Genomic DNA, 144179 nt, shown 5'->3' with positions numbered 1-144179 from the left:
TAAGTAAGCAACCGTGACAGCCGTCAACGGTCAACAACTAGTATCAGCAGGCAGCAGCACAGCAGTTAACTTTTTTTTTTTAAAAAAAAAAAATAATTTTTACCTTTTTTTGCAAAACTTCTAATTGCAATCTGCTAATTAATTAATCTGCTAAAATACTTTTTATTAATGGTAAGCTACCGTGACAGCCGTCAACGGTCAACAACTAGTATCAGCAAGCTGCAAGCAGCAGTTAACTGTTTTTTTTGTTTTTAAAAAAAATTCACCTTTTTTTGCAAAACTTCTAATTGCAATCTGCTAATTAATTAATCTGCTAAAATACTTAAATTTATTAATGGTAAGCTACCGTGACAGCCGTCAACGGTCAACAACTAGTATCAGCAAGCAACAGCACAGCAGTTAACTGTTTGTTTGTTTTTAAAAAAATTCACCTTTTTTTGCAAAACTTCTAATTGCAATCTGCTAATTAATTAATCTGCTAAAATACTTAAATTTATTAATGGTAAGCTACCGTGACAGCCGTCAACGGTCAACAACTAGTATCAGCAAGCAGCAGCACAGCAGTTAACTTTATTTTTTTATTTTTTGAAAAATCACCTTTTTTTGCAAAACTTCTAATTGCAATGAATCTGCATTAATTTATCTGCTAAAAAATTATTTTATTATTCCCAAATTACTCACTAAAGAACTCTCTAATCTGTCTGTCTGTATCTGTTTTTAGTAAATATAAAAATTAACTTTGTTTTTCACTGACACTAGACACTGTCTAAGTAGTCTACTCTCTCTAGACTGACTACTGTTCTTCTTGTAGTCTAAAAAAACTTAAACTGTTTGTTGACTGACTCACTCTCTCTCTTCAACTTCAAGAACCAACTGGTCTGCTCTGTAGTGTATTAACTACTAGTATTAGTAATAAAATTATAAATAACTGTCTAATAAGCTGCAGGCCTGCAGCAAAAAAAAAATAGGCTTTCTCCCTAGTCCCTACCACCCTCCTGCCTACTAACTCGGAGTGACTGTGTGTGACTCTAATCTATCTATTCTCACAGTTCACTCAGGACAGCCAGCAGCACTGCAGGCTGCAGCAGTTAAGTAACAGTACAAGTTACAACACAGACGTCTGTCTGTCTGTAGATATATAGATTGCTTGCAAGTTGCAGCCAAGAGGCAGGTTAGCAAATATAGAGATTGCTTGCTGCAAGTTGCAGCCAAGAGGCAGGTTAGCAAATATAGCACGGTGCACCAAGTTCAAATTCGTGTCAACAAGACTAGTTAAACTAAAGATGAGAATGGATTTTCAAAGAAATTTGAAGTCACAGTGTCTCAGCAACACCAACACAAGACTCCTCTCTCCTCAACGGCTATCTCATCAATGCGACTTTCGCGCCGTTGAGGGGGAGGAGCCTTGTGGGGGCCGTCACGTGGATGCAACAGCGTATCACAGTGAGGCTGGATAAGGCAGTGGGAGGAGGCATAGGCAGAGCACAGGCTGACGTGCAAGACCGCACACTTCAGCCTGTGCGATTATGGGTCTATGGGAGTGATCACTGTGCAGGATAGGGTCTCCCTCTATTCGCACGTGCGACGAATTCTAGTGTGCGCGCACAGCAGTCTGCTGGTCGGGTCGGGAGAGAGGAGGAGACAGAGTGAGAGTCTGGAAGCTAGTGACCGTGACGTCAGCTGTTGTCAGGCAGAGCAGAGCCAAATACTGTCTGCTATGCTGTTGTGTCTGCCCGGTCCTAGCTCCCTCCCTCCTGCCTCTGCCTCCTAGTCCCTATAACGTACAGATACAGAACACAGTGACAGAGCCTGAGGAGTAATAAATACTAACTTGCTGGGGATAATAATAAAATATTAATTTTTCAGATAGGATCATAGGAGACTATTTGAAAAATTATATTTTATTAAACAAATATTATTTTTTTTTAGGTAATTTTTTTTTTTTTTTCTCTTTTTTTTTTTTTTTTTTGGCTCAATTTTTTTTTCACCCTCTTGCCCTGGCTGGGGGTTCACGTGCGAATGTGCACAAATGGAGGAGCCTCCACTGAGATCTCAGAGTTTTTTCTCTCCAACTAAAAGGGGGCGAGCGTTTCTCAAAACACTCCTAAAACTTATAACCCTAACAGACAAAGACATGCATACGAAAATATAGCCAATTGTAAGTGCTATACGCAGAAAGCAGCACAATGTGAATGATATATTGGCTGCAGGACAGGATTTCATTTTCAAAATGCACTCCCTGCTCACTGCTATTTTCACTCCACTGTGCAGTTTCCCTTTTCAGCTACCTCAATTACTTTCAATAGGAGACATCTCGCCACTCGCAGGGACTTCCCTTTTTTTACAATAATTCCACCAGAGCAGTCCCTGCAAGGTTTGGAGAGAAAAACCACGTCTGAAATGGCAAGGTTTAGTGTATCCCTGGTGCTTTTTAGGAACGTACAAAACAGTCAAACAAAGGGAAATGTTTAACAATAATAGCACTTACATTAAATGTTTCCCTGAAGGCAAATAGTCGCATTAATAATATCCTAATGTTCCTTTATGAAACAATATTTCACAGTATATATAGTAGGGTTGCTAATTTTAAGAAAATAAGGGAGACCAAAGAATGAATAAATTATACAGTATTTGCTAAAACAATAAAAACTATTTATTTTACAATATGTTTGTTAAAGGGACACTCAAGTCAAAATAAACTTTTATGAGTCAGCTAGAGCATGCAGTTTTAAGACACTTTCCCATTTACTTCCACTATCACATTTTGCACAGTATTTTTATATACACACTTTCTAGGAAACAAGATCCTACTAAGCATGTGAACAAACTCACAGGGTATATGTATACTAGTCTGTGATTGGCTGATGTCTGTCACATGATACAGAGGGCTGGGAAATGGTAGTAAAAAGAAATTGGTCAGAAAAAAAAATCTACTGCTTATTTTGAGTAGTGAAATTTCATTGACTATTTATTATATATGATATATTTATTATATATGCATTGAATGGTCCATTAAACAAAATTCTTCATACAAATCATCTTCATTCACATAGTCTAACAATACATTCAACAACTTTCTGCAAATCCGTGAGTTCTATTTCTCATTTAAGGCAGTAAGAGAAGACATGTGCATTCAGATAATTCGTTATGACTGAATGCGGAAGTAGGCAGCTGCATCATTCGGCTCTTTTCGGAACCGCATTTCTTCTTGTGAAAGTAAAACACACTAAGATCTAGAATTGCACAGATCTTAATGTGTTGCATCTGTATAACAATAAATGCGGCTCCAAAAAACCCGAATGCCACAAGCGGCTGCCTTGTTCTGCATTTCAGATCAAAAAATTTTTCAGAATGCCCTTGCCTAGTTAAGACATTAAACTGTCAGATACATCAAAATGATTAACCAAGGGTTTGATTACAAGTGGTGTACTATTTAGTGCTTTTGCTTGCGCAAATTGGAAGTAAATTTTTGACACGCGAGCAGTAACTACAGGACTTCAGATATTGCTACCGCGCTAACTTCTTCTACCCATAGACTTTGATAGATTTGCAAAGTTAAAAAACAACACCTATCACTCATGCACTTACCCGACTGCGTTTAAACAAAGTGTGCTACAGCTGACATGAAATAATAATATTTTACATTCCAATGTTCTTCACATAGAAGAGAATGTTCTTTATTCTTTAATTGATATTTCTATATATATGATGTATTTGTTTGTAAAATATATTTCTACAGCTATATATGTATACAGGTACAGATATATACTGATATGTATAGGAATATCTATTTAAAAATACTTAGAACATTTTCCCATATGTGAAGAACATTGGAATGCATAATATGTACAGTAAATACACTGTACAACACATTATTAAACATTAATACAGAATAAAAATATTTAATTGGTATTTTAATACTAAAAGCTAAGTAAATAGATTGGTGTTCCCTATCTTTAGTGTGCTTCCTGTTCGGCGGAGGGGTCCCCGGTCAGGGCCACATAACTCTTTATAGTAGTCATTGTTATCCACCACCGACATGGCGTTTGTAGTATTGGACGAGCAGTGGGAAGCGGAGTTGGGGGAAACACTCCATGAAAATGTAAATGTGGATGGAGAGGTAAATATGAATATATATGGAAATTTGCTATCTAAGCAGGTTAAACTAGGTGCAGAAAAATACAGCCTAGAGAACTACATTGAATTAAAAATTATACCTAGAGGACTCCGCCTGCATTTAGACCCAGGGTCAAACCTTAGAGAGGATGAGGATGGAGATAGCTTTATGGAGGAGTGGCACCAAAGTCTAACTAATTGTTCTTTAGATTTAATGCAGAAGATGGTAAATAAAAACAAAAATAAGCTGGAAAAAATCAAAACTGAGCTTGATGAAACTTTGAAAGTATTAAATGAATTTGAATCAGATCAAAAGTTTGCTAAACTAAATGATGAGACAAAAGAAATAATTTCAAAGTTACAGCAAGAAATTAAAGTGAGAAAAAGACGTAAACTAGCTAGAGATAAGGACGATTACAAAAATAATCAGGTGTATACATATTTCATAAGTAGGGGTTCCTACGACTCAGGGACAGATGGGTCCGATATAGAAATTGATCACACAAAAAACGAGTCAAAAAATGGAGTAAGGAATACTGCAAAAAAAACAGGAGAAGAGGAGGTAGAAAGAGACAAAAGAATAGATTCACAAATGGATCAAGCCATGAATTTGAACAGAGGGGGTCATCGACAGATAAGGAACAGATATATGGGGAGAACAAGAGGGGGACGGGATCCATTAGAGCCCAGGATGAGAACGAGAAGGGATTATCGAGGGGGATATTAGATACCCCAATAGTTGAAGATGAACTACAAATAGTGAACTTGTTCAAATTTCCACTAAATCAAGCACATATTAGCTTATTGAAAAAAGGTCTTTCATTTTGTCCAGCAAGAAGTTTGGACAAGTTCACAGTAGTAAAAGATTTACATTTGTTCGCTAGAAAAATTGTTCTATCACAAGTTATGTCAAAAAATAAAAGGAAACATCTAGACAAGCCAGAACAGACTAAAATTACTGAGGAAGACAAAGATACTCTTATGATTTTGGAAAATCTTATTAGAGAAGGTGAAATAGAAGAGTTCCCTAGTGATAATATAGTAGAATCTACAGCTAATACTAATGGTGCACAAGGCACTATTTACACAACATCAAAATTTAAACCAAAGTCAAACTATATGCCACCTCTATCATTAGTACCAGCAGTCAATCTGCTTGTGAAAGAGGTTGAAAAAGAAATTGAGAAACTACCAATCAATAAAATAATTGATGACAACCTATTTAGGCAGGAAAGAATTGCCTTACAAGAACTTATGAATACCCCTGGTATTATTATAAAGCAGGCCGATAAGGGCGGTAATTTAGTTATTATGAATGAGATAAATTATGCTTTGGAGGTAAAACGACGACTAAACAATAAGGATCAATATGAACTAGTGCACGAGAATCCTATTAACAAAATACAAGGTGAACTATTACATATACTTAATAAAGCAAGAAAGGATGGTGTTATTAGTAAAAAAGAATGTGACTATCTATATGTAAAATTCCCTAAAATACCTGTTTTTTACAGCATCCCCAAATTACATAAAAATATGCAGGACCACCCTGGACGTCCTATAATTTCAGGGATCGGTAGTGTCACTGAACATATTGGTAACTATGTGGACAATTACCTTAAACCTTTTGTTTCTTCCTTGCCCACGTTTGTATTGGATACCACTGACCTGTTAAGACAACTTGATGGGATAGAAGTAGAGGAAGACACTCTATTAGTGTCCTTGGATGTGGAAGCTCTCTATTCCTCCATCCCTCATTCTCTAGGAATTGAAGCAGCCCAACATTTTCTTGAATCTAGAGCTATTCAGTTTGATAAACACAGCAAATTTGTAATTGATCTGTTAAAATTTATTTTGGAAAATAATGTTTTCAAATTCGGCAATAAGTTCTACAGACAAATTAGAGGTACAGCGATGGGGGCAACTTGTGCCCCCTCGTATGCATGCCTTTATCTAGGCTTATGGGAGCTTCTTGTCGTTTTTGAGGAATTTAATGAATTAATAAATTCCTCAGTACTAATGTGGCGTCGATATGTGGACGACATATTTATACTGTGGAAAGGCACTGTGGCAACTTTAAAAGATTTTGTCTCTAAACTAAATAACAACAAGTTAAATATATTCCTTACTTATGAATATAGTGCAACAAAATTACCTTTTTTAGATATCATAATCAGAAAAGAAGGAAATAAACTTACCACAGAAATCTACAGAAAAACCACTGCAACAAATACATTGTTGCAGGCATCTAGTCATCACCCACCGTCCCTTATTAGAGGAATACCTACTGGGCAGTTCCTCAGACTCCGGAGGAACTGCTCCAGTAAGGCTAAATATAAAACGCATGCAAAAGAAATGGCAAACCGGTTTAAAGTAAGAGGATATGCTAACCGTAATGTAAAATATGCAATAAATCATGTGCCTAAGATTGATAGAGACTCCCTGTTGTGGGAGAAAAAAGAGAAAAAAACAGACAATAGAATAAGGTTCATTACAGAATATAATGGACATTGGAACCAAGTCCGTAAGATCTTAAAAAGTAAATGGCAATTTCTACTCTCAGATGAAAATATTAAAAGCGTTGTAGGTGACTTTCCATCTTTAGTAGCACGTAGGGCTCCCAATTTAAAAGAAATGATTAGTAAAAAGTGATTTTTCACGCAATCCAAAAGCACAGAATTGGCTAAAAAAACGACAAAAATTACAAGGTTGTTTTCAATGTGCTAATTGCGTATTTTGCAAGTTTGTTGTTAAAACCAGACAATTTGGTACTGGTGATAAAATATATGAAATCAGACAATTTATAAATTGTAAATCTGATAATGGAATATATCTATTGTATTGCCCGTGCCCTTTATATTACACAGGGAAAACTAAGAGAATATTGAAAGACAGAATCACAGAACACCGTAATGTTATTGTTAACGCAAAGGAAGGAACTATTAACAGTAACATAGCTTTACATTTTAAATTATGCCATAATTGTTCTGTGGATGACCTTAAAGTAATAGGCATTGAGAAATGCTCTCTTCACGGTAGAGGTGGTGACATAGACAATCTACTTCTCAGAAAAGAAGTGGCTTGGATATACAGACTTAAAACTTTGTCACCAAAAGGACTGAACGAAAAATTAGATTTTGCCCCTTTTCTTTAATATTTATTATTTTCTTTAATATCTAAAATCATTTAAAATCCCAAAGATTGAATGAATAAAAAGTTGGATGTCGCTCTCTTCCTATAGTATTGTATATAATATTAAATTTCTACAACTCCCTTACACCCTAATACTAACATTAGTACTAAATAAGTGATAACAATTCTTAAATGTACATTTCCATTATGGATAACATAGCTCCAATAGCTGTTATATTGGGGGTCTGTGGTAATATGTGGTGTTTTCCTGATGTTCGTCTCTTACTGCATCCGCCATGCTGGAGATGGAATGAATTAGCTTAAATAAAGCTTAATATCTCAACTAAGTGCAAATACTGTTTGTATAAATTTGTGACAAGTGTTGTGAATATAATTTTGGAGTTGATCGAAACCATTGAGAAAGTGTGTTTTGAGACACTAGATTTTGGTCTATTTTGTTTTGGTTTTTCTTTTATTGCGTACAGCATATAAACTTATGTTGTGCTAATTATCGCTACAAATATTTTCACCAATCCAGGAGAAGGGCTGAGTTTAAATAGAACAATTATGGGACTTTGAATCATACGCCCTGAGGAAGCCCCATTGACGTCTAAGTCACGTGGGGGGTGAAACGGCCGTTGGCGTGGTACGTCACTTTCGCACAGCTGGGAATCAAGCCTCAATTTGTTTGCTCAATGCAAATGGCACGCACAGCTTTGGAACCATGCAAGTTGAAAATACAGCTTTAGAACTGCTATAAGAAGCAAGTTTTGTATCCGGATCAAGCTACGTTATAAGGACATAACGGAGAATATACCGACTACCCAGAAGTTACTTGATAAGTATTCTTGGACTAACGAGTCTAATTTTCTAAATGGAACACATCCCTTGGGAAACCAAGTAAGAGAGTGAACCCTGTTTGCAACAGCTTTTACACATGTTGCAATGAAACATAAGTAACTGTTTAATATGTCCATCTTTTGCCTGCTTGATACACTTTATGCTAATGGTACATATCTGCTGTGATTACGCTAGTAGTATTTTATAAACATAGATCCCTCATATGTTTTAATATGGTAGCTGAAACCTTTTATTATATTGGTGCTACCCTCTGGTAAGGGTGTTGTTTATTAATACGAATGTGTAAAATAAGCCTTACATGTTACAGACACCTTACATGTACTTTCTTTTTCATACTTAGAAGTATTAGGCATAGATCCTCAGGTATTTTTCTCATGATAACAAATTTCCAATCAGTTTGGGTTATCCTCTGAGAGAGGAGTTGCCAATACTAACTTGTTGCTTTCTAGTTATTTTGCATGGATCCCCTTTTATATCCATGGTAGCAGATTCCTGTGTAATCACAGGGCTACCCACTGGTTTGGGGTGTTGCTAAATAACCTTGTATTAACTTTATTAAAGGTTACCATTTTTGCATCGTAAATAACTTTTGTGAGCTGGCCAGCTTTTTCTATGTGTTTTTTTATATTTTGAAACACTTGATATTTATTTGCACTTGTAATAAATTTATTTATTAACTATCTATGTGTGGTTTGATTTAGGGGACCCGTCCGCCGACTGGCTTGCGCTGGAGTGGGGAGCACCGATCTTAACATATAAAATTATTTGAGACTTTGTCTATATTTCTTATTAAAGAGCCATTTTTCTGGAGTGCTGAAATCCCTGTCTTTCTTTGGAGAGGACACTACTGTGTTCTCTTCGTGTTTCTCTCTATTGGAATAGTACATTTATATATACGGTGACACAAACCTGCTCAACGGAGCGCTCCTGAGGTCTTTAGTTAGCGAATCAATATTACTATATAGGCACAGATGGAGAGAGGGTGTGGGGACCGTGTCCTTTACAAAGGTATATTCCCAGTTGATACTCTCAGGCGGCAACTGCTCTTCCCGGTGCGTCTGCATACGCATCCATAGCATAAATTGTATCCAAGGGTGAGAAAAGAAAATAGCGCTCCAAGCCCAAAAGTATAAAATTCAACTTTATTCCAAAAATAATTTAAAACCATACAAAAGTAAAAAGTGGTTAGCACAAAAAATGTGCAAAAAACAAGTGTAAGAACAGGTGCAAAACAGCAAACGTTTCGTGCTCTCACGCACTTGATCACTGCTAGTTTGTGCACCTGTTCAGCTCTCCATTTATAGCCAATGCTCTTAAAGTGACATAACAAATTTTAAAAACCTGAAATTTGCTAATATGTGGGGGAGCCTATGACAAGAAACCTTTACTTCATAATCAATATTATGTAAGCTAATCAATAACAGATTATAGGTGAACATATATTGTAGGATATCAGTATATAATATTGTCAATGCCCATAAGGGGGAGTATTCCATGGTGAAACAATCAGATGTTCATTTATAAATAAGCTGTGCTCATAAGGATACCTCCTAAATTAAAAAAAAAGACTCTATGTTTATATTTGTTAAAGGAATATAGATAACCTGGACAAAGACATATTCATGTTGCTTAAGTCTGACCTCGACTCATATTTAGACACAAGGAATAATGTTAAACACACGGGAGCCTATGACTAGAAACTTTTTTTGATGTAGGATATTAAAGGCTTAATTCATGAAAAAATTATACTTAAACATCTATATTAAGATATTGATACTTATTAGTAGACAAAATCTGTGCCCCTTCTCCTATTTAAGCATATCATAATCAAAATGATGATAGAATTGCTCTCTATTTGGCAAATAAATCTAAGTCTCTTCTCATGTTTAAACCCAAGGGATAGGTAGTTTGAAGGTTAAACATCCACATAACTTCCGTTTTGTCAAGAGTCATCTCCCTATCTCCTCCTCTTCTCCAGAGGGGAACACAATCTATCCCCTGAATAGTAAGAGCTGATGTATCTGCATTATGTAATGTTTTGAAGTGTCTAGATACTGGTGTATCTGAGTGTTCATCTTCTATTGAGCGTAAGTGATCCAGAAATCTCTCTTTCAAGGGTCTCTTAGTTTTCCCTGTATACTGTTTTTTACATGTAAGGAGATAGACCACATGTGTGGTTGAACAGTTAATATAATGATAGATTTTATAGTTTTTATTAGTAACTGTGGATGTAAATTCCTCTCCCTCCTTAACAAAATCACATGTGGTACATATTGGTCGCCTACACTTGTAAAAACCTTTCCTCTGTTGTAGCCAACATGTTGTTTTCTTAGCTTTTAAATCTGAGGGAGAAAAGAAATTAGCAAGTGTTTTACCACGTTTTGAAACAAAGTCACACCCATCTTTCAAAATTTCTTTTAAAATAGGGTCAGAGTAAAGAATAGGTATTGAATCTTTAATGATGTTGCACACTTTGTTATATTCTAGACTGTATGTGGTGATGAATTTGATCTTTTGATTGTCTGATGCTCCTTTCTGTTTGTTTTTATATTTAAGCAAATCTTGCCTAGGCATTTGATCTACACTTTGTTTTGCCTCATTCAAAATGTTCTCATTGTAGCCTCTATCCAGAAATCTTTTTGTTGCTTCTTGGGATTTAATTTGATACTCAGCCTCATTTGTACAATTTCTTTTTATTCTGGTATATTCACCTTTGGGAATACCTTTAACCACATGTCTTGGATGACATGAATTGTATTTGAGAATTGTGTTCCCAGCTGTTAACTTTCTGTATATGGTAGTCTCAATGGTATGATGGTCAGTACTTGTTAGTGTGATGTCAAGAAAATTAATTAATTTGTTTATTACTCTGTTCACTGGTACATTTTAGATCACAATTGTTGTCATTAAGATATTTACAAAAGTCTGCCGCCTCATCTTCATCTCCTTCAAAGACAAATAAAAGATCATCAATATATCTGTAAAACTGTATGATCTTATCTCTGAAAGGATTTCTATCTCCAAAGACGTGGGACAGCTCCCACCAACCCATAAACAGGTTGGCATAGGAGGGGGCAAATTTCGCCCCCATGGCTGTCCCACGTCTCTGGAGATAAAAGCTGTTTTGAAACAAAAAGAAATTGTGACTTAATAGATATTCTATAGCCCTCAGTATAAACATCTTAATAGGAGATGTAAAATTGGTATGTTGTTCCAAAAAATATTCAATTGCTGTAATCCCTTTCACATGTTGTATAGTAGTGTACAATGAGGAAACATCTGCTGAAATGAATCTATATGAAGATTTCCAGTTTAGATTCTGAATTTTATTCTAGCAAATGTCAGGTTGTTAAAATTTGTTATGTCACTTTAAGAGCATTGGCTATAAATGGAGAGCTGAACAGGTGCACAAACTAGCAGTGATCAAGTGCGTGAGAGCACGAAACGTTTGCTGTTTTGCACCTGTTCTTACACTTGTTTTTTTGCACATTTTTTGTGCTGACCGCTTTTTACTTTTGTATGATTTTAAATTATTTTTGGAATAAAGTTGAATTTTATACTTTTGGGCTTGGAGCGCAATTTTCTTTTCTCACCCTTGGATACTATATATATAGATTATAGCTCTTTGCAGGCAAATACCTTATAAACCTTATACTTTTGAACCCTTCTAACTTTTAAAAATAATATTTATGTGAATATTTTTATCAGCTATTGTATATATGAGTCTAACTGTATATTGTAATGTTTTTAAGATGTGTTTGGTGCAACTTTTTTAAACTCCTTATCCTCACTAAGTTCTTCGTTTGCGCTATCTAGACGAGTTTAAAATGCGATTGCGGTCACACATAAGCATTTACTTTCAACTTGTAATATGAGCCCTAGTTAACGCGGTCGCTACCACTTGTACTCTAGCCCTAAATAGGAATACAAGAACACAATATTAAAGGGTCATTTTCACTAGATTTTTCTTTGCATAAATGTTTTGATGATCCATTTATATAGCCCATGGGAGTGTTTTGTAACAATTTCAATTTTTATGCTTTTTTGCCGAGCCCCAAAGATTTAGATGTATACTGATTTTTACAGATTCGTGCGACTCCTGTTTGTATAATCTGTCTTTTCAAATGAAAGGTATACCAAAGCGCCAACTTCGCGAAGGCTGGGTCTGGACCAATAACAATAATGTCAAGTAATTACAATGAACATTAATTTATTGGACAACAAGTTAAAAAGTTAAAAACATGGATCCATGTATAAACATTCAAATTTATACAACAATAGTTACTAAATGTTATTAAAACAGATGATAATAAATGCAATGTGGCGATTAAAATTTTAAGGTGAACAAACAATAGCACCTAAAGATGTAATTTAATTCCAAAAATAACATAAAGGGTAATATAACTAAAATGACAATGGTTAGTATAGCTCTCAGTGGAACCTTTAACTATGTACTTAACACATAGGTGGAACCAGGTGGAACCAGGTGGAACAGGATGAGTTGATAGAATTTATAAACAATATACAGAAATTTATAAAACCGTGGATAGGTTATGAGAAAGAGTGTGTGAAAAATGTGTGAAAGATTGTGATCTTCAAAAATGGTGATAATGAGAACAACAATTATACCATCAATCAAAGGTTTAAAAAAAAAAAAAAAAAATTCATATAAACAAAAGCAAATGTCAAAAGTTGATGTGATGTGTTCAAATCGTGGGTTATCCAAAGCTATGAATATGTGTAGTCAATAAACCAATATAGGCTGTATGTCCCTTTAAGAAAAAAACCAAAGTCTGAAAAAATTGTGAATCCTAAAAAGCGATAGTAGTAGTAATAGTTATCCCAATGTTAATGCTGTATGTCAGTGTCAATGCCCATTAGACGTTCAAACCATATTCTATCTTCTTGGCAAATGTTTGTAACAATCCCTGGATAATCCTTCTGTAAAAGAAAGATAAAATAGTGTAGATTGTTTTAAAATCAATAAATATATGAAAATATGCTTACCATTCGACGCGTTTCGGTCATGAGAAGACCTTTATCAAGACTGGTTTTTTGATGTTTATGATGGTCCTTTTATACCAGACTGATTGCTGGCAATGCAGTTATAGAACCGGAAGTGATTATTAAACACTTCCGGTTTTATTAACAGTTAAAAATACATTTAAGACACATCTAGATAATATATCAAAAAATCTTGTGTTATATCAAACACTGTCCATATCTTACCAACATTATTTGGAAGATAAGAAATACAACAATACAAGTGTAAAATCAAAGCACAAGTACAGACCCAGCCTTTTTGGTCATAGTTACCTATTGCTAACATTAATTTTTGTTAACCTTAATTTTGGATTTATTTCTTCTTTAACCAAATTGATCTGTATCATCTGATCGGAAAAACAAAAAGAAAGTGTGTTCTCAACTGCAAGCCGATTTTCAGGCTACAACTATTGGGTATGACCTCATCGGAGGCTTGGTTTAGAGTGTGGTTCCTATTGGATAAGATCAGGAGTGTGTGTTAAAAACTCAGTTTTTAAGTAGGTTGAGGATTTTCATATCTGTCATAATAAAGCCGATTTAAGATATATGTTAGGGTGTCAATTTTCTGATAGGTAGCAACATGTGATTAATGCTCGAAAATGGGTTTAGGGATATAACTAACGGTCCCAGAAAACAAAGAAAAGATGTTTCACATAAAAGACGGATTTGTTAGTTTTGTCTGTTATTTGTTACACAGTCTCAGCATGTTCTTGTCAAACAATTCTGTGTTGATGATGCTAAAAGTGTATAGCAATGTTTTATATCCCTACTTTCAATGTTCATAATAGGGTTATGATCATTTCTCCTATGTAATGTAACTTGTACAAATTTAAATACATTTTCTCTCGTATCCACATTGGAATCTTACATTCATGTTTATCATAAGGTATTTCGATATCCATAAAAACGTCAGGATAAACGAATTAAAAAAATAAAAAAATAAAAATATTTTTTTAATTTTTTTTTAATTTTTTTTATTTAAAAGGATTGAAAAAGTTTAAAACCTCAATGGATCTTATGAAAAGAGCGGATACGTATACGAACCAAATGATGGTAGTAATATATTTACTAAAGGTAACGATACGATTATCGAGCAGCCTTTGCTTAATTAGTTTTGCAGGAAAAGCCCATCGGATAAAAAGATGTTATTCGAAACTCCATAGTATACTTTATGGACTGATAGTGTCCGTTTCAGGAAAGAAACTTATCCTGATTAGTGCGTTATGTGGAATATATCAGATTGGAAAGGACTTATAGTCAGAAGAATTTTTGATGCAATTACTCATTACAGTATGTAGCACGCAGCGTAACCTAGTGACAAGAGATAGAGGGGTCTGTAGGCAAACCTAGTTCACACCAGAAGGGTGTTTTGTTGGATTTAGCCACCTCATTATGGCTTAGATGGATTTAATTTCTAGCTTGTTCCAGTTTATATACATTATATCACAGGGTCTTATATCTTGGTTTCTGAACATGAAGGCTTGAATAAATTCAGTTTCTAAAATATGTCTAAATTTCAGAACATATGGACAAATGTAGGCGGATGAATAGAAGCATATTGCAATAAAGGAACCCCAAAATTGGGTAAATACTCATTAGAAATTCATAATTGGAAATATCCAACATAATATGTGCAGAGAGAGGTATTTTAGGAATTTATGCAGAGACAGGAGAAGTTAGAAGATCATTGGGTATGATATTTACTAAAATATTTCACAACACATATATTGCATTACAAAAGCCAACTCAGTATTGTGCTAGACAGGATTAATAAAAATTTCTTGATCTTCGCCTAAAAGTTCACTTCCCAGTGGGGATTAGTAAGGTTAAACATATCCCCATAGTTTCTCTGAGTTGCTTTTGAAATTTTAATTCATGTCTCATTGTAGTTAGTTTAGTTGAGGTTTATAAGGTGGAATAAACCCTCTTTGTTATTTAGCCCTCTGGGGTATAGACAATCTAAGTAGAAAATCCATTTGGATTCTGCCATTAATAGCTTCTTTTCATGAAATGCCTCCTGCCCAGTTTTTATTTACTTTTTGAATCCCCATATATTTAAGTGTATTGATATTCCTTTGGTGTTTCGTAGAGAAATGCCTATACAGTGGGGTGTCCATATTGAGTTTTTCAATTTGTAGGATATGCTCCCGTAACCTATCTCGCAATGGCCTGGATGTCTTTCCTATATATTGGAGACCATAGGTAACGGAGCTATGACAAAAAAGGCTGGGTCTGTACTTGTGCTTTGATTTTTACACTTGTATTCTCGTATTTCTTATCTTCCAAATAATGTTGATAAGATATGGACAGTGTCTGATATAACACAAGATTTTTTGATATATTATCTAGATGTTTTTTAAATGTATTTTTAACTGTTACTAAAACCGGAAGTGTTTAATAATCACTTCCGGTTCTATAACTGCATTGCCAGCAATCAGTCTGGTATAAAAGGACCATCATAAACATAAAAAAAACAGTCTTGATAAAGGTCTTCTCATGATCGAAACGCGTTGACTGGTAAGCATATTTTCATATATTTATTGATTTTAAAACAATCTACACTATTTTATCTTTCTTTTACAGAAGGATTATCCAGGGATTGTTACAAACATTTGCCAAGAAGATAGAATATGTTTTGAACACGGCTAATGGGCATTGACACTGACATACAGCATTAACATTGGGATAACTATTACTACTACTATCGCTTTTTAGGATTCACAATTCTTTCAGACTTTCGTTTTTTTCTTTTTTCTTAAAGGGACATACAGCCTATATTGGTTTATTGACTACACATATTCATAGCTTTGGATAACCCACGATTTGAACACATCACATCAACTTTTGACATTTGCTTTTGTTTATATGAATTTTTGTTTTTTTTTAAACCTTTGATTGATGGTATAATTTTTGTTCTCATTATCACCATTTTTGAAGATCACATTCTTTCACACATTTTTCACACAATATTTCTCATAACCTATCCACGGTTTTATAAATTTCTGTATATTGTTTATAAATTCTATCAACTCATCCTGTTCCACCTGGTTCCACCTATGTGTTAAGTACATAGTTAAAGGTTCCACTCAGAGCTATATTAACCATTGTCATTTTTGTTATATTACCCTTTATGTTATTTTTGGAATTAAATTACATTTTTATGTGCTATTGTTTGTTCACCTTAGAATTTTATTTGACACATTGGTTTTATTATCATCTGTTTTAATAACATTTAGTAACTATTGTTGTATAAATTTGAATGTTTATACATGGATCCATGTTTTTAACTTTTTAACTTTTTGTCTAATAAATTGTTCATTGTAATTACTTGACATTATTGTTATTGGTCCAGACCCAGCCTTCGCGAAGTTGGCGCTTTGGTATACCTTTCATTAGTTGTACCTTTCCATATTTGACAACTAGGTGTCAACATATCAAAGCTAACGGTCTCCTTTTTAGTAGGCGCTAGGTGTACACCACTGTTAATCTGTCTTTTCATATGCAGGGAAGGGGGGGAGTGTCTGCTGTTTCTGTTTTCCAGCCCCTTTCAATGGGTGTCCCAGCCTTATCTCATCAAAAGTGCTAAACTGGGAGTATGTTTTTAAAAGGTTTTATACTGGACTTTTAGATCATTATCTGTGCATATTCTTCTTTATAGTAGTTTATATTACATGCAGTTATATGAAAATTGGTGTATATACTGTCCCCTTAAGTGTCTGAAATGAAGATGTTGTCAAAAATAAAGGATAAAATGTTCTAAGAGCAGATAAATAAAGAAACCTGAGAGGCTGTAAATAGTTTGGGCAGATAAGGGAGATCCCTGGGAATAAGGGAGGGCTTGTAACTCTAATACATAGGGCAAGATTACATATGCGGCGTTGCCCGCAAAAGCCGACGATGCTGGTTTTTATGCGGGTAAATGTGGAGCATATATTTCACCCGTCACCCGCAATGTTTACTCCCATAAGCTAACATAGAGCGGTCGCAAATCGGTATCACAAATTTTGCGCAAGGACTTACGCAGCGAAAATGGAGAAATTTTACTCCATTTTCACCTCACCACACATAGGAAGGCACAGCAAGCCTTGCTCTGAAAATGTGAGCACCGTAACTCCTGTAACTGCCTGAAAATATTAACTAACATTTAACACATGCGCAATATCTACCCGTCAACCCACACTGCAATAACTAATAAAACTATTAACCCCTAATCTGCCATTCACCCACATCGAAATCTACCTAATAAAACTATTAACCCCTAATCCACCATTCACCCACATCGCAATTAACCTAATTAAACTATTAACCCCTAATCTGCCATTCACCCACATCACAATAAACCTAATTAATCTATTAACCCCTAAACCGCTAAAGCCCCACATCGCAATAAACCTAATTTAATTACTAGGTCCGCTAACCTAACACTCCCTACATTAACCCCAAATTACAAAAAATAAAAAAGTCTAACATTACAGAAAATAATAAACTAAATTATCAAAAATAAAAAAATTAAACCTAATTCCTATAAAAATAAAAAATCCCCCCCAAAATAAAAACAACCCCTAATACTTAAGAGGGCTTTTTGTAGGGCATTGCCCTAAGTTAAACAGCTCATTTCCATTTAAAAAAAATACTAAGTCCCGTCTCTAACAGTAAAACCCCCCACGCACCAAACCTCCAAAAATAAAAAAATCGAACACTACAAAATCCTAAATTACCCATTGCCCCTAAAAGGGCCTTTTTTATATGGGCATTGACCTTAAAGGGGCATTTAGCTCTTTTACTGCCCTTAAAAGGGTATTCAGCTCTTTTACAAGTGCCCATTAAATCCCTAATCTAAAAAAAAAAAATTCTTAACTTTAAGCCACAAATAGGTACTTACTGTTCCTGAAGTCCGGCGTAAAGGTCCACTTCCAGGCGGCAGTGAAGTCTACTTGGAACCGGCAACATCTTCCATCTTCATCCAGGACCAAGCTGGCGCACGGCGGAGATGACTGCGGAACTGAAGACTGGCAACCGTGGAGCCATGGAGCGTGGAGGATCCTCTTTGTACGATCGCCGCTGTACACTGAATATTGAATGCAAGTTACGCGTTTAAAGGGACACTGAACCCAATTTTTTTCTATTGTGATTCAGATAGAGCATGAAATTTTAAGCAACTTTCTAATTTACTCCTATAATCAAATTATTTTCATTCTCTTGGTATCTTTATTTGAAATGCAAGAATGTAAGTTTAGATGCCGGCCAATTTTTGGTGAACACACTGTGTTGTTCTTGCTAATGGTTGGGTAAATTCACCTACCAATAAACAAGTGCTTTCCATAGTGCTGACCCAAAAAATTAGCTTAGATGCCTTCTTTTTCAAATAAAGAAAGCAAGAGAACGAAGAAAAATTAATAATAGGAGTAAATTAGGAAGTTGTTTTCAAATTGCATGCTCTATCGGAATCACAAAAGAAAAAAATTGGGTTCAGTGTCCCTTTAAATATGGCGTCACTTGCATTCCTATTGGCTGATTTGAATCTTCAAATTAAAATAAGCTAATAGGATGAGAGCTATTGAAATCCTATTGGCTTATTTGAACAGGGGTTTATGTGATTCCCCGATGTGCGAGGGGAAATTACGGGCGAAGCAGGTTTCAGCAGTTACGCTGAAGCCTGCGCCGTATATGTAATCTAGCCCATAGTCTTATATTTCCAATTCTTTATATATACTGATTGACATAAGTACAGACTTTATGCTGAAGAGTTGCAATTTAACCTATTTTTAACACAGTTTTAAAAACTGCACATAGATTTTTCTAGTAATTCTAAAGGCTGTGACACACTGCAAGCAGAGCAACGCGCAGCGTGTAGATGCAGCTGTGCGCGCTCAGTGTGTCTTGCCTTTTCATCTCTCAGCACTCTGCTGCGTCAGGTCGCGTAGCTAAGCGCTCAGAGATGAAATATTTGAACTTCAGAAGCGATGCGACGCGGAGCAAAGCAGCTGCTTTGCCTCGCGCCGCATCGCTTGTAGTGTGTCCCAGCCTTTATACGTTTTAATGTATCACAGTTATGCTAAGGACTACCTAGTGTGCTATATTTTGGTGTTTTATACAGGTACCCCTCAGTTTACGCCGGGGTTAGGTTCCAGAAGGAATGGTTGTAAATCGAAACCATTGTAAATTGAAACCCAGTGTATAATGTAAGTCAATGGGAAGTGAGGGAGTTAGGTTCTAGGCCCCTCTCAAAATTGACATAAGTAACACCTAATACATTATTTTTAAAGCTTTGAAATGAAGACTTTAAATGCTAAACAGCAATATAAACCTAATAAAATAATAACACAACACAGAATATATAATTAAACTAAGTTAAATGAACAAAAACATTTGCTAAACAGCATTATAAACCTAATAAAATAATCACACAACACAGACTTCACTGGCATTTTTCTGCAAACAGTTCTTTCTATGCATTCCAATCTGGAATGATTTATAGACAGGAAGATCTTGTTCCTCTGAAATCTGCGCGATAGCTCAGGTCTGGTTAAACTGATTAATTTCAGCTTGCTTGGTTTTGCTGCAACACAAGCGGACAGATCCACCTACTGGCTATTTTAATAAATACACTGCTTCTCAATGCTTTTCAATAGCAGTCACATGACTGGAAAAAAAGGTTGTTATTCTGAAACGGTGTAAATTGAACCGTTGTAAACCGAGGGCCACCTGTATTTGTTTCTATGCATTTTACACAACATTTATGTTTTATTATAACCACAGCTTATTCATGACACTATGATACAGACTATAAATACTGCTGCAGGAGTTTATAGTGCAGGCACGATTAACAGTGATATTTAGTAAATAATTACTGAAAAAGATCATATTTATAAAAAAACATGACTCATTTAATTGCTAAGCTTTTTCCTAAGTGCTGTGTATATGTAAAACAAAACAAAATATTGAATGTAATTTGCCACTAATATTAAAGGTGTATATATAATGCATAGTAAATCAGACTCTAAGGCGCTGAATTATCATGCTCCGAATGGAGCTTGATGCCCCTGTTTCCGTGCGAGTCTTCAGGCTTGCCGGAAACATCAGTTATATAACTTGTCCGCCTGCTCTGAGGTAGCAGACATCAATCCACCCAATCCTATACAATCGGGCTGATTGACACCCCCTGCTAGACTGGCCGCGAATCTGCAGGGGGCGGCATTGAATAAGCAGTTCACAAGGACTGCTTGTGCAATGATGACTGCCGACAGCGTATGCTGTTGGCATTTATCGATATGCGGCGGACATGATACGCTACATCGTATCTTGTCCGTCCGTACTTTAATAAATCAGTCTAAAGAGTTAAGTATTATTATTATTATCACCTTTAACAAACAATTGTAATCAGGCACTGCGAATATAATAATTTTTTTTATTAAGCAAATTTTTTTATTTCTCTTGTTAAGTGTATCCAGTCCACGGATCATCCATTACTTGTGGGATATTCTCCTTCCCAACAAGAAGTTGCAAGAGGATCACTCACAGCAGAGCTGCTATATAGCTCCTCCCCTAACTGCCATATCCAGTCATTCTCTTGCAAGTCTCAACAAAGATGGACGTAGTAAGAGGAGAGTGGTGTATTATAGTTAGTTTCTAAACTTCAATCAAAAGTTTGTTATTTTTAAATGGTACCGGAGTGTACTGTTTTATCAAAGGCAGCATTAGAAGAAGAATCTGCCTGTGATTTCTATGATCTTAGCAGAAGTAACTAAGATCCATTGCCGTTCTCACATATTCTGAGGAGTGAGGTAACTTCAGAGAGGGAATGGCGTGCAGGTTTTCCTGCAATAAGGTATGTGCAGTAAACATATTTCTAGGGATGGAACTTGCTAGAAAAATGCTGCTGATACCGGATTAATGTAAGTTAAGCCTAAATGCAGTGATTTAATAGCGACTGGTATCAGGCTTATTAACAGAGATACATACTCTTATAAAAGTGTAATATAAAACGTTTGCTGGCATGTTTAATCGTTTTTATATATGCTTTGGTGATAAAACTTATTGGGGCCTAGTTTTTTCCACATGGCTGGCTTTATTTTTGCCTAGAAACAGAGGCTTTCCACTGTTATAGTATAAAAGTTACAGTTGGTGCAGTTAAAATTACAAACTGTGACATTCAGCTTCCCTCAGCAGTCCCCTGCATGCTATAGGACATCTCTGATGGGCTCAAAAGGCTTCAAAAGTAGGAGCTGTGGCAGTTGTTATGACTGTTTAAAAAACATATTTTTCATTTTGTTAATCTGTTTTTTGTATTAAGGGGTTAATCATCCATTTGCAAGTGGGTGCAATGCTCTGCTAACTTGTTACATACACTGTAAAAACTTTGTTAGTGTAACTGCCTTTTTTCACTGTTATTTCAAATTTTGCCAAAATTTGTTTCTCTTAAAGGCACAGTAACGTTTTTTATATTGCTTGTTAACTTTGTTTAAAGTGTTTTCCAAGCTTGCTAGTCTCATTGCTAGTCTGTACAAACATGTCTGACACAGAGGAAACTACTTGTTCATTATGTTTAAAAGCCATGGTGGAGCCCCATAGGAGAATGTGTACTAAATGTATTGATTTCACCTTAAACAGTAAAAATCAGTCTTTATCTATAAAAGAATTGTCACCAGAGGGGTCTGTCGAGGGGGAAGTTATGCCGACTAACTCTCCCCATGTGTCGGACCCTTCGCCTCCCGCTCGAGGGACGCACGCTAATATGGCGCCAAGTACATCAGGGATGCCCATAGCGATTACTTTGCAGGACATGGCTGCAATCATGAATAATACCCTGTCACAGGTATTAGCCAGATTGCCTGAATTGAGAGGCAAGCGCAATAGCTCTGGGGTTAGACGAGATACAGAGCGCGTAGATGCTGTAAGAGCCATGTCTGATACTGCGTCACAATATGCAGAACCTGAGGACGGAGAGCTTCAGTCTGTGGGTGACGTCTCTGAATCGGGGAGACCTGATTCAGAGATTTCTAATTTTAAATTTAAGCTTGAGAACCTCCGTGTGTTACTTGGGGAGGTATTAGCTGCTCTGAATGACTGTGACACAATTGCAGTGCCAGAGAAATTGTGTAGGCTGGATAAATACTATGCAGTGCCGGTGAGTACTGATGTTTTTCCAATACCTAAAAGGCTTACAGAAATTATTAGTAAGGAGTGGGATAGACCCGGTGTGCCCTTTTCCCCACCTCCTATATTTAGAAAAATGTTTCCAATAGATGCCACTACACTGGACTTATGGCAGACAGTCCCTAAGGTGGAGGGAGCAGTTTCTACTTTAGCAAAGCGTACCACTATCCCGGTTGAGGACAGTTGTGCTTTTTCAGATCCAATGGATAAAAAATTAGAGGGTTACCTTAAGAAAATGTTTATTCAACAAGGTTTTTATTTTACAGCCCCTTGCATGCATTGCGCCTGTCACTGCTGCGGCGGCATTCTGGTTTGAGGCCCTGGAAGAGGCCATCCATACAGCTCCATTGACTGAAATTATTGACAAGCTTAGTACACTTAAGCTAGCTAACTCATTTGTTTCTGATGCCATTGTTCATTTGACTAAACTAACGGCTAAGAATTCCGGATTCGCCATCCAGGTGCGTAGGGCGCTATGGCTTAATTCCTGGTCAGCTGATGTGACTTCAAAGTCTAAATTACTTAACATTCCTTTCAAGGGGCAGACCTTATTCGGGCCTGGTTTGAAAGAAATTATTGCTGACATTACTGGAGGTAAGGGTCATACCCTTCCTCAGGACAGGGCCAAATCAAGGGCCAAACAGTCTAATTTTCGTGCCTTTCAAAATTTCAAGGCAGGTGCAGGATCAGCTCCCTCTACTTCAAAACAAGAAGGAACTTTTCCTCAATCTAAGCAGGCCTGGAAACCTACCCAGTCCTGGAACAAGGGCAAGCAGGCCGAAAGCCTGCTGCTGCCTCCAAGACAGCATGAAGGAGCGGCCCCCTATCCAACAATGGATCTAGTAGGGGGCAGACTCTCTCTCTTCGCCCAGGCGTGGGCAAGAGATGTTCAGGATCCCTGGGCGTTGGAGATCATATCTCAGGGATATCTTCTGGACTTCAAAGCTTCTCCCCCACAAGGGAGATTTCACCTTTCAAGATTATCTGCAAACCAGATAAAGAAAGAGGCATTCCTAAGCTGCTGCGTGCAAGACCTCCTTGTAATGGGAGTGATCCATCCAGTTCCGCGGACGGAACAAGGACAGGGGTTTTATTCAAATCTGTTTGTGGTTCCCAAAAAAGAGGGAACCTTCAGACCAATTTTGGACCTAAAGATTCCAAACAAATTCCTCAGAGTTCCATCATTCAAGATGGAAACTATTCGAACCATTTTACCCATGATCCAAGAGGGTCAGTACATGACCACAGTGGACTTAAAGGAGGCCTACCTTCACATTCCGATCCACAAGAATCATCATTGGTTCCTGAGGTTTGCCTTTCTAGACAGGCATTACCAGTTTGTAGCTCTTCCATTCGGGTTGGCTACAGCCCCAAGAATTTTTACAAAGGTTCTGGGCTCACTTCTGGCGGTTCTAAGACCGCGAGGTATAGCGGTGGCTCCTTACCTAGACGACATCCTGATACAGGCGTCAAGCTTTCAAATTGCCAAGTCTCATACAGAGATAGTTCTGGCATTTCTGAGGTCGCATGGGTGGAAAGTGAACGAAGAAAAGAGTTCTCTATCTCCTCTCACAAGGGTTTCCTTCCTAGGGACTCTGATAGATTCTATAGAAATGAAAATTTACCTGACGGAGTCCAGGTTATCAAATCTTCTAAATGCTTGCCGTGTTCTTCACTCCATTCCGCGCCCCACGGTGGCTCAGTGCATGGAAGTAATCGGCTTAATGGTAGCGGCGATGGACATAGTGCCATTTGCGCGCCTGCATCTCAGACCGCTGCAATTATGCATGCTCAGTCAGTGGAATGGGGATTACACAGATTTGTCCCCTCTACTAAATCTGGATCAGGAAACCAGAGATACTCTTCTCTGGTGGTTATCTCGGGTCCATCTGTCCAAAGGTATGACCTTTCGCAGGCCAGATTGGACCATTGTAACAACAGATGCCAGCCTTCTAGGTTGGGGTGCAGTCTGGAACTCCCTGAACCCTGGCTCAGGGTTCATGGACTCAGGAGGAGAAACTCCTCCGAATAAATATTCTGGAGTTAAGAGCAATATTCAATGCTCTTCTAGCTTGGCCTCAGTTAGCAACACTGAGGTTCATCAGATTTCAGTCGGACAACATCACGACTGTGGCTTACATCATCCATCAAGGGGGGACCAGGAGTTCCCTAGCGATGTCAGAAGTCTCCAAGATAATTCGCTGGGCAGAGACTCACTCTTGCCACCTATCAGCGATTCATATCCCAGGGGTAGAGAACTGGGAGGCGGATTTTCTAAGTCGTCAGACTTTTCATCCGGGGGAGTGGGAACTCCATCCGGAGGTGTTTGCTCAATTGGTTCTCCGTTGGGGCAAACCAGAACTGGATCTCATGGCGTCTCGCCAGAACGCCAAGCTTCCTTGTTACGAATCCAGGTCCAGGGACCCAGAAGCGGCACTGATAGATGCTCTAGCAGCGCCTTGGTTCTTCAACCTGGCCTATGTGTTTCCACCTTTCCTCTGCTCCCTCGTCTGATTGCCAAAATCAAACAGGAGAGAGCATCAGTGATATTGATAGCGCCTGCGTGGCCACGCAGGACCTGGTATGCAGACCTAGTGGACATGTCATCCTTTCCACCATGGACTCTGCCTCTGAGACAAGACCTTCTAATACAAGGTCCTTTCAATCATCCAAATCTACTTTCTCTGAGACTGACTGCATGGATATTGAACGCTTGATCCTATCAAAGCGTGGCTTCTCCGAGTCAGTAATTGATACCTTAATACAGGCACGAAAGCCTGACACCAGCAAAATGTACCACAAGATTTGGCGTAAATATCTTCATTGGTGTGAATCCAAGAATTACTCATGGAGTAGGGTTAGGATTCCTAGGATATTGTCCTTCCTCCAAGAGGGTTTGGACAAAGGACTATCAGCTAGTTCTTTAAAGGGACAGATTTCTGCTCTGTCTATTCTTTTTCACAAGCGTCTGGCAGAAGTTCCAGACGTTCAGGCATTTTGTCAGGCTTTAGTTAGAATTAAGCCTGTGTTTAAACCTGTTGCTCCCCCATGGAGATTAAACTTGGTTCTTAAAGTTCTTCAAGGGGTTCCATTTGAACCCCTTCATTCTATTGATATCAAACTTCTATCATGGAAAGTTCTTTTTCTGATGGCTATTTCCTCGGCTCGAAGAGTCTCGGAGTTATCTGCCTTACATTGTGATTCTCCTTATCTGATCTTTCATTCAGATAAAGTAGTTCTGCGTACAAAACCTGGGTTTTTACCTAAGGTGGTTTCAATCAAGAGATTGGTGTTCCATCATTATGCCCTAATCCTTCTTCAAAGAAGGAACGTCTTTTGCATAATCTAGACGTAGTCCGTGCATTGAAGTTTTACTTGCAGGCTACTAAAGATTTTCGCCAAACATCTCACCTGTTTGTTATTTACTCTGGACAGAGGAGAGGTCAAAAGGCATATGAGACTGCTGGACAGCAGCCCCCTGAAAGAATTACAGCTCATTCTACTAGAGCTGTGGCTTCCACCTGGGCCTTTAAAAATGAGGCCTCTGTTGAACAGATTTTGCAAGGCTGCGACTTGGTCTTTGCTTCATAACTTTTCAAAATTTTACAAATTTGATACTTTTGCTTCTTCGGAGGCTGTTTTTGGGAGAAAGGTTCTACAGGCAGTGGTTCCTTCCGTTAAAGTTCCTGCCTTGTCCCTCTCATCATCCGTGTACTTTAGCTTTGGTATTGGTATCCCACAAGTAATGGATGATCCGTGGACTGGATACACTTAACAAGAGAAAACATAATTTATGCTTACCTGATAAATTTATTTATCTTGTAGTGTATCCAGTCCACGGCCCGCCCTGTCCTTTTAAGGCAGGTCTAAATTTTAATTAAACTTCAGTCACCACTGCACCCTATGGTTTCTCCTTTCTCGGCTTGTTTCGGTCGAATTACTGGATATGGCAGTTAGGGGAGGAGCTATATAGCAGCTCTGCTGTGGGTGATCCTCTTGCAACTTCCTGTTGGGAAGGAGAATATCCCACAAGTAATGGATGATCCGTGGACTGGATACACTACAAGAGAAATAAATTTATCAGGTAAGCATAAATTATGTTTTTTTATTTTTATATTTTTATAAATTTTAAAGGCAATAAAATATAAAAGCATCATATTTAAAGGTACACAACACAACTTGTAATTACAATACATTTCTGTTGTCTTGCTATAGAATACCATATCGGCAGTGTAAATATTTTGAAAACAAATTTAATTCTTGTCTGCTGCAATAGTTTTTAATAGCCTTATGTGGAGGAGGCATTCTGGGCTTGAGTCTGCAGAGGACACGATTAGCCAATATCCATGGTCATTATTTTAGCATAAGTTTTTTTGTTTTGCTACTGCAATCCTCTTAAGCCAATTATGTACATATATGCAGCAGGTTTGCCTTGTGAAGTCTGTAGTGTGCATGTATAGTTGTGAGCATGATAAAATCTCAAATAACAAAGAATTAGTAAAACATACAGAAGTGCATGGACACTTGACAAAGCTCTTTTCCACTATTATCTGGTATACAGTATTCATAGACCACTGGCACAACATATGCATCTAAGCCTCAGGCACACAAACAAAGATGAAAGACTAAGGGGCCGATTTAACAAAGTGCGAGCGGACATAGTCCGCTGTAGCGGATCATTTAAACCAATAGTGTGGGTGAAGCGCTGAATCTAATCTCCACTGCTTCACTGTGAAACTATCCCCTTCCTGGATAGTAACAGTTTAATTATCAAAAATTATTATAAAACAGTGGGCGCTTAAAGCGGGAGATTAAGTAGATATGTTAAAAGAAATATCTCTATAGAGAATAGATAAAACGTTAGAGAATAATATCAAATGCACTGTGGTCTTAAATATATTAAAATGTTTATTTAATGTACAGATCTAAAACAACAATTAATAATCAAACTCTAAAACAAGAATACAATATACATTCACTCCCAACTATAGTTGCTCATACAACCGTTCACACACTCCCTAAAACAAACAATAATGTCTAAATTAATGTATAAACAAGATAAATAAAGGAATGCTGGAAATCACACCAAACACATAAAGTGTGATATATTTCTAAAAAATGGCTTAAATGTTGATAAAAATGATGTCTGTTCCTGGTGAAAAGTTTATGATAAAAGTTTATAAACGATAAAATTTCTGACAGGTCCGCTACAGCAAGGTAAAAGGCCAAGTCTTAGTCTTTTTTCAAAACTGATTATCCCAAGTACCAACAGCCGTCAGTCTTTTTCACCGGCGCTGTATAAGATTTGCAAAAAGGTTAGTCTGTGGGACTTGAATACTTTACGGAAATCTCCGTTACGATCCTGTGTAACTTAAGGCTATCCGCCTTCTTACCGTGACTCCACTTTGTGTCTCAGCCGCTCTGCTACAAACAACCGACCGCACACTGGCGGTTTCCAAGATTCCTACGTCATCTGGTTTCCGGAACCTCCAGGTAGTTCAGACTTGCGCAAGTCTATTACGAGGTGTTGGAAGACCTCTAATCTTGATTCTGTTACCGCTCTTCAGTACTCACACAGTATGCGGTAGAAATTCTCCTCCAGTCTCCGTCTGTTAGATAGACTAATAGCAGAATAGCAGTTTTGTGTAGTGGCAGGGTGAATCCTCTACGCGTTTCAACCCGTATGGGTCTTTGTCAAGATCCGCTGTAGCGGATCATGTCCGACGCACATCGAAAAATGCCGACAGCATATGCTAGCAGGGGGTGTCAATCAACCCGATTGTATGCGATCGGGCAAATTGATGTTCGCCACCTCAGAGGAGGTGTACGCGGAAAGAGTTACATTCAGGGCCATTCGGCCCTTGTTAAATCGGCCCCTAAGTATAAGTAAACAAGAGACACCAGAGCAATGTACTCTCCTAACATGAGTATATTCCTAATACTACTTAAGCAGCCGAAGGGGCCAAAATCAGAGAGCGTAAGGGACTGTGGTATTACAAAAAAGAAAGTGAAAAAGCTCATTTAAACTTTAGAGCATTCTCTATGAGAAAAATTATAAAATAGCAAATAATATTTTATTTCCAGAACAGTTTTAAGGATGTTCATAGAAGGTTTCTGATGCACTGACCAGTGGTGCTTTAGCAAACTTAAAAGGTGTCTATTGCCCTTAATATGTAGGTGAGTTCCTCTGTTACATGCCTTATGCTCTATGCAGTGCAAATGAGAAAGGCAGAGGAGTGAGATGGTGTTATTTTGTAACTAATATAGTAATAGTTAGCGGAAGACATACCTGCTAACATTTGTGACTTATGGTGACCCATGGGTGTTTTGTGGGCAGAGTTGCAACCAGAAGGGCAGAGTGTGCATTGGTGGTGATGGGGGTGGGTCTTACATGTTGCGGGCAGTTTGGGGGGAGCTGGGACAGTGTCGTGGGCACAGCTGGGAGAGACCCTGGTATTGCTCTGGAAACGTAGACATTTGCCCTGAAGGGTGAGCATTGGGAAGGACAGTGGAGAAGAGCCCCCAACCTGCAATATGTAGGACATTTGCAAACTCTGCTTGAAGATGAGATCCCTACCAGCAATATTTGTACGCTAATGCTTTAGCTTTTTTATTAAGTGTTTGCATATCTTAAATGTTATGGTCTAGAACCAAGCCTGGGACTGACATTTGTTAATACTCCTTATGCTTGACTGAATATAGTACTAATATGAGACAATACCTTTACACGTGATACCCACTCAATTTCAGAAGAAGAATAAAATATTTTTTATAAATACTATTTAATTAGACTTTTTAGGTTTTCAGAGGGTGTTGCATGTTGGTTGAGGTTTTTTTGGTGTGGGGTGTTTGTTATATGATAGCAGGGTATTGTGTATTAAATGGACATGAAACCCAACATTTTGCAATGCAAAAACATAATTTATGTAAGAACTTACCTGATAATTTCTTTCCATGAGCTAGTGACATATGGGATATACAATCCTACCAGGAGGGGCAAAGTCTCCCAAACCTCAAAATGCCTATAAATACACCCCTCACCACACCCACAATTCAGTTTAACGAATAGCCAAGTAGTGGGGTGAAAAAGAAAGAGGTAAAAAGCATCAACAAAGGATTTTGGAAATAATTGTGCTTTATACAAAAAATCATAACCACCATAAAAAGGGTGGGTCTCATGGACTCTTGCCAATATGAAAGAAATTAATTTATCAGGTAAGTTCTTACATAAATTATGTTTTCTTTCATGTAATTGGCAAGAGTCCATGAGCTAGTGACGTATGGGATAGCAATACCCAAGATGTGGAACTCTACAGAAGAGTCACTAGAGAGGGAGGGATAAAATAATAACAGCCATTTTCCGCTGAAAAAAATAAATCCACAACCCAAAATATAAGTTTATTCTCATAACGAAAAGAAAAAACTCAAACATAAGCAGAGGAATCAAACTGAAACAGCTGTCTGAAAAACTTTTCTACCATAAAACTGCTTCCGAAGAAGCAAATACATCAAAACAGTAGAATTTAGTAAATGTATGCAAAAAAGACCAAGTTGCTGCTTTGCAAATCTGATCAATTGAAGCTTCATTCTTAAAAGCCCATGAAGTGGAGACTGATCTAGTAGAATGAGCTGTAATTCTCTGAGGCGGGGCCCAAATAAGCCTGATGAATCAAAAGTTTTAACCAAGATGCCAAGGAAATGGCAGAAGCCTTCTGACCTTCCCTAGAACCAGAAAAGATAACAAATAGACTAGAAGTCTCCCTGAAATCTTTAGTAGCTTCAACATAATATTTCAAAGCTCTTACCACATCCAAAGAATATAAGGATCTCTCCAAAGAATTCTTAGGATTAGAGCATAAAGAAGGGACAACAATTTCTCTATTAATGTTGTTAGAATTCACAACCATAGGTAGAAATTTAAAAGAAGTCAGCAAAACTGCCTTATCCTGATGGAAAATCAAAAAAGGAGATTCACAAGAAAGAGCAGATAATTCGGAAACTCTTCTAGCAGAAGAGATTGCCAAAAGGAACAGCACTTTCCAAGAAAGTAGTTTAATGTCCAAAGAATGCATAGGCTCAAATGGAAGAGCCTGTAAAGCCTTCAAAACCAAATTACGACTCCAAGAAAGAGAAATTGATTTAATGACAGGCTTGATACGGACCAAAGCCTGTACAAAAAAGTGAATATCAGGAAGCTTAGCAATCTTACTATGAAATAAAACAGAAAGAGCAGAGATCTGTCCCTTCAAGGAACTTGCAGACAAACCCTTATCCAAACCATCCTGAAGAAACTGTAAAATTCTAGGAATTCTAAAAGAATGCCAGGAGAATTTATAAAAGAACACCATGAAATATAAGTCTTCCAAAATTGATAATAAATCTTCCTAGAAACAGATTTACGAGCCTGAATCATAGTATTAATCACTGAGTCAGAGAAACCTCTATGACTAAGCACTAGGCGTTCAATTTCCATACCTTCAAATTTAAAGATTTGGGATCATGATGGAAAAATGGACCTTGAGACAGAAGGTCTGTCCTTAATGGAAGTGGCCAAGGTTGGCAACTGGACATCCGAACAAGATCCACATACCAAAACCTGTGAGGCCATGCTGGAGCTACCAGCAACACAAACGATTGTTCCATGATGATTTTGGAGATCACTCTTGGAAGAAGAACTAGAGGCGGGAAAATATAAGCAGGTTGGTAACACCAAGGAACTGTTAACGCATCCACTGCTTCCGCCTGAGGATCCCTGGACCTGTACAGGTACCTGGGTAGTTTCTTGTTTAGATGGGAAGCCATCAGATGTATTTCTCGAAGACCCCACATCTGAACAATTTAAGGAAAACACATCTGGATGGAGCAACCACTCCCCTGGATGTAAAGTCTGACGGCTGAGATAATCCGCTTCCCAATTGTCTATACCTGGGATATGAACCACAGAAATTAGACAGGAGCTGGATTCCGCCAAAGCAAGTATCCGAGATACTTCTTTCATAGCTTGGGGATTGTGAGTCCCACCCTAATGATTGACATATGCCACAGTTGTGATATTGTCTGTCTGAAAACAAATGAACGGTTCTCTCTTCAACAGAGGCCAAACCTGAAGAGCCCTGAAAATAGCACGGAGTTGTAAAATATTGATTGGTAACCTCGCCTCTTGAGATTTCCAAACCCCTTGTGCTCTGATTACAGAGAGTAGGGCACCGAGAACCTTTGAAAAGATTCTTGGAGCTGTCGCTAGGCCAAATGGAAGAGCGACAAATTGATAATGCTTGTCTAGAAAAGAAAATCTCAGAAACTGAAAGTAGTCTGGATGAATCGGAATATGAAGATATGCATCCTGTAAGTCTATTGTGGACATATAATTCCCTTACTGAACAAAAGGCAGAATAGTCCTTATAGTCACCATTTTGAAAGTTGGCACTCTTACATAACGATTCAAAATTTTCAGATCCAGAACTGGCCTGAACGAATTTTCTTCTTTGGGACAATGAATAGATTTGAATAAAACTCCAGACCCTGTTCCTGAAACGGAACTGGTATGATTACCCCTGAAAGCTCCAGGTCTGAAACACACTTCAGAAGGTCTGAGCCTTTACTGGATTTGCTAGGATGCGTGAGAGAAAAACCCTTCTCACAGGAGGTCTTACTCTGATTCCTATTTGGTACTCTTGAGAGACAATACTCTGAATCCATTGATTTTGGACAGAATCTGCCCATATGTTTTGGAAGAATCTTAATCTGCCCCCTACCAGCTGAGCTGGAATGAGGGCCACACCTTCATGCATACTTGGGGGTTGGCTTTGGTTTTTTAAACGGTTTGGATTTATTCCAACTTGAATAAGGTTTCCAATTGGAACCAGATTCTTTGGGGGAAGGGTTAGGTTTCTGTTCCTTATTTTGTTGAAAGGAATAAAAACAGTTAGAAGCTTTAGATTTACCCTTAGGTATTTTATCATCCCTTCCCCCAGTGACAGTTGAAATAATCGAATCCAACTTAGAACCAAATAGCTTATTACCGTGGAAAGAAAGAGATAGTAATCTAGACTTAGGTACCATGTCAGCATTCCAATATTTGAGCCACAAAGCTCTTTTAGCTAAAATAACTAAAGACATAGATTTAACATAAATTTTGATGATATCAAAAATGGCATCACAGATAAAATGATTAGCATGTTGAAGCAGGCGAACAATGCTTAGACAAATCAGGATCAATTTCCTGTTGCGCTAAACTTTCCAACCAAAAAGTTGATGCAGCTGCAACATCAGCCATAGAAATGGCAGGCCTGAAAAGATAGCCAGAATATAAATAAGCTTTCCCTAGATAAGATTCAAGTTTCCTATCTAAAGGGTCTTTAAAAAAAGGACTATCTTCCATAGGAATAGTAGTATGTTTAGCAAGAGTAGAAATAGCCCCATCAACTTTGGGGATCTTTTCCCAAAACTCCAATCTAACTGCTGGCAAAGGATACGATTTTTTAAACTTTGAAGAAGGAAAAAGTACCAGGCCTATTCCATTCCTTAGAAATCATATCAGAAATAGCATCAGGAACTGGAAAAACCTCTGGAGTAACCACAGGAGGTTTATAAACTGAATTTAAATGTTTACTAGTTTTAATATCAAGAGGACTTGTTTCCTCAATATCCAATGTAATCAACACCTCTTTTACCAAGGAACGAATATACTCCATTTTAAATAAATAAGTAGATTTGTCAGTGTCAATATATGAGGAAGGATCTTCTGAATCAGATAGATCATCATCAGAGGAGGATAATTCAGTATGTTGTCGGTCATTTGAAATTTCATCAACTTTATGAGAAGTTTTAAAAGACGTTTTATGTTTATTAGAAGGCAGGATGGCAGGCAAAGCCTTCTGAATCGCATCAGCAATGAAATCTTTTATATTCACAGGTATATCATGTACATTAGATGTTGAAGGAACAACAGGCATTGTACTATTACTGATGGACACATTCTCTGCATGTAAAAGCTTATCATGACAACTATTACATACCACAGCTGGAGATATAATCTCCACAAATTTACAACAAATACACTTAGCTTTGGTAGAACTGTTATCAGGCAGCAGGGTTCTAACAGTGGTTTCTGAGACAGGATCAGATTGAGACATCTTGCAAATGTAAGAGAAAAAAACAACATATAAAGCAAAATTATCAATTTCCTTATATGGCATTTTCAGGAATGGGAAAAAAATGCAAGCAGCATAGCCCTCTGAAATAGAAAAAGGCAAGAGGCATATAGGAATGGGGTTTTAAATAATGAAATTATTTGGCGCCAAGTATGACGCACAACGCAAACTGACTTTTTTTTTTGGCGCTAACAACATCCGGAAATGAGTGCAAGGAACTCGGCGTCAACTAAGAAGCCGGAAATTACGAATTTGCCTCATCAGACGTACCTTCGCGCCAAAAAAATTCTTGCGCCAAGAATGATGCAATAAACTTTAGCATTTTGCGCCCTCGCAAGCCTATTTTTGCCCGCAAAATTGAATGAAAAAGCAGTCAATTGAAAAAAGACTATACCCCAGGTAAGAAAAATATTTCCTAAATATGTTTTTACCCAAATATGAAACTGAAAGTCTGCAAAAGGAAATATACATAGACCTGACTCATGGCAAATATAAGTACAATACATATATTTAGAACTTCATATTAATGTATAAAGTGCCAAACCATAGCGGAGAGTGTCTTAAGTAATGAAAACATACTTACCGAAAAACACCCATCCACATATAGCAGATAGCCAAACCAGTACTGAAACAGTTATCAGTAGAGGTAATGGAATATGAGAGTATATCGTCGATCTGAATAAGGGAGGTAGGAGATGAATCTCTACGACCGATAACAGAGAACCTATGAAATAGATCTCCCGCGAGCAAAACCATTGCATTCAATAGGTGATACTCCCTTCACATCCCTCTGACATACACTGTACTCAGAGGAATCAGGCTTCAAAATGCTGAGAAGCGCATATCAACGTAGAAATCTTAGCACAAACTTACTTCACCACCTCCATAGGAGGCAAAGTTTGTACAACTGAATTGTGGGTGTGGTGAGGGGTGTATTTATAGGCATTTTGAGGTTTGGGAAACTTTGCCCCTCCTGGTAGGATTGTATATCCCATACGTCACTAGCTCATGGACTCTTGCCAATTGCATGAAAGAAATGTAATTTTAAACAGCTTTCTAATTTACTTCTATATTGTTTTCTATTTTCTAATGGTATTTAGATTTGAGCCATGAAAGAGAGGCAAAATAGAACTACTGAGATGGATTTATACCCTTTAAACTAGAGGCAATCCAAAACTAAACACAGTGCAGGTCACAGTTTGTTCTACTAACCACATGGTGCACAGGACACCATTATAGACTCTTTTAATACACCAATATGTGATATGTCTCATATAAGGGGTGCTCTTGGAATTTTAGACTATATACATGAGCACTAAAGTCCTAAATAGTATTCTACCTTTGCTAAACATTAACAGTTGGCAAGAGCACATTTATAGTATTAATAAACCTTCTGAACTGGAATTGTTTCATTAAAGGAACAGTAAACCTACAAACATAGTGCAGAATTCAATAATATTAGCTAAGCGCCAAGTTTATAAAATAAAAGATTGCAGAGATATATTTCAAAATGCAATTTTACTGACCGCCGCTCCTGACTCTACTGAGCAGGTCTTCATATGCATAAGCGCATCGCGGGCACACTGACTAGTCACAGCCGGCCCGATCATGCCATTGAACTGAATGTTGCTCGCTCCCTCTCTGGTCTGGTAGCGGGATCAAGTTATATTCAGTTTAATGGTGCGATTGGCCGGCTGTGAATAGACAGCGTGCCCACGATGCACTTATGCATATGAAGACCCGCTCAGTAGAGTCAGGAGCGGTGGTCAGTAAAATTGCATTTTCAAATATAACAGTTCTGCAATCTTTTGTTTTATAAACTTGGCCCTAAGCTAATGTTATATAATTCTGCACTATGTGCAGAATTATATAACATTAGTTTGAAGGTTTACTGTCCCTTTAAGATGGATAACAGTTTGTTTTGATGTGGTGACTGTACTGTACAATTTACTTATTTATGGGTTTGTTTGTTTTTCTAGCATTTAAAATAGGCTACTTTAAATGTGTTAATTATTTGTTTGTTTTTAAATGTGTATACTAAAACGTGTTTTTATTTCTGCTTGTGGAGACATGTTGCTATACTACAATACAGCCAAACTAGTACTAGAAACAATAAGTATTTGATTATAAATTGCGTGAAAATATGCATTTTCTTCTAGTTTAAGAGCTTTAAAGGGTCAGTAATTATTATCTTATTTTCTGTAATATATTGCAGCATTGTAGTATATACATTAGGGTTGTAGTATATACATTAGGGTTGTAGTATATACATTAGGGTTGTAGTATATACATTAGGGTTGACTAAGGATCACAGTTAAATGCACATAGGAAAAATATTTTGAGGAGGGTGGAACTGTGTATTAGCCATTGCAGAGAGGTGAATAAATATGCCCCTTCCGAGAGGTCCACAAAACACTTCTGCTCTGTGAATTTTATGGAAACCCTTAGACATACCTAATAAATGTTCTACAATTTACAAATACTTAAAAAAAAATAGAATTTTCTGTCCCTTTAACAAAAATAATGCTTGCATGAAAATCTAATTAAGTTTATTGCTCTTTAATTTGTGTTCTAGAAATGTGTTGAGTTTAATGCTCCTTTAATTGAATAACTTTTTGATATCATGTGCGTGTATGTCTGCCTGTGGGCCCAGTTATCTAACATTTACCAGAATAGATGTGAAAAACCTCACTAACATTTACAAGGGCTACCATCAGGAAATTCTCTAAAAAAAGGGCTGTCCCTTCAAATTAGTAGATGCCTCCCATAGAAAGTTCTTAAGTTGTTTGGAATAGGAAACTTTACTGGAAGGAACAACTTTAGCAGGGTGCAGGGGGGGGGCAATTAAAAATGAAATACTGCAGCTAATACAGCTTTTTTGGCTCCATGTACTAAGCACCACAAGCTGCTTTGGAGCCCTTGTGGGTCAGGCTGAGCATGCTTCCTGCTACTTTAGATGTCTGATGATAGCTGTTTCTTACAATTTCTGTGACCTCTAAGTTGATGGAGAGAAATTACCCCAAACATACAAGTTTGGGGTGATTGGCAGGCCCTTCTCAAGTTTAGAACCTAGTTGGCAGGCGTTTAATACATGGTGCCCATATTATCTTACTTTACCTCTGTGTTCCTATGAATTTGTTTTTCTATTAGGGTGTACAAGCTTCAGCATATTTTGACACAGTCTTGCTTCCTGTCAGTTTACGAGAGAGGACAGTGAGATCTGCAGGGGGAATGTATATAGAATATGTCAGACCTGGTAAAGGACATTCATCTACGCCCATGGAGCTCAACTGTTTAGCACTCTAGTAATGGCTGGGAAATTCATTTTATGTAGAACACGCTTGAATTGTATTTACAAGTGAAAATTTGCCAAATTTTTTTGAACTTGCTATGTAGTTTTATTATGATTTCTACTGAATGCATTAAAGGGACATTAAACCCAACATTTTTATTTCATTATTCAAACAGAGAATACAATTTTAAACAACATTCCAATTTACTTCTATTATCTAATTTGCTTCATTCTTTAGATATCCTTAGTAAAAGAAATAGCAATGCACATGGATGAGCCAATCACATGAGGCATCTATGTGCAGCCACCAATCAGAAGCTACTGAGCCTATCTAGATATGCTTTTCTGGAAAGAATATCAAGAGAACGAAGCAAATTAGATAATAGAAGTAAATTAGAAAGTTGTTTAAAATGTTATTCTCTATCTGAATCATGAAAGAAAAAATTTGGGTTTAACGTCCCTTTAAGTAGGTCCTTCACTGCCTAATTTCAATACAATACAACATTTTTCCACAAACTAAAATTTCTGAGAACAATTTTCAATGATTTTTAATGTGATTTAACAATACAATTTTTAACATGTTTCAATATTCCATTTATTCATTTCATATGATTTTTAAATTAGAATTTTTATGGGCCCTAACTGTAATGTATGCATCGCTCTCACATACTTAACCTTTTTTTTTTTATGTTTTTACATAAAACATTTTTTAACTTTTTTTTTTTATAGACCCCTAAGACTTATACCGTTGGAAAGGTTAAGCGGTTACCTTTCCAACGGTGAGTCTTGGGGGTCTGTAGCTGCTTAGATGCCTGAGATACAGGCTTCTACGCAGCATGCCCCCTTTCCCAATACTTTGCATTGTCCATTTAAAATAAAGTTGCGCGGTGACGTCATCACGTCATTGCGCGTGATGTCACCATGCAAAACGTGAAGCCCTGGCTATGCCTGTCAATATACAGGCCCGCTTGCCGGGGTAGAAGCGGGTGGAAGCCTCCAGATCTCCCTCAAGGTGGCAGAGTGCTAGCTACGGCTCTGAGCCGTCGTTAGCACCTGAGTGAGACAATTTGCAACGGCTTAGAGCCGTCGTTATCACTCAAGATGTTAAATGCAGGGAACACCCCTTTGCAAGACAAGTTAGAAAATGCCTTTAGAGAATTTCAACAGGGTCTTCAGGTAAGACGTCTTAGAAAATCTCACAAGCCCACAAACCAATATATAATAGGGCCCTGTGTGTCATTTTGGTATTGTATAATTAATACACTGTTTGTCCAGAAGGATTGTATTAGATTTAGGATTAATTTATTTTGTTCTGTGCATGCACTGTTTATAATATATTATACAGTAAACAATGTCTGTATATTTTACAATATTTTACCATTTTACTTTCTTTGTATTAGTTGTTAAATATATTGTTACATCAGCATGAGATCTGGCACTACAGTTGCCTTTGTTAAAATAAAGTCCTGAATAGAAAAAAAATAAAATCCACATGCCACCCTGCACAACTGGATGCTTAAAAAGATAATGGAGACAAGGTAGTTGGCAGATGGTACTGATGGGGAATCCCTTTGCTAAGATACAGCGCAATTCTTTTTGACAGATATAACTATCTGTTTCTTTAACCTGCCACAAGTTCAAGTCTTTGGGGCCCCTCTGCAATTGCTAAACAGTTTGAGTATGATTTCTGGAGGAAAGCTCAATAAATGATGTATTATTATCATCTGTATGTTTTCTCAATCCAGCTATCCTCTCAGTTATCGCTGTCACTATATTTTGCTATGAAATACTTTGCTTTAAATAGCAAAAAATAAATAAAAATTGTGAAACTGCCAAAAAGTTTACTTTTGGTATAAAAAATACAATATCCCCTTCCCAAAAACAAACTGGGTGAAATTACAGAAAGTGAGATATTGCGGTAATAAACTTTATTTGCACATTTATGCTGAGATAAGGCTCTCAAGCACAGTGGTGTAGTAGCTGTAGACTGCCCTCTATAAAGAACAATTGTGTTTACTACTGGAGCAGAACATAAATCTCTCCATTACCTCTCAGCCAGGAAATTGCTAAGAACATTTGTTCCCAAACAGTTTCTGTTTGTTGTCATAACATACTTTAGGACTAAGACTTTCTGGCTGTTATGATTACGCTGAGTTTTTGTTATCACAGGTATCATAGTGTGTTATTTTAATGTGTTCAAGGGAATTGCCTACACTCAAGAAGAAAAAACACAGAACTTGCCTATTTTTATACCTTCTGTCTTTCATTTATAAAAACACATTTGTAATCCATAGTGCAGTAATATCTGGTTCAAAATACATCTATTGTGACAGTGCAAATTTAAAGACAATGATACAAAAGGAAAGTTATCTTTCATATTGGATTTTGCCATCTCAGAGATAGATAACAAGTGTAGCACACACATATTATGCATTATATTGTGCATTTATATTGCTCAAGTTTAGTGAAAAGTGCTTATATCTTTAAAGGGACATAAAACCCAAAAGGTTTTGTTTATGATTCAGATAGAGAATACACTTTTAAACAACTTTCCAATTTACTTCTATTAGTTTTGCTTCATGATCTTCTTAACCTTTATAGAAAGAGCAGCAATGCACTACAGGGCGTTAGATGAACACATTGGTAAGCCAGTGATAACAGGTATATACTGTATGCAGCCACCAATCAGCTAGCTCTTAGCTCCCGGCCACCTATCAGCAACTAGCTCCCACTAGTGTAGGATATGTGCGTATTCTTTATCAACAAGGGATACCAAGAGAACAAACCACATTTGAAAATAGAAGTGAATTTAAAAATGTCTTAAAATGACATGCTCATTTTAAGAAATGCAAGGTTAATTTTGACTTCCATATCCCTTTAATTATTGTAAGCAGGAGGCAGTACAGTAAAATAACAGTAAGCAATTTACATTCATATATGATGGATAATAATACAGAAGATGATAAAAATAAATAAATTCAAATGTATTAACCTGTTTTTTTCCTCATTATTTCCCAGTTTGTTTGTTTTTTATTACTGACTTTTAAGCTTTAAAACTGCAGCTATTTTTACAATCTAAAGACCAGAACTACTTGTTCCTAATGCACTCTATAAAATAAATGAGAGCATTTTAATTAATTCTAGACATGTGCACGGGAAAATAATTTGCTGCATCTGAAAGATTCATTTTGAAATTTTCATCCGATTCAGGTCTTCAGAACTTTGTTCATGGTTGTGTTTGGTTTGTGTAAATATTCGGATACGAAATTAATTCAAAACAAAGTTCGTTTGATTGCATTGGCGCCAGTGGGAAGCGCACAATACCTTTTTTAACAAAAAAATTATACTGCTATAAAATGCCAACAATTAAAAGGTTCACTGCTAACTGTGACACGAGAATATACATTGAAATGAATAGCATTTGATAGTTACGGTTGGTTGGTAAAATGCTTATCCACTAGTTATTTTCAATTATATTACTATTACACGTGAGACAGGGACTATTTTCCCCTCACTTAGCTGGTATAATATGGTATACAATGGGGCAAACAAGTATTTAGTCAGCCACCAATTGTGCAAGTTCTCCCACTTAAGAAGATGAGAGAGGCCTGTAATTTTCATCATAGGTATACTTTAACTATGAGAGACAAAATGTGGAAACAAATCCAGACAATCACATTGTCTGATTTGGAAAGAATTTATTTGCAAATTATGGTGGAAAATAAGTATTTGGTCAATATCAAAAGTTCATCTTAATACTTTGTTATATATCCTTTGTTGACAATGACAGAGGTCAAACGTTTTCTGATGTTTTGGGGCTGTCCCTGGGCAATACGGACTTTCAACTCCCTCCAAAGGTTTTCTATGGGGTTGAGATCTGGAGACTGGCTAGGCCACTCCAGGACCTTGAAATGCTTCTTACGAAGCCACTCCTTCGTTGCCCGAGCGGTGTGTTTGGGATCATTGTCATGCTGAAAGACCCAGCCACATTTCATCTTCAATGCCCTTGCTGATGGAAGGAGGTTTGCACTCAAAATCTCACGATACATGGCCCCATTCATTCTTTCATGTACACGGATCAGTCGTCCTGTTCCCTTTGCAGAGAAACAGCCCCAAAGCATGATGTTGGCTTGCCACCCCCATGCTTCACAGTAGGTATGGTGTTCTTTGGTTGTGTTTCTACCAAACAGTTCTACTTTGGTTTCATCTGACCATATGACATTCTCCCAATCCACTTCTGGATCATCCAAATGCTCTCTAGCATACTTCAGACGGGCCCGGACATGTACTGGCTTAAGCAGGGGGACACGTCTGGCACTGCAAGATCTGAGTCCCTGGCGGCATAGTGTGTTACTGATGGTAGCCTTTGTTGCATTGGTCCCAGCTCTCTGCAGGTCATTCACTAGGTCCCCCTGTGTGGTTCTGGGATATTTGCTCACCGTTCTTGTGATCATTTTGACCCCATGGAGTGAGATCTTGCTGGAGCCCCAGATCGAGGGAGATTATCAGGGGTCTTGTATGTCTTCCATTTTCCAATTATTGCTCCCACAGTTGATTACTTCACACCAAGCTGCTTGCCTATTGCAGATTCAGTCTTCCCAGCCTGGTGCAGGTCTACAATTTTGTTTCTGGTGTCCTTCGACAGCTCTTTGGTCTTCACCATAGTGGAGTTTGGAGTGTGACTGTTTGAGGTTGTGGACAGGTGTCTTTTATACTGATAACAAGTTCAATCAGGTGCCATTAATACAGGTTATGAGTGGAGGACAGAGGAGCCTTTTAAAGAAGAAGATACAGGTCTGTGAGAGCCAGAAATCTTGCTTGTTTGTAGGTGACCAAATACTTATTTTCCACCATAATTTGCAAATAAATTCTTTCCAAATCAGACAATGTGATTGTCTGGATTTGTTTCCACATTTTGTCTCTCATAGTTGAGGTATACATATGATGAAAATTACAGGCCTCTCTTATCTTCTTTAGTGGGAGAACTTGCACAATTGGTGGCTGACTAAATACTTTTTTGGTTCACTATTTTCCTACCAGATACTTATACATAACTTATTTTACCTTATGCTTTATGTTAACCTCCACACCTTGGCCACAGAATATCCTCTTTGCTCCCTCCTATGGCACAGACAACCCCTAGAGCACAGGTGAAATAATCAGCTGATAGGTGAAATCAGGTTACTAAGTAACCATGGTTACTGATCAACTGATTATTTAACCTGTACTCTAGTTCAGCTATAATGAAAACCTGTCCTGTTGGGAGAACTTGAGGACCATGGTTGAGAAACACTGTTCTAAATGACTTGCTGCATAGTATTAAATGTATGAGATTTTGTTCCTTTGTGTTTAGTTTTGTATTTGAAATAGCTGTTTCATTATCAAAACCATTACCTATTGTTCTCAAGGATATGCACATTTGCATATGTAACTGTGAGGAACATTTCAAACCAAAATTCAATAACATGTTATTATAAGTACACTCAACACAGTGTTATTTAATTTTGATTTGAAAGGTTCCTCACAGTTACGGAACAACCGGAAGTGACATTGTTTATCACACTTCCGGTACCTAAATCATATTGGAGCGCAAATTTGCCTTCCAACACATAGGGGCATATTTATCAAGCTCCATAACTTGTCCGCCTGCTCTGAGGCAGCAGGCAGAAATCAACCCGACCGAATACGATCAGGTTGATTGACACCCCCCTGCTAGCGGCCGCAAATCTGCAGGGGGCGGCATTGCACCAATGATAAATGCCAACAGCATTTAGCGATGGGCAGCGATGTGCAGCGGACATGATACGCTACTACATGTCCGTTCGCACATTGTTAAATATGCCCCATTATGTTTGGCCTGAACAGGGAAGGAGGGGCATGTAATTTGTTTGCTGTATTTGGCACTTTATAGTGTGGAGTTGTGCTCTGAATAAATTGGAACATAGGATCCCTGAAACATCAATAAATATTTTCACATTATTTTTGTTTATATAAATATATATATATATATATACATACCTCAATATATTTAGATATGTATATGTATGTATCTCTATGTTAAAACCCTTGCAGTCCTTTTTTCCCTAACATCTGATACCTGTCTTTGAGCCCTTATAAATTTTAATGCAATTTTTTTTAAATATTTTTTATTAGATGTTATGAGTGTAACTGTAACGTTAAATGTATTTTTGACGTGTTCTGTGTTTTATTCGAGCGTAACAGTTAACCAGAGCTCTGAGGTCGCGGTATCCAGATGCACTTTAAATTCAATTGCGCTCAAGCAATAGTGTTTGGTTTCAACTTGTAATACTTGCGATACTTCCGATGCGCACAAACAGCCACGATAAACCTGATATTGCTTGCCTGCAACTGTTAGAGCACCACTCTATACCCAAATTATCTACAGCAAAGGGTAAATATATTATTATAAATGATTTTAATGAGCTGTTTTTGTATTAAGTACCTGCACTACATTATCTGCCTTCTCTAAACTTTCTTTTTTTGCTAAACTCTTTCTTCTGAGTATTGCTGTCAGGGACATCATTTCTGCTTTACATATTTCTACTTTGTTCATTTTTTTTGCCTAAGGATGTGGTGATTATGCAAAAGTCCTTGGCCTCATTAAAGTGTGGTGACTCATTGACTGTCTTTTTGTTCCGGAATAATGAATATAATTTAAGCACTGCTGTGATTTTAATAATTTATTTCTGCCTTGTTCTATAAAACTGTTTGCAAGATCTCAACCCTATAACCATAATCGTCACTCCTTCTGCAAACAGTACATCCCCAAGAGACCAAAATCCTAAATTGCAAAGAAAAAAAAAAAAATTGTAAAGAAAAATAAATAAATAATAATAATAATAATAATAATAATAATAAACCACCATTTCCCCAAACAGGTTGCAAGATATTGCATTTACAATCAATTTCTACAGAAAGCATTACAGGTGTTTGGTGCTATCTTCAAAATTCTGTAATGATGTTCATGCCAGCACTTTTATAATTGTGTCTGTCTTGATCTGTTAAAAAGTCAGAAAAGCAGCCTAAAAGCAGTAGTTAAAGGGACAGTATACACCAATTTTCATTTAACTGCATGTAATAGATACTATTATAAATAATAATATGCACAAATAGTGATCTAAAAGTCCAATAGGCTGGGACACCCAGTGAAATGGGCTGTGAAAGCAAGAACAGCAGACACTCCCCTCTCCTCTGCATATGAAAAGACAGACAGGAGCTGCAGGAATCTGTATTTAAAACTTTGGAGTTTGGTTAGGAGTCTGAAAATCAGTGCAATGTTATTAATAAAATAAGCAAAACTATACATTGTTACATAAATCTAAATGATTTGTTGCAGTCTATGGGGCATATGTATCAAGCTCCGTATAGAGCTTGATGCCCCGTGTTTCTGGCGAATCATCAGACTCGCCAGAAACAGCAGTTATGAAGTAGCGGTCACAAAGACCGCTGCTCCATAACCCTGTCCACCTGCTCTGAGCAGGCGGACAGACATCGCCGGGAAATCAACCCGATCGAGTACGATTGGGTTGATTGGCACCCCCTGCTGGCGGCTGATTGGCTGCGAGTATGCAGGGGGCGGCAACAGCAGCTCTTGTGAGATGCTGGTGCAATGCTGAATAAGGCGAGCGTATTGCTCGCCGTATTCAGCGAGGTCTGGCGGACCTGATCCTCACTGTCGGATCCAGTCCGCCAGACCTTCATAACTAGAGGCCATAGTCTCTTTATATATATTATACGGAGTACTAAGGTCTCCAAGACATCTGTTTCAGTAACACTTTTCATGACTACTCACCACATTAACCAGCATCAACCACTTCACCCATAATTAAAGGGACAGTTCACCCAAAAACGTTTTCCCCTTTAAATTATTCCCAATGATCCTTTTTACCTGCTAGACCTAGAGTGTATTAAATTGGTTGCAAGTAGCTCCTTTACTCATATTTCAGCATTTGAAATAGCTGATTTAGCTTGTGGTTTCCCAACCTATACTGAAAGTTTTGATACTGGCGTATACGCTATTGAATAGCCTAAGTAAACACAGCCAGCAGAAGAGATTACACCCTCAGTGGGGGGCATGATAGTTAAGTAATAAAATTATAATTTTCCATTGTTCTCTCTATGTACTGAGCTTTGGTGTTCTAGACAAATATAAGATAAGGAAGCAAGTCTGTGTATATAAAAGTGATAACATAATGAAATCTGATATTACCTGAAGCTCCACCCATTGTAATAGGCTGTGGTTTCAAAGCACAAAACCAGCTACTTCAGATACACAAATAAACACGAAAATGCAATTTCTCAAATATTTTATACTCTGCAGTTGGTATAACAAGTAATTTAAAATACATTTATGGAAAAACAATTTTACAGTTTACTGTCCCTTTAACCTCTTCCTTGATCTCTTTTTACCACAATAAACACAAAGTACAATTACCCACAGGAATCAATGATTACTTATTACTACTACAATTAATCCTTGAACTTTATATTATAAAAAAAACCTAACTGTGGAGTCAACCACTGAACAAAATGCTCCCTCCAGCCAAGAGACACACAACCACCAATCAGAAAAGAGGTTGGAAATATCTCAATTGCTATAGTAGAATCCTATCAGTACACTCCAGTGAAATGTTATATGATCTCTGTAGTTTATTCCAAGATAATACTATTGAGGTGTTCAGCAATTAATGACAACAACATTATTATTAAATATTAATATTCAATACCAAATTAAAATAATTCCTAAGTTCTAATATGTGAAGATTATAGACACAGTGCTTATATTTATGCAGTAAACTGAATATCACTTATGACTATGTATATTATATATATATTTATATATATATATATATATATATATATATATATATATCAATTGATTATTACAATACTAAAGTATAAAGCTATACTAAAGTATAAAGTAAAAATCTTTAGATCATGTAATATTCAATTAAATTGTCTGTAATTCTGTATTATAGACACAATATAATCTATACATTTACCTTAAAGGGACACTGAACCCAAATTTTTTCTTTCGTGATTCAGAAAGAGCATGCAATTTTAAGCAACTTTCTAATTAACTCCTATTATCACATTTTCTTCATTCTCTTGGTATCTTTATTTGAAATGCAAGAATGAAAGTTTAGATGCTGGCCTATTTCTGGTGAATAACCTGGCACTTTTTTTTATTCATCCACCAATAAAAAAGTGCTGTCCAGAGTACTGAACCAAAAAAGCTTAGATGCCTTCTTTTTCAAATAAAGATAGCAAGTGAACGAAAAAAAATTGATAATAGGATTAAATTAGAAAGTTGCTTAAAATTGCATGCTCTATCTGAATCAAGAAAAAAAATTTTGGGTTCAGTGTCCCTTTAACTATCAAATATCACAACTGAATTTCACTAGGACAATTTATAATTAGCCAGAAATTTTAACCAATTCAATATATAGCTTATCTAACAATGTTTGGGCAGCACATACTGTATATCCAAATCTCACAATACAATCTTAGCTTAAAGGGACACTGAACCCAAAAAATTTCTTTTGTTATTCAGATAGAGCATGCAATATTAAGCAACTTTCTAATTTACTCCTATTATCAATTTTTCTTTGTTCTCTTGCTATCTTTAAATGAAAAAGAAGGCATCTAAGCTTTTTTCTTGGTTCAGAACTCTGGATAGCAGTTTTTGATTGGTGAATGAATTTATTCACCAATCAGCAAGGACAACCTAGGTTGTTCACCAAAAATGGGCCGGCATCTAAATTTACATTCTTGCATTTCAAATAAAGATACCAAGAGAATGAAGAAAATTTGATAATAGAAGTAAATTAGAAAGTTGCTTAAAATGTCAAGCTCTATCTGAATCACAAAAGAAAATATTTGGGTTCAGTGTCCCTTTAACTCCTGCAAATCTAATGAAATTTCCAGGAAAATATAATTTAACTATTTAGGCCAATATAATCTTATGTAATTTCAATTAAACAACCAGAGATTTAACAATATATTATCAATTCAACATATATCAATTAATATAGTATTAAATAAGTTCAATTTAGCCACAATAATAGGTGCAATTTCTAAAATATATCACAGTAACTTCAGATCAATTTATAAGTATAAAATATAAAATCTCTCTTTTCCACAATGGTCAAATTACTTAATGTTAAATATTGTTATTATCTAAAATAACCTGGTCTATGCAATGTTAATTTATATATACCAAAATACACTTTTAAATCACAGCTTCAATTAAACTATGGCTATAAAAAATATTTTTGCTAAAGTCTATTAAAAATATTTTAAGGGACAATGTTTAAAAAGATAGATAATCCCTTTATTACCCATTCCCCAGTTTTGCATAACCAACACTGTTATATAAATAAATATACTTTTTACCTCTGTGATTACCTTGTATCTAAGCATCTTCTGACAGCCCCCTGATCGCATGACATTTTATTTATTATCTATTGACTTTCATTTTAACCAATTAGTGCAGTGTCTGCCACAAGCCACAGGCGTGATCACAATCTTATCTATATGGCTCCTGTTGGGAAAAGCAAATAAAAAAGCATGTAATAAGAGGCGACTTTCAAAAAATTATCATATGAGCCTTCCTAGGTTTAGCTTTCAACTAAGAATACCAAGCGAACAAAGCAAAATTAGTGATAAAAGTAAATAGGAAAGTTGTTTATAATTACATGCCCTGTTTGAAACATACTGTCCCTTTAACAATTGCTATACGTTACTAGTTAACCAATTTGGAAGTTTCAGCTCTTTCAATCAGAGTTCTTATTTACCGTCATATCAAGAGGTTATGCCCATTTCTGGAAGTGAAATGAGCCCAATATTTCTTTTCCAAAATAGGGTTCCAATAGGTTTGTCTTACAAAGACTGTATATATCTAGACAACAGGTCAGTCAGTGTAAAGATTAGTGGCACAGGCAGAAGGGTAACCAACAGGCAAGGCAAGGGTCAGTCAGCAAAGGCCTTCACTTCCTGTGCAAAGAGTTTTTATTACCCTGAGTCTGAGCTCCCCTCTCATTGGGTATTCACTTATCTGCATCTGGCACTTAATTAACCAATCAAGCACCTCTGGCTGCATTACTGCTTTCGCCCATTGGGTTTCAGCTCTTTCAATCAGAGTTCTTTTTTACTGTCATATCAAGAGGTTATGCCCATTTCTGGAAGTGAAATGAGCCCAATATCTCTTTTCCAAAACAGGGTTCCAATAGGTTTGTCTTACAAAGACTGTATATATCTAGACAACAGGTCAGTCAGTGTAAAGATTAGTGGCACAGGCAGAAGGGTAACCAACAGGCAAGGCAAGGGTCAGTCAGCAAGGGCCTTCACTTCCTGTGCAAAGAGTTTTTATTACCCTGAGTCTGAGCTCCCCTCTCATTGGGTATTCACTTATCTGCATCTGGCATTTAATTAACCAATCAAGCACCTCTGGCTGCATTACTGCTTTCGCCCATCGGGTGGCAACAGGAGTATTGAATTGAGTTTTGTTTGTAAAATCTTAACTGCTTTTCAATTACAGAAACATATATATTTGTCTTATATATTTCTTCATAAAGTGTCTATTTAAACACACTATGATTTCCTAGTTTTAATAAAGCAAATGGGTCATTTCATTATTATTTAATTTAACTGAGTATAGACATATATTTAATATTAAAACACATGTGTAATTTGATATCTTATGATATATAATGCACATATATATTCAAGGTAGGCTCCATACAATTCTACTTATAATATCTTAAGAGATGTGTATGAGTCATATTTCTAATAGGAGATTTAGTAATATAATTTAATATTTTCAGTAAATTATATTAATAAGTAATTAATATATTTAATCAGTATTTATATAGTATATTTTGATTTTAATAGTATCATATCATTCCATATTCTGATATTATATTGCATTTTTGAGCACATTTCTTGATAAATTTTGAGTGCATTAAATCATATCTATGATATACTTCATAGTACAAATTATTTAGTAGGCATGCATCAATTCAGAACCTCTTTACATATTGGTACATCAGATTTCTGAAAAATAAAGAAATGTTGTTGGTCAAACATTTTATATATCAATATAGCTAGCTATATATATATATATATATATATATATATATATATATATATATATATATATATATATCTCAGACATTTATTTTCATATAGTATATTAGGCATATCTCCCAGACTTATATATATATATATATATATATATATATATATATATATATATATATATATTCAATCCAACCCTAAGTATATATTACATATATCTGCAAATTACAGATATAACAAACCAGTAAGTTTAGGGAAACTGTGTAAATATATTGGTTAATTAGTTCAGAGGTGCAGAGCAGACCCTAAAAAACTTTATTTAATATAAAATGAAGAAAGAAACTACAAGGATCAGTAATCCTTATACGTAAAAAGATAGGGATTTCAGCACACTCAATCAAACCAATAAAGTCCAAAAAGGAAAATCTATTTGATAATTTGTAAAACTCAAAGAGGCAGTGAATTATACTTCCAGACCACCATGTGTTTGAACAAAAACATTTTTTTTATTAAATACAGAAATTAAAGAAAAGGAGAAACAAAAAGAAAGAAATATATAATTATTCAAAAATCAATTTCTGAGAGATGTCTCTTTAAGGGGATTAGAAACAGAGGAGCTAGCTAGTATATTAGTTTCAAGAAGATGAAACTTACAACACCTCCATCAGATGGCAACCCCATGAACTTAAATAAGGGATATGTTGCCATGAAATACAAATGAGGATCTATGTAGTAACCTCAAAAACTAAACACATATGGTTAATTAATATCAATTAAGAACACGTGAATATTCAAAGCTTAGTTTCTAAAGAGGGAACTTACAACACCTCCATCAGAGGGCAACCCAATAAATTCTTATCAGGGATATATTGCCATAATACTCAAATGAGAATCTATGTAATAACCTCAGAAAGTAAACCGCACAATATATAGAAAAAGTTCATACACATCTAAAACACATGTGCAAATACATGACACATTTACGGATTTGATTATGAAATAACTAAACACAACACCTTACTCAGAGGACAACCCCAACATAAAGGGTATAGTTGTCATTATATAAATACATAAGGATCTATGTGATAGTTATAAGTATAAGTATAACGATGCAAAAGAAAGACCAGAGCTGTAGGTACAAATACAATGATTCAAAATTGAGATACTGTGTTAAATCACTTTGTTGCAATCATCCAAATTGAAGTCCTTACTCTAATGGAGCCCAATATGGCATGAAAGGCCCACAGCAATCCGGCCTTAGAGTTATAGGAAGTTTTTTTACTTCAAAAAAGTATTTGCATCAAACACTCACAGTCTCTTGCAATAATAATACCATCCATGACTCCAAAAAGCATAACGGCACATCAGAATGTAATGAGGCCCAGTGATAGCTAACAGAAAAAAAGGCAAATGAACTCCCTAGAGTCAGTAGACGAATCCCCAAAGTCGGCGTCTCATCATTAAAAACAGCTGCCGCCTATGCGCGTTTCATCCCCTTGATTGACAGGGACTTCCTCAGGGCTGACGTCATAGAGAAGTCTCCTGCCTTTTATAGGCTGGACAAGAAAAACGCCTCCAAGAAAGGTGATGAAAATATTCGCCACAACATTAAAACAATTCAAAGCATGACAAAAATAATTATTAACACAAATACTAAATTGATAAATAAATGTATACGCAGTGTGTAAATTTTATAATGAACTAATTAACATCAAAACACATGGATAAGTATTTCCAAATTTATAGGGATAGCCTCCCCGAGTCTCACACCAAAAATTTACATTAGGGAAAATACAGATTCGAAAGAGGAGGTGAGTGGTGACCAGGATAAATGTCTAATTCTAAAAGAAACAGGTTAGATCTAACGCTTACGGACATGTGCTCCGGTTAGCCTGAATGAAAAACTTGAATTTGCTCCTTTTTGTAGAGCCTTTTTTTGTTCCTTCCTGTCTCTTTTTGCTTTGAACACAATTAATTGTCTTAGGTCTATTATGTATTTATCCTTTCATTCTTTTTTGATTTGTTTTGGTCACTATAATAAACAGAACGTAGACTTATAGTAGGATTTTATTTAGATGTTTGCTCGTAGATTTGCACTCCCTTCTTAATTAGGGATATATCCTTTGTGAAATATCCACCATATGCTGTGTTTCTGGAGTGGTCTAGGGGGCTTAGACATAGCTATATAAGATAATTTTAGTAAGGTCTAATTTTTTTATATACCCTGGTTCAAATCTGTATTTTCCCTAACGTTACATTTTTGAATAGGTAAGGCTCAATATTTTTATCTAATTGATTATAATTTCTAAATATATCCAGCATTTAGCTCTAGGTATGAATTGTAGGTTTTGTCTGCATTTTCTGTTTTTTGGTGTGAGACTCTCACTCGGGGAGGCTATGCCTATAAATTTGGAAATTTTGTGTTTTGACGTTAATTAGTTTATTATAAAATTTACACAATGTGTATATATTTATCAATTTAGTATGTGTGTTAATTATTATTTTTGTCATACTTTGAATTGTTTTAATGTTGTGGCGAATATTTTCATCACCTTTCTTGGAGGCGTTTTTCTTGTCCAGCCTATAAAAGTCAAGGGGATGAAACGCGCATAGGCGGAAGCTGTTTTCAATGATGAGACGCCGACTTTGGGGATTCGCCTACTGACTCTACGGAGTTCATTTGCCTTTTTTTCTGTGGAGCTATCGCTGGGCCTCATTACATTCTGATGTGCCGTTATGCTTTTTGGAGTCACGGATGGTATTATTATTGCAAGAGACTGTGAGTGTTTGGTGCAAATACTTTTTTGAAGCCAAAAAAACTTCCTATAACTCTAAGGCCGGATTGCTGTGGGCCTTTCATACCATATTGGGCTCCATTGGAGTAAGGACTTCAATTTTGATGATTGCAACAAGTGATTTAACACAGTATCTCAATTTTGAATCATTGTATTTGTACCTACAGCTCTGGTCTTTATTTTGCATTGTTATACTTATACTTATAACTATCACATAGATCCTTATGTATTTATATCATGACAACTATACCCTTTCTGTTGGGGTTGTCCTCTGATTAAGGTGTTGTGTTTAGTTGTTCCGTAATCAAATCCGTGAATGTGTCATGTATTTGCACATGTGTTTTAGATGTGTATGAACGTTCTCTATATACTGTGCTGTTTAGTTTCTGAGGTTATTACATAGATCCTCATTTGAGTATCATGGCAATATATCCCTGATAAGAATTTGTGGGGTTGCCCTCTGATGGAGGTGTTGTAAATTCCCTCTTTAGAAACTAAGCTTTGAATATTCACATGTGTTCTTAATTGTTATGAATTAACCATATGTGTTCAATTTTTGAGGTTACTACATAGATCCTCATTTGTATTTTATGGCAACATATCCCTTATTTAAGTTCATGGGGTTGCCCTCTGATGGATGTGTTGTAAGTTTCCTCTTTTTGAAACTAATATACTAGCTAGCTCCTCTGTTTGTAATCCCCTTAAAGAGACATCTCTCATAGAAATTGATTTTTGAATAATTATATATTTCTTTCTTTTTTTTTCTTTTTTCTTTAATTTCTGTATTTAATAATAAAAAAATGTTTTTGTTCAAACACATGGTGGTCTGTAAGTATTATTCACTGTCTCTGCCTCATTATTTGTTTGATTGAGTGTGCTGAAATCCCTATCTTTGTATGTATAAGGGTTACTGATCCTTGTATTTTCTTTCTTCATTCTATATTAAAATTACAGATATGTTAAAAACGTAAAATTTAAATTCTTTCACATGCCTGTAAGTGTCTCCTCTAGACAGAATATTGTGTATTGAGAACCTCAAAGGGACTTTAGGGATCTATCATTTGATTATCATATGTCAGAGTTAATTAACTACTTTCCTGAAGTTCTCTAGATCTCAGACTTGTGCCTGCTGTCACCACAGGGGGTAGCCATTTAGCTGCTCTTATCTCATGTAAGCTAGCCCATTCATTTAATAACTTCCTTTAGTGGTCAGGCTTTGTAGCTCATCAAAATATCCTGGGTTAAATATTTTGATGTATCAAGTTTGGCCACACTATATTGAGTGATTTAGATATACATCAAAGTGCAATCTGTATAGTGACATCAGACCATTTGCCTGTCTTTGGGAGCAATGCATTAGATCCTGATTCCTTTGAAGTCCTGGCCAGTGTCAGGGCCGTCTTTAAAACTGACTGGACCCTGGGCAAACATTTTCTAGGGCCCCCCCCCATGCAATTTCGCTCTCTACCCCAACATCCCAAAAAACAGCTAAATCAATTTATTTATATTTTTTTAAATTATAAGCCCAGCAGTGGATCATCCACTGCTGGGCTAATCATTAAAAAAAATTGCAATATGTGAAACTGGACCTAAGCAGTACTAATAAGTAAATAAATATATAAATTTCTCCACTCTGGATTAATTTAATATGCTTTTGAATGTGATTCTGGAGTGAGGTTAGCTGGTTAAAGAGATTTAGGGCAGCCAACAGGAGCAAAGCAAGGTAAAGACTGAGGCGGAAACATAGAGGTTGCAGACAGATATAAGTTTACTGACTGGAACAGTAGAACTACTATGGGAAGCTGTAAATTCTTAAACAGAGAGAAATAAAAACTATAAAAATAAACCTTACCTTAATGTGTGAAGTATCAGCATGACACTATACATCAGCCACAGCAGCACATGTCACTACTTTGCTAGGAACAAGTTCCCTCTCATCCTGCACTAGACAATGCTGCATGGGGGAGGGGCATGTGTACACACTTATTCTTCCCACTGACACCTTTCTACAAAGCACTGTTTTCCTAACAAACTTCAGTTAGTTGATCTTAGAGCCACAGCAGAAAGAGCAGGGCTAAGGGGACCAGCAGACTGGATGCTGTCTGCCCAAGGCTGCATGGATACAGTGTGAGATGAGTCACACAGCCTCAAGACTGAAGAGAGCGGTGTGTGCAGCTGCACAAATGCTCAAATCCTCACGTGCCTGCCACTCCAGCTTTCTGCTGCATGTGCCTATAGTGAGCGCTACCCAGAAACAATCCCCACCACCAGAGCAGTTACCTGGTAACAGTGGTAACCCCAGCAGAACCTTTTCTGATGCAGTTGGATTGACTGGATGCCTAGTTAGGGCTTAGCATCCAGTGCTGCACAGTGCACATCTAAAACAGCACATGGCACTAGCTTGGAATGTCACATGACATTGGCACGGTCTGGCACAGTTTCTCACAAATAAATATAAGCAGAGAACTTTTGACTGTGACAATATTAGGACTGACTGAGTGTGTGTGTCCCATGTCACATGACATCAGCAGTCTGGCGTGAAAAAAAAAAAAAAAAAATTTTTTTTTTTTTTTTAGGATTCTTGGGCCCCTCAACAAAGACTGGGCCCAGGGCAACTGCCCCTTTTGCCCTGTGTTAAAGACGGTCCTGGCCAGTGTGTTTCCTAACAGCAGGGGTCTGAGTCAGAGCCTGTTTTTAGAACTTTAACTTACACTAGCCAGATTTTCACATCTAAAAGAACATTTCAGATTAATTAAATATTAATCTATGTGATATATATATACCTTATAGCTTACAGCTCAATGTCATTTCACCTTTTACATGACATTGCCTTTATAAGGTCCTGGAAGGAAGTATAAGGCTTCATTGTAAACAACAGGGGGTCAGTAATTCTTCTGATAGGTGGGAACAGTAGCATGTGACTATGAAGCCCTGAAACATTCTCAACTGATTGGTTGCACAATTGCTGTAAATTTTAAACAGTTTTAGAATAGAATAATTTATTCACACTACTATGCTCTCAATGAATTTCTTGAAAATGATTCTATTAGAAATCAATATATATATATATTGTAATATCAAATAATTATATTTCAATTGACATTCTGGGATAAAATTTCCAAAATTTCCAAAATTAAGGACAGTAAAGGATGAATACAAATTCATCATATCATTGATGACTCTAGCCTACAGTTACCAGTTTATTCCAAATACAAGGTCAGAAGACAACGTTTGGTGCAAGATCATTAAGCAACTGAAAACAGTCAGAGTGGATACCGCAGGATAAACAACCTTTATCACCATGAAAAATATTAAAATTTTCAGAACAGATGTGACCATAAGCAATCAGATATAAATGCATGCTTTTCCCTTCTCTGTGTATATACGGTATATATAAATATATATATATTAGTTACCAATACACGTTCTTCTCACTTACATTCTTCACCTCTCCCTATCCCATACCTTCTCTCCCTTCTCTTCCACGCTTTCTTTTCCCCCCTTTCATCCCTTCAGTTTACATAATGCATTAATTTCTTTTCAAATACTTATTTTAATTAAAAATAAACAAATAATTATTTTCAATAACCAGCATCCTATTCTGATTGATTACACCCAAAAGAGTGTACATTTTTTGTTACCATGGGATAGATAGACAGACATACAGATAGAGAGACAAACACATAGACATACTGTATATTATGATATTATGTAAACACTGAAACATTGCCAAAAAAGCAAAACAAAACAAAAAACTGTGGATACGCCTTTACAAACCCTCTTGATTATCTTTCAATTGTGTCCTTTATTGTTGCCATTCAGAAGCCAAAGGTGAATGCACGTCTAAGCACTCACTGCGTAGCATATTGCAGGGTCAAATAGGATCTCTGGGGGGGAATGGATAAAGTATACTGAAACAGCAGGCACAGTAAACAATGACTGCACATTACACTTCTTTTATTAATATGCTTATGTTAAATGTCCTTTTAATCTTTTTTACATAAGTGATAATAATATGTTTATCTATAGAATTGAACACTTTTTTGTCCATATTATTGCATTGTTTTCCTAACTACAAATAACTCTACCTGTAAAGTAAATTATCCCATACTTTTTACATGTTTGCATGAAACATAATCAGCCATGTGCTGGCATTTTCATCTGTACAATACAGGCAAACCCCACAAAGTCAATAAATTTTTTTCTTATAGTTGACCACTAAAATGTGTGTTCTAGATCAGAGCTTGTTCAAAATCTCTGAGCTAGCAGCATTTGGCCACCCTTATGAGATTAACATTAAAAACAATAGACAGCGCTCAAACAATATTCTTCAAAAGAAATTAAATATATTTATTAAAATATGTACTATGTGTACAACAATGTTATAATGTAGTAAACATTATTCATAAAAACAAGGCTACGTGCATAAAACTGGAGATCCACAAATGTAATTAGTCCACTCTCCTAAATCTGTCTAGACTATAAGACAAATATCCTTATGAAATTGTCTGCTGCATTACATATAATGTGACCCCCTATCTGTCTGCCATGTTACTGAAAGTACTGGACAGCATTTCAAGTGAAATCAAGGGATATTATCCTTCCATGTTAACAGCTTGGCTAAACTTTGATTTGTAGTTCACAGCTGCGAGGCCTAGAAAGGATCAAAACTGTAGTTGTCAACCAGTAAGATGAGATAAGGGGCACCATGGGTGTCTTGAGGGCTCTAAACCAGGGTGTAAGGGGCTAATTGTAACCCTTTCGCTACCGGGAAATTCATAGAAAAATTTGCCCAAAATATTAGAGAATTGTCAGCATTTTTGCTATCACTCTGTTTAAACAGAAATAGAGCTTTTTTATTTACATATGAAAACTATATATATTTTAAAGTGGTATATTTCATGCCACCATTTTCATCAAATGCTATCATATTTTCTGTTTTTACTGAAATTATTATTTTTTTTATTTTTTTTTATTGAGGAAGTATACCACATTGTAACATACACGGTAAATGAAGGTACAAACAGTATCTCAAAATTTGACAACAAGATAACACATCACCATGACAATACATTACACAGTTGTCTTGACAACTAATCCTTCCTTATCCCCATTTAATTTTTAAAGGTTTGTTGTGTCATCAGAGACAGTTAGTTCCACTGGTGGGAACAGACTCGTTAAGATCACGGATGACACCAAGTTCCATCTTTAGTAGTGTCAGTTAACAGTGCGTAAGACAATCTGATTCAAGTGCTAAGTCCAGAGAGTCCCCAGAAAACAGAACACATAGAGTAGGGAAATAACTCCAAACATTCTGTAGTGAGAACTACTCAAATAGAACTCTGTTCTGGACAGACACCCAGAATCAAGATAAACTTAGTAAAATTAGGTAGTCATCTTGACTATGAATAATAAGGTATATAAGTATAGATACCACATTTTTTCTGTTGTATTTAGGGACCGAAGAGTCGTTTGTGATATATATGGAAAAAGGCTTTAAATAGGTTCTTCGAACAGGGCAGAGACTACGAAATTCTGCCAAAATATTAATGCGGAGGAAAAATTACTCATCCCTTACCGCATAGAAGGGGGAATGAGGGGGGGGGGGGGGCGGAGAGGCGAGCAACAGACTAGTGAAGTTAGTATTAGTACTGCTGGCCTGTACCCTAGACAAAAATTATTTTAGTTATGAGGGGCATTAGACAATACCAAATATAGATACATTTTACTCAGTGGAGTCCATATTTACTTAAGTACTCACGTTAGTGGTTGCTTCAAAAGTACTCTGAGGAATGTATACAAACTTCAGCATATACTGTATATGCGAGCAGCAACCAACACATACAAAATAGATAGCTCAAATAATAAAACTCCCAAGAGGCGTAGGATTAATGGCAGGCTGCGGGAAACATATAGGTATTATTACCCATATTGTAATAGGCGTCATTGCTGGAAACCAGGCCAAGTCTAGCATTATGTTTCAGAAATTGAGGAAAGCAAGATTCACAAGCAGTACATTATTACAGCAGCCCAGTGGCATCATTCAACAAACACAATAAAACAGGAGGAGCCTAAGTGTTAAACATCATTTTAGATTTTAACTCACTACTTTTCCCACTAGCAAGGCATGTTCTAAGTGTTAAATATAATTTCTTTCATGTAATTAGCAAGAGTCCATGAGCTAGTGACGTATGGGATATACATTCCTACCAGGAGGGGCAAAGTTTCCCAAACCTTAAAATGCCTATAAATACACCCCTCACCACACCCACAATTCAGTTTTACAAACTTTGCCTCCGATGGAGGTGGTGAAGTAAGTTTGTGTTAGATTCTACGTTGATATGCGCTCCGCAGCAAGTTGGAGCCCGGTTTTCCTCTCAGCGTGCAGTGAATGTCAGAGGGATGTGAGGAGAGTATTGCCTATTTGAATGCAGTGATCTCCTTCTACGGGGTCTATTTCATAGGTTCTCTGTTATCGGTCGTAGAGATTCATCTCTTACCTCCCTTTTCAGATCGACGATATACTCTTATATATACCATTACCTCTGCTGATTCTCGTTTCAGTACTGGTTTGGCTTTCTACAAACATGTAGATGAGTGTCCTGGGGTAAGTAAATCTTATTTTCTGTGACACTCTAAGCTATGGTTGGGCACTTTGTTTATAAAGTTCTAAATATATGTATTCAAACATTTATTTGCCTTGACTCAGAATGTTCAACTTTCCTTATTTTTCAGACAGTCAGTTTCATATTTGGGATAATGCATTTGAATTAATCATTTTTTCTTACCTTCAAAAATTTGACTCTTTTTTTCCTGTGGGCTGTTAGGCTCGCGGGGGCTGAAAAGGCTTCATTTTATTGCGTCATTCTTGGCACGGACTTTTTTGGCGCAAAAATTATTTTCCGTTTCCGGCGTCATACGTGTCGCCGGAAGTTGCGTCATTTTTTGACGTTATTTTGCGCCAAAAATGTCGGCGTTCTGGATGTGGCGTCATTTTTGGTGCCAAAAGCATTTAGGCGCCAAATAATGTGGGCGTCTTATTTGGCGCTAAAAAATAAGGGCGTCGCTTTTGTCTCCACATTATTTAAGTCTTATTTTTTCATTGCTTCTGGTTGCTAGAAGCTTGTTTTTTGGCATTTTTTCCCATTCCTGAAACTGTCATTTAAGGAATTTGATCAATTTTGCTTTATATGTTGTTTTTTCTCTTACATATTGCAAGATGTCTCACGTTGCATCTGAGTCAGAAGATACTACAGGAAAATCGCTGTCTAGTGCTGGAGCTACCAAGCTAAGTGTATCTGCTATAATTTTTGGTATCTGTTTCTCCAGCTGTTGTTTGTATTGCATGTCATGACAAACTTATTAATGCAGATAAATTTCCTTTAGTACTGTTACATTACCTGTTGCTGTTCCGTCAACATCTAATTTTCAGAGTGTTCCTGATAAACATAAGAGATTTTATTTTTTAAATCCATTAAGAAGGCTATGTCTGTTATTTCTCCTTCTAGTTTACATAAAAGTCTTTTAAAACTTCTCTTTTTTCAGATGAATTTTTAGATGAACATCATCATTCTGATACTGATAATGGTTCTTCTGGTTCAGAGGTTTCTGTCTCAGAGGTTGATGCTGATAAATCTTTGTATTTGTTCAAGATGGAATTTATTCGTTCTTTATTTAAAGAAGTATTAATTGCATTAGAAATAGAGGTTTCTGGTCCTCTTGATACTAAATCTAAACGTTTAAATAAGGTTTTTTAAATCTCCTGTAGTTATTCCAGAAGTGTTTAATCTCCCTGATGCTATTTCTGTAGTAATTTCCAGGGAATGGAATAATTTGGGTAATTCTTTTACTCCTTCTAAACGTTTAAGCAATTATATCCTGTGCCATCTGACAGATTAGAGTTTTTTTGGGACAAAATCCCTAAGGTTATGGGGCTGTCTCTACTCCTGCTAAATGTGCTACTATTCCTACGGTATATAGTAATTCATTTTAAGGATCCTTTAGTTAGGAAAATTGAATCCTTTCTAAGAAAAGCTTACTTATGTTCAGGTAATCTTCTTAGACCTGCTATATTTTTAGCGGATGTTGCTGCAGCTTCAACTTTTTGGTTAGAAGCTTTAGCGCAACAAGTAACAGATCATAATTTTATAGCATTATTATTATTCTATAACATGCTAATAATTTTATTGGTGATACCATCTTTTTGATATCATTAGAGTTGATGTCAGGTATATGTCTCTAGCTATTTTAGCTAGAAAAGCTTTATGGATTAAACTTGGAATGCTGATATGTCTTCTAAGTCAACTTTGCTTTCCTTTTCTTTCCAGGGTAATAAATTATTATTTCAACTGTTTCTGGAAGGAAGGGAACTTTTTTACCAAAGGATAAAAAATCTAAGGTAAATTTAGGTCTAATAATCATTTTTCGTTCCTTTCCTCACAATAAGGAACAAAAGCCTGATCCTTCATCCTCAGGAGCGGTATCAGTTTGGAAACTATTTCCAGTTTGGAATATATCCAAGCCTTATAGAAAACCTATAGCCAGCTCCTAAGTACCCATGAAGGTGCGGACCTTATTCCAGCTCAGCTGGTATGGGGCAGATTACGTTTTCTTCAAAGAAATTTTGATCAATTCCGTTCTCAATTTCTGGTTTTAGAACATTGTTTCAGAAAGGTACAGCATTGGCTTCAGTTAAGGCCTCCTGCTAAGAGATTTTTTCTTTCCCGTGTCCCAGTTAACACAGCAAAGGCTCAGCATTTCTGAAATGTGTTTCAGATCTAGAGTTGGCTGGAGTAATTATGCCAGTTCCAGTTCTGGAACAGGGGCTGGGGTTTTATTTTATCTCTTCATTGTACCAAAGAAGGTCAATTCCTTCAGACCAGTTCCGGATCTATAAATATTGAATCGTTATGTAAGGATTCCAACATTCAGTTTCTGTAGGACTGTCCTGCCTTTTGTTTAGCAAGGGCATTATATGTCTACAATAGATTTACAGGATGTGTATCTGCATATTCCGATTCATCCAGTTCACTTTTAGTGTCTGAGATTCTCTTTTTAGACAAGCATTACCAGTTTTGTGGCTCTAGCCTCAGTTCCAAGAATTTTTTTCAAAGGTTCTCGGTGCCCTTCTTTCTGTAATCAGAGAACAGGGTTTTGGTATTTCCTTATTGGACGATATCTGGGTACTTGCTCAGTCTTCTCATTTTCGAAGAATCTCATACGAATCGACTTGTGTTGTTTCTTCAAGTTCATGGTTGGAGGATCAATTTACCAATCAGTTAATTGATTCCTCAGACAAGGGTAACCTTTTTAGGTTTCTAGAATAGATTCAGTGTCTATGACTCTGTCCTTGTCAGACAAGAGAAGTTTAACATTGATTTCAGCTTGTCAAAACCTTCAGTCACAATCATTCCCTTTGGTAGCCTTATGCATGGAAATTTTAGGTCTTAGGACTGACGCATCAGATCTCCTTTGCTCTTTGTTCTTCCGACCTGGACTATAATCTCAACAGATGCAAGTCTTACAGGTTGGGGAGCTGTGTGGGGGTATCTGACGGCACAAGGGGTTTGGGAATCTCAGGAGGTGAGATTTCCGATCAATATTTTGGAACTCCGTGCAATTTCAGAGCTCTTCAGTCTTGGCCTCTTCTGAAGAGAGAGTTGTCCATTTATTTTCAGATAGACAATGTCACAACTGTGGCATACATCAATCATCAAGGAGGGACTCACAGTCCTCTGGCTATGAAAGAAGTATCTCGAATTTTGGTTTGGGCGGAATCCAGCTCCTGTCTAATCTCTGCGGTTCATATCCCAGATATGGACAATTGGAAAGCGGATTATCTCAGTCGCCAAACGTTGCACCTGGGCGAATGGTCTTCACCCAGAGGTATTTCCTCAGATTGTTCAAATGTGGGAACTCCCAGAAATAGATCTGATGGCTTCTCATCTAAACAAGAAACTTCCCTGGTATCTGTCCGGATCCAGGGATCCTCGGGCGGAGGCAGTGGATGCATTATCTCTTCCTTACAAGTGTCATCCTGCCTATATCTTTCCGCCTCTAGTTCTTCTTCCAAGGGTATTCTCCAATATTCTAAGGAATGCTCGTTTGTCCTGCTGGTAGCTCCAGCATGGCCTCACAGGTTTTGGTATGCGGATCTTGTCCGGATGGCCTCTTGCCAGCTGTGGACTCTTCCGTTAAGACCAGTCTTTCTGTCTCAAGGTTCTTTTTTCCATCAGGATCTCAAAACCTTAATTTTAAGGTGTGGAGTTTGAACGCTTGATTCTTGGTCAAAGAGGTTTCTCTGACTCTGTGATTGATACTATGTGACAGGCTCGTAAATCTGTATCTAGAGAGATATATTATAGAGTCTGGAAGACTTATATTTCTTCAGGATGGTTTAGATAAAGGTTTGTCCGCAAGTTTCTTGAAAGACAAATCTCTGCTCTTTCTGTTCTTTTTCACAGAAGGATTACTAGTCTTCCTGATATTCATTGTTTTGTACAGGCTTTGGTTCGTATAAAACCTGTTATTAAGTCAATTTCTCCTCCTTGGAGTTTGAATTTGGTTCTGGGGGCTCTTCAAGCTCCTCCTTTTGAACCCATGCATTCTTTGGTCATTATATTACTTTCTTGGAAAGTTTTGTTTCTTTTGGCCATCTCTTCTGCCAGAAGAGTCTCTGAATTATCTACTCTTTTTTGTGAGTCTCCTTTTCTGATTTTGCATCAGGATAAGGCGGTGCTGCGAACTTCTTTTGAATTTTTTACCTAAGGTTGTGAATTCTAACAACATTAGTAGAGAAATTGTGGTTCCTTCATTATGTCCTAATCCTATGAATTCTAAGGAGAAATCATTGCATTATTTGGATGCTGTTAGAGCTTTGTAATATTATGTTGAAGCTATTAAGTCTTTCCGAAAGACTTCTAGTCTATTTGTCATCTTTTCCGGTTCTAGAAAAGACCAGAAAGCTTCTGCCATTTCTTTGGCATCTTGGTTGAAATCTTTATTTCATCATGCCTATGTTGAGTCGGGTAACACTCCGCCTCAAAGGATTACAGCTCATTCTACTAGGTTAGTTTCTACTTCCTGGGCGTTTAAGAATGAAGCTTCGGTTGATCAGATTTGCAAAACAGCAACTTGGTCCTCTTTGCATACTTTTACTAAATTCTACCATTTTGATGTGTTTTCTTCTTCTGAAGCAGTTTTTGGTAGAAACGTACTTCAGGCAGTAGTTTCAGTTTGAATCTTCTGCTTATGTTTTTTCATTAAAAATGTTATTCTGGGTGTGGATTATTTTCAGCAGGAATTGGCTGTCTTTATTTTATCCCTCCCTCTCTAGTGACTCTTGTGTGGAAAGATCCACATCTTGGGTAATCATTATCCCATATGTCACTAGCTCATGGACTCTTGCTAATTACATGAAAGAAAACATAATTTATGTAAGAACTTACCTGATAAATTCATTTCTTTCATATTAGCAAGAGTCCATGAGGCCCGCCCTTTTTTGTGGTGGTTTTGATTTTTTTGTATAAAGCACAATTATTCCAATTCCTTATTTTATATGCTTTCGCACTTTTTTCTTATCACCCCACTTCTTGGCTCTTCGTTAAACTGAATTGTGGGTGTGGTGAGGGGTGTATTTATAGGCATTTTAAGGTTTGGGAAACTTTGCCCCTCCTGGTAGGAATGTATATCCCATACGTCACTAGCTCATGGACTCTTGCTAATATGAAAGAAATGAATTTATCAGGTAAGTTCTTACATAAATTATGTTTTTATGCAATAACTCTCACTACCTACCCCCATGCCTGCACATATGCTCGGATACAGTAATACAGCAATGGGGCTGCAGATCGATCCTGATAGAAGTAAGCTAGCATATAGTAAATGCAACTCTTAGCCCCTGACCAGCAAGGGACTGGCAGGTGGAGGGTTAATTTGCATGGATTTATATAGTCCTGTTCTATAATAAAGAATTTCAACCAAAAACTAATTTCTTAAGCCTATAAACAATGAAATGTTAGGATATGACCAGGAAACATATAGGGAGCCTGCCCTAAATCAGAACACGTGGGTTCATAAAAAATAGACTCCCCACCCATAAGCCAGAGCTGGTGCCCTACTAACTATAATACAATTTAAGTCTGCAAACAATAGAAAACACAGAAAGCTATAGATGCAGAAGCCCATACAGTTTTAGGGATGTTTTGTTCATGAACATATTGATGGGTACAAACTATCGTCAGACATGAATTACGTATTAATCAAAATATGAACTCTATGAATAACTGTAAAATGCAGTGGGAGGTATATCAGAGCATGCGACAGCCCTCAGCTGGGTATCTGACAATATGTCTTCATGTGTATAATGGTTTATTTACCCACAGCAAAGAGGGTGTCCCTGAGCAGAATAAACATATCATTGCTGCCTCTAACAGTCTCAGTAGAACTGCTCAGATGATCAGGAATCCTACTTGTGTAGTCTGCTTAACCAGTTTGCATTCGGGTAAGATTTTCGGACTGAAGGCGAGTCTCCCACACTTGAAGGTAAAGTCTGGTCTCAGATAGCTGTTCAGTTGTAGGCGATCTGTGGAGGAGTCGCCCTCCCCCGAGTCTCCAAGCCCTCACCCTTACTCGGAATGTACTAAAGAGTCTTTGGTGATAAGTGAGTCCTGCTTGTTCGAAGGGGACCCAGAGGCCACCTAGACACTTTGTGGACCTTGTTTGAGTTGGGGGAATTATCTTGTTGTCGCGATCCTCGGTAGGTTCTATGTCCTTATCAGTCCCTGCAATTTCTCCTCTAGTTGTCTTCCGGTTGTTGGCCGCATTTTCCATGAAGGGGACAGAGGCAGGGGGTGCATACACTACACAACTGTTCCCCAGTGTACAGACAGGGTCAACTCCACTCTTGTGCGCATACATTTGAACTCCTTTCTGCTGCTCATTGGGCCTATTAAACGTCACTAAGTCTAACATGACCATCTCCACGTGCGTGACCCTTAGTTTGAACATAACGCTATCAAACCTCTGGAATATTTGTTGCTCAAATTCCGACAACATTTTGTGCATATCGGCATAAGTCACCTCCATATTCCAAGCTGTACGTTCACTGGCTCTTTATACAATGTAGGCAAATTATTAGTGCTAGTTTGTTCCACTACCCCGAGGATTTTACTTGAGCTGGGAAATGGCAGCATCTCAGAAGTCCCAGTATAGACCGTTGCAGAATATTTTGAAATTATCAGTCTCTGGACTTCTTGGTTCAGTTCCACAGGCCATTATGTACACTATTTTTGTACATTAAGCTGGATTGAGCCTTTACTGAAATTATTTACATACTGTTTGTGCAGTCATAACACAAATAGTTGTAAAAGCTTCTCTGGGATCCTTTTTGTTCAGAAATAGCAGACATGCATGGGTTTTCCATTGGTTTTTGGTAATTAGAGGACACTAATTGCAGCTGAGCACCACACTGCTCAAATTCTCACCAGTGAATGGGTTAATTGGTTAGCTGCTAAGGGTAACAGTGTTGTAATGTAGGGATTTCCCTCCCACCTGAAATCTCCCACCTCCCTGATCCCTCCCAAACAGCTCTTTCCCTCCCCTACACTCCTCACCGCCTTATTAAATACAAGCAGACAGCCTGTCAGTATGCAGTTTCCCCCCCCCACCACTTTTTTATTATTATAATTATTGTTTTTATTTTTTTAGTGTAGGAATCCATCCTCAAAACCCTGCCTCCTACCTGATCCCTCTCAAACATCTCTCTAACCCTTTGCCCTCCCACTATTTGCAGTCATCTTAGGTACTCACAGCTGTCTGCAAGTACCCAGTAAAAAGTAAATGTGTGTCTATTTTCTGTAGTGTAGTGGTTCTCCCTCCCCATTCCCACCTCCCTTCTCCCTGCAATTGTTATGTAGGGCATTTACACACCTCCCACCAGCACCAACGGAGATTGTTACAGACAGTGTCACTGTAGCGATCTTACAATCTGGGTTCATATGGTAACAGAGCACTGATTATTCTGTTACAATATGAAGGCAGATGTTGGAAACTCACAAACAACAAGTCTCAGTTGTCACTTGATAACCGAGGCTGCTTGGGCCTCCAGCATTATGGATGTAGATCAACGTTATGCTGTAGGATGGCCTATGAACCGCATGATATAAATCTAGGTCCATATGGGCAAAGGGGTTAAAGGGACAGTACACTGTAAAATAGTTTTTCCATAAATGTATTTTAAATGACTTGTTATACCAACTGCAGAGTATAAAATATTTGAGAAATTGCATTTTCAGGTTTATTTGTATATCTGAAGTAGCTGGTTTTGTGCTTTGAAACCACAGCCTATTACAATGGGTTGAGCTTCAGGTAATATCAGATCTCATTATGTTATCACTTTCATGTACACAGACTTGCTTCCTTATCTTATATTTGTCTGGAACACCAAAGCTCAATACATAGAGAGAACAATGGAAAATTATCATTTTATTACTTAACTATCATGCCCCCCACTGAGAATGTAATCTCTTCTGTGGGCTGTGTTTACTTAGGCTTGTCAATAGCGTATACGCCAGTATCAAAACTTTCAGTATAGGTTGGGAAACCACAAGCTAAATCAGCTATTTCAAATGCTGAAATATGAGTAAAGGAGCTACTTGCAACCAATTTAATACACTCTAGCAGGTAAAAAGGATCATTGGGAATAATTTAAAGGGGAGAAAGTTTTTGGGTGAACTGTCCCTTTAAGGAGTCAGTGGCTCCCTAGTGTCCGGGTTTGTCAAACCCTGTTCTAGATGGTCTATGTTCTTATTTTCCAACTTTTCCTGTCATCTAAGTCTAAACATCATGGCTTGTAAGATTTACAAGCCACACTATTGTTGTCAGCAAAATACTTGTATATTGTACTTATAATATTTTGTGCAATAAATCTTGACTATCAATATAGATACCATTTACCCCTGTAAGTATGTCATCATTTTACATAGTTTAGTAAAATTAGCAAAAAGGGCATTTAGAATAGAATTTTTTATGGATAAATGACCAAGACTTTGACAAAGTTTCAACACAGAATAATTTTAAAGACTTTTTAAAATATGGCCTAATTTGAAGACTCTCAAAGAAAAGAAGAATGGAAATGTTTATATCTTGCTCTGTGAATCATCTAAGCTCTTATATAAACTTTTATTTATAAAACAAAAATATTATATTTAATGGGATTGTCAACAACCTGTATAGATTCCATGTAATCTTTTCTATTTTGTTAATGTATTTAAAAAATAAAAAAAAATAAAAAAAATAAAATGGCATTTACCCCTGATGATAATATAGCTGATAGTTTAGGGTAGCGATTAAACATGATTAAAGTATTTTTAGCATTAGCACATGTCTACGCACAACTAATGCTCAAGTATCATTTTATCACTAGTTTATACCATTTTATTGATGGAAGAAAAAAGTTTTATACAACAAAAGTAAAATCAATTTTAAAATGCAAAACATTTTAAATTACATTTTAAGGTATCTTTAAATTACATAACTATATGTAAAACACAATTATTTTTATTTTTTTAATGAAATCACTACTGCAGTGCTGAAGTCAAACTGTCAGGTTTACATTTACCACAATAATCCCTGCTGTCTTTATATTAAGTTGTATTCCATTAGCAAGTCTCTAATTGTATGGTACTAATCCTGTTAATGGTGACGTCTTGGCAGCTATTGGTTAGTACACTCTAGCAGTTCTTTACAATATGTTTTACATTTAGATTTTTTTTTAGTTCATGATGATTGAAAGGTGTCTTTTTGTTGTTCTCTGGGGACAGTTAAAGGTCAATCCCAGACTTCTTCTTGTTGAACGCAGTTAAGGATATCAGAGATTAAAGAAATACTAAATACCTAACAGTCAGTGTTCTCTCTAAGGTCCTTTTGTGAGTGGCACAGCAGTTCAGACTACAAGGTGTGGTTCCCTTATTAACTGTTTCACCGCTGACCCGCTTACAAAACTGACCTAAGAGGGAACACTGCTCACAATTACAAGACATTTCTGTTATTATTATCATCATTTATTTGTATAGCGCGGCCAAATTCCGTAGCGCTGGGTACAACGATAGGGGTATACAATGACAACATTTTTGCTAAAAATACAAAACATAAAATTAAACAAATCTAGTACAGGAGGAAGAGGGCCCTGCCCTGGAGAGCTCTCAGATTAAAGGTTTAGGGTGCAGAGACATAAGATTGGGGTAGCTTGTTACATCAGTTGTCGTAGTAAGTCAGGCAATTCATGTATTAGTTTGGTTCGGATAAGGGATGGAAGAGATATGGTACGCCTCTCTGAATAGGTGGGTTTTCAAGGAGCGTCTGAAGCTATGCAAGGTTAGCTTGCTATATAATGGCATATAAGCCATGTGTAAAAATAAATATATTGTTTGCTACAAATACTTTTCAATAGCCAATCTGTGCATACGATTTGTGTATTTTGGAGTATAATTTTTTAAAACCTAGTTTACATTTTTGTTTGTAGACTACTCCCATGAGCTTGCAGAACCTAGCATGCTTTAGAGAATTGAATCTGGTATACTGGCATTCTAAGAATTACCACTAATAGACTCATAAAGCCTTGTGATATATATATATATATATATATATATATATATATATATATATATATATATATATACATATATATATATATATATATATATATATATATATAGAGTATCCCACAAAAGTGAGTTCACCCCTCACATTTTTGTAAATATTTTATTATATCTTTTCATGTTACAACACTGAGGAAATGACACTTTGCTACAATGTAAAGTAGTGAGTGTACAGCCTGTATAATGGTGTAAATTTTTTGTCCCCTCAAAATAACTGAACAAACACCCATAAAGTCTAAACCGTTGGCAACAAAAGTCAGTACACCCCTAAGTGGAAATGTCCAAATTGGGCCCAAAGTGTCAATATTTTGTGTGGGCACCATTATTTTCCAGCACTGGCTTAACCCTCTTGGGCATGGAGTTCACCAGAGCTTCACAGGTTGCCACTGGAGTCCTCTTCCACTCCTCCATGATGACATCACAGTGCTGGTGGATGTTAAAGACCTTGCGCTCCCCCACATTCCATTTGAGGATTCCCCACAGATGCTCAATAGGGTTTAGGTCTGGAGACATGCTTGGCCAGTCCATCACCTTTACCCTTAGCTTCTTTAGCAAGGCAGTGGTCATCTTGGAGGTCTGTTTGGGGTCGTTATCATGTTGGAATACTTCCCTGCAGTCCATTCTCTGAAGGGAGGGGATCATGCTCTGCTTCAGTATGTCACAGTACATGTTGGCATTCATGGTTCCCTCAATGAACTGTAGCTCCCCAGTTCCGGCAGTACTAATGCAGGCCCAGACCATGACACTCCCACCATGATGCTTAACTGTAGGCAAGACACACTTGTCTTCGTACTCCTCACCTGGTTGCCGGCACACACGCTTGAAACCATCTGAACCAAATAAGTTTATCTTGGTCTCATCGGACCACAGGACATAGCTCCAGTAATCCATGTCCTTAGTCTGCTTGTCTTCAGCAAACTGTTTGTGGGCTTTCTTGTGCATCATCTTTAGAAGAGGCATCCTTTTGGGACGACAGCCATGCAGACCAATTTGATGCAGGGTGCGGCGTATGGTCTGAGCAATGACAGGCTGACCCCTCCCCCCTTCAACCTCTGCAGCAATATTGGCAGCACTCATTCGTATATTTTCCAAAGACAACCTCTGAATATGATGCTAGGCTAAAGTAACTCAACTCCTTTGGTCGACCATGACAAGGCCTGTTCTGAGTGGAACCTGTCCTGTGAAACCGCTGTATGGTCTTACCGTGCTGCAGCTCAGTTTAAGGGTCTTGGCAATCTTCTTATAGCCTAGGCCATCTTTATGTAGAGCAACAATTCTTTTTTTCAGATCCTCACAGAGTTCTTTGACATGTGGTGCCATGCTGAACTTCCAGTGACCAGTATGAGAGAGTGTGAGAGTGATAACACCAAATTTAACACACCTGCTCCCCATTCACACCTGAAATCCTTGTAACACTAATGAGTCACATGACACCAGGGAGGGAAAATGGCTAATTGAGCCCAATTTGGACATTTTCACTAAGGGGTGTACTCACTTTTGTTGCCAACGGTTTAGACATAAACCCTAAATTGATGAACCTACTGGCATACTTTTACAAAGTTATTTAAATGATAAGGTCATTTTATACTCAAACTCATATAATAATAAGCTAATAATTGCAGCTATTTGGTAATTTATCTTCAAAACAGTATAATATTTTATATGTTACTACTTGAATTGATTCAGATTACAATAGACCTTAGCTTTTACAGTCATCTTATACATTAGACTAGTAGAGAATTGCCTAGGGTGTACCTTTTTCATAGGTTCCCCCCTCCTTTGCAGTCTTTTGGTCCAGTGCACCCTTTTTTTTTTTTTTAATCATAAATTTTTTATTGAGACAAACTTCAAGGTAACATAATAATGCCTTTGGGGTAAAAGTACATAGATCAATAATAACCCCATGTAATAAACATGCAAAAAACATTTTAAGAATGGAGGTTGACAATAGGCAGAGTATATAGGACTAGGAGTCTCTTTTTTGTAGGGGATTAATAAGAGGAGAATGGCAAGTAGCTGTGGCTGCAAAAAGTAGTGAGGTGATGCTTGTATTTCCAGGTTAAGAAGGTAGAGCAATACGGAATCGATATGAAATAAACACTGGATCAGGGTCCGTTATCAATGACTTGGAAGTATTGGAGTGGAGATTAATGTATCAGAAATTTAGGCTACTTGCAAAAAATAGTTGAGCGTTGTTTTGTTGTGGGGAAGGGGGGAGACAGCGGTCCAGAGCCGCTTCGGTTAAAAACAGATAAGGTAGGGAGATTAATTTAGCAAATGGAATAATGGCTTGTAAGATAATATAGGAAGAAATTAGGGGTATGGGTGTAGGATGTAGGGGGGGGGCGGAGCCAAAAGTGTGCTACCCACGAGGTGGGTGTAGGAGTAAACTGAAAGGTAAAGAACAAGTGGGTGGGGGTTTCAGGAGAGAGTATGTAGTGGAAGTAGGTAAGTTAGAGTTAAAGGAATGATGAGATGGAGGGTGTGGAGGAGTAAGGAGGTATGCACTACACCCCCCAGTCATGATTAATAAGTTAGATGGATAGGAGCAGAAAGCTATGAGTCTGTGTGAGTCTACAAGAAATAATGGTAGAGGGGGGATCCCAGGTGAAATATCTAAAAAAAGATAATTAGGAATCTGTCATATTGAGAAAAAGATATCATAGAAGGCCTATGGTGAGAGAGGTGGTATGGAATAGATCTAAGCGTGAGACAAAGAGACTCATTTCAGCATATCACATACATTTTCTTACAAATAACAGAAAGAAGAGAAAGAAAAAAAAAATGGAAGGAACATTCCATTTTAGATTAATCGAGTATAAACCTACAAACAAAAACAGATTCTGAGATATTGACAACTGAGAATATTCACCAACCAATAAGTGTACATCCTGATATTAATCTTCTATATCGTATGTGGTAAGCTGCAAATCTCAAATATAACATACAGATAATGTAATGCAAAAAGAAACAACAATGATATATAGAACTATAGATGAAAGAAATTAACAAATCTGAAAACAGATAACCATGGTGCCGAGAGCTAGGAATGGGGTAAGATAAGTATGTGAGCTCCCAGCTTACCTGATTGTGGATCGTCTGGTGAAGGAGTCTTGCAAAACGAGAGGGAGAATTGAGGAGTGAAGAGAGAGTAAGATATGTACCCGTTAGTGCACTCCGGTCCTCCCTATGTCTCCGAAAAGGTGTCTCAGCAAACTGCAAGACAAAAGGATGTTCAAAAGGCAGGATCTAACATGCAGTGATGTGGGAAGAGGGTATCCAGCATTCCGTTAGGGCCGCTCTATCTCCTTACGTTGAGAAGTTGAGTTCTGTGGGAGCCACGCTGGGACTGAGGTGTCTAGGCCGCTGGTATTTTCTTGGTTCTTGTAGGGAGGGTCTGGGGCCCTCGAGAGTTCAAGGGTATTTAGCAGCCTCATGCCCTGATCTACAGATGAAATCGTGTATGAGCGGTCTTGGTGTTGGACGAAAAGCTTAACAGGGAACCCCCATCTGTACTTAATTTTATGTTGTCTCAGTGCTAATGTAAACTGGTGAAAAGTTCTCCTTTTGGTGAGTGTGTGAACAGATAGGTCCGGGAAGATTTGCAGTTTTTGATAGGGCTCCTTGAGAGGCTTGGTTGTATAATAATGCAGGCGCAGGATGACATCTCTAGGGGTGTCTGCAGTAGAGTTGCGAGGGCGAGTGGCCCTATGTGCTCTAGCGATTAGAAAGTCTTGGTCGGTCGATGTGTTTAAGAGAACTTTGAAGAATGTGGTCAGGTAGTTCTGGAGTTCAGACGAGGGGATATCTTCAGAGATGCCTCTAATCCTGAGATTATTATGGCGAGACCTATCCTCTATGTCTGCCAATTTGGTCTCCAGATCAGAAATTTGCTCCGCAAGGCTTTGTGAATAAGCAAGGAGGTTAGAGTGGTCCGATGCTAAGTCTTCGTGCTTTCTCTCAAGGATCTCTGTCCTCTCCCCCAATGATGAGATTTCTCGTTTCAATTCACTCACCGATTGGCGCAGTTCTTGTCTGAGAGATGAGTAGTGAGTGTCCATTTTGTCAGTCAGAATTTTGATGGTTTCTAGAAATGTAGATTGTGAGAGAGCTGTTTTATCTTAATGGGAGGTATCTAATTTGGTATGTTCAGAGGTCAGGGCAGTTGAGTCTCTGGAATCTTCCTCCGAGAGGTCTGGGTCTGACATATGTTTGCTATGAAAGTGGTCAGTAAGAGTCCTCTTAGGATTGTCCTGGTGCTTAGGTTTTCTTTTAACTGAGTGCGCCATAGTAATAGAGATCAGTCACCTGGACACAATATGAATGTGTACCTGCTACAGTTGATAGCTGGGGGGGTGACAGGCTAGTACCTCTAGAACATAATGCCCTAGCCCTCCATTATATCTCTAATCCCTTTAGGAAAAAAGAGCACCGGTGTCAGGTTTCAGCAGGGAGGGTAAGCGCCTGCTAGGCAAACTGGTAGAATATTAAAAGGAGGCCCCTCTCCAGGGACAGTACCACCTCTGGGTGAGATCGGAAAAGGGGAAGTGGGTATGACCCGCAGGGCGAGTTGCCTGCGGGAAAGGGAGGAGAGGGGGTATCTTTTGCCTAATAAAGGGAGAAAAATGACCTTGTCAGTTGTCACGAGTATACCATGCAGCAGTTGTCCCTTAAGCAAAATGTAGAGTAAGGTTGCAGTTAGAAGGCCTCTATGGAGCAGATGAGAGGTGATTTTAAAAGTCCCCAGCAAAAGTTCTGCAGAGTAACTCAGTGTGGTCCCAGAGCAGTGTCTGTAGTTATAAATTATGTAGATGATCTGCTCAGTGTGGACTTTACCCAGGAGGGTGTAAAGGCTCAGACTGTGTGAAGCAAAAAAAGAGGTTTTGTCAGCTTATTCCACAGCCGTGGTGTTAAGTGTCCATGAAATTGCTTCAGGTAGATGTGGAGACCTCTAGTAGTTAATTATGGCTTGCAATGCAGCAGGTATAGTGTCTGAATTAGTGCTGGAGTGTTTGTGTAGCTCAGTGAGCTGGGTCTGCTATAAAGTGTCCTGTATAAAATGTATGCTGTCAGGGAAAGTTCTTGTCTCCAGTGTGTAATTTGGCTGTATGTATTCTGAGACTGGGAGCTTAAGAGTAACGCTACAGCTGGGCAAGGGTACTGATTTGTGCCTGCTTTTTTTCTTTATTTTCCTCTCCCTGTTTCCTTTTTGGGGGAACCCACTAGCATCTGATGCAGACCCCAGTAGAGGCCGTGTGACAGGATCGGAGGTAGCTGTGGGGGTTTGCAGATGACCCGGTGCAAGATTACCTGGGAAGAAGGGGTCCTGAGGTGTTCCAGCGGTATCAAGGCCTTCTCTCCACTAGCCGAGTACCTGCAGAAGAAGCTCCGTGTGACTAGGCGCTGCCAGGGACCAACTCGGGTACTGAGTAAAGTGCGGCTGCAGAGTCAAAGATGGCCACCGTTTGCGGGCTTTTCTCCTGTATCCCTAGGAGCCTCTGAAGTTCCGAGAGATGGTGTGCCGGGGCCTCCCCGGTCTCCAACTAGTCACCGGAGCCACCGGAGAGGCAGAGAAAGCCAGGAGGGAGCAGGTAGGAGGTTACTTCAGCGCTCCATAGCGAGGTATCGCTAATCCAGAAGTGTGGAGCAGGGCTGGGTGTTAGAGGCGTGATCAGTCCTCAGGGGTATATAGATTAATATATAAAAAAAAAGGGTAAGAAAACAAAAAAAAATGCAGAGGTCTAAGAAGTATTATGCCTGAGGGTGTATTTAGGATAAATTTGGGAGAGCTTGTCGAATTAAAGGGAGATTTTTACTGGGGAAAAAGCTGTTTTGTAGAGGGAGCTCCGGTCTCATGCGACCAGTCAGCTCTGTAGTTGGCTCCGCCCCCCCAGTGCACCCTTTTTTATCTCTGCTTGTGGTGTCAGCACATCTAGAAAGCATTATACCTGGTTTCAAACTCCAGTGGGGAAGTTCCTGGGGCATCTGACAAGCTGCCTTGATAAATTTGCAAAAATCCTTTACTCCTTACAATTTATGCGCTATGAAGGTTACATTTTATTAAGGAAAACCAAAATTCAATTATATTTGAGGTTGCGGTCCCCAACGACAATTTAAAATATATATAATTAAACTATATAATTTCACAATGCATAACTTTTTTAAAGTAACTAAGGAATAAAGCATTTAGAATAATATTTGGGACAGTGAATAATAGTATTTGGCAACCGTACTATAATACTATTATTATTAATATCATTTTATACATAAATACAATTGATCTCTAAATGCTAGCTCAATTTAAATGTAGGAAGAGGTGCTTTGTATTAAATTGACTGTAGAAAAGGCAAACCAAGAATACACTAAATAGCACTTATTTTTAACATTTAATTAAAAATTGTCTGTTTATGGATTTTTGATTATTTTTTTCCAAGTGTATTTATTTAATTTTTGGTTGTATTGAAAAGTGCAGCCTAGGGTTGCCACTTCAGCCATGTTTTCCTGGACATTTATGAGTTACACATGCTGCAGGGTGTGCAGGGAGGAACATGCATTGTGTTTCTGGATAGCACTATTCATATTCCTCCCTGCACACCCTGCAGCATGTGTAATTTATAAGTGTTCTGTATTTTAAGGGACGAGTGGCAACCCTAGTGCAGCCACAAGTGAAAACAGGTGACCTGTCATATGCTTATGTGTCATATCTTGCTGTATTTCTCTATTGATGAAGATCAATTCATATCTTCTCATTTTTGCTCCTCTGTGCTTGCTTAAGCCTAAGCCCCCAATATTCAAAATAATCGTCACAAGGAATGGCCTTTTTTCCTTGCCAGTCTTGCAGTCCGGCGATATATTAAAAAAGTGGGCTGAACTTTTCTGTTCCGACGAGAGGAAATTTATCTCCCATAGGAAATAATAGGGATCTCACTTGCAGCAAAAGTGCAATGTCGGCGGATAGGTGCTGTCTTTGCTCCATTGCAATGTTGTATCTGCATAGGAAATATTCAAATGAAATCACATCTTTGTGACTGGATTTTTGTACAGGAATTGCCTTCATGCTAAGTCCAAACACAGTCATGACAGTGCATTTTAAAGTGCCTGCACATACATCATTGAATTCATATTCACATAGGCACAATCCCATTTAGAAATTCAATACAGTTGGATGCAAATTCGTTGGCGCGGGAAAGAACTGAAAATGTGTTATTGAAATATAATCAAAAAGTAGCCTTTTAGACTAGAAAAGAGATGAAAAGGCCTCAGCAAATACATTTTGATCAACCCCTAGGTATGGTAATGTGTATGAGGTAAATTGTCACTATCTTGGCTTAGTTAAGGAAGTTACCATAAACCTAAATTGATAACATCCTATATAATAAAAGGCCAGGTATGTTTGTCCGAAGCTGTCATGCGCAGTAGAGACTGCGCAAGGACAAACAAACCTGGCCTTAACGAAGGATTAGTCAGTGAGGATCAGACAGCAGGAGCGGGTGTGGCAGGGGGCGTAACTGGACGGGAGCGGGTGTGGTGGACGAGTGGCCGGTGGAAGCGGGCATGGCGAAGGCGTGGTCGAGTGGGAGCAGGCGTGGTGGGGCGTGGACAGACGGGATCGTGGGCGGGCGGGACCGCTGCACTGCAGAAAATGACCCGTGTACACAGGCTTTAGGACTAGTTAAATACTAAAAGCCTATGCTGGAAAATAGCAACAATGATTACCATGAGTGAAACAAAATATGGGTAGTCTTCATTTAATTAAATGTGTGTTTCAGATACAGCAGTAACACACATTTAATTAAATGTTTAGAATAAGTAACATGAAGTATCGAAAGTAAATATTCATAACATCTACAATTTGTACTTAGTACTTGTCTCATGAAAAATAATTCTGGCAGTTATTGCACAGCATATCTTGGCTTCTTGCAATGAATTTTTTTCAATGTTAAAGCTTTTGTGCATACTCAGTTCAGAAATTAAATAACTCAATTGGGGGTATTCATCATAGCATCTATAATAATATAATGTTCCTTTGGTATTTCAAATAATGATCGTACTTTACAAATAACTATCTCACTTCCAGTATTTTACAGCAACTATTATTTATTTATCATTCAGAAACACACATTTGTTCGTGACTAAACAAAATACGCACAATAAAGTTGAGTGATGTCAAACTTTAGTTCCTCTAATCTTTCAGTTTTTCTCATCTGCTCTTAAATATTCTACCTACCATTGAAAATGCAGAACAGAGGCTTGCTGAGTGCTTCTACATCTCTGAAAATATAACAACATAAATGGGCTGCTGCTGGAGATAATGGGCTATTCTTTTGTCTGTAGAATATATTTTTTCTGCTTAGAAAATGCATGACTTAAACTGAGCTCTAAACATTAGTTTAGGAACTTTAGCTCTTCTTCATATTAAAGGGACAGTCAAGTCCAAAACAAACTTTCATGATTCAAATAGGAAATTTAATTTTAAACAACTTTCCAATTTACTTTCATCACCAATTTTGCTTTGTTCTCTTGGTATTCTTAGTTGAAAGCTAAACCTAGGAGGTTCATATGCTAATTTCTTAGACCTTGAAGGGCGTCTCTAATTTAAATGCATTTTGATAGTTTTTAACCACTAGAGGGCATTAGTTCATATGTTTCATATAGATAACATTGAGCTCATGCACGTGAATTTACCATGGAGACAGCTCTGATTGGCTAAAATTCAAGTCTGTCAAAAGAACTGAAATAAGGGGACAATCTGCTGAGGCTTAGATACAAGATAATTACAGAGGTAAAACATGTATAATTATAACTGTGTTGGTTATGCAAAACTGGGGAATTGGTAATTAAGGGATTATCTATCTTTTAAAACAATAAACATTCTGGTGTTGGCTGTCACTTTAAGGTGAAAAAATATATATGTGAATTCATACTGGAAGATTAGTTATAAAATAGTTATATATAAAATTATAAATTGTGTGTGTGTGTGTATATATATATACGTCTGCAAAAGATGGCACCACAGTACGCAAACCTCTTCATGGCTGACTTAGAACAGAGATTCCTAGCCACTCACCCTCACAAACCATTCAAATACTTTCGCTACATCGATGATATTTTCATCATATGGACAGAAGGAGAAAAAAACCTTGAACATTTTCATAAATCATTTAATCTATTTCATGCATCAATCAAGCTTAAAATGAACTTTTCTAGAGACTGTGTCAACTTCCTGGATACAACAATATCCATCACAAATGGCAAACTGCACTCATCTGTATACAGGAAACCAACAGATAGATGCAGCTACCTCCACAGCTCCAGCTCCCACCCCAGTCACATTAAAAAATCCATAATCTTCAGTCAGGCTACAAGATACCACAGAATTTGTTCAGATACCAAGGATCGTGACAAACACCTCATCACATTGTCCCAATCATTCAGAGAAAAAGGTTACAAAACAAGGATTATAAATAAAAAAATTAACTCTGCCCTCAATACTCCACGTGAACACTTACTACAATACAGGGAGAAGAAAAACATATCACGTATCCCACTAGTAGTCAAATACAACCCTGCTGTGGAAGGGATACGAAAAATCATAAAAGACTTACAGCCACTACTCTTAGAGGATCCCACACTCAAAAAAATCTTTCCAAAACCCCCAATCCTGGCATACAGACAAGCACCTAACCTAAAGCAGAAACTGGTACATAGGAAGCTACCCCTTGAGAAAAAGAACACTCAGAATGGAACCAAGTGCTGCTATAAAGCTCTCTGCAAACTGTGTCAACACGTTTGTGAAAGCAGCAGAGCAAACCACAATAATAAATCTTATAACATTAAAGGGGCATATTCATGTATATCTGCAAATGTGGTATACATGATACATTGCACTGCATGTGAAATGGGATGCTATATTGGAGAAACAAGCCAAAAACTGCACCTTCGAATGAACTTACACAGACACTCAATCAAAAACCACTGTGAAACAAAATACTGCACCCCTGTTGGTCACCATTTCACCCAACCTGACCACTCCATCCAAAACCTCAAAATCAAAATTCTCAGAGGCAACTTCAATAACACCATGGAAAGAAAAACCTTTGAAATGAAAATGATAATGCACTTCAACCTGTTTAATTCTGGACTAAATGTGGACTCTGGATTCTTAACACATTATCAAAAATTTTTGTAATGTACTTTCATTTAGTCAATTACATTGTATATTCCACATTCTTTATACATAGGTACACAGGTAAGCCTATGTCCACACTTTTGTCTTTTCTTAACTTTTGTATTCCCCCTGTATATACAATTTCACATCTCTATAGATATTGATTCAATGTTGATATATAACTTTATGTCAGTATATGCTCTATGTAAAGCTATATATTTCCCCTGTCTGTTCTCCTACACTGGACACTGTCTGCCTGTTACCTAAGCCCCCCTCATGATTTTTACGACACCTCCTCCTCTCCCTGCACTGTCTTCTTAGCTATTCTGTGTTTTAAGATACAATCTGTAAATTCCATTGAATTGGTTAGTATTGCTTCAGACTTGATAAAGGAAGGAACTCTTCCGAAAGCTTGTCATCTTATAAATGTATAGTTAGTCCAATAAAAAAAGTATCATTGCTCAATGCAATACTCTTGTTATTTTGAATATATATATATATATATATATATATATATATATATATATATATATATACTGTATATATATATATAGAAATAAACTCTGCAATATAATCTGCATTATTTATTTTGTCCCCTTTCCTGTATTAAAATTCTGCAATTGTGAGCTTTTAGAAATAAGATTGTTATATTCCACACATCGATTGGCTGCACACTGTAGTGACACAGTTATAACTGTCCCTAATTGGCCACAGCAGAGAAGGTAACCTAAGTAATAACTTGGCAGCTCCCATTGTTTTATAGACACTAAGAGGCCCATTTATCAAGCTCCGTATGGAGCTTGTGGGCTCATGTTTCTGGCGAGTCTTCAGACTCGCCAGAAACAGCAGTGGCGGGTCAATGGCAGTGGCAGCTGGCGGCCCATTGGCCGCGAGTCTGCAGGGGGCGGCATTGCTCCAGCAGCTCTTGTGAGCTGCTGGTGTAATGCTGAATACGGAGAGAGTATTGCTCTCCGCATTCAGCGAGGTCTTGCAGACCTGATCCGCACTGTCGGATCAGGTCCGCAAGACCTTTGATATATAGGCCTCTAAAACTTTACACTTAATTTGTAAACATTTAAACAACTAATTAAACTTTTTTTTAAAAAAATTCATCTACGTTAGACTTGTGCAGCTTTGAAAAATTCAGTTCGGATCGATTCGAATACGGAAGAAATCGAATGAATTTGTTTCGGATTCATTCAGATTCTTTCAGATTCGTGAAAAATTCGGTTCGATTCGGTTCGAATCGATTCGGAATTTCGGTAAGTGTTAAGTGGGATGTGCTGTGTATTACACTAGTATACTGTACAATTCTAGTGTAATACATGGCCATCCGAATCTACCGAATAAATTTGAATCGATTCGGATTTATTCGGTAGATTCAGCACTATCGCAATTCGGAAATTCGAATCAATCCGAATCTCCGAATTCGACAAATGTGTCCGAATTTTGATTCAGACCGAATCGAATCGCACATGTCTACGTGTTATTCTCAGACTAATCTTTTCTTTCCAAGGGTTCCCACGATCGTTTATGCTCTATTAAAATTGGGCTCATATTACAAGTTGATCTAAATCCTTACCGCAACCTCAGAGCTGTGGTTAACTCGTTTACAAAAATAAAAAGTGTCACAAAACACACCAAAAATACATTACAAGGTACACTTACACTCATAATAACAGTGTCTAATAAAAATTATTCAAAAAAATATTGCACACAAAAGTTATAATGGCTCAAAGATACAATATCTCGGGTGTTGAAAAAGTCAGGCATAGACATACATACATATATATACATGTCTAAACATGCATTTGTATGTATATATGTCTATATATGTGTACATATATATTAATGTATTTATTATATTCAAAAATCTCACCATGACCTAAAAAAGCCCTTACCAACGCAGCCCCCCCTACCTGTCCTCACTCATCAACAAATATACTCCAGCCCGCCCCCTAAGATCCAACAAGACCTGCTCCTTGCATCTTCTACCATCACCTCTTCCCATGCTAGACTACAGAAAGTCTCTTGTGTGGCACCAACCATCTGGGACGCACTTCCTTGAGCAGTCAGACTTTCCCCTAACCTCTCCCCCTTTAAACGCTCCCTAAAGAACTTTTTGTTCAGGGAAGCCTATCTCCAAATCAGTAACAAATGAATTCCACTTGCCTACTAGCTACCTTCATCTAACTCCACACTAACATCATTCTCACCTTTGCAGTCCCCACCTCCTGTTTCTCACCCTCCTACCCATATAGATTGTAAGTTCCCATGGAACCAGGGCCCTCAATTCACCCTGTATTTGTTTGTTAAACTTTGTCTGGTGTCTTTTATATTGTATTGTACTGTACTTTTATCTTTGTACCCATGGACAGCGCTGCAGAATTTGTTGGAGCTTTATAAATAAAGAATAATAATATTATGTGTATATATGTATTTACAGACATATATACACATATAAACACATTAATATATATGTATACATATATAGACATATACATAAGTGCATTGGAGCCTTTTCACGTTAAGTAGATGAAAATATGTAAAAGCATATTTATGCAATATTTATATTTAGTAAAGGTTTTAACTATGTATTTACTGTAAATATTTCACATTCCATTGTTCTGCACATTTAAAAATATGTTCCAAGTATTTATAAATAGATATTCCTATGTATATCTGTATATATCTATACCTATATAAAATCATCTAAATATATAGGTATACATATATATTTGTTTAAAAAAACATTCAGATATATGTAATTATATTTATTTAAGAATAAATGGAAAATATTCTGTTACATAAATATCATTGGAGTATTCATATTTTCATGTTGGGATAGTGCTTTTGCAAATATGTTATGGTGTTTACGCAAGAGTGGGGTTTTTTTCAACTTTTTTTCTCCATTGATTTCTATGGAGGAATGTGAAAAATTGATTGCGATTTTCAATATCTGTCTTTTTGCGCAAGTCGGGTTACTGCTGGAGAAAAAAGGTTTACTTTCAACTTGTAATACCAACGCAAACTGACTAGCACAAAAAATGAAAATCATATTTGAGTTTTCGCTATAGCGAAAATGCAAAATACTGCTCTACTTGTAATCTAGCCCTTAGTGTTTAATGACCCTTTAACCCTTTGAGTGCTAAGCACTTTCCCACCTGGGTGATAAGCAAGATCCCCTTGGAGGTCTGTAGCTGCTTAGATACCTGAGATACAGGCTTCAAAGCAGTATGCCCCATTTCCCTAAACTGTCTATTGTATTTTTTAAATAAAGTTGCGTGGTGATGTCATCACGTCATTGCACGTGACGTCACCCCGCAAAATGTGAAGCTCGGGATGCCTGTAACTATACAGGCCCGATCGCCGGGGTAGAATTCGATTGTATAAAGCTGCTGTTTTTAAGATAGTCTCTCAGACTTCAGTTGCAGTGTTTTGACAATTTTTTTAAAAGAACATCTTATAACATATACATAAACTTCAGCTCTTGCTACAGTTAATGTCCATGCAACTGCCTTACTCATCAACTAACTATTTCCTGCAGAACTGCAGTGTAACATATATTAAACTTCCCCCTGGAACCAAACACTCTCCTTTTTGGTTCCATACATATTTATACATCTTTTCCCTTTTTGGGGAAATGGCAATCGCAATCTCTTTTACTTCCTGTAGGAATATGGATCCTGAGATGCAGTCTTTTATTGGTGCTACATATTAGTCCACATAGTCATTTAGATATTCTGGATTTCGGATACATCTCTCACTTCTAGTCTGGATGTTTCTGGATTTCTGACCGGACTCTGATGTCATCTTGCAGCCTATCTGTGTCTGATATTTCACTGTTTGTTTCTTCTTGCCCTTCTTCTTTTGAGTTATTTGTTATTAATGGCTGGTTTGTATTCTCAATGTGAGATTCCTCTTGGGTGCTAGTTTGGGTCCTTACTGGAGGCCTGTAGCATCCAGTGCCTCTCAGATGCCTCCTATTTCTCCTCAGGACCTGTCCTGACTCTGTCACCACTTCATATGACCTGATTTCTGCAGGAGCTCTTAGTCAAGCCTTCCGCCAATCTTTTCCCTGGTTTGTTTGCGGGTGTACCCACACTTCATCACCAACATTTAGAGGCAGCAGGTCTTTGGCTGCCTTGTTATATTGAGCAGCTTGCAATGAACGCTGCTTCCTGCACAGGATTTGGTGCCTGTCCTTCATCACTTGATCCTGTATTAACAGACTCCCACTCATTGGAAGTAATGATTTGGTCCTTTGACCCATCAGTCTTTGAGCAGGACTGCACTCCATGCCCTTGTGTTGGTGTGTTGCGATGATCCAAAAATGTTAGATAAGGATCATTTCGAGAAGACACAGCTTTTTGCAGTAGTCTTTTGGCTGTCTCTACTGCCGACTCTACTTTCCCATTGCTTTGAGGGTATCCTGGTAACGAGGTAAAGTGGTCAAAGTCCCAATGCATACTGAAGTCTTTAAACTCAATTGAAATAAACTGTGGTCCATTATCAGAACATACAGTGTCTGGGATTCCATATCTGGCAAAATTGGCCTTTAATTTCCGTATTACTGTAGTAGATCTTGTATCCTGAAGATGGCCTATCTCCCAGAAGTTAAAGTCATAGTCCACTGTTATTAAATACTCCTTTCCTTGGAATGTGAACAAATCAATGCCAAGCTTTTCCCACGGTCTTGTTGGGAACTCATGAGGAACGAATGTCTCTTTCTGTTGTTTAGTATCGAATAAACTGCATATGTCACATTGGTCAATATATTCTTTTAGCTGTGCATTCATTCCTGACCAGTAAATGCTCTGCGTAGACATCCTTCCACGCCAAAATGGGAAGAATGTATTCGAGACATAATATCCATTCGGAGATCAGATGGAATAACTACTCGCTCACCTTTGAATAGAACACCATCCTGTACACTCAGTTCATGACGTATGTGGTAGTATGGTGAAGCCTCTAGGCGTACCTGTTCCTTAGCATGAGGCCATCCACTCATAACAATTCACTTTACTGCTTGTAAAGACTTGTCTTTTCTGTGCTCTGTTGTATAGCAACAAGTCTCCTGTTTGAGATGGGTAGATATTGGAGCATGTTTATAGTTTCATTCGGGTGCTCCACAGAACCCTCCATGGAACCTTCTTCTAAATAAGCCCTTCTTAATGTGTATGCCACCGCCAGAAACTTCCCCGGGCAGTATCTGATACATGCATCATACATCTGAAGCCGTAACATCATACTCTGAAGACATCTGGGTGCTTTAAGTAAGGGTTTCTTCATAATGCTTTCAAGGGGCTTATGGTCTGAATGTACAGCTACTGTCTGCCCAAATATGAATTGGTGGAATTATTCCATTCCAAATAGGACTGCTAATAGCTCCTTCTCTATCTGTGCATAACCTTGCTCTGTCTCCATCATTGCTCTGCTTGCAAAAGCGAATGGTTGTTTACCTTGCAACAGTGCTGCTCCCAGACCTTTCTCTGATGCATCACATTGTAGTTCTAATGGTTCCACTGGTTTGTATGGGTTATAATATTTAAGCACTGGTGCACTGCTGATTTTTTATTTGATCTGCTGAAATGCCTCTTCCTGCACCTCTGTCCATTCCCACACTCTACCTTACTGGGTTAGTTGTTGCAGTGGTTCACCTGCATCTGAGAGGTTTTCACAAAACCTAGAAAGATAGTTCACCATACCCAAAAATCTCTGTACTCCTTTAACATCTGAGGGTCTAGGCATTTCAGTAATGGCTTTTACTTTGTTGGATCTGCTTGAAATCCCTGGACTGATAATAAGTGAACAATATATGGCACTTCTGTTTTCCTTAGCTGATTTTTTTCTGGATTTAGTTTGATGTGTCTTTCTCTACAACGATTGAGCAATTTCCTCAACTTTTGATCGTGCTCTTGAATAGCTTCCACCTCAGTATCGCTTTCTCCTATAATCAGAATATCATCAGCAATAATCCTGATACCTGGTAGCTTTTCCAGTGCATGATTTAGTTTTTCGCTGGAACACTTCTGGGGCCGGGCTAATACCCATAGGCATTCAAACCCAGCAGTATCGGCCAAAAGGAGTAGAGAAAGTGATCAAATAGCTGGAATCGTCCTCTAATTCAATATGCCAAAATCCACTCTTGACATTGCATACTGAAAAAATCCTTGCTCTTGCTAGGTCAGGAAGTATATCATCAATTGTTGGCAAAGGTTAATGGCTCATTTTCAAAGCCCTATTCAGAGGCTTAGGGTCAATGCAAATTCTTAACTTCCCTGATGGTTTTCACTACCACCATACTATTAATCCAATCTGTACTTCTCTCTACAGGGGTTATAATGCCCTGTTTTTCTAAACTGGTAAGCTCCTCTCTAAGGGGTTTGAGTAATGACACAGGAACCTTTCTTTTTGGAAGTCAAACAGGCTGTACAAGAGCATCCACTTCCAATTTCAGTTTTCCTTCTAGACAGCCTACTCCTTGAAAAATATCTGCATACTCTTTATTGATGGCTGACTAGCCCCACACAGTGGCATCTGGGTGGTTGCCATCTTGTTCCACATTTAGGATATTTTGGTGTTGCACTGAGATCAGATCCATAGCTTGTATAGCTCTACTTCCTAGTATAGGATTACAAACCTCTGTGTCAATTACTATAAACTCAGCCTGATATAACTTTTGGTTGTGCGGGTTTCTTATTTTGAGCTTACATATCCCTATTGGTTTCAGTATGCTCTTATTATACATCCTTAGCATTTTACCACAATGTAGAATTTTAGATTTGTCTTTCACCAACCTTGCTGGTATGACATTACAGTCTGCTCCACAATCCATTTGAAATCTAACTGCTTGCTGGTCAATTAGCATGGTAGCAAACAAAGCTGATGGAAATTTGCTTACTGTTTTCTTAAGTGTGCAAATCTGAAAAGCTGGTTCCAAGGTCAGACCCATAATGTTTTCATATTCCTCTAAGTCTTCAGTCTCTCTATAGACAGCTTGTACTGTTGGCTTTCTTTGTTGTGTATTGGCATGGCACTGGCTAATGAAATGATTTGCTTTACCACACCCTTTACATTGCTTTCCAAATGCTGGGCATTTCTCTTTCAGCTTCTCGTGACGCTTTCCACAATACATACACTGTATTGTCTTGTCTGGAGTCATTGTTATTCTGTTATGACCCTTCCTAAGGGTGTAACTTGTGTCCATCCCATGGACTGACACTGCACTAGTTCTAGAGCTCTCAATGATCTTCACCTTTTCTTTAGACAGCTCAGCAGCTCTACCTATTTGAATACATCTTTCGGTGTTAAATCCACTTCTCTCAGTAGGCATTCCCTAAGTTTAGAGTCTCTTGTGCCACATACAATCCTGTCCCTGATTAATGAGTCTCTTATATTACCATAGTTGCAAGTGGCTGCTAGTGTACGCAGGGCTGGTGCTAGGATTTTTGGCCACACAGGCGAGGATACATTTTGATGCCCCCCCCACCCCGCCCCGATTACATACTACTCCATTTCTAGTCTTTGACAAACTGTTACAGAGATGTGCTAGTAAGGTGTTTGTGTGTGTGTGCCAGTGTGTGAGTAGTATATGTATTTGTGTGTGTGTGTGTGTGTGCGCATGTGCATATGTCTGTCAATCTGTGCATGTGTTTGTATGTGTGTGTGTAGGTACATTCGTGGGTGAGTGTGTGTGTAATGGTGCGTATGTGTGTGTATGTGTGTGAGTAGTGTATGTATGTGTGTGTGTATGTATGTGTGTGTGTATGTATGTATACACATGCACACATTTATACATACATTTACACACACATGCAGTTATAGACACACACACATATACACATACACACACACGCATTTATACACATCCACACACTTATAAACATTTATATACATATACACATACATACATGCAGTTATTCATACCCACACACATACACATTTATACACACATATACACACATGCAGTTATACACACACGCACACTCACACATACATGCAGTTATACACACCCACACACTTATACACATTTATACACACATATACACACACATTTATACACACACACATGCAGTTATACACACACATGCAGTTATACACACCCACACACTTATACACATTTATACACACATATATATACACACACACACTCACATTTATACACACATACATGCAGTTATATAAACATACACACACACACAGTTATACACACACACATGCAGTTATACACACCCACACACTTACACACATTTATACACCCATATATACACACACACACACACTCACATTTATACACACATACATGCAGTTATACACACACAGACACTTATACACATTTATACACACATATATACACACACACACTCACATTTATACACACATACATGCAGTTATATACACATACACACACACACACACAGTTATACACACACATACATGCAGTTATACACACCCACACACTTATGCACATTTATACACACATATACACATACACACACACGCAGTTATACACACACACACACATGCAGTTATACACACCCACACACTTATACACATTTATACACACATATACACACACATTCACAGTTACACACACTTATACACATTTATACACACATGCACATATCTTAAATAAGCCTTGTGAGCTAAGTAACGCAAAGTAACAAGCAGTGAACACTATTAATTTACCCATGGGACTAAAATATTTACCCCTAAAAGCCAATACAAATAATCACCTCATAGGAGATACTTTGAGAGCAACAAAACTACAAGTGAGTGTGTGATGTGACATCAATTACCAATTACATACCATTCATTCACCATCACCAATCTCAACAGGTTCTCTCACCACCCAGTGACCCAGCAGCCACGGTCCCACTCCCAGGCACCAGTCATTCATTCTCACAGAGAGAGAGACTTAACTTCTGTACATCCGATTCCTATATCCTTAAGCTTTACTTAAAACATTGTTTTACATTTGCTCAAAACAAATCTTATGTGCCCCCTGATGTGGGAATGGTGACTATCCCTTATTTACAGAAACAGGTGCTTAGTGGTATTAATAAGGCGGGAATCATGAATAAGTGCCCAGTAATATAAAGAGCCTCCTAGTGGTGCACAATAAGACACGTAGAATTCCCCAGTGATTGCAGGGTCTGGATTTTGGGTTACAGAAAGAAGTGTCAGACCTGCCCTGCCCACATAATACACATTTCATTGTTTCAACAATCTGGTGTCCTGACTCCTAGCACTAGCTGTCACAGATAACCCATCCTAATTTTCCTACCTGCTCTCTCTCGAGATGAGTCCTCACTCTCGACGTCTTCAGTCACTTCACAGTCTCTTCTGCCTGGTCATCTGACCTGTGAGACTGTCTGCGACTCACCTCCTCAGACAAGAGTCAGCCACTCACTGGCAGCAAGCACAGGCGGCAGGCCAGCACAGCACAGCTGTGCTGCCGAAGGCAAGTGAGCTCCGCCTCCCTCGTCATCACCACCAGTCCTCCACTGAGCTCCTCTGACCGTCCGTCACTGTGTGTGATCAATGTCAACAGTCACTGTCAATTACATCACAACACACACGTGCGGCGTCAGCTTGCAGCACGTCCACGGACTAGAGTGTCATAGGGCTACTTAGCAAATCAATGGATGGGGGGTTCAGCACACAGAAGAGATCAAATTTAAAAAAAAAAAAAAAAATCTTATAGGGCAGCAGTCGGCAATTCAGCACTGCTCTCAGCGCCCCCTGCTGGTGCGCCCTAAGGCGGCAGCCTATAATGCCTAATACAAAACGCTGGCCCTGAGTGTACGCAGATCTGTGACATATGCATCTATTCCTTCATCTTCCCTCTGACTTCTTGAAAAAAAATTATCCGCTAGATCACGAGTTTTTTCGGTAGAGCCATTCGGTGCTAACAAGCCTTTTTTTTCCACCGCTCACTTAAAACAATGCTGGTATTATGAGTTTTCTGAATGGCTGCGTTAGCCGCAGAAAAGTGAGCGTGGAGCAAAATTTAGCTCCACATCTCACCTCGATACCAGCGTTGCTTAAGTCAGCGGTAAGCTGGCTAAACATGCTTGTGCACGATTACCCCATAGGAAACAATGGGGCTGAGCCGGCTGAAAAAAAACTAACATCTGCAAAAAAGCAGCGTTCAGCTTCTAACGCAGCCCCAATGTTTCCTATGGGAAAATAAAAAATATGTCTACACCTAACACCCTAACATGAACCCCGAGTCTAAACACCCCTAATCTTAAACTTATTAACCCCTAATCTGCCGTCCCCGACATCATCGCCACCTGCATTATACTATTAGCCCCTAATCTGCCGCTCTAGACACCGCCGCCACCTACATTATACCTATGAACCCCTAATCTGCTGCCCCTAACATCGCTGACAGCTACATTATATTTATTAACCCCTAATCTGCCGTTCCCAATGTCGCCGCCACCTACCTACAATTATTAACCCCTAATCTGCTGCCCCCAACGTCGCCGCCACTATACTAAATTTATTAACCCCTAAACCTAAGTCTAACCCTAACCCCCCCTAACCTAAATCTAATTTAAATAAATCTAAACAAAATTACTATTATTAACTAAATTATTCCTATTTTAAACTAAATACTTACCTATAAAATAAACCCTAATATAGCTACAATATAATTAATAGTTACATTATAGCTATTTTAGGATTTATTTTTATTTTACAGGCAACTTTGTATTTATTTTAACTAGGTACAAAAGTTATTAAATAGTTATTAACTAAATACAAATTGACCTGTAAAATAAACCCTAACCTAAGTTACAATTACACCTAACACTACTCTATAAATAAATTAATTACCTAAACTATCTACAATTAATTACAATTAAATTAAATTACATTAACTAAAGTACGAAAACCCCCCCACTAAATTACTGGGGGGAAAAAATTACAAATTTTAAAACTAATTACACCTAATCTAATCCCCCTAATAAAATAAAAAAGCCCCCCAAAATAAAAAAATTTCCATACCCCTATACTAAATTACAAATAGCCCTTAAAAGGGCCTTTTGCGGGGCATTGCCCCAAAGTAATCAGCTCTTTTACCTGTAAAAAAAAATACAATACCCCCTCACATTACAACCCACCACCCACACACCCCTACTCTAAAACCCACCCAATCCCCTTTAAAAAAAACTAACACTAACCCCATGAAGATCACCCTACCTTGAGCCATCTTCACCCAGCCGGGCACAAGTGGTCCTCCATACGGCAGAAGTCTTCATCCGATTGGGGCAGAAGAGGTCCTCCAGATGGCAGAAGTCTTCATCCAGACGGCATCTTCTATCTTCATCCTTCTGGAACGGAGCGGGTCCATTTTCAATCCAGCCGACGCGGAGCTTCCTCTTCAAACGAAGTCCTAACGAAGAATGAAGGTTCCTTTAAATGACGTCATCCAAGATGGCGTCCCTTGAATTCCGATTGGCTGATAGAATCCTATCAGCCAATCGGAATTAAGGTAGGAAAAATCCTATTGGCTGATGTAATCAGCCAATCGGATTGAATTTCAATCCGATTGGCTGAACCAATCAGCCAATAGGATTGACTTTGTATTCTATTGGCTGTTCCATAAAACTCTTAACTACTGACTTTTAAATGCGGTAGGAGTCTTGACAGGAGAGGGTCTACCGCTCACTTCTTCCAAGACTCGTAATACCAGCGTTAGGCAAATCCCATTAAAAAGATAGGATACGCAATTGACGTAAGGGGATTTGCGGTAGCCTTGAGTCGCGGAAGAAAAGTGAGCGGTACACCTGTACCTGCAGGACTCGTAATACCAGCGGGCGTTAAAAAGCAGCATTGGGACCTCTCAACGTTGCTTTTTAAGGCTAACGCAGAACTCATGATCTAGCCGTTGCTTTAATTAGCAGAGCCAGTGTGGGAGCTGCTGCTTCTGGGAGAAGGGTGTCTTTTACCTCTCTGCCTTTTTTCTCCAATTAAGTACAGGAACAACGTTACCTTCATCTCCTCTGGTTTGTCAGCCATGATTAGGTCTGTACCGTCTGTGTATAGAAGAATGTCTTCTTTCCATCTCTTCCATGCCTGAGACAGATTCCTTGCCTGAAAATCTAGCAGACCTGGTGGTTTTAAACCTTCTATATACTTGGTGTATTTCTCAAATAACATCCGCTGCCACCATGTATAAATCTGCTGTTTATAAGATAGTCTCTCAGACTTCAGTTGCAGTGTTTTGAAAAATTTATTAAAAGAACATCTTATAACAGAATATATAAACTTCAGCTCTTGCTACAGTTAATGTCCATATAACTGCCTTACTCATCAACTAACTATTTCCTGCTGAACTGCAGCGTAACATATATGAAACTTCCTCCTGGAACCAAACACTCTCCTTTTTGGTTCCATACATATTGATACATCGATGGGAGCCCCCAGATTGCCCTCAAAGTGGGTGAGTGCTAACGACGGCTCTGAGCCGTCGTCAGCACCTGACTCGGAAAATTTGTGACGTCATTAGCACTCAAGGGGTTAAGCATATAAAGTTGTTTTCTAGCTAAGTATATACCTTATTTACTGTATCTCCCTGAAATATAATCATACCCCTCCAGTAACAGGTTGTATATACTGAATAAATGATAGAGGGAAATAGTGCATAGAAAGAAGAGATATAATACAACCAGTCACTAGTAATATATAAGGGTAGTGAATATATACATCAGTAAATTATTTATTTATTAGTGTACCTAGATGAAAGAGTGCAGGCCTCATTCCTCCTCCCCAGGAAGTGGCCTCAGTAATACCTATATTACAAGTTTTGCGCTATAGAGGGTGCGAAACAAACGCAACGAAAATTGCGTTATTTCACCCTCCATGGTGCTTCCATTATGCCTTCTGCGTGCGATATGGTGGTTTTAAGCTCCATACCGCACAAAATACAAGTGCAACTTTGACGTGCTCGTGCACGCTTTCCCCATAGACATCAATGGGGAGAAAGTGTTAGAAAAAACCTAACACCTGCTATCGAAGAATGAAAAGCTCCGTAACGTAACCCCATTGATGTCTATGGGGAAAAAACACCCTAACATAAACCCCATATCTAAACACCCCTAATCCGCTGCCCCCGACATTGCCAACAGCTACCTAAACTTATTAACCCCTAATCTGCTGCCCCGACAACTAAATAAACCTATTAACCCCCAATCTGCCACTCCCGATATCGCCACCACTATAGTAAAGTTATTAACCCCTATTCCCCCGCACCCCAACATCGCCCACACTATAATAAAGATATTTACCCCTATTCCGCCGCTCCCCGACATCGCTGCCACTAAATAAAGTTATTAACCCCTAAACCTCTGGCCTCCCGCATCACTGCCACTAACTAAACCTATTAACCACTAAACTGCCAGCCCCCCACATCGCCAAAAACTAAATTAAACTATTAACCTCTAAACCTAACACCCCCTAACTTTATATTAAAATTACAAAATACCTATATTAAAATAAATAAAAACCTACCTGTGAAATAAAAAAAACAACATTTAAGCTATAAATTAAAATAACATAACTATTAGTCTAAAATTAAACTAACTACAAATTAAATAAACTAAATTACAAATTAAAAAAAGCTAACCCTTCTAAAAAAAAAAAAATCTACAATTACAAAAAATAAAAAATACTAAATTAAAAAAAAAATAAAACAATTCGAAAGTACAAAAAATAACTAACACTCCATTACGAAAAATCACAAACGAAAATATCCAAAATAAAAACAATTACACCTAATCTAGTAGCCCTATAAAAATAAAAAGTCCCCTCCAAAATAAAAAAAACCCTAGACTACAATAAACTACCAATAGCCCTTAAAAGGGCCTTTTTGTATGGCATTGCCCTAAGTTAAACAGCTCTTTTACCTGTAAAAAAAATACAAAGACACCCCCAACAGTAAAACCCACCACCCAACCAAACCCCAAAATAAAAAAACTAACTCTGAAAAAAATCTAAGCTACCCCTTGCCCTGAAAAGGGCATTTGTATGGGCATTTCCCTTAAAAGGGCATTCAGCTCTTTTTCATTGCCCTTAAAAGGGAATTTAGCTCTTTTAAGATAGCCCAAACCCTAATCTAAAAAAAACCCCACCCAAAAAAGTTTAAAAAACCCCCAACACTAACCCCTGACAATCCACTTACAGTTTTTGAAGTCCAGACATCCATCCTCATTCAAGCGGCAAAGTCCTCATCCAGGCGGCGAGAAGTCTTCATCCAGGAGGGGAGATCTTCATCCATCCAGGCGGCATATTCTATCTTCATCCTAGCGGCGCAGAGCGGTCCATCCTGAAGACATCCGGCACGGAGCATCCTCTTTATACGGTCGCCGTTGTATACTGAATCTTCAATGCAAGGGAGCCTTTTCAAAATGACGTCCCTTGCATTCCTATTGGCTGATTTGATTTTGGAAATTCAAATCAGCCAATAGGATGAGAGCTACTGAAATCCTATTGGTTGTTCAAATCAGCCAATAGGATGAGAGCTACTGAAATTCTATTGGCTGATTTTTTTTGGGTGGGTTTTGTTTTAGATTAGGGTTTGGACTATCTTAAAATAAAGGGTAAATGCCCTTTAAAGTAAAGGGCTAAATGCCCTTTTAAAAGCAATGAAAAATAGCTGAATGCCCTTTTATTAGATTAGGGCTATTAGATTAGGTGTAATTGTTTTTATTTTGGATAATTTTGTTTGTTATTTTTCATAATTTAGTTTGTTATTTTTTGTACTTTAGAATGTTTTTATTTTTTGTAATTGTAGGTTTAATTTTTTTAGTAGGGTTAGGTTTATTTAATTTGTAATTTAGTTTATTTAATTTGTAGTTGGTTTAATTTTAGTCTAATAGTTATGTTAGTTTAATTCATAGTTTAAATTTAGGTTTTTTTTTATTTCACAGGTAGGTTTTTATTTATTTTAAGATAGGGATCTTGTAATTTTAATATAAAGTTAGGGGGGTGTAAAATTTAGGAGTTAATAGTTTATTTATTTTTTGGAGATGTGGGGGGCTGGCAGTTTAGGGGTTAATAGGTTTATTTAGTGGCAGTGATGTGGGAGGCCAGAGGTTTAAGGGTTAATAACTTTATTTAGTGGCAGCGATGTCGGGGAATAGGCAGAGGCATAACTAGAAACTCCAGGGCCCCGGTGCAAGAATCCATAAAGCCCCCCCCCCCCCCGCCCAGGTCATAGACATTCATAATGACCTTTTTTTAACAGCAACTTTTAAATTATTTTCTTTTATAAAAAAAATCTTAGTTTTCTTGTTATCCTTTGTTGAAAAGCAAAGATGTAAGTTCACAAGTGTGCATGTTTGGTTGGAGCACTAAATGGCAGCAATTTTGTAACAATGTTATACATTACAAAGAGCACTAGATGGCAGTTCTATTTCCTCAGGCTATGACTACGGGTAATACCCGAAACGCGTAAGCCGTTGTGCTGCGCTCCTCATGGAATTTTGTATAGGTGGATTGTTGCATATATATTTTAAAGAAGTTACAAATAAATGCTAAATTTTATCTAAATGGAACTTTTCAAGAGCCTGTTATTCTCCACTATTGCAAGCACTATTTACTGTCATGTAATTCCCCAGACCACGCTACCTACCTAGATATCTCTTCAACAAAGAATAGCAGGAGACTAAAGCAAATTCCATAATAGAAGTAAATTAGAAACTTTTTTAAAAAATTGTATTCTCTATACGAATCATAAAAGAAACATTTTGGGTTTCATGTCCCTTTAATCTATATGTTAATGTTTCAGTAAAACACACAGAGCTAGATCTGGAACCTTGATAGTGCAAAAACGACATGTTCTAATAAAGTACGGCATGCATTTTTTTCAATAGAATGACCCTTTAGATTATAAATGCAAGCAAGTCATAATCTATAAGGTTTATTATATATTTGATGGTTCTGTATTTATTGGAGAGAATGATAGACAGACAACCATACAACAATAATGTAATATTCTCTTCTCCAATCAGAAGCTGCCAGTGTTTCTTGCGTTTTTTTTATCCCTGAGATGTGATTATGTGACCCCAGATATGACACCAAAATACCTAGCAATAATGGGTAGAACTTTGTGTGAGAGATACCTGAGAAAAACAAAGCCTTAAGATCCTCTATGCACTGAAGTGCCCATATAATTTACTACACATTCCTGATGTCATACACATATGTGAGAAATCAGTCTCATAATCAACCAAATTCTGCATACAATACCTGTCCATGTTTCAAACAACACTTGGTGAACAAGGCTATAAAAGGTACAATTTAGTCACATGAAATGCTGGTAGAAATTTCCTCTTGGCTTTAACATGTCAGAATATGTTATCTCTCTGGGTCTCATGCTATGTGCCCTATCACACACACACACATCTCATATGTATCACAAGGAAATATTTCAAATAAATTATCTAATTTCTCATCCCCCCTGCAGTCAGGGATCCTGTTACCCCCGCAACTGCTCTGATGTGTACAAAACACAGAGACAACGGATGCGGACCCATAAACGGAAAGTAAACTAAGATGTACATAAATAAAAAATGTGTCAATGTTTATACTAACTGCTATGCAGATTAGTCAAATGCACTGTCTTGAAATATGTTAAAAGTCAGACTGCACTCACACTGATAATCTGGTTCTTGCAACGTTGTGATAGATCCTCTGATCTGCTTTCATCTACCTCAGTCTAGCCGTGATCTGTGATTTGGAGACTATGATGAATGTAATAGCAACCGCTTGACTTGGTAGGCTAGTAGCAATTGTTTGTGGATGATGGATTGATCAGCCCTGAGCGTGACACCTGCAGCTGGGAGATATGCTAAGGATGTCAACCTTGCACTTACCTCATTGCTGAAGTAGTGGCTAATTCAGTTAGGCAGCAGGCTGATAGATTTTGCCTCTTGAAGACAGCTTCGCATCCTTACCCGCTCAGCAGGAAATGTTTCAGAGCGTTGCCATAGTAAACCGCGGCAACGCTCTGATTTAAAACTTCAGCGGCTGAAAAAAAATAATACATTTTTTTTTAAAAAGTTTGTTGCTGGTGTTGGACCTCTCGGGCCCGGTCGCAGTCGCGACTTCTGCACCACCGCTAGTTCCGCTCCTGGGAATAGGGGTTAATATCTTTATTATAGTGTGGTCGATGTTGGGTTGCGGGGGAATAGGTGGTGAAGCCCTCATCCAGGCGTTGAGAAGTCTTCATCCATGCGGCCTCTTCTATCTTCATCCAGGCGGCATCTTCTATCTTCATCCTGGCGGAGCAGGTCCATCCTGAAGACATCCGGCGTGGAGCACCCTCTTCATGCGGTCGCCGCCGTACACTGAATCTTCAATGCATGGTACGCGATTCAGATGGCATCTCTTGCATTCCTATTGGCTGATTTGATTTTGGAAATTAAAATCAGCCAATAGGATGAGAGCTACAAAAATCATATTGGCTGTTCAAAACAACCAATAGGATGAGAGCTTCTGAAATTCTATTGGCTGTTCAAATCAGCCAATTGAATTTCATTAGCTCTCATCCTATTGGCTGATTTGAACAGCCAGGGGTTAATAGATTTATTATAGTGGCGGCGGTGTAGGGCTTAATAACTTTAGTATAGTGGGGGCGATGTGGGCAGACGGCAGATTAGGGATTAATAATATTTAAATAGTGTTTGCATTGCAGGATGGCGGCGGTTTAGGGGTAATAACTTTATTATAGTGGTGACGATGTCGGGAGCGGTGGAATAGGGTTAATACATTTTATTAGTGGTTGCGATGTCGGGAGCGGCAGATTAGCAGTTAATAACTTTATTATAGTGTTTTCGATGCGGGAGGGCTCGGTTTAGGGGTTAATAGGTAGTTTATGAGTGTTAGTAACACTTTAGTTATGAGTTTTGTGCAATGTTCCCTCTAATTCAGCTGTGTGGACCTACTACTGCTCTGGGCACATTTTTTTTACACGACCTGCAACTGGGCATCACTTAAATATTATATAATAATGCAAATATTCAATTAAATAAAATGACAATGTGTATTTTTTTTTATTAAAATAAGCTTGATTTAGGTTTTATTAATAATTAATTCATTTTTTTAGTTAACATAATTTAATGTTGTCTGCATGTGCACTGTTTGGCTGAGTACTACTGTATGCTGTCTGCATGTGCACTGTATGGCCTAGTACTACTGTATGCTGTCTGCATGTGTACTGTATGGCCTAGTACTATTGTATGCTGTCTGCATGTGCACTGTATGGCCTAGTACTACTTTATGCTGTCTGCATGTGCACTGTATGGCTGAGTACTACTGTATACTGTCTGCATGTGCATTGTATGGCAGGGAGTCATATAGTGGCACTCTGCCATACAATCCACATGCAGACAGTTTACAGTAGTACTCAGCCATACAGTGCACATGCAGACAGCATACAGTAGTACTAGGCCATACAGTGCACATGCAGACAGCATACAGTAGTACTAGGCCATACAGTGCACATGCATATTTGAAGGATATATAACAAAATAAACAAATATCTAATGAAACCCACTGGGCACAAATCAACACTAAATAAAGGATATTATTATTAAGATGCCATTTAGAGGTATAATTATTTTTTATTAAAATTGCCAATTGGAGAAAAAAAAAATAGGGGGGAATTATGGGACAGAAATGGAATATTAATTGTTATAAGTTTGATTCTTAAAACAGAAAAATAAAAAAGCTCCAGAGACCCAGTCCCAACCTTTCAAAACATTTTAAATAGATGAAATGTCCAGTTATGCACAATATGACACTGTGTTCAGAAAATACAATAAATACAGTTCTTACAGAATTGGAGAAGTTTAATAGCTAGTTGACTGCAGTCACATATAACAAACAAAACAGGTATTTTGTATAAAGGAGGTGATAAGACAACACAAGATGAAACATCCATGCAAGCTCTATTTCTTGTCTGGCAGTGGCACGGCACATGTACTGATCTCACAACAGTAGCAACTAGCATGTACTGATCTCACAACAGTAGCAACTAGCATGTACTGATCTCACAACAGTAGCAACTAGCATGTACTGATCTCACAACAGTAGCAACTAGCAATGCACTACAGGTTCTTAGCTGAATACAGATGCTGAACCATTGCCAGCAGGATCTCTAGTGAACTACAGCTACAAAGCTCACAATTATGTGTTTAACTAGTTTTAAACACAGTTCTGTTTTAGGAATAGTGAAATAATGAAATGGGCGTTTTATTATAGCTCCTTTATGGGCCTTTAAAACAATACAAGTATTAAACATATTTAGCCTCACGGAGAAGTTGATTTACTTTTGCTTGAAAACGTATTAGTTCGTACTCTAAAGATAACAAATGACTTTAATTTAGGTCTGTAGTAAACTACTAGACAATTTGCCGTTTTTTTTTTCTTTCTTGCTTCTTTGGTTAATAACAAAGCCTGAGTCTCCAGGTTCTGGATCATTTAAAGGGACACTGAACCCAAATTTTTTCTTTTGTGATTCAGATAGAGCATGACATTTTAAGCAACTTTCTAATTTACTCCTATTATCAAATTTTCTTCATTATCTTGGTATCTTTATTTGAAATGGAAGAATGTAAGTTTAGATGCCGGCCCATTTTTGGCGAACAACCTGGGTTGTCCTTGCTGATTGGTGGATAAATTCATCCACCAATAAAAAAGTGCTATCCAGAGTTTTGAACCCAACAAAAAGCTCAGATGCATTCTTTTTTTTAAAGATAGCAAGAGAATGAAGAAAAATTGATAATAGGACTAAATTAGAAAGTTGCTTAAAATTGCATGCTCTATCTGAATCACAAAAGAAAAAAATTGGGTTGAGTGTCCCTTTAATAAAAATTAAAGGTGAAAAAAGTGTGAAGGAATCTCAATAATCTTATACATAAGTGTAAGGTATTGTACAGATAAGAGTGTTACTCACAATTTTAGCATCTATTACTGCAATAAAGAAGCTCCTTTCAGCACTTCTTTCCACAGCCTCATCCACTAGCTTTCCGTTTCCACAGACTCCTCCACACGCAAAGGATGCAAATGATGCTGCCACTGTACTCACCGGCGCTACAGCAACTGCGCACTGTGACACTGACAGACTTTTGGTGCGCTGAGGGCTCCAGTATGATTAATGCCAGGTGTGATGTGCGGCCGTGATTGACAGGGGCGCGGGACCAAGGAAATCAATGCTCGGCCGCGCTGCAGTGCTTGTTAGAGGGAACATTAGTTTTGTGTAACAGTTTTGTTGCGTAAAACTCATAACTACTGGTCTCAGATTGCGTAACGGATCTTGTCGTTATAGGGTGTAACGCAAGCTTTTAGCTTCACCGCAAAACTCATAATGGCAGCGCTATGGGAATCCCATGAAAAAAACGTCATCTTTTTCTAGTGCGGGACTGACGTTGCGTTACAGGCTACAAGGCTTGCGGTACAGCTATACCAACAAGACTCTTAATGGCTGCATTGTTGTTTTAACGCTGAAATGGCCATTTTCTCAGCGTTAAAACACAAACGCAAAACTCATAATCTACCTATATGTAAATTAAAACTGTCTGTTTATGGTTGGCTTGACTATTTTTTTAAGTGTATTTTTTTTGATCATATTAAAAAGTGCAGCCACAAGTGAAAACAGTCATATGCTTATTTGTCATATCTTGTTGTATTTCTCTATTGATGGAGATTGAGTCATATCTTTTCATTGTTGCTCCTGTGTACTTGTTTAAGACTAAGGCCCCGATATGCAAAACAATCGCCAGACCAATGAGAAATGGCCTTTTTTGCCTTGCCTGTCTCACAGTCCATGGGTCTGGCGATATATTTTAAAAAATGGGCTGAATCTTTCTGTTCCAACGAGTGGTGATTTGTCTCTTATAGGATATAATAGGGATCTCAGCTTCAGCAAAAGTACAATGTCAGCGGAGGGGGCTGTCTTCAAAGGGTGCTTATACAACATAGGGCCAGATTACGAGTGGAGCACTATTTATTGCTCCCGTTCGAGCCTTAACTTAGCTAGAAGTAAGCTTTTTGTGTGCGTCGGATACCGTGCGTATTACAATTTATGAAAGTAACCCAACTTGGGCAAAAAGTTTAGAATATTGTGATTGCATTAACGTATTCTGCCATAGAAGTCAATGGAGCAGGAAAAGTGGAAAAACCTAACACCCTACTTGTTTGCAAACCCAATGGCATTTTCTCAAGTGTGCTAAACTAAAATGAAAATATTAATATTTAACATTCTATGTTCTTCACCTACAGGATAAGTCCCTTTTTATTCTTAAATATATATATATATATATATATATATATATATATATATATATATATATATATATATATATATATATATATATAAACACAGAAGCAGGGAACCAGCACTCTTTTTTGACATCCAACTGCCGGGGTGCGCTTACAAACAGTCAAATATCCACACAGCAAAGAAGGCACTCTCCGTTTGAATGAGCCGTTTATTAGTAAACGTTTTCGGGGTCTCCCCCGTCCTCAGACCACTTACAGGCATTAATCACAACACAACTTAAATACCTACTTACCCCCACCGTGAGACACCGCCATCAGACTCCCAGCTTCCGTGTAGATCAACTGCGCATGCGCGCCCGGAACTAAGGAGAGCCGACGGGGACAAACTACAAAGTAAAAAGCAAAAGTGAAAATCAACCAACATCACAAATACCAATATTAGTGCAGCAATATAGCAAAGTAGCTAAAGATGGTACTGTGTTACATATCAGTATTTCTGCCTTACACTAAGCATAATGTAACCTAAACAGATCGTACCAACCCCCCATGCTACCTTCACAAAATACACATATAATGTTTGTTTACACTCTAATCTCTACGAAAATGTATGCGAAAATTTATATTTATATTTGCATAGAGGGGCTGTCTGTATGTTCTGACTATACTCTTAATGTGTTAAACTCATGCCCTAAACTGGACTTAAGTACATAGTCAAAACCGTTAGCACAGTACCCATTACACAGAACAAAAGAGATAGAGCTCAAAGAGGTAATACTTTAACACGAAGCACCCTCTAATCTACCATCTTCAATACCTGATAGAAATCCTCAATTTGGCGAATACTTTATTATAAATGGGGAACCCAGCTGTAAAGATCATTCACTATACTAAAGTTTCACTAAAATTTCACTGAATATACTCATTGCAACAATGGACGTGCATATTTTCTTTAACTTTCATATTAACATGAAGGAGGCAGTGGGCATAAGTCTACTATAACGTTTACAAAAAACATTGGTAGTCCAACTGGACATTGAGCTCCTTTGGGTACATAGTCTCCAGATTAAAAATCCACTGGGACTCCCTTTGTAGTAGATGTCTGCCCCTGTCACCCCCCTAGGATTGCGTGGAATGTGGTCTATGATGATATATTGAAGGTCAGACACAGCATGTCCACTGGTACTGAAGTGGCGAGCCACCGGTTGGTCTGAATCACCATTCTTAATTGCCAGCCGAATCGCTGACCGGTGGTTTGCCATCCTCGTCCTGAGATCATCCTGGGTCTTACCCACGTAAAATTTACCACACGGACAATGTAATAAATACACAATATACGTGGTTGTACAAGTAACCCTGTGCAGGATGTGGTACTTCTTATTAGACCATGGATGTTGGAATGTGCTACTCTGGGTTAACCCACCACAGGTAGTACAACCACTGCAGCGGAAGCAACCTTTTTTCGTGGTTGCACTAATATTGGTATTTGTGATGTTGGTTGATTTTCACTTTTGCTTTTTACTTTGTAGTTTGTCCCCGTCGGCTCTCCTTAGTTCCGGGCGCGCATGCGCAGTTGCGCTACACGGAAGCTGGGAGTCTGATGGCGGTGTCTCACGGTGGGGGTAAGTAGGTATTTAAGTTGTGTTGTGATTAATGCCTGTAAGTGGTCTGAGGACGGGGCAGATTAGCAGTTAATAACTTTATTATAGTGTTTTCGATGCGGGAGGGCTTGGTTTAGGGGTTAATAGGTAGTTTATGAGTGTTAGTAACACTTTAGTTATGAGTTTTGTGCAATGTTCCCTCTAATTCAGCTGTGTGGACCTACTACTGCTCTGGGCACATTTTTTTTTACACGACCTGCAACTGGGCATCACTTAAATATTATATAATAATGCAAATATTCAATTAAATAAAATGACAATGTGTATTTTTTTTATTAAAATAAGCTTGATTTAGGTTTTATTAATAATTAATTCATTTTTTTAGTTAACATAATTTAATGTTGTCTGCATGTGCACTGTTTGGCTGAGTACTACTGTATGCTGTCTGCATGTGCACTGTATGGCCTAGTACTACTGTATGCTGTCTGCATGTGTACTGTATGGCCTAGTACTATTGTATGCTGTCTGCATGTGCACTGTATGGCCTAGTACTACTTTATGCTGTCTGCATGTGCACTGTATGGCTGAGTACTACTGTATACTGTCTGCATGTGCATTGTATGGCAGGGAGTCATATAGTGGCACTCTGCCATACAATCCACATGCAGACAGTTTACAGTAGTACTCAGCCATACAGTGCACATGCAGACAGCATACAGTAGTACTAGGCCATACAGTGCACATGCAGACAGCATACAGTAGTACTAGGCCATACAGTGCACATGCATATTTGAAGGATATATAACAAAATAAACAAATATCTAATGAAACCCACTGGGCACAAATCAACACTAAATAAAGGATATTATTATTAAGATGCCATTTAGAGGTATAATTATTTTTTATTAAAATTGGCAATTGGAGAAAAAAAAAATAGGGGGGAATTATGGGACAGAAATGGAATATTAATTGTTATAAGTTTGATTCTTAAAACAGAAAAATAAAAAAGCTCCAGAGACCCAGTCCCAACCTTTCAAAACATTTTAAATAGATGAAATGTCCAGTTATGCACAATATGACACTGTGTTCAGAAAATACAATAAATACAGTTCTTACAGAATTGGAGAAGTTTAATAGCTAGTTGACTGCAGTCACATATAACAAACAAAACAGGTATTTTGTATAAAGGAGGTGATAAGACAACACAAGATGAAACATCCATGCAAGCTCTATTTCTTGTCTGGCAGTGGCACGGCACATGTACTGATCTCACAACAAAAAGGGATTCAGTTTTAGCTATAGAGTAGCAACTAGCAATGCACTACGGGTTCTTAGCTGAACACAGATGCTGAACCATTGCCAGCAGGATCTCTAGTGAACTACAGCTACAAAGCTCACAATTATGTGTTTAACTAGTTTTAAACACAGTTCTGTTTTAGCAATAGTGAAATAATGAAATGGGCGTTTTATTATAGCTCCTTTATGGGCCTTTAAAACAATACAAGTATTTAACATATTTAGCCTTACGGAGAAGTTGATTTACTTTTGCTTGAAAACGTATTAGTTCGTACTCTAAAGATAACAAATGACTTTAATTTAGGTCTGTAGTAAACTACTAGACAATTTGCCGTTTTTTTTTTCTTTCTTGCTTCTTTGGTTAATAACAAAGCCTGAGTCTCCAGGTTCTGGATCATTTAAAGGGACACTGAACCCAAATTTTTTCTTTTGGGATTCAGATAGAGCATGACATTTTAAGCAACTTTCTAATTTACTCCTATTATCAAATTTTCTTCATTCTCTTGGTATCTTTATTTGAAATGGAAGAATGTAAGTTTAGATGCCGGCCGATTTTTGGTGAACAACCTGGGTTGTCCTTGCTGATTGGTGGATAAATTCATCCACCACTAAAAAAGTGCTATCCAGAGTTTTGAACCCAACAAAAAGCTCAGATGCATTCTTTTTTTTAAAGATAGCAAGAGAACGAAGAAAAATTGATAATAGGACTAAATTAGAAAGTTGCTTAAAATTGCATGCTCTATCTGAATCACAAAAGAAAAAAATTGGGTTGAGTGTCCCTTTAATAAAAATTAAAGGTGAAAAAAGTGTGAAGGAATCTCAATAATCTTATGCATAAGTATAAGGTATTGTACAGATAAGAGTGTTACTCACAATTTTAGCATCTATTACTGCAATAAAGAAGCTCCTTTCAGCACTTCTTTCCACAGCCTCATCCACTAGCTTTCCGTTTCCACAGACTCCTCCACACGCAAAGGATGCAAATGATGCTGCCACTGTACTCACCGGCGCTACAGCAACTGCGCACTGTGACACTGACAGACTTTTGGTGCGCTGAGGGCTCCAGTATGATTAATGCCAGGTGTGATGTGCGGCCGTGATTGACAGGGGCGCGGGACCAAGGAAATCAATGCTCGGCCGCGCTGCAGTGCTTGTTAGAGGGAACATTGGTTTTGTGTAACAGTTTTGTTGCGTAAAACTCATAACTACTGGTCTCAGATTGCGTAACGGATCTTGTCGTTATAGGGTGTAACGCAAGCTTTTTAGCCTCACCGCAAAACTCATAATGGCAGCGCTATGGGAATCCCATGAAAAAACTTCATTTTTTTCTAGTGTGGGACTGACGTTGCGTTACAGGCTACAAGGCTTGCGGTACAGCTATACCGACAAGATTCTAATGGCTGCGTTGTTGTTTTAACGCTGAAATGGCCCTTTTCTCAGCGTTAAAACACAAACGCAAAACTCATAATCTACCTATATGTAAATTAAAACTGTCTGTTTATGGTTGGCTTGACTATTTTTTTAAGTGTATTTTTTTTGATCATATTAAAAATTGCAGCCACAAGTGAAAGCAGTCATATGCTTATTTGTCATATCTTGTTGTATTTCTCTATTGATGGAGATTGAGTCACATCTTTTCATTGTTGCTCCTGTGTACTTGTTTAAGACTAAGGCCCCGATATTCAAAACAATCGCCAGACCAATGAGAAATTGCCTTTTTTTGCCTTGCCTGTCTCACAGTCCATGGGTCTGGCGATATATTTTAAAAAATGGGCTGAATCTTTCTGTTTCAACGAGTGGTGATTTGTCTCTCATAGGATATAATAGGGATCTCAGCTTCAGCAAAAGTACAATGTCAGCGGAGGGGGCTGTCTTCAAAGGGTGCTTATACAACATAGGGCCAGATTACGAGTGGAGCACTATTTATTGCTCCCGTTCGAGCCTTAACTTAGCTAGAAGTAAGCTTTTTCTGTGCGTCGGATACCGTGCGTATTACAATTTATGAAAGTAACCCAACTTGGGCAAAAAGTTTAGAATATTGTGATTGCATTAACGTATTCTGCCATAGAAGTCAATGGAGCAGGAAAAGTGGAAAAACCTAACACCCTACTTGTTTGCAAACCCAATGGCATTTTCTCAAGTGTGCTAAACTAAAATGAAAATATTAATATTTAACATTCTATGTTCTTCACCTACAGGATAAGTCCCTTTATATTCTTAAATATATATATATATATATAAACACAGAAGCAGGGAACCAGCACTCTTTTTTGACATCCAACTGCCGGGGTGCGCTTACAAACAGTCAAATATCCACACAGCAAAGAAGGCACTCTCCGTTTGAATGAGCCGTTTATTAGTAAACGTTTTCGGGGTCTCCCCCATCCTCAGACCACTTACAGGCATTAATCACAACACAACTTAAATACCTACTTACACCCAACGTGAGACACCCCCATGCTACCTTCACAAAATACACATATAATGTTTGTTTACACTCTAATCTCTACGAAAATGTATGCGAAAATTTATATTTATATTTGCATAGAGGGGCTGTCTGTATGTTCTGACTATACTCTTAATGTGTTAAACTCATGCCCTAAACTGGACTTAAGTACATAGTCAAAACCGTTAGCACAGTACCCATTACACAGAACAAAAGAGATAGAGCTCAAAGAGGTATTACTTTAACACGAAGCACCCTCTAATCTACCATCTTCAATACCTGATAGAAATCCTCAATTTGGCGAATACTTTATTATAAATGGGGAAACCAGCTGTAAAGATCATTCACTATATTAAAGTTTCACTAAAATTTCACTGAATATACTCATTGCAACAATGGACGTGCATATTTTCTTTAACTTTCATATTAACATGAAGGAGGCAGTGGGCATAAGTCTACTATAACGTTTACAAAAAACATTGGTAGTCCAACTGGACATTGAGCCCCTTTGGGTACATAGTCTCCAGATTAAAAATCCACTGGGACTCCCGTTGTAGTAGACGTCTGCCCCTGTCACCCCCCCTAGGATTGCGTGGAGTGTGGTCTATGATGATATATCGAAGGTCAGACACAGCATGTCCACTGGTACTGAAGTGGCGAGCCACCGGTTGGTCTGAATCACCATTCTTAATTGCCAGCCGAATCGCTGACCGGTGGTTCGCCATCCTCGTCCTGAGATCATCCTGGGTCTTACCCACGTAAAATTTACCACACGAACAATGTAATAAATACACAATATACGTGGTTGTACAAGTAACCCTGTGCAGGATGTGGTACTTCTTATTAGACCATGGATGTTGGAATGTGCTACTCTGGGTTAACCCACCACAGGTAGTACAACCACTGCAGCGGAAGCAACCTTTTTTCGTGGTTTTTAACCATGTACTAGGCATATAACTTTCACTGTTGTCGGGTCTTAATAACATGTCTTTCAGTGATCTCCCACGTTTGAACCCAACCAGTGGTGACACACAGGATGCAAAGGGTAATGTTTTGTCACTCTCTAAAATGTCCCAATGTTCCCTCAAAATATTGGAGAACTGTAGTTTCTCAGGTGAAAAGATGGTGGTAAAAATCATTTTCTTTTCACTCTTATCTCTCTCCACCTTAGTGAGTGCCTGTTCCTGTGTAAGCCCTGATGCTTCCAGTAGTGATTGATCAAGATACTTAGATCCATATCCACGATCTGTAAATTTCTTGTAAATCTCCTGTAGTTGCTGTTCCTTCCTTTCTTGATTGCTATTATTGCGTACCACTCGCTTAAACTGTGACCTTGACAGTGATTTTTTCAAAATAGGAGGGTGACAGCTTGTGGCATCCAGTAAGGAATTCCTGTCAGTTTCTTTGTGGTATAAAGTTGTACTGATGACTGTGTTCTCTTATATCCAGGAAGTCGATGGTATTTGCATTATAGGTCATCTTAAATTGTACTTGTGGATTCACGTTGTTTACTTCTGAATACCACACCAGTAACTCATCCTCTGTACCACACCAGATAAGGAAGAGGTCATCTATGTACCATCGGTACATCCTTATTCTAGGATCTTCAAAGGCAGTGGTGGCAACCGTTTCAAAGTGGGCCATAAACAGATTCGCATAAGATGGGGCCACATTGGACCCCATCGCTGTTCCTGAGATCTGTAGAAAAAAGTCCCTCTCGAATTTAAAATAATTGCACCTTAAACAGAAGTCCAATAGTTCAGACATCACATCAACCGGAGGGCCAATATAAGGGTGTCTAAGAAGATGGTACAAAACAGCAGCCATTCCCTGTTCATGGGGAATCACGGTATATAAACTGGTCACATCCAATGTGACCAGAAACTCATCTTCACCAGATGTTTGATAGGTCTTCAACAGCTGGATAAGCTCAATGGAATCCAAAAGAAAGGAACCAGTGTGTCTCACGATTGGTTGCAGAATACTGTCCACAAAAGTAGCCAGGGGTTGTAAGATAGATCCCCTGGCTGACACAATTGGTCTTCCTGGAGGTGTGGTGGGATTTTTGTGCACCTTAGGCAAGGTGTAGATCACAGGGACAATAGGATGCTCAACTTGTAAGTAATCCCTCAGGGCTTTATCAATAATGCCTTGTTGATATAGGCATTCTAGATAGTTGTCAATTCGAGTCTTAAAGGATCCAGTAGGATTGCCCGGTAGCCGTCTGTATGTATCAATATCGGATAATTGCTGCACAATTTCCTGCTTATAATCACTATAGTCTTGCAGGACCAGGGCCCCTCCCTTGTCCGCCTCCCGTATCGCCAAGTCTTTGTTATTCTGTAAGCTTTTGAGAGCTAGGCGCTGTTCTCTATTCAAGTTATTACGAAAGCTGTTTTTTCGGTCATGAAGATCTCTCATCATGTCCCCCTTAGTCATTCTTGCATATGTGGCAATGCTTGCATTAGTGCTTTTTGGATCAAACTTGCCCTTCTTACGTAAACCCACTGGATCCTCTTTGGGGATCCCAAAGTATTCCTTCAACCTCAAGGATCTCTGAAATTTAAAGAGATCAACATTGAGAAAAAAATCATTTGCATATAAGGTTGGGATGAATTTCAGACCTTTCTGTAATAGTGCTTCTTCAGATTTAGTCAAAACATAAGAGCTTAAATTCATAATGATATTGCTAGACTCATCAGTACTATCTACTTGCGCCCCTGCGACCCACGCCGCCCTCGCCTCTGGTGTGGCCTATGCCCTGCTCGTTTTTTGAACGAGTAGTCATAGATTGGGATCCATGAGGGAACTCACTCCGAGTGGACAAATTGCCTTCTGGATCAGAGCTATTATCAGAGCTCTCCACTGTAGTCAGTGACCTTGGCTTGAACACTCGTGCACGTCTGTTCCTAGAAAAGTTACCCCTTTCTTGGGGACCCAGCAGCCACTTGTAAATGCGCTTTTCTTTATAGTCCTGTGTTACTGCTTCCCACTTACGCTCTTTAAAGGTTAACAGTTCTTTCTCATAAGTATCAATGCTTGCTTTTAGTTTATCAAGCCATGCCCCACTAGGATCCTCAGTAAGTTTGATCATATGAGCAGACTCAAAGTTCTGTAGTTCTAATTCAATTTGTTTTAATTGGTCACTTACCTCTTGTATGACCAAAAACATCAAATCCAGAGAGCCCTTGTTCAGAATACCACACCACTTAAGGCAGAAAGTAGGGTTATTACGCCCTATAGTGGGTATGTTCTTAATCCTAAATCCTTTTGGAATAAATGCCTTTCTATGGTATTCTGATAAGTAACATCCATGAAGCTGCAAATCAATTTTCTTCTTCCTTAATTTCACAACATAGTTAAATATCTGATCAGGTTGTTCCCTTTGTTTTCTAATAGTAATGGCATCAAACCGGATTCTATTGGCGTGAGCCTCAGAGAATTGGAACACATTAGCTCCCTCTATGTTATCTTCAAACTTATCATCCACCTGAGAGGCCTCAGTGTCCTTTTGACTCATAATTCAGTCTGTGTTAATATTACAACAACAAATGCTGCACCACACCGTCACTGTTTAAAAACAAATTAGCAGAATCAGTCTGCTAAACAAATAGTGTCCCCGTATGTTATCCCAGGGTGAGGACAATTATTTCCACAAGGTGCTGTAGGTCCAATCAATACATATAAACACAGAAGCAGGGAACCAGCACTCTTTTTTGACATCCAACTGCCGGGGTGCGCTTACAAACAGTCAAATATCCACACAGCAAAGAAGGCACTCTCCGTTTGAATGAGCCGTTTATTAGTAAACGTTTTCGGGGTCTCCCCCGTCCTCAGACCACTTACAGGCATTAATCACAACACAACTTAAATACCTACTTACCCCCACCGTGAGACACCGCCATCAGACTCCCAGCTTCCGTGTAGCGCAACTGCGCATGCGCGCCCGGAACTAAGGAGAGCCGACGGGGACAAACTACAAAGTAAAAAGCAAAAGTGAAAATCAACCAACATCACAAATACCAATATTAGTGCAACCACGAAAAAAGGTTGCTTCCGCTGCAGTGGTTGTACTACCTGTGGTGGGTTAACCCAGAGTAGCACATTCCAACATCCATGGTCTAATAAGAAGTACCACATCCTGCACAGGGTTACTTGTACAACCACGTATATTGTGTATTTATTACATTGTCCGTGTGGTAAATTTTACGTGGGTAAGACCCAGGATGATCTCAGGACGAGGATGGCGAACCACCGGTCAGCGATTCGGCTGGCAATTAAGAATGGTGATTCAGACCAACCGGTGGCTCGCCACTTCAGTACCAGTGGACATGCTGTGTCTGACCTTCGATATATCATCATAGACCACATTCCACGCAATCCTAGGGGGGGGGTGACAGGGGCAGACATCTACTACAACGGGAGTCCCAGTGGATTTTTAATCTGGAGACTATGTACCCAAAGGGGCTCAATGTCCAGTTGGACTACCAATGTTTTTTGTAAACGTTATAGTAGACTTATGCCCACTGCCTCCTTCATGTTAATATGAAAGTTAAAGAAAATATGCACGTCCATTGTTGCAATGAGTATATTCAGTGACATTTTAGTGAAACTTTAGTATAGTGAATGATCTTTACAGCTGGGTTCCCCACATATAATAAAGTATTCGCCAAATTGAGGATTTCTATCAGGTATTGAAGATGGTAGATTAGAGGGTGCTTCGTGTTAAAGTAATACCTCTTTGAGCTCAATCTCTTTTGTTCTGTGTAATGGGTACTGTGCTAACGGTTTTGACTATGTACTTAAGTCCAGTTTAGGGCATGAGTTTAACACATTAAGAGTATAGTCAGAACATACAGACAGCCCCTCTATGCAAATATAAATATAAATTTTCGCATACATTTTCGTAGAGATTAGAGTGTAAACAAACATTATATGTGTATTTTGTGAAGGTAGCATGGGGGGTTGGTACGATCTGTTTAGGTTACATTATGCTTAGTGTAAGGCAGAAATACTGATATGTAACACAGTACCATCTTTAGCTACTTTGCTATATTGCTGCACTAATATTGGTATTTGTGATGTTGGTTGATTTTCACTTTTGCTTTTTACTTTGTAGTTTGTCCCCGTCGGCTCTCCTTAGTTCCGGGCGCGCATGCGCAGTTGCGCTACACGGAAGCTGGGAGTCTGATGGCGGTGTCTCACGGTGGGGGTAAGTAGGTATTTAAGTTGTGTTGTGATTAATGCCTGTAAGTGGTCTGAGGACGGGGGAGACCCCGAAAACGTTTACTAATAAACGGCTCATTCAAACGGAGAGTGCCTTCTTTGCTGTGTGGATATATATATATATATATATATATATATATATATATATATAAAATAATAAAAAGTACAGTATTTTCTTTGGGAAGAACATAGGAATATAAAAAGATTTAGATCTTAAGGCGGTCGGCTTAGTGCACATTAAAAAATGAGTATTCTTAAGGCACGTTATTGAAATATTACATATAAAATTAAAATAATTTTTTTAAAAAATTATTAAACATACTGTAAAATATGTAGATATATTGGATTATTGAGAATAATTTACAGTATGTTTACTCATTTTTAATATATTTTTTTAAATATAATACTTCAGATGCGTGTAAAGACCCGCAATATATATATCCTTTATCGCTTGTGCGCAACAGTTAGCGCTCCACTCGTAATCTAGCCCATAGACTGTTCTTTTGTGAAAACAAAAGTTGGTCTTGGTATAGTAACATTTCAAATTATGCGTATGTAAACTAAGTTTCACTGTACATTCACTAGATTTGTCACACTGGAAAGCTAGAGAGACTGATATTGTTGAAAAGGTGCTTCAAAGATGAATGAAGGTCAGTGCTTTGAATATTAGAAACTTAAGGCAATGTTTGACAATAAATATACAAGTTACTCCCATCAAACGCCCGTCAGATTCCTTATATATTCATGATGTCTGCAATTTACTTTGATCCAGATTACAAGTTGTGCGGTATGGCTATACCACTGAAAAATTGGCCTTTGCGAGCAGAATAGTCAGCTCATCCGTATTACAAGTCGCGGCGGAAAGACTATACCGCTAGAGTTTTAGTCTATACTGCAATGATCCATTCCGCACCCAAAAAATGGTTTTTGAGTGTTTTGATGTTTTGTGTAACTATTTGGTCACATTGGCCACACTCTTAAAGGGACAGTCAAGTCCAAAAAAAACTTTCATGATTTAAATAGGGAATGTAATTTTAAACAACTTTCCAATTTACTTTTATCACCAATTTTGCTTTGTTCGCTTGGTATTCTTAGCTGAAAGCTTATTCTAGGAGGTTCATATGCTAATTTCTTAGACAGTGAAGACTGCCTCTAATCTGAATGCATTTTCACCACTAGAGGGCATTAGTTCATGTGTTTCCTATAGATAACATTGAGCTCATGCACGTGAAGTTACCCTGGAGTGAGCACTGACTGGCTAAAGTGCAAATCTGTCAAAATAACTGAAATAAGGGGGCAGTTTGCAGAGGCTGAGATACAAGGTAATTACAGCAGTAAAAAGTGTATTTCTATAACAGTGTTGGTTATGCAAAACTGGGGAATGGGTAATAAAGGGATTATCTTTCTTTTTAAACAACAAAAATTCTGGTGTTGACTGTCCCTTTAAAGATGTATATGGAAACTTTTTGTAAGGTGTGCTAAACCAAACTTTGTATTTGTATTTACAACCATTTGTGTTATGACTGCAAAAGCAGTATGTAAATAATTTCAGTGAGAAGCCCAAAGTTTATGAGAAAGTTAACAATTTGGCGGCAAAATGGTGCTATTAAATATACCAAAATAGGCCTATTTTAAAAATACATAGTTTTGATAGGTAAATAAAAAAACAAGGCTCTATTTATGTTTAAATGGAGTGATATAAAAAAAATGCTAAAAATCCTCCGGTACTTTGGGCAAGTTTTTCCCTGAAATTCCTGGGCCTGAAGGAGTTAAAGGGATATGAAACCCACATTTCTTTTCTTTATTGATTCAGATAGAGCATGTCATTTTTTTTAAAAAATAAGCTTTTATTGAGGATTCTGAGAATATGAGACATGAAAAAACAAAAGGAAGACGATTTAACATCTTGTAAACGTGTGAAATTGCAGAATCATTTTATAGCATTATATTAACATCGACACGTGAACATATATAACATAAAGATTCAGTCAGATTTGAACAAAAAAAAGAAAATAAAAATCCTCGTTTTATACGTTTACACAACCTGCTACAAATAATTTTTATTTGGGCCAGTACCAAGCCGGTTAAATCAAAAGGGGGTCATATTGACCACAACTATAACCTACATTGTTTTACTCTATAAATGGAGGCATGAAAAAGCTGTAATAACTATCTGGTTTTTACAATTCTAGTGCTCATTTTTTTACTAGTGCTCATGTGCATTCATTTTTGTCAAAACATTAGAAAACTTTCTAAATTTTGAGGCCTGACAAACCTCATGCCAGTACTTTATTGTTGAGCAAACTGCTGATTCATTGCTGAAACTATTTCTCAATTTTCTGTTTTATTATTCTCAATATATCTTATATCACATATTTTACTGAACTAAAGCCTAGATTATAAGCGGAGCGTTAAAATGTTAGAGCTATAGTGCGCTAACATCAGAGTGTAATCCATTTTTACTCTCATATTACAAGTTGAGAGTTATATGTTAGGGCGCCAATGGCTTTTACCAGAGCACTATCATCTGAGGTAGAAAACCATGCTAAATCCCTCACATAAAAGTCTTCTATGACGCTAACTTGAGCGTTAAATCGATTGTTCAGCAAGCCAAAGATGTGTGATTTTGGTTAGGTCACTTAAACTGCTTCTCTATCAACCTAAAGCAGGTTCATGTTACACTCGGTCTCATCACAAACATTCGCACATTGAGCAAACTCAAACAAAAGTGTTGGCTATCTCACATTTCAGTTTTATCAACACATTTTATCTTTTAACATATTATTCAATTAAAACTATTATTTCCTGTTATAATTTATGTCAGGTTGCCTTAAACAGTCTCTAATATCAGTATTTTTTCATGAAATAAAACGTAATCCTTATATTAACTAATTTCAGCCAAAAAGCATATGTGTTTAGGGATAACCTGAAAACACATGAGGCATTTCAAAATTGACAATAAAAATATACAGACCACTGTGAGACATTTAGGCCAGATTAGAGCGCTATTTAGCACTTTCAATGAGCACTAATTACGCTCAAAGTAAGCTTCTTGCTCACATCGGGTTGCACTGGAACTACAATATTGCGTGCACGTTAACCTTTTCCCTCATTGAAGTCAATGGATCAAAAAAAGTGGAAAACGGGCCGAATTATCAAAGTGCGAGCGGACAACGATAAATGCCGACAGCATACGCTGTCAGCATTTATCAGCATTTCACAAGAAATGTTTGTGCAGTGCCGCCCTGTGCAGATTCGCGGCCAATCAGCTGCCAGCAGGGGGTGTCAATCAACCCGATCTGCTGTCTCAGAGGTGGCGGACGAGATAAGGAGCAGCGGTCTTCCACTTTTTTCCTGAAGGCTCGCTCAGAAACAGATGCATTGGGGCCAATTGAAGTGTTGATAAATCGTCCCCTTACAATCTACTCGTGCAAACCCAATCTCATATTCTTATGTGCACTAACCTGACATGAAAATATGAATATTTCACATTCCATTGTTCTGCAGTTAGCAGAATGTTCTATTTATTTATAAATACATATCTCTCTATATATATATATGATTATATTTTTGTACAATACATATATATATATATATATATATATATATATATATATATATGATTATATGGGGTACCTTGCATTCAATCTTCAGTGAACGATCACAGGAAGAGGAGCCTCCACGCTGATGAGGACCACCGCCGCTGAAGACCGCCACTGAGGACCACTGCTGAGGATCCGTGCATCAGGGAAGCCAGCTCCGCACCTCCGCTCCGCACCGCCTTCGCTCCACATGAAGATAGAAGATGATGGAGTTGCCTGGAAGAAGACCTTCTCCGCCGGACTTCAGGAACAGTAAATACCTATTTGGGGCTTAGTGTTAGGATTTTTTAAATTTTATTTAATTTTTAAAATTAGGGATTTAAAGGGACAGTCAAGTAAAAAAAAAAAACTTTCATGATTTAAATAGGGCATGTAATTTTAAACAACTTTCCAATTTACTTTTATTACCAATTTTGCTTTGTTCTCTTAGTATTCTTAGTTAAAAGCTAAATCTAGGAGGTATATATGCTAATTTCTTAGACCTTAAAGGCCACCTCTAATCTGAAAGCATTTTGACAGTTTTTCACCACTAGAGGGCGTTAGTTCATGTATTTCATATAGATAACATTGAGCTCAGGCACGTTTTTTTTAAATTTAATGTTTGGTTTTATTTAAGTGTAACTTAAATTGGGGTTAATTTAGGGGGTGTTAGAATAGGGGGCTTAGTAATTAAATTAGTTATTGTAGGGGGTTGGCGGTTTAGGAGTTAATAGGTTAATTAGGTTTATTGCTATGTAGGGGTTTGGTAGTTTAGGGGTTAATAGGTTAATTAGGTTTATTGCGATGGTTTTTTTTTTTTGTTATACTTCGTGCGGGCGGTTACTTGTTTTTTATTTATTTATTGTGGGCGGTTACGTGTTTTTTTGTTATTTCATGCGGGCGGTTGCATGTTTTTTTTTTTAAGGCTTTGGGTTTGCCTACGCTGCATCCAGGTGGGTTACAAAAATGGCAGGGTGCCATTTTCGGAATCCACCGGGATGCAGCTTTGCTGCATCCAATTGGATTATTTTGGCTGCACTCGCAGCCAACATTCTTTTGGCTGCCTCACACAGCCAACATTTCTTTGAGGATACGTGCGCCACTGGCGACACCAACGGACGTGTTACAAACGCGAATAAAGTATAGATGAATATTGCATAAATATGCTTTCACATGTTTTCAACTACTTAACCACAAAGGGCTTTAATGCACTTATATATATGTCTGTATTTGTATAAATATGTATTTATTTATACGTGTATCTACAGCTGTAAATACATACTGTATATACACATATAAATACATAAATACATATGTACACCTATATAGACATTTATTTATACATACATATCTATCTTTAGACATGTTTATGTATGTATCTATCTCAGTGTTAAAATGCAGTGCCTGCTTTTTTCCCTAACACATGACACCTCATATCTTTGAGCTCTTATAATTTTTTTATGCAATTTTTTTTTATATAAAGTTTATTAGATGGTGTTATTATGAGAGTAAGTGTACTTTGTATAGTATTTTTGATGTGTTTTGTGACACTTTTTTGTTTTGCGAAACAGTTAGCCACATCTCTGAGGACGCCCTAACCCGACGAGCGTTAACTTGAATTGCGCTTAAGCGATCACATTTACTTTCAACCTGTATTACCAGAGCAATTTAACCTGCGAAAACCCGATATATCGCTTGCTCACAAATGATTGCACTCCACTTGCAATCTGGTCCTTAATAAAATAAAACTCGGATTTTGTATGCACGATTCCTTTTAAGATAAATATTGCCCTACTGATACAGATTTTAATTTCAGTAGACTCAGAAAACCACTTGATATAGCTTGTGTTGATTAATTCCTTTAATCTGGGCCTCTGTCATAGTGAGAGTGAGATCAGAATTTATTGTATCATATATAAGGAATCATATGATAACAGATATGTTTGCAAAACAAGAATTGTAATAGGCAAACGCTATCCTTAAATATAAATTAATATTGTATTAAACAGCAAAAGGGAAGTGCAATACCTAAATAATACATCAGCTTTGAATGTGATTTGTCAAGATCTGTAGGAAAGTGATAAAGATCAAAATAAATACATGGATGCGCCATACATGGGAATAAATATAGACCATATATACACTTCAACAAGATGACATAATGGCAAACTTTTCGAACAATTTACTTACTAAGAAGAGTTATTTTTGCAATGACTTCCTTCTAAAGGAAGGGATTTAAAAAAAATAATAATGAAGTGAAAGAAATTATGTCAGCTTCTTGCTTAACAATGTTTAACTAGTAATCCAGAGGTGTTTTAAAGAGATATGAAACCCTAAAATGATATTTTATGAATCAGACAGAGAATACCATTTTAAAAAAGTTTCCAATTTAGTTATATTATCAAAATAGCTTAAAGGAACACTAAACCCATTTTTTTCTTTCATGATTTAGAAAGAGCATGCAATTGTAAACATCTTTCTAATTTACTTCTATTATCTAATTTGCTTCATTATCTTGATATCCTTTGCTGAAAAGCATAGCTAGATAGGCTCAGAAGCAGCTGATTGGTGGCTTCACGTAGATGCCTCGTGTGATTGGCTCAGCCATGTGGATTGCTATTTCTTAAACAAAGGATATCTAAAAAATGAAGCAAATTAGATAATAGAAGTAAATTGGAATGCTGTTTAAAATTGCATTCTCTACTTGAATCATGAAAGAACATTTTTGGGTTTAGTGTCCCGTTAATTCCCATGATATTCTGTGTTTAAAGATACCTAGGTAGGCATCTAGAGCACTACATGGCAGGAAATAATGCTGCCATCTAGTGCTCTTGCAAATTAATAACATTATTGCAAAACTGCTGCCATATAGTGCTCCAGAAATGGGCAGGCTTCTACGTCTATGCTTTTCAACAAATGATACCAAGTGAATGAAGAAAAATTGATAATTGAAGTAAATTAGAAAGTTGCTTAAAATTGCATGCTTTATCTGAAACATTAATGAATTTTATTTTTCTTTCACATCCTTTTAAAGAAATATTTCAAAAACATGATACACTGCTCTGTTTTGTTCCAAATTTCTCCCTCACCCATATGTTTATCACTTGCTAATGGGTCAAACTCTTAGGGAAAGTTACATACTCCATTATACCATTCTAGATAAGGATAATATTAACAAGGCAGCTCATTGGTTGCCTGACTATCGATAACAACACAGATGCAGTAGTTTGCCATTGGCTGGTCATAATCTCCTTTTATAAAGGTCTGCAAGGGGCCCACAAAACCCCATGGAGGTAAATATAAGTCATGAGATGTCCTTAACTCCTTCGCACCCTTATGATGTTCCATACCATCCTAACAGCACTGGGCTTTAACGCCATTAGGACGGCATGGAACGTCTTACCTTATATGACATACTGAAGCCTCCTCCTTTTTGTTAATGAAAAATCGGACGGGGGGGGGGGGGAGCATGCCTAACAATGTAGGCAGTCCCCCATGATTCGATCCCGGCCTTGAAATCACGTAATCACATTGACATCGATGATCTCATGAGATTAATTTTGTGGCAAATGTTTACATCTGAACTTTTTTCCAATCTAAGAACTTGCCCCCCAGCATGAAAAGGTTAATGTACATTTATTTGTGTGTAAACAAACACATTAAGATCCCCTGAAATTATGGTTTATTATGGAAGTTATTTAAATTAATCAAAATGGCTTAGATAATGAATGACAAACATCTCCTAAGTTGATTGTGAAGTTTTTACACAGCAATCGCTAATGGACTATAGTGTTTAGTTTTCAGTGCTTTTTCTGGTAACATCAGGCGGCATTTTATACTAATTAAGAATTAATAAATTCATTAATGACCACTATAGAGAAACATTTTAGTTGAAGAGAAGTATTAGATGTCCTGATTTCCGCAAGAGAAATATTTATTGCAAAGGTGAGCTTTAAACCCAATTTGTAATAGGCTCAGTATACCAGAACATCATTTAAAGGGACAGTCTACACCAGAATTGTTATTGTTTAAAAAAATAGATAATCCCTATATCACCCATTCCCCAGTTCTGCATACCCAACAAAGTTATATTAATATACTTTTTTCCTCTGTGATTACCTTGTATCTAAGCATCTTCTGACGACAGTCCCCCTGATCACATGACTTTTTATGTATTATCTATTGACATTTTAGCCAATTAGTGCTGTGTTGTGCTGACTCTTAAATAACTCCCCGGGCATGAGCACAATGTTATCTATATGGACCACATGAACTAGCAGTCTCCTGTTGTGAAAAGCAAATTAAAAACATGTGATAAGAGGCTGTCTGTAGTGGCTTAGAAACAGGCAGAAATTTAGAGGTTTAAATGTTATAAAGTATATTAATATAACAATGCTGGTTGTGCAAAGCTGGAGAATGGGTAGTAGAGGCATTATCTATCTTTTTAAACAATAACAATTTTGGTGTAGACTGTCCCTTTAAGTATGTTACTATTTTCTCTGTAAAATCTATTTTCACTTGAATTACATCTTCAACTCATGTTATTTTTGGTTTCCTTTTCACTGGTATTCAGGTCCATTAAATGACGTTTGTCTCGGTTGCTTCATTTATTTCAGCTCCTGAATTACATATGGAATATGTATAAACATACAAAAATGATAAGAAGCCAGCTTCTTCTAGGGAGTAATCTAGTGAGCTGCTGCAGACATAAGGACTGAATGACCTACTTCAGGATAACAGTAAAGTGACACGCACCTACCAACTTTATTACTCCCCTCTTTCCCCTGAAATAAAGACACAACACCAGGTTGGGAGGAAGACCCGCAGGTCGCATTTATTCAAACAGCTAGTGCGCATGTTTGCACTAGCAGGTTACTTAGTAACCAACAGCATATGCAAATATGCCGGCGTGCATGAGTCCCTATCCATAACTCCTACTTTGGTATGTAGCAGCCTAATTTAATTTGGGATATGACTCCGCCCCATCAGGTGTTACTCAAGGGGGTTAGGATGATTTTTTCGGTCTGCCTACCTGCGAGGAAAAGGCACCCTAGGCCCGGCCCTAGTGATGTCGCCTTTCCTCCAGCCTGACCAATCACTCACCCCAAGGCTTCAAATTTAGGCCACTACCTCTCGCCGCTAGAGCAACTCTAACTCCCGCCCTTAAGGGGCCCAGCTCCTGACAGCCGAAAGAGCCGAATAAGATGCTGGCGGAGGCCCAAACTTACAAACACAGGCTTACCTAAGGCTAGCTCGACTAAACCTATCCCTGCTTTGTTAACTAACTCCGAAATTCAGCCGCCACTCATGCCACCTACTTATTTTCATGTAATAGGGAAGGGAGGGTGGGCAACTCCAACTTCTAACAGAAAACCGGAGGAAAGAGGCAGAACCTTCCAGAACATCAGTTCTTAAACCCTAAGGTGAGTCACTCCCCTTAACCAAACAAAAGAGCTGAGGAGCGCTTACGTTCCTGGAGTCTGTCTGGTGTGAGGGGAAGCCGGTTGCTCTATTGAGCCGGAAGTGGAACTACCAAAGTAGCGTATTGCAGTTGAAGTGGAAATCTCCTTCCTGTGTCGCTGTGGTGGTGGACGCTGCCTGTAATGGAAGGGTGTGTATTCTCCAAACACATCCAGCAGGGGACAAACTGTAAGTAGAGAGCAGAGACAGGCACAGCCCGATTCAAGTGTAGTAAAATTGCACACATGCAAATGGCTACTTACAAGATAGAAGGAATAAAACAGCATATAAAAAGGTCTTTACATCCAGACTATGCTTTTACTTGTATAAAGGAAGGTATCCTCTGTGTAGACAAACGGCCCAACTTGTTAGCGGGAAGCAGTGGTTACAATAGGCTGCCCGTTTGAACGGATAGACACAAATAAAATAACTGGAATGTTTGACCAGCAGTGAAATAGTCTCTATGCGTTTCGTCTGAGGACGCTCAGACTTCTTCAAGAGAAAAAAGTTGAAAGTAGCACAAGCAAGGCTCCTACCGGCTTTATAAAAGGAACCAATGATTGCAGAGTTGGATTGTCAGCCAATCAGTGCCTAGGTGAAATTACTTGTTAAATTGACTTTAAACAGGTGTTTGGTTACATAGTTACTTTGCACTGTTACATACCTGAAAAGCGTACATTGGTTTACTCAGCACAATCACCTCATAAGCAAACCGCAGAATGAGCATAAGCTAAGCTGTAGTTAAATGTACAAAGCTAGAAAAAACATTAGGATTATAATAAAAATAATTGATATTACTTTAAAATATAATAATAAGCAAAAAAAGAAATATAATAACAGATACACTAAAAGAAATATTATTTTAAAATATGCTGTTGTATGCTAAATGTGTAACACAATAAGCTACATAAATGCTTGTAAATCTAGTTCTAAATTTAAACCTGATGGTTGCATGGTGTTCAGTTGGTAAATCCACCATGATTCTCTGCGTCTAAGTGTTAGGAGCCTATTTGAGAATTTGTTGGGGGGTATCCAGTCTATGACTTGGATTTTTAAACTTGAAGGATTGGAATTATGATGTAGTTTGAAATGTTCTGGCACACATAGGCCTAGATTTGGAGTTTGGCGGTAGATGGGCTGTTAACGCTACGCTGGCTTTTTTCTGGCCGCACCATAAAATTAACTCTGGTATCGAGAGTTCAAAAAAATGCTGCGTTAGGCTCCAAAAAAGGAGCGTAGAGCATTTTTACCGCAAATGCAACTCTCGATACCAGAGTTGCTTACGGACGCGGCCAGCCTCAAAAACGTGCTCGTGCACGATTCTCCCATAGGAAACAATGGGGCTGTTTGAGCTGAAAAAAAACCTAACACCTGCAAAAAAGCAGCGTTCAGCTCCTAACGCAGCCCCATTGTTTCCTATGGGGAAACACTTCCTACGTCTGCACCTAACACTCTAACATGTACCCCGAGTCTAAACACCCCTAACCTTACACTTATTAACCCCTAATCTGCCGCCCCCGCTATCGCTGACCCCTGCATTATATTATTAACCCCTAATCTTCCGCTCCGTAAACCGCCGCAACTTACATTATCCCTATGTACCCCTAATCTGCTGCCCCTAACACCGCCGACCCCTATATTATATTTATTAACCCCTAACCTGCCCCCCACAACGTCGCCGCCAGCTACTTACAATAATTAACCCCTAATCTGCCGACCGCAAAGCGCCGCCACCTACGTTATCCTTATATACCCCTAATCTGCTGCCCCTAACACCGCCGACCCCTATATTATATTTATTAACCCCTAATCTGCCCCCCTCAATGTCGCCGACACCTGCCTACACTTATTAACCCCTAATCTGCCGAGCGGACCTGAGCGCTACTATAATAAAGTTATTAACCCCTAATCCGCCTCACTAACCCTATCATAAATAGTATTAACCCCTAATCTGCCCTCCCTAACATCGCCGACACCTAACTTCAATTATTAACCCCTAATCTGCCGAACGAATCTCACCGCTATTCTAATAAATGTATTAACCCCTAAAGCTAAGTCTAACCCTAACACTAACACCCCCCTAAGTTAAATATAATTTAAATCTAACGAAATTAATTAACTCTTATTAAATAAATTATTCCTATTTAAATCTAAATACTTACCTGTAAAATAAACCCTAATATAGCTACAATATAAATTATAATTACATTATAGCTATTTTAGGATTAATATTTATTTTACAGGCAACTTTGTAATTATTTTAACCAGGTACAATAGCTATTAAATAGTTAAGAACTATTTAATAGTTACCTAGTTAAAATAATAACAAAATTACCTGTAAAATAAGTCCTAACCTAAGTTATAATTAAACCTAACACTACCCTATCAATAAATTAATTAAATAAAATACCTACAATTACCTACAATAAAACCTAACACTACACTATCAATAAATAAATTAAATACAATTTCTACAAATAACTACAATTACATAAACTAACTAAAGTACAAAAAATAAAAAAGAACTAAGTTACAAAAAATAAAAAAATATTTACAAACATAAGAAAAATATTACAACAATTTTAAACTAATTACACCTACTCTAAGCCCCTAATAAAATAACAAAGACCCCCAAAATAAAAAAATTCCCTACCCTATTCTAAATTAATACATTTAAAAGCTCTTTTACCTTACCAGCCCTGAACAGGGCCCTTTGCGGGGCATGCCCCAAGAAAATCAGCTCTTTTGCCTGTAAAAAAAACATACAATACCCCCCCCCAACATTACAACCCACCACCCACATACCCCTAATCTAACCCAAACCCCCCATAAATAAACCTAACACTAAGCCCCTGAAGATCTTCCTACCTTGTCTTCACCTCAACAGGTATCACCGATCCGTCCTGGCATCCGGTGCTGAAGAGGTCCAGAAGAGGCTCCAAAGTCTTCCTCCTATCCGGCAAGAAGAGGACATCCGGACCGGCAAACATCTTCATCCAAGCTGCATCTTCGATCTTCTTCCATCCGGTGCGGAAAGGGTCCATGTTGAAGCATCCGACGCGGATCCATCCTCTTCTTCCGGCGTCTCCCGACGAATGACGGTTCCTTTAAGGGACGTCATCCAAGATGGCGTCCCTCGAATTCCGATTGGCTGATAGGATTCTATCAGCCAATCGGAATTAAGGTAGGAATATTCTGATTGGCTGATGGAATCAGCCAATCAGAATCAAGTTCAATCCGATTGGCTGATCCAATCAGCCAATCAGATAGAGCTCGCATTCTATTGGCTGATCGGAACAGCCAATAGAATGCGAGCTCAATCTGATTGGCTGATTGGATCAGCCAATCGGATTGAACTTGATTCTGATTGGCTGATTCCATCAGCCAATCAGAATATTCCTACCTTAATTCCGATTGGCTGATAGAATCCTATCAGCCAATCGGAATTCGAGGGACGCCATCTTGGGTGACGTCATTTAAAGGAACCGTCATTCGTCGTTCAGTCGTCGGCCAGGATGGATGTTCCGCGGTGGAGGTCTTCAGGATGCTGCCGCTTCGCTCCGGATGCCGCTTGGATGAAGACTTCAATCGGATGGAAGACCTCTTCTGGCCCGCTTGGATGAAGACTTCAGCCGGATCATGGACCTCTTCAGCCCCCCGCTTGGGCTTGGATCAGGACATCGGAGGAGCTCTTCTGGACCGATCGGTGAACCTGGTATGGTGAAGACAAGGTAGGATGATCTTCAGGGGCTTAGTGTTAGGTTTATTTAAGGGGGGTTTGGGTTAGATTAGGGGTATGTGGGTGGTGGGTTGTAATGTTGGGGGGGGGTATTGTATGTTTTTTTTTACAGGCAAAAGAGCTGAATATCTTGGGGCATGCCCCGCAAAGGGCCCTGTTCAGGGCTGGTAAGGTAAAAGAGCTTTTAAATTTATTAATTTAGAATAGGGTAGGGCATTTTTTTATTTTGGGGGTCTTTGTTATTTTATTAGGGGGCTTAGAGAAGGTGTAATTAGTTTAAAATTGTTGTAATATTTTTCTTATGTTTGTAAATATTTTTTTATTTTTTGTAACTTAGTTCTTTTTTATTTTTTGTACTTTAGTTAGTTTATGTAATTGTAGTTATTTGTAGAAATTGTATTTAATTTATTTATTGATACTGTAGTGTTAGGTTTTATTGTAGGTAATTGTAGGTATTTTATTTAATTAATTTATTGATAGGGTAGTGTTAGGTTTAATTATAACTTAGGTTAGGACTTATTTTACAGGTAATTTTGTTATTATTTTAAGTAGGTAGCTATTAAATAGTTCTTAACTATTTAATAGCTATTGTACCTGGTTAAAATAATTACAAAGTTGCCTGTAAAATAAATATTAATCCTAAAATAGCTACAATATAATTATAATTTATAGTGTAGCTATATTAGGATTAATTTTACAGGTAAGTATTTAGCTTTAAATAGGAATAATTTATTTAATAAGAGTTAATTAATTTCGTTAGATTTAAATTATATTTAAGTTAGGGGGGTGTTAGTGTTAGGGTTAGACTTAGCTTTAGGGGTTAATCCATTTATTATAGTAGCAATGAGCTCCGGTCGTCAGATTAGGGGTTAATAATTGAAGTTAGGTGTCGGCGATGTTAGGGAGGGCAGATTAGGGGTTAATACTATTTATGATAGGGTTAGTGAGGCGGATTAGGGGTTAATAACTTTATTATAGTAGCGCTCAGGTCCGCTCGGCAGATTATGGGTTAATAAGTGTAGGCAGGTGTCGGCGACGTTGAGGGGGGCAGATTAGGGGTCAATAAATATAAATAGGGGTCGGCGGTGTTAGGGGCAGCAGATTAGGGGTACATAAGGATAACGTAGGTGGCGGCGCTTTGCGGTCGGCAGATTAGGGGTTAATTATTGTAAGTAGCTTGCGGTGACGTTGTGGGGGGCAGGTTAGGGGTTAATAAATATAATATAGGGGTCGGCGGGGTTAGGGGCAGCAGATTAGGGGTACATAAGTATAACGTAGGTGGCGGTCGGCAGATTAGGGGTTAAAAAAATGTAATCGAGTTGCGGCGATGTGGGGGGACCTCGGTTTAGGGGTGCATAGGTAGTTTATGGGTGTTAGTGTACTTTAGGGTACAGTAGTTAAGAGCTTTATGAACCGGCGTAAGCCCAGAAAGCTCTTAACTCCTGCTTTTTTCCTGCGGCTGGAGTTTTGTCGTTAGAGCTCTAACGCTCACTTCAGAAACGACTCTAAATACCGGCGTTAGGAAGATCCCATTGAAAAGATAGGATACGCAATTGACGTAAGGGGATCTGCGGTATGGAAAAGTCGCGGCTGAAAAGTGAGCGTTAGACCCTATTTTGAGTGACTCCAAATACCGGCGGTAGCCTAAAACCAGCGTTAGGAGCCTCTAACGCTGGTTTTCACGGCTAACGCCGAACTCTAAATCTAGGCCTATGTGTGATGAGGCCATTTTTTATGTTATTGACATGTTCTCCCAGTCTAGTACGTATACTCCTTTTGGTTCTTCCTATGTAAATTAAGATGCAGCTGCAACTCAACAAGTATATTACGTAGGTGGTGCTGCAATAACTCTTGTATTTTTGTTTAAATGTTTTATCTCCCCCTGAATTGGTGAAAGCGGCCTCCCTGTTTACATATTGACACATGCCACATCTAGATACCCCACATTTATAAGTGCCAGGTTTTTGTTGTAACCAATGTGTTTTATCTTTAGTATTGCATTGTTTATTGGGGTCTCGCAGTCTAGTGGGTGCTAAAATGTTTTTAAAATCTATATTCTTTCTAAAAGTGACCAAAGGTTGGTCTGGTAAACTACCACCCAATACAGGATCTGCCTTTAAGACACCCCAGTGTTTCTTTAGAATGTTTTGTATTTCTCTTGAACCCTGACTATAAGTCGTAATAAATCTAACGTTATTTTGTGTCTTATATTGTCTCTTCTGTTTTGGTTTTTCAATGGGAAGTAAAAGAGATTTTCTATCCATTAGTGAAACCTTTTCTTTTGCCTGTTCTAGTGTCTTAACTTGATAACGTTTTTCAATGAATCTAGAGTCTAATAATGCAGTTTCTTGATTGTAATCGCTTAGTTTGGTACAGTTCCTTTTTACCCTCTGGTATTGCCCCAGGGGGATATTGGTCTTCCACCTGGGTAAATGGCCACTACTTGCATTGAGGAACCCATTCTTGTCAGTTGGCTTTCTAAAGTTTTTTACTGCTACTTTATTTTGTTCATCAACGTATAAGATTAAATCAAGGAACTCAATCTGTTTGGTGTCTATTTTAGATGTGAATTTCAAATTATAATTATTTTTATTCATATACTCAATAAATTCTTTGCATGATGTTTCAGTTCCTCGCCAAATGATGATCACGTCATCTATATATCGAAAATAGTGAATTAAATGATTGTGATATGGGTTGTTAGACCAAATGTAATTATCCTCAAAGTGATGCATGTAAAGATTTGCATACGATGGGGCAAATGTGGTCCCCATCGCAGTGCCCTGTATTTGTCTGTAAAACTGCTTCTCAAATATGAAATAATTATGTGAAAGTATGAAATTAATACCTGTTAAAATAAACTCAAGGTGTTGTTGTGGTAGAGAATCTTTGGTTAATATTTCCTTAATTGCCCTAATTCCTAGATCATGCGGAATACATGTATATAGCGACGATACGTCGCAAGAAACCCACAAAAACTCATTAGACCAATCTAAACCTTCAAAGGTGTTAATTGTGTGAATTGTGTCCCTAAGATACACCTTGGTAGATAGTACTACGGGCTGCAAATAATAATCAATGTATACTGACAAATTGTTAGTTAATGATCCGATCCCAGAAATTATGGGCCTACCAGGTGGGGATACTAAGGTCTTGTGCACCTTAGGAATGTGATAAAAAGTGGGTATGGTGGGGTGGTTTTCTGTTAGAAAATGAAATTCATCATTATTTAGAATGTTATTTTTTGCTTCTTTCAGAATAATATTAAGTTCCTTTTTGAACTTAAGGGTGGGATCAAAGTTGAGTTTCTTATATGTGCTTTGGTCATTTAAGATATTAAAGGCCTCTATAAGGTAATCATCACGATTTTGTATCACCACCCCATCTCCCTTATCCGCTGCCCTGATAATGATATTGTGATTGTTTTTTAAATCTTTTAATGTTTTTCTTTCGCTCGTTGTTAGATTGTCATTATATTTATGTATCAAGTTATCACCTTTCTTTTCCCAAAGTTTAGTGAGATCATCACATATGAGTTTGTTGAAAGTATTTACAAATTGGCCTTGGGCTGTGTGGGGGTAAAACCTAGATTTGCGTTTAAAGTCACTGTGTCTGATGATATCCTCAGGGTCATGGATACTAAGATTTGACAGATTTAATTGATTTTGAGATGATATATTAGTATTGGCCTCGCCCGTGTCTAGCTCATTAAGTATTTCCAAAGCTGGCTGATCTGAATGGTCTAGAGTGATAGACGGTATTGGTGTGATTCTAGGTGTATTCTTCAAAAAGTACCTTTTCAAGGTCAAGTTTCTAATGTATTTTTGCACATCAATGTATGTCTGAAATTTGTTTGGAGCCTTTTTTGGGGCAAAATTGAGGCCTTTAGCTAAAAGATTAATTTCTTTGTTACCCAATGTTGTGGTGGATAGATTGAATATATTAGCTTTGCTTTTTTCTACCTCATTCTTTTTGTGTTTGAGTAATTGACTCTTTTTCCCCCCTCTACATCCCCGCTTGCTCTTCTTCTTTTGCTTTGCAAGATCCTTGAATTTTCTATTGTATTTTCTTGTGATTCTAATTGATTTCGAAATCTCCCTGTTGGGAGGTAGCGAGATCTAAAAAATGCAACTGATGACTTCTGTTACCTTGATTTGATTTATTATGTGTTGAATGTATGGACTTGGGTTTTGCCCCCTGTATTTGCCAATTGTGCTTTGGGACTGTACTTAAATCTCCATTTTCTAGATTCTCCAGGGTGTCAAACCTATTAGTGGTTGGAATATTGAATCTAGGTTCTTTTAAATATGGTGGAGTGAAACAACTTGAATTATTCCTACTTCTCCAAGACTCCTGTTTTGCAATATGAGGACCCATATTAGTGATGTGACGTGCATTGTAGTATCCTGTATTTGAGTTTCTTCTATTATTACCGTTTTTATTGTTATAATTATTGTTATTTTGATAATTATCATTTCTATGTCCTATCTTTTCAATTTTATTGGGCGCTGAAAAAGGCCTATTGGAAATGTGTGTGTATTGGGTTCTTCTATTTTCATTTGTTGGCTGAAAGTTAGCATTGAAACTCCCTCTATGCTGCCTATTAGGATGCATTGTTTGTTGTGAACCATTATTGTAATTATCAATTAAATGCCTGTTATGGTTCACAATTTGCTGTTGTGGCTGATATGTGTTATTATTAATATGTGAATTTCTAATTTGATGGTTGGAGGGTCTTCGTTCACGTATACTATTTACAGTCTCATTCTCTGAATTGACTTGGGGAATTTCTTTTATTTTATACGTATGGATCCTATCATTTTGATAGTCTTCCATATCTCTGTAAAGTTTTTTGTGTTTTGCACTCATCAAATCAGACCCATATTTGTTATTTCTTTCTTGAATACTGTCATTAAGTTTTTTCCAATGATCAATATTCTGAAAGTTCTGAATTTTGGGAAACAATTTGTCTAAAGCAGCTTTTATTTTATCCAATTTGTATTCCCGATATTTAATTACTTTTTTTTTATCAGGGTAAGGGAGCAGTCGTGGAAAGCTTTGTCCCATTCTGTACTAAATTCCACTTCCTCCAGCTCAAAAGCTGGTTTCTTATATAGCCTAAGACCCCTGGGAACTATATCGTGTAAGACATAGTTGTCAAGCAGTATGAGAGCTTGTCATTCTCTTGAGTCGTTGTTTAATAGTTTCTCTAAGTCTTTAAATAAGACATTAGGATCAAGATTTTCAGAATTGATTAAGGTTACATTGGTCTGATTAAGCAAATTGAGTGCCCATTTTCTCAAATGTCTATCTGGGCAATCCCCAAACTCATAGTTGTTCATGATAACCTAGATTTGTCTAGCTACGATATTTGTTAAATTATATGTATCTAAAAATGCAAAAACAACTCAAAATAAAAAGAAATACTGTAAATGCCTAAGGACAGATTGTGTTTCAGTGTTAGTAATACACAGACACGTAGCCCTATTTAGTTCCAACATAACCAGGATAATTAGATAAAGTGTAATGGACAGACTGAATGGAAGAAAAAGTAAAAGGCTCTTTCGTACCTGGACGATGTTTTCTATAACAATATGCACCTATAAACTTAGAGTCACAATATACAGTGTCAATCAACCTGTAAGAATAAAGAGAAAATTAGAGGAAAAGTGGCGTGATCAATCTGAATGCAATTAACAACCGCAACAGAGGTAACAATAATCAAAAACAAAAAAACAAAAACAAAATTAGAATAGCAGATTCAATAGCATTTTCATACTGATGTGCTAATAGGAGACGGTCCTTGGTAAACAAAGCAGCAGATGTAAATACTATGCGCTGAAAGACAATATGATAAAAGCGCTGCAGATGATTCCTGTTTGTGAATATACCAGCAGTTAGTTACAAAAGGTCCGGTAACTTGATGTATCAAACTGTGCTCCAAGTGGGATGTAGCAGCCCCAAAGTACAAGGAAAAAATCAATGTAAAAAACACATAACCAAACAAAAGAGCTGAGGGGCGCTTACGTTCCTGGAGTCTGTTCGGTGTGAGGGGAAGCCGGTTGCTCTATTGAGCCGGAAGTGGAACCACCGAAGTAGCGTATTGCAGTTGAAGTGGAAATCTCCTTCCTGTGTCGCTGTGGTGGTGGACGCTGCCTGTAATGGAAGGGTGTGTATTTTCCAAACACATCCAGCAGGGGACAAACTGTAAGTAGAGAGCAGAGACAAGCGCAGCCCGATTCAAGTGTAGTAAAATTTTATTGAGCGTAAGTGCACACATGCAAATGGCTACTTACAAAATAGAAGGAATAAAACAGCATAAAAAGGTCTTTACATCCAGACTATGCTTTTACTTGTATAAAGGAAGGTATCCTCTGTGTAGACAAACGGCCCAACTTGTCACTCCCCTTAAGCTGCAAAATTGTTGCAGCTTCATCTTCTCTTTACATTCCTATCCTTGCCAGGCCACAGCCCTTAATATGTTTCATTTCCACTAGGGGTCACTACACTATCATAAGGACTGAATGACCTACTTCAGGATAGCAGTAAAGTGACATGCACCTACCAACTTTATTACTCCCCTCTTTCCCCTGAAATAAAGACACAACACCAGGTTGGGAGGAAGACCCGCAGGTCACATTTATTCAAACAGCTAGTGCGCATGTTCGCACTAGAAGGTTACTTAGTAACCAACAGCATATGCAAATGAGTCCCTATCAGTAACTCCTACTTTGGGAGGTAGCGGCCTAATTTAATTCGGGATATGGCGGAGTCCCCGGGATGACTCCGCCCCATCAGGTGTTACTCAAGGGGGTTAAGATGATTTTTTCGGTCTGCCCTAGTGACGTCGCCTTTCCTCCAGCCTGACCAATCACTCCACCCCAAGGCTTCAAATTTAGGCCACTACTTCTCGCCACCCTATCTACAAGAGACTCTTGCCGCCACACCCAGCACAGCTTAAAGCTGTGCTCCCAACACCTCTCTCAAATTACCTAAAAATAGGTCCAGGCCCACATCAGAGAGATGCATGCCATCAGGGCAATACAACGCCTTCTGATCGGCCGACAAATTTGGGTGCTTGACCACAAACCCTTGTGACCCGCAAACCTTCTTCCCCACTTCTCTATTGATCTTTTTCCTAATCCTGTAACCGGCACCCAACGAACCTAGGTGCCTCCAATGTAGCCTGGCCACCATATTGGACCACCCTACACAGACCCCTGGGGACCAGGCACGCAGTCACGCAATGTCTGCTTGCATGATTTTGATGAGATCCAACACCGGAATCTCACCGACATCATTCCCCCCCAGGTGCATTATCTGGGGTCTACCCCAGCGACGCTGCGTATCCTGCAAAAGCGTCGGGAGCTCACGCCAGTGCATGCCTCTCCTGCCTAACCATCTAAGAGATGCCCTGGCCGTAGAGAAACCCAATTGTTGCCCCCCAACTGAAGCGGCAGCCCGAATGACCGCCCAATGGACATAAGAATGTCACACAATCCACACTCGAACAGCAGCTGCAGAACCTGAAACAAACAATAAACTTACTAAACTCAAACCGCAGCAGCAACCTACAACAGAAAATTTACTTGATAGCCCTAAATTGCCCCGTCCTCGCATCTATTGCTGTAATGGCCTAACATACAGCCTATATCTATTCGAGCGCCACCGGCCTGTGCCAATCCTAAAAGAATGTGTCACTGACTGCCACTGTTTTCAACACCTTCTTAAACTCGTAGACCGACAGCGATGACCCGTCCTCATGTACCAATAATTGTATTTCGCCTGCGGGATGCACCCCTAAGAACTCGGACAACACCCGGACTGGACAGTCTACACCACCGCCTCTCCCAGCCAGTGTCATCCAAGCACCCTTACCCTCCTGGTCAGTTTTAGACTGGGGAACAAACAGTAGAACTGCCTACTCATACACCCTAACGTGCTGAAGCAGAACACCTTTACCTGAGATCCTAGCTGCCGGTGCTACCAGCTTGCTCACGCGCAATGCTCCCGCAAACGCCAGCACAAATGCTGCCTTAAACAGCGTGACCTCATAGGGGGATGAACACACACCCCCAGTCCAATCAACAGCCGCTCTAGCCTCTCACCAGTTATAGGTTCCCGCAAGTCTGGAACTCTAATTTCAGTGCAACCCCAACCTTGCGCTGTTTCACAAGAAACGACCCTGGTCTGGACTACCTGCAAGCTTATAAAAGTAAGTAAGGGCCGCCAAACGTGCCTGCACTGCCGCTTTATGCACCCCTTGCCTTTTGAGCATGGATAACCATTCCAGCAACATTACCTGAGACCCATCCCGTACAGAAACCTGCCGGTTCCCGCAGAATTCATCCCAAGCTCTCCAGTATGACACGTAGGCCGCCCACGTTGCTGGGGCTAGCGCTGCACCAACTAATGACAAAATGGCTCCCCCAGATCCGCCAGCTGCCAGAGAAAAGGGGGACAAGTCAGCCCAACTGCCGCAGCTTCTGGCACTAGCTTCCTAAACTGATCCCACTGGAAGCATCAGCCACCACATTATCCACTCCCGGCACGTGACGTGCCGAGAATTGAATATTGCTGCGGAGGCAAAGCAATACCAAAACGCGCAAATAACGCACTACCATTGGGGAGGCCGCCGACAGGTTATTAACGGCATGCACAACGCTCAGGTTATCAGTCCAGAACGTGACTACCCTATCCTTGAAGCGATCGGCCCATAATTCTACCGCCACCACAATAGGAAACAGCTCAAGCAACGTCCACCGGCCAAGGCCACGCGCACCACTCGCCCTCAAAGAAGGCCCCGAAGCCAGACGCTCCAGCCGTGTCAGTAAAGAGCTTCAGCTCTTGACTGGTGACCCACTGCTTAGGCCACAGCCGGACCCCATTGAAGTCTGTCAGGAACCTATCCCAGACCTGCAGATCTTCCACAATATCTCTGGAAATCCGAACCCTACCAGTCCTTGCCGGCCCCAGGCAGCCCTCCATCCGCCTGTTGAAAACCCTACCCATGGGTATAACTCTACAAGCAAAGTTCAACATCCCCAATAATGACTGCAGCTCTTTTTTGCACAACCATTCTCCTGCAGCAGCCAACCTAAACGCTTCCAGGAGCTTGAGGACTTTATCACTCGGCAGGCGACACAGCGCGGCCTCCGTGTCAATTTCTATGCCGAGATACGTCAGGCGCGTACACGGCCCCTGTGTCTTATCCTTGGCAAGTGGAACCCCAAATTTGGCCATCATGAGACGCATAGTACCCATCAATCTGGCGCAACTCCCCGAGCCTGGTGACCCCACCAGGAGGAAATCATCCAGATAATGCGCTACTGCATCATCCTCTGACACCATGACCACTGCCCAGTGCAGGAAGGAACTGAACATCTCGAACAATGCGCACGACAGCGAACATCTCATGGGCAAACATCTGTCCACAAAATATTCCCCTTTCAGTTTACACCCCATTAACCGAAAGGACGTGGGGTGCAATGGCAGCAGCCGAAATGCAAACTCAATGTCGACTTTTGCCAATTCAGCCCGCTTTCCAGCCCGCAAAACCACCTCGAATGCCCGGTCAAACGACTGGTAGTGCACTGAAGCCAGTTCGGGATCAATGGCATCGTTAACCGACACCCCAGCCGGGTAGGAAAGGTGCTGAATCAGCCGAAACTTGCCTGGCTCTTTCTTGAGTACCACCCCCAAGGGAGACACCACCAAATCCACGATTAGTAACTCCGCAAAGGGGCCCACCATTCTACCGAGATGCACTTCCTTCATAAGCTTATCTCTCACCACGTCAGGATACTCTTTAACCGACTTCAAATTGCGGTGGGTCGCCGACCCCCTCACGTAAGTCGTGATGGGGATCCGAAACCCCTCCCGCAACCCCCTTAGCAGCACCCTTGCTGCTTGGCGGTCAGGGTATAACTGCAACCTCTGTTGCCCTCTGTTTGCCCCAAGGTCTCGCCGTATACACGCACAACCCGGGTGACCCCCACCGCAGAACTTGCAGACGTCACACTGCCGGTCCTGAAACTTCCAACACTCGCGCCCCTTGTGCCGGACCTTAGCAAAGGACCTCTGCGCCCCTGCCAGCGAGCCACAGGTGCATATTGGTGGTACCAAAATTCAAGAGGGGGTTGCCCACCATTTTTCTGCGATACTCGTCATTGTAGTCGTGCCACGCCCCCTCCTTATACCTTTGACAGATACAGTCAATCGTATCCATGCATTTGATGACTGCCTGCATCTGATCAGGGTGTTTCTCCAAATGGCAAGCACCCAGAACTCGGAAACAGCGATGCCATTCCAAGTACGTATCTGGGTGCTTAAACTTCTTTGGGCCAGAACCATCTTTACTCCTCTCCTTCTGCCTCTGTGCCTCGACCGACAGTTCGAACACATTGACAAACTTGACCACCTGTATTCGCTGCACAGTCTTAGCTTTTAGATGCCCATAAAGACAGTGCACCTGACACGCGGAAGTATCCCCGAACAGCGCTGCTTTACGCCCTACGCTGCCTTGGGGGATGCATACTTGCTCCCCCAATGGCGCCAGGGAGGCTCCCTGCTCCCCCTGCCTAAGCGCCCCCGCCTGTCTCACTGCCTGCGTACCCTGGCTAGACACTATCCTGTTCAGCAGCCTGAACATCCTACGCTTGTCTTTGCCCTCCAACTCCAAAGACTGATCAGTATCTGACCCTGCATCTGAGAATGTATCAGAACCACCTCCCCCCAGTGTAAGTTTGTTTATCTCACCTGCTCCAGAAGTCCCAGCTGCTCCGCCCAATGGGGCTTATCCGCCAGTCGACGTAGAGAGTACCGCCTCAGACATCCCGGCTGCTTCTCTATTCACCTGGGCCAGCGAAAGGGACCTGGCTGTTCTGGAATCCTCCACACGACAACCTGCCACTGGAACCTGCAAAACAGCAGAAACATCGGGAGTACCAAGGCCTTGGACCACTGCCCCGCCTGCATTCACACCTCCAGCTACTTGCATACCCCCGCCTGCTACCTGCACTCCCAGCGTACCCCACGCATTCAATAGTGGCTGCAGTAACTGCAGCTGCACCGGTGGGATAACTTGCTGGGATAACCTGCTGCTGTGGACCACCAAGCTGCCCTGGAGGCCCCACATTCACACCCCCACTGGCCCCCACAGGAACCCGGTAACTCACACTGAGACCTTGCACACTTTGCCCTCTCCTATCTGGGAAGGCCCTCTCTTGTATGCCTCCCCCAGACACTTGCCCAGCAGCACTCTCCCCAAACACTAAATGTCTATGCTGCTGCATGCCCTGCACACCTTGTCCTCTACCAGCTTGCATCACGTTCACCTGTGTTGCACTCCCAGGCACTCCACACAATTGTCCCTGTTGCTGTACCCTGGGCCAATCATACACTGGACCCAACATATTGCCCCCAACACCATCAGCAGGGCTGGTCCTAGGCCCCGGTACCCCCGACCTACCTATCCGGGCACCGCGTGAGGACCCGCTACTACTTGCTGCCTGCCTCCCCCTGCGACCGCAATCACTGTCGCGGCCTCGCAGGGGCGTTACCAGTTCTGGTTGCCGCACCGGAAGTGCGTCACCGGAAGGGGCGGGGCCATGATGCGCAACACTCGCGAGCGCAGAAACCGAGAGGCCTACACCTGAAGCCACCTCGTATGGGCTGCTGCTGGCAATAGGCCTACCCGGCTCCGGCAGCCCAGCCAGGCCCGAAGGCCCGACCGAACCGCCGCCACGCTCCAATACCAGGGCCAGGTGAGAACCGGACTAGGCCGACCCTGCCCTGAACCGGGACTCACACTAGCCCCTGCCTGCCATCCTGACTCCAATCCGAGCATGAGCCCAGGCCCCATAGGCCCCGAACCAAGCCCAGAACAAGGGGCACGCCCTCCGGACCCCACCAAAACTCCAGGCCCAAAAGAGGGCCCAACCCCAGGCCCTAAAGGCCCAGAACTAGGCCCAGGGCCCACTCCTACACTAGCCCCAAAAACGGCCCCAGAACCTGCCGAACCCTCAGGAGCAACTGCCGCCACCAAGGCCTGCAAGAGGGACATAACCCCTGCTGCTGCCTCAGGTGGCAAGGCCTGCATGCCCTGCACCAAAGCACTGCTAACCATAGGGGACACCTGAGAGGCCTCAAGCCCTGCACCACTAGGCCCAGGGCCCGAGGCCTGCTCAAACTCTCTCTCCTCCTGCCTGTCCACTACCTCCCCCACCTCAGTTTCTCCACCACTCGACTCTGCATCCTCATACAATGATGGAGAGCCTGGGGGAGCTAGATAGGGGGCCTCCGAACCCTGTCCACATGGGATCATGTCCTCCTGCGAGGGAAGGGGACTACCCACAGTATTCACTCTTCTTTGCAGGAGCCCTACTACCACATGGGGACCCATCCCTGAACCTTTTGGGGGGAACAGAAACTCGCCTGGCACGACTCATGGTGAGAGCAACTCAGACAACTCCAACTTCTAACAGAAAACCGGAGGAAAGAGGCAGAACCTTCCAGAACATCAGTTCTTAAACCCTAAGGTGAGTCACTCCCCTTAAGCTGCAACATTGTTGCAGCTCCATCTTCTCTTTACATTCCTATCCTTGCCAGGCCACAGCCCTTAATACGTTTCATTCCCACTAGGTGTCACTACACTATCATAAACAAAAACAAAATACTCAAACAAAAAGTAAACCATGAAGGTGAATAGATTCAGTATTGATAAAGATGTCTAATGCTTTTCTCATTAACTTCATATTTACCTTGGGTGTTTTATGACTTCCTTGTCTATAAGATTCTAAAACAGTAGCCCCACAGTTTGAAATAGTTTAAGGGAACCTAAACACTAAATACATGTTATGCCCCTCTATCAAATCATGGCTGCTGTCATTATGGAACCTAGGTTACACTGCAGGCATCTGAAGTTGCTGCACATGTGCAAACAGGGCAACACTGGATTGTAGGGAAAACTAGATTTCAACATGGCAGCACCCACAACTAGAGGGAGGTGGGGAATAACCTCAATACTAAGATTATTAAATGTATTTAGTGTTTAATGTCCCTTTAAAGAAGCATGGAAGTCAAACTTAACTTTCATGATTCAGATAGAGCTTGTCATTATAGGGAAATACATGAAATGTATTTAGTGTTTAGTGTCCCTTTAAATAATATGGAGCAATTTAATGGCAGCATGAAATGTATTTAGAAATTGTTTAGTAATAAGGGTCTGACAGATGACCTTGTCTTGTGCAAACAAACAACTATAAAAGGACACGTGCTCATTCTTGAAACAGTGTGAGTCTTATACAGGGAGTGCAGAATTATTAGGCAAGTTGTATTTTTGAGGATTAATTTTATTATTGAACAACAACCATGTTCTCAATGAACCCAAAAAACTCATTAATATCAAAGCTGAATAGTTTTGGAAGTAGTTTTTAGTTTGTTTTTAGTTATAGCTATTTTAGGGGGATATCTGTGTGTGCCGGTGACTATTACTGTGCATAATTATTAGGCAACTTAACAAAAAACAAATATATACCCATTTCAATTATTTATTTTTACCAGTGAAACCAATATAACATCTCAACGTTCACAAATATACATTTCTGACATTCAAAAACAAAACAAAAACAAATCAGTGACAAATATAGCCACCTTTCTTTGCAAGGACACTCAAAAGCCTGCCATCCATGGATTCTGTCAGTGTTTTGATCTGTTCACCATCAACATTGCGTGCAGCAGCAACCACAGCCTCCCAGACACTGTTCAGAGAGGTGTACTGTTTTCCCTCCTTGAAAATCTCACATTTGATGATGGACCACAGGTTCTCAATGGGGTTCAGATCAGGTGAACAAGGAGGCCATGTCATTAGATTTTCTTCTTTTATACCCTTTCTTGCCAGCCACGCTGTGGAGTACTTGGACGCGTGTGATGGAGCATTGTCCTGCATGAAAATCATGTTTTTCTTGAAGGATGCAGACTTCTTCCTGTACCACTGCTTGAAGAAGGTGTCTTCCAGAAACTGGCAGTAGGACTGGGAGTTGAGCTTGACTCCATCCTCAACCCGAAAAGGCCCCACAAGCTCATCTTTGATGATACCAGCCCAAACCAGTACTCCACCTCCACCTTGCTGGCGTCTGAGTCGGACTGGAGCTCTCTGCCCTTTACCAATCCAGTCACGGGCCCATCCATCTGGCCCATCAAGACTCACTCTCATTTCATCAGTCCATAAAACCTTAGAAAAATCAGTCTTGAGATATTTCTTGGCCCAGTCTTGACGTTTCAGCTTGTGTGTCTTGTTCAGTGGTGGTCGTCTTTCAGCCTTTCTTACCTTGGCCATGTCTCTGAGTATTGCACACCTTGTGCTTTTGGGCACTCCAGTGATGTTGCAGCTCTGAAATATGGCCAAACTGGTGGCAAGTGGCATCTTGGCAGCTGCACGCTTGACTTTTCTCAGTTCATGGGCAGTTATTTTGCGCCTTGGTTTTTCCACACGCTTCTTGCGACCCTGATGACTATTTTGAATGAAACGCTTGATTGTTCGATGATCACGCTTCAGAAGCTTTGCAATTTTAAGAGTGCTGCATCCCTCTGCAAGATATCTCACTATTTTTGACTTTTCTGAACCTGTCAAGTCCTTCTTTTGACCCATTTTGCCAAAGGAAAGGAAGTTGCCTAATAATTATGCACACCTGATATAGGGTGTTGATGTTATTAGACCACACCCCTTCTCATTACAGAGATGCACATCACCTAATATGCTTAATTGGTAGTAGGCTTTCGAGCCTATACAGCTTGGAGTAAGACAACTTGCATAAAGAGGATGATGTGGTCAAAATACTCATTTGCCTAATAATTCTGCACTCCCTGTATGTACACTTTTTAAAGCAGCATTTTCCACTAAGCAGGCAAGAGTTTACAGCTCATATACGTATAGCAGACTGTGATTGGCTGTCACCTGGGACAGGGAAACTTTGACATTTGTCAGGAAAAAAAATCTGCTATACTATTGCATTTGTCCTTTTACTGGAAAACAGGCAATGTAAAAGTAAAACAGTTAAGTTAATAACTGATGACTGTATTCTGAATATGTACTTAACGGGATAGATAGAAATTTCAACATTGAAATGTGTATGGGTCCATTTCAGTTTTAAATAAAAGCATTTTGCGATATATCTCCATAAGCAAAAATGCTTCTAGTAAAAGTTACAGTTTTTCAGTGGAATACGCACATATGCTGAGTGTCCTGTGCACCAGCATTCAAATATCAATCTTCTCAGAGTGGTTTGTATGACACATATTAATTCTCTGCACATGCACAGTGTTTGAACCCTTCACATGTAGCATATGTGCATATGCCGCTGACACAGTAGTAACTTTTATTAGAACCAGATTGGGAGCCCTTGTTGATGCAGGCTCACTCATGTCATAAACACTCATGTGAGCCTGCAAGCACAAGTTAAAGCGACATAAAACCCAGAATTTTTCTTTCGTGATTCAGAAAGAGAATACATTTTAAACAACATTCCAATTTACTTCTATTATCTAATTTGCTTCATGTTCTTGGGGGTAGATTTATTAATGTGCGAGCAGACATGATACAAGGTAGCGTATCATATCCGCCGCACATTGATAAATGCCGTACACCATACGCTGTCAGCATTTATCATTGCACCAGCAGTTCACAAGAATGCCACCCTGCAGATTCACAGCCAATTGGCTCCCTGGAAACAAGGGGCATCAAGCTCCATACAAAGCTTGATAAATCGGCCCCTGTGTATTCTTTGTTGAAGAAGCAGCATTGCATTATTGGGCTAGTTAAAACATTGGGTGAACCAATAATGTGAGGCTTAAATGTGCAGCCACCAATCAGCAGCTCCTGAGCCTACCTAGGTATCCTTTTCAATAAAGAATAGAACGAGAACAAAACAAATTAGACAATAGAAATAATTTGTAAAGTTGTTTAAAATCACATGTTCGATCTGAATCATGAAAGAAAAAAACTCTGTGTTTCATGTCCCTTTAAGAAGCAGCAGAATTGAGACCATTGCTTCGTAACCTCTCAGGTAGAGTACATAAGACATCCCAGACTCATTTGTTTGGAATTATTGACAACTCCTGCTCTCAGGTAATTGGTTGCATGAGGGTAGGGGGCGGGGCTGAAAAAGCAATTGCTTGTGCAATCATGAATTCTGGCCCCAGATGCTGCACAACTTGCTGCAAACAGGACCCCTGCCTGGAAATATTGTCTGCTCACATGTTGATAAATGGGCCCCCTTAGTATGGACTTTGTATTATGTGAGAGCCACTGGAGGCTAGTATGGCAACTAAGTGGCCAATAAAGAATATAAATAATCTATTCATGTCATAAGAATTGGCAGGTTCTACTAATTGTTACTAAACACCTAGATCAGTTATATAGTGTCACATAAAGCATTTCTACAATAGAAATTGTATTACTGGGAGTAATTACTAGCATTGTTTTGTCTTTGTGAGCACATTATTTTGATGCATATAATTGTTATTGCCTTTCAATGTATGTAGTGTCCTATTTATATACAGGAATAAGAAGCACAATGTGTGACAGCTGCCTAGCTGAGCCTCTAAAGTGGCTTTATATAGGGGTTTAGGACCAGATGTGCGAGATGCTTAGAATCCTATTGTGTCTTCCTGAACAAATACCCAGTGGCTCCCTTCAGTAGATGAAGTTGCACAAAAGCAAGCACAGTTTCAGGGCCTTCAGTTCTTCAGTCTTTTGTATGCTGACCCGGAGCAAAATAACATTCTCCCACAGGTTTTAAATGGCAAAGACAACAGCCTTTGTTTTAACATTTCAATAGGATACGTCTGGACTGGGCCCTTTGTCATTACATGTGATGGTGGCATCTCATTCCAAAAGAATAGCTGGAAACACCCAATACTTCTTAAGTCATTTTATTTATGTATAATATATATAATCAGTTAAAGGGACATGAAATCCAGAATGTTTCTTTCATGATTTAGAACTTTCCATTTTACTTCTATTATTAAATTGTCTTTGTTCTGTTGGCATCCCTTGTTTAAAAGCAGGTAAATAAGCTCAGGAGCATGCACATGTGTGAAGCACTTTTTTCCTGCAATGTAGTGCCCCAGACATGTGAGCGTTACCTACATATCGCTTAAAGGTACAGTTCACCCAAAAAAATTCTCCCCTTTAAATTATTCCCAATGATCCTTTTAACCTGCTAGAGTGTATTAAATTGGTTACAAGTAGCTCCTTTACTCCTATTTCAGCATTTGAAATAGCTGATTTAGCCTGTGGTATCGCCACCTACACTGAACAAATTAATACTGGAGTATAGGCTATTGAATAGCCTAAGTATACACAGCCAGCAGAAGAGATTACACTCCCAGTGGGATGCAGGATAGTTAATTAATAAAATGATAATTTTCCATTTCTCTATGTATTGAGCTTTGGTGTTCCAGCCAAATAAAAGATAAGGAAGCAAGTCTGTTTACACAAACTTAGAACATAATGAGATCTGATATCACCTTTAAGTTCAACCCATTGTAATAGGCTGTGGTTTCAAAGCACAAAATCAGCTACTTCATATACACAAATAAGCATGAAAATGGAATTTCTCAAATATTTTATACTCTGCAGTTGGTATAACAAGTCATTTAAAATACATTAATGGAAAAACAATTTTACAGTGTACTGTCCCTTTAAGCAAGGAGAGTGAAGCAAATTTGATCAGAGAACTAAACTGGAAACTTTTTTTAAAAATTGTAAGTGCTGTCAGAGTCACAAATGAACAGTTTTGAGTTTCATGTCCTTTTAAGTACTGAACCTCACTCCTTTAAATGCTGGGTCTTATGATATATTATTATGGTGAGGAAAATAATAAAGGACCGTAAAAAGCTCAAGATCCCCAAACTAGAATCAAAGTTAAAAGATCAGGATTTCTGCTTTCAATTAAGGGGTCTCAAATGTATTAATGTATTTTGGGCAGTGCTGCCATCAGGGGGTGAAACATTTGACTTCTGTCAGGGACCCACTGGGCCAGGGGGCCCCATGAGGCAAGCACAACTATTGTTAAAAAACTACATTTGGCAGCCACCAGAGTGTGCTAAAGCAGAGTGCTATTGAGTGTGGAAAATGTCATTACAAGGAGTAAAGCATTAGCATTTTACAGGATTTCTGAGTGTGCACTAAACCACTATGCACAGTGTAAGACAGACTTATTACTTCAGTTTGTACAGTGTGTGTCTGAGTCAGACGGCAGATCACTTTCATTTGCAGAGGTAGGAATTACTTAGTAAACATTTTTTATTTCTTTGTGCAATTTTGGATTGTAACTTCAGTGTGGTAGTAGTTGTATGGTGGGGGCTAGGGGTCCATAAAAACACTTTTTTTTTTTAGCAATATGCAGCAGTGTATTTATGATTATTTGACAATGCTGTAGAAATTCTATATTTAAAACCATGCAGAAATGTTTCCTCCTCACTATGGGCCCTTTTGGCAGATGTGATTTTTTATATATATATATATATATATATATATATATATATATATATATATATAAACATTCCAGTTTATTGTCCCTTTTTGCAAGGACTTTCCAGATGCCAGGAGGCATTTTATCTAAGATTTTTACATCTGCATAAAATATTATACTATCAGGCTAAGATTGCTCACTGTTTGAAATGAGACAGATTAACTTAACACTGTTCAGTTTACACTACAACTGAATTAATTTTGAAATGCATACAAACAAGCCTAAATCCTGCATTTAACCAGATCTAATGGTATGAGACTGAGTACCACAAATGGGAACATTTGTACACCAGATTTTAAGTGGTTCTCTTGGTTTGGGAAAAGGGGGGGGGGGGGGGAACCCAAGCATATGTCTACCTTTTAAAAGTACTTTTCTTTATCTATTCATTCTGACAGATCATTAATGTACAATTTTGAATTCACAGAACTATTTTTGTTTGCAAATTTACAAATATGATTCTTTAAAAAGTGATCTCTTAATTTCTGCTATTTTTTTAACATGCATGTCACACACTGTTGATTTAGGGGGTGGCACTGTGCAGAAATGTTACCTGCTGTGAGTGTTTCTGTGTGTGTCTGTGTTAATGTCTTTGTGCTTTCGTTGGTGTCTCTATGAGTGTGTATGTATTTTTTGTGTGTGTCTGTCTTTGTGCATTTTCTGCAGATGTCTCTGTGAGGGTGTGTGTTTATATCTGTGTGCATTTTCTGTGGATGTCTCTGTGAGGGTGTGTGTGTATGTCTTTGTGCATTTTCAGTGTGGGTGTCTGTGTATGTATGTCTTTGTGTATTTTCTGTGGATGTACCTGTGAAGGTGGGTGTATATGTTTTTGTGTGTTTTCTGTGGATGTCTGTGTGTGTGTGTGTATATCTGTGTTTTCTGTGGATGTCTCTGTGAGGGTTTGTGCGTATTTCTTTGTGCATTTTCTGTGGGTGTCTCTGTGAGGGTGTGTGTGTATGCCTTTGTGTATTTTCTGTGGGTGTCTCTGTAATGGTTGTGTGTGTATGTCTGTGCATTTTCTGTGGATGTGTCTCTGTGAGGTTGTGTGTATAAGTCTTTGTGTGTTTTCTGTGGATGTCTGTGTGTGTGTGTATGTGTGTGTATGTATGTCTGTGGATTTTCTGTGGATGCCTCTGTGAGGGTGTGTATGTCGGTCTGTTTTCTGTGGATGTCTCTGTGAGGGTGTGTGTGTATGTATGTCTGTGTTTTCTGTGGATGTCTCTGTGAGGGTGTGTGTATGTGTGTGTGTGTGTGTGAGTGTGTGTATGTCTGTCTGTGTTTTCTGTGGATGTCTCTGTGAGGGTATGTGCATATGTCTTTGTGCATTTTCTGTGGGTGTCTCTGTGAGTGTGTGTGTGTGTATGTATGTCTGTGTTTTCTGTGGATGTCTCTGTGAGGGTATGTGCATATGTCTTTGTGCATTTTCTGTGGGTGTCTCTGTGAGTGTGTGTGTATGTATGTCTGTGTGTTTTCTGTGGATGTCTCTGGGAGGGTGTGTGCATATGTCTGTGTGTTGTCTGTGGGTATCTCTATGAGGGTGTGTGCATATGTATGTGTGTTTTCTGTGGGTGTCTCTGTGATGGTGTGTGCATATGCCTGTGTATTTTCTGTGGGTGTCTTTGAGGGTATGTGCATATGTCTGTGTGTTTTCTGTGGGTGTCTCTGTGAGGGTGTGTGTATATGTCTTTGTGTTTCTGTGGGTGTCTCTGTGCGGGTGTATGTATATGTCTTTGTGTTTTCTGTGGGTGTCTCTGTGCGGGTGTGTATGTCTTTGAGCATTATCTATTGGGGGTCTCTTTGAGGGTGTGTGTGTCTTTGTGTGTTTTCTGTGGATGTCTCAGTGAGGGTATGTGTGTATGTATGTCTTTGTGTGTTTTCTATGGGTGTCTCTCTGTCTCTGTATGTCTTTGTGTGTTTTTTTGTTGGTGTATCTATGTGTGTGTATATCTTTGTGTGTTTTCTGAGGCTGTCTCTGTGGGTGTTTCCTAGGGTGTATGTGCAAGTTTGTGTTTGAATTGTGTTTGTTTGTGTGTGTCCATTGTCTGTTCCTTTTATGGACATTTTGACCTTACTGATTATTCACATCTTTCTACAGACTTTGAGACTAATGAGACCTTTCCTGAAGTCACCAATCCACAACCTAACCTTTAAATTATTGTTTAGGCAGTACAAGGCCCTTCCTTTCAGTCACTGCATGCTGTTGTCATCATATAGTTTGCAACTTCCTTGACAAAAAGATAATCAGAACTCTATATTTTGTCTTGTAAATCTCTTTTTTTGACAAAACAGTAGTCTACCTCATTACTTGTCAGGTCAATGTAAACAAGTGCTGAGTGTCTGTGTGGGTGTCTGGGTCTGAGTGTGTATGTGTGTTTCTTTGCGTGTCTGCTAGAGTGACTATATGTGAATCCTTATGTGTAGTGTGTGTTTCAGTGTATGAGTGTGTGTATGTGTGTTACTACCTTTACAACATTTCTAAGTTTGACTACACTTAAAAATAAAGTGCATATACGTTTTAGTCACTTGGTAA

This window comes from Bombina bombina, chromosome 5, assembly GCF_027579735.1.
Source record: "Bombina bombina isolate aBomBom1 chromosome 5, aBomBom1.pri, whole genome shotgun sequence".
In the NCBI taxonomy this organism is placed as follows: Eukaryota; Metazoa; Chordata; class Amphibia; order Anura; family Bombinatoridae; genus Bombina; species Bombina bombina.
The sequence above is the reverse complement of the archived record's forward strand: the minus strand, read 5'-3'. Positions refer to the sequence as shown.